General features: G+C 36.4%; 10 protein-coding genes, 1 long non-coding RNA gene, 1 other non-coding gene and 2 pseudogenes across 27 annotated transcripts; 9 read left to right on the forward strand and 5 right to left on the reverse strand.

Annotated features, from left to right (window-relative positions):
• The first annotated feature begins 358 nt into the window (after positions 1–358).
• Positions 359–4149, forward strand: LOC103339426 (uncharacterized). Its single transcript, XM_008242721.3, has 3 exons — positions 359–836; positions 927–1638; positions 2888–4149. The coding sequence occupies exons 1-3, from the start codon at positions 499–501 to the stop codon at positions 3899–3901; spliced, it is 2064 nt and encodes a 687-aa protein (XP_008240943.2). The 5' UTR covers positions 359–498; the 3' UTR covers positions 3902–4149.
• A 5638-nt stretch (positions 4150–9787) lies between these two features.
• On the reverse strand, positions 9788–10981 carry LOC148914738 (uncharacterized). Its single transcript, XM_089043580.1, has one exon. It carries the CDS (start codon positions 10846–10848, stop codon positions 9904–9906), a length of 945 nt encoding a protein of 314 aa, XP_088899706.1. The 5' UTR covers positions 10849–10981; the 3' UTR covers positions 9788–9903.
• A 7272-nt stretch (positions 10982–18253) lies between these two features.
• On the forward strand, positions 18254–21366 carry LOC148914739 (uncharacterized; annotated as a pseudogene).
• On the reverse strand, positions 18641–18745 carry LOC148914740 (small nucleolar RNA R71). Its single transcript, XR_016123038.1, has one exon. It is a non-coding gene; the product is annotated as a small nucleolar RNA R71 (small nucleolar RNA).
• Positions 21367–27605: 6239 nt separating the features above from the next.
• LOC148914741 (uncharacterized) lies at positions 27606–29472 on the forward strand. The gene is made up of 3 exons (XR_016122442.1): positions 27606–27929; positions 28682–28722; positions 29155–29472. It is a non-coding gene; the product is annotated as an uncharacterized LOC148914741 (long non-coding RNA).
• Positions 29170–34212, reverse strand: LOC103339508 (protein EMSY-LIKE 1). 10 transcript variants are annotated; one of them, XM_089042140.1, is made up of 11 exons: positions 33880–34212; positions 32915–33037; positions 32649–32814; positions 32442–32551; positions 32213–32333; positions 31794–32024; positions 31249–31317; positions 30463–30714; positions 30315–30383; positions 30171–30231; positions 29170–29636 (listed from the first exon to the last, which is right to left on the reverse strand). In XM_089042140.1, the coding sequence occupies exons 3-11, from the start codon at positions 32745–32747 to the stop codon at positions 29593–29595; spliced, it is 1056 nt and encodes a 351-aa protein (XP_088898266.1). In that variant the 5' UTR covers positions 32748–32814; positions 32915–33037; positions 33880–34212; the 3' UTR covers positions 29170–29592. The 10 variants fall into 10 exon arrangements, with proteins under 10 accessions (XP_088898266.1, XP_088898264.1, XP_088898262.1 ...); XM_089042138.1 differs by having other exon boundaries at positions 30168–30231; XM_089042136.1 differs by having other exon boundaries at positions 29170–29639; positions 30168–30231.
• Positions 34213–54654: 20442 nt separating this feature from the next.
• Positions 54655–55644, reverse strand: LOC103339428 (cotton fiber protein). The gene has a single exon (XM_008242722.2). The coding sequence runs from the start codon at positions 55590–55592 to the stop codon at positions 54933–54935; it is 660 nt and encodes a 219-aa protein (XP_008240944.2). The 5' UTR covers positions 55593–55644; the 3' UTR covers positions 54655–54932.
• A 14496-nt stretch (positions 55645–70140) lies between these two features.
• Positions 70141–72901, forward strand: LOC103339429 (uncharacterized). Of its 2 annotated transcripts, none has more exons than XM_008242723.2 (7): positions 70141–70996; positions 71109–71328; positions 71414–71490; positions 71600–71639; positions 71852–71906; positions 72036–72141; positions 72359–72901. In XM_008242723.2, the coding sequence occupies exons 1-7, from the start codon at positions 70409–70411 to the stop codon at positions 72569–72571; spliced, it is 1299 nt and encodes a 432-aa protein (XP_008240945.2). In that variant the 5' UTR covers positions 70141–70408; the 3' UTR covers positions 72572–72901. The 2 variants fall into 2 exon arrangements, with proteins under 2 accessions (XP_008240945.2, XP_088898307.1); XM_089042181.1 differs by having other exon boundaries at positions 70148–70996; positions 72072–72141.
• Positions 72902–78117: 5216 nt separating this feature from the next.
• On the forward strand, positions 78118–82660 carry LOC103339430 (UBP1-associated protein 2C-like). Its single transcript, XM_008242725.3, has 7 exons — positions 78118–78412; positions 78656–78776; positions 78959–79102; positions 80548–80744; positions 80862–80937; positions 81995–82284; positions 82393–82660. Exons 1-6 carry the CDS (start codon positions 78276–78278, stop codon positions 82259–82261), a joined length of 942 nt encoding a protein of 313 aa, XP_008240947.2. The 5' UTR covers positions 78118–78275; the 3' UTR covers positions 82262–82284; positions 82393–82660.
• Positions 82661–83524: 864 nt separating this feature from the next.
• Positions 83525–85956, forward strand: LOC103339431 (transcription termination factor MTEF18, mitochondrial-like). The gene has a single exon (XM_008242727.2). It carries the CDS (start codon positions 83933–83935, stop codon positions 85697–85699), a length of 1767 nt encoding a protein of 588 aa, XP_008240949.2. The 5' UTR covers positions 83525–83932; the 3' UTR covers positions 85700–85956.
• Positions 85957–89450: 3494 nt separating this feature from the next.
• LOC103339509 (transcription termination factor MTEF18, mitochondrial-like) lies at positions 89451–92463 on the forward strand. 2 transcript variants are annotated; one of them, XM_089043147.1, is made up of 2 exons: positions 89451–91553; positions 92310–92463. In XM_089043147.1, the coding sequence occupies exons 1-2, from the start codon at positions 89850–89852 to the stop codon at positions 92355–92357; spliced, it is 1752 nt and encodes a 583-aa protein (XP_088899273.1). In that variant the 5' UTR covers positions 89451–89849; the 3' UTR covers positions 92358–92463. The 2 variants fall into 2 exon arrangements, with proteins under 2 accessions (XP_088899273.1, XP_008241026.2); XM_008242804.3 differs by lacking the exon at positions 92310–92463 and having other exon boundaries at positions 89451–89755; positions 89832–91712.
• An 849-nt stretch (positions 92464–93312) lies between these two features.
• On the forward strand, positions 93313–96532 carry LOC103339510 (transcription termination factor MTEF18, mitochondrial-like). 2 transcript variants are annotated; one of them, XM_089043146.1, is made up of 2 exons: positions 93313–95140; positions 96126–96532. In XM_089043146.1, the coding sequence occupies exons 1-2, from the start codon at positions 93662–93664 to the stop codon at positions 96129–96131; spliced, it is 1485 nt and encodes a 494-aa protein (XP_088899272.1). In that variant the 5' UTR covers positions 93313–93661; the 3' UTR covers positions 96132–96532. The 2 variants fall into 2 exon arrangements, with proteins under 2 accessions (XP_088899272.1, XP_008241027.2); XM_008242805.3 differs by lacking the exon at positions 96126–96532 and having other exon boundaries at positions 93315–95576.
• Positions 96533–98667: 2135 nt separating this feature from the next.
• LOC103339432 (uncharacterized) lies at positions 98668–102198 on the forward strand. Of its 4 annotated transcripts, XR_001678313.2 has the most exons (4): positions 98668–99086; positions 99190–99265; positions 100098–101138; positions 101250–102198. XR_001678313.2 is itself a non-coding variant. In XM_008242728.3 (3 exons), exon 3 carries the CDS (start codon positions 100141–100143, stop codon positions 100552–100554), a length of 414 nt encoding a protein of 137 aa, XP_008240950.1. In that variant the 5' UTR covers positions 98675–99086; positions 99190–99265; positions 100098–100140; the 3' UTR covers positions 100555–100769. The 4 variants fall into 4 exon arrangements, 3 of the variants coding, with proteins under 3 accessions (XP_088899550.1, XP_008240950.1, XP_088899549.1); XM_008242728.3 differs by lacking the exon at positions 101250–102198 and having other exon boundaries at positions 98675–99086; positions 100098–100769; XM_089043424.1 differs by lacking the exons at positions 99190–99265; positions 101250–102198 and having other exon boundaries at positions 98674–99086; positions 100098–100769.
• Positions 102199–104519: 2321 nt separating this feature from the next.
• Positions 104520–105964, reverse strand: LOC103339511 (uncharacterized; annotated as a pseudogene).
• Positions 105965–116101: the final 10137 nt, after the last annotated feature.

Raw genomic sequence — 116101 nt, forward strand, 5'->3', positions numbered from 1 at the left:
TATAGGAGGGCATTGTGCCCAAGTGCCCAAACCCAAGTGTTATGTGCGTGCGTGTGGCTTATGGACCTTTGGAGCCAGTCACATCCACGACAGATTTATTGGGTTTCATAATCCTGATCGTACGAATAAATCTAGTCGCTTGGATGGTACACGTCGGCCAACAGTCGCTCGCATATTTCAAAATTGATATTTTCAATTTAGGAGGGCAAAAGCGTAATTTAAATAAAATACAATAACAAAACAAATACGTGACAAAATAGTAATTTTGGCCGACAAAGGCAAAAGTCCCGTGCTCGAGATGAGTGCCTATTCCTAACACAACAAACTTAAAATTAAAATTAAAATTAAAACAAAACCAGAAAAAAGGAAAGAAAAAAAAAAAAAACACCGGCCCAAGAGGCAAAATAGACCAAAGGGATTAAAATCAATCAAACATGTTAAGTGAACGTTGGATCAGTTGTTGCAGAGGGAAGTTGTGACAATGGACTGAGTGACTACATGATTTTCTTGATGGATAAACCCAATTTTCCCGAGAAACAAACACCATCATGGGGCACGTGGGAGGAGCTCCTCCTCGCCTGCGCCGTCCACCGCTTCGGCACGCAGAGCTGGGACGCCGTCGCCACCGAACTCCGCAAACGCAGTTCCAATCTCCATCTACTCACCCCGCACGCATGTAAACGCAAGTTCCACGACCTCCGACGTCGTTTCAGTCAAAACGACTCCGCTTCCGGCAAAGACGACGATACTCCCCCTACTCCTTGGTTAGACCAGTTACGACAACGCCGTCTCGATGAACTCCGACGTGAACTCCAACGCTACGACCATTCCATCGTGTAGAAATCTAAATCCATCACGATAGCGATTTGAATTTTTTATTATAATAAAATATTAAATTCAATTATTTGTGTGATATAATCGTGTAGGTCTCTGCAGTTGAAGGTGGAGAGATTAAAGGAGGTTCGCGAACAGAGTTTGAGAGAGACCGAAAAACCGGTTGAAAAATCGGATCTAGAGAAGACTGAAGAGGAAGAGATCGAACACAAAGACGCCGAACCGGAAGACAATTCGCCGGAGCAGAAAGGTATCTCCGGCGAAGTCTCCGAGCATGATGACCGGTCGTGTAACGAATCAAACACGACAGATCCGAAACACGAGATTCCCGAAACCGAAGTCGCCGATGCCGATAAAGGCTCCGGACAGACCGAACCGGCCGGTGAGGAGACTGAACCGGTGGAGAAGTTGGATAATCCGGTGGTGGAGGATTCGTGTAACGGAAGCTCCGATTCGGTGGTGAAGGAAACGGCGGTTGTGGAGGCGGAGAAGGGGAACTCCGGCGAGTTGAAGGAATCGGTGGCCGAGTCGAAAGGAAGGGAGGAGGAGGAGGGGACGAAGGAGAGTCCGAGTAACAGTGAGGTGCAGAGCTCGGCGAGTTTGTCGAGAAAACTAGGGCAGGAACCGAAACCGGGTGGACCGGGCGGTCCGGACGGACCGGAAGAACCATCTGAACCGGACCAAGAGGATGAATCTCCCGCCATGAAGGGGGTCCCCGTTGAATCTCAGCCGTTTGCTGAATTCCTCGGGATCCTCCGTTCTCATAAGTTTGCCTCCTTTTTCGAGCGCCGGCTTCATTCCCAGGTTCGCTTATTTTTATTTATTTATTTAATTGAAAAGAAAATTAATATTGTTTTCATAAAGTAAACGGCGACGTCTTTAGGTCGGAGGTCGCTGTCCAATAAGGTAGCGACATGTCACCGTGGGTTTAATGGCTGTGACGTTATGTTGTTCTTTTGCCCCATTTGAGAGCGGTTATATTGTACGTGGTGGTGCATATTAGTAAGTGTATTAAAAATTCGACTGAAAAGGACTAGTTGGTACCTTGTTGGAAGTATTTATGTGAATTGGGTGGATAGGTCTTTATGTGCCTACTCGATTTGTCGATTAGATATTTCCTTTTATTTTATAGTCAGTCTCAATAGACTGTTGGTTTTTAATTTTTAATTTCTTGTTCTGTTGAAAAAAGAAAGAAAAAAGAAAAAAGAATTTATATTATTATAGTTGATAAAGGAAGAGGAATTCGAATTTAGAACTTCGTCCAATGAGTCGGAGAAACTAATAACTAGTCAATGCGAAATAATATAACTTTATTTGGCAGATTCATCTAATTGAAAAAATTATTCATCTTTGTCATCCTTCATCTTTTGCGTGGTGGTTGTTTTTTGGGATTTGCTAATTGAGGATGCTACCATGTTTACAGATGGTGAATAACTTTAGATTTTTATTATTATTTGAAAGGGATAACTTTTTCTTTCTCGTGCTACTTTCTGAGTTTGCATTCTATCCTTGGCCAATAAGGCTATACCAACTCTCGTAGGTGCAATTTGACCATACAAAAGTGGTTGGCCCCACCATTTCCTTGTTGCAGGAATCTCATTTTTTGTTGTTTCCCTCATCAAAGTTAGTGGTGACGTGAGATTTGGTTGCTCTATTGGGATAAAATCTGCTTGGTGATAATTGGCTGTTTCCTTTTCTTTTTCAACTTGTGGCAAGATGTGAACCTAGATTTACCATTTCTCCCCTTCATGCTTATGCCATTCAAGCCAAAGCTCATGGGCCCAAAATTGCGCTTTCAACTCAGAAACTGCAGGGCAATAAATCAAAAAAGACAACACCAGCTTGGCATGAATGTTAACCCAAAAGCACTTTTGTGAAAATTTGATTCTAGTCTCATATCTAGCTAATTGGTAATTGGATTTCTAAAATGTCAAATTCTTGAGTTGCGATGACCTTATTATTCTTTGCATAAACGTGTCATCATATCTTTAGTAACTTTGATTACTTGTGCAGAATAAATAACAGTGTGATTCATGGTTCTCTAATCTTGCAGGAGACCCCCATTTATAAAAACATGATTCGGCAACATGTAGATTTTGAATTGGTGCAAACCAGACTTGAAGGAGGTCGGTACGAACCCTGCAGCAGATTCTTGTTTTTTCGAGATCTGTTGCTTATTTGTAACAATGCCATAGTCTTCTTTGGGAAAAAGTCTCCAGAATACAAGGCTGCGTGCGAGCTTCAGTTACTTGTTTCAAAGGAAATGGTTCTTCAGGCTCCTAAACAAGATCCACCACCTAAAGAAGAAACTCCGAAACCGCCAGCTCCACCTCTGAACCAGGATCCTGAAACGTCGGATTCATTGCTAGCAAAATCAAAACTTTCACTTCCACTGAATGCTTGTCGCAAGCGCAGCTCAATTACTGCAAGAGCATCCACAACATCTTCTTCTGGACCAGACAGGAAAAAAGAGCAAATCACTACCTCATTCCGTGATGTCAAGCCAGCTATAAGTTGGAAGCAAAAAGAAGAATCCTCGGATGAAGTTGAGAAACTTCACGTCACCAAGAAGAGAAGAAAAGAAAGACTCAGGAGCAGTTCAAGAAACAACTCGAGCAAAAATGGCAGGAGCCGTGGTAATACTAACAGCGACAGGAATTCAGAAGCCAATGACGGGTTTTCAAGCAGAGTAGTGACTAGCAATGAGAACTCAGAGTCCAAAGCTGAGACGGAAAAGAAGAGCAACACTAATTCAAGTGGGAAAAAGCGAAGCGCCGCAGATTTTTTGAGTAGAATGAAGAGGAGCTCCACATCCAAAACTGGATTATCGGCAGAGACATCAAAGACCCCAGACAATAACAGCAAAGGAGGAAGAGCAGAGCAGAGGAAAAATGGAAATGGCAAGGGAAATGCACAAAAAGATCAAGGTTCGCGCAGAGGTTCTGGTGGGAGACAAGCTGCAAAAGAGCAAGGAAGTCCCACGAAAAGGAGTGTGGGACGGCCCTCAAAAAGGGCAGCCGCACCAGCAACAGCTGGTCCGGCTAAGCGAACTAGACAGAGAGGCTAATGAAACCGAAGCAAGAGACGGATGACATTCTAAGAAAATCAAAGGAGATAAATGGTTGTCTGAACAGGGTAGCAAGGGAGTGGTTGTTTTGGTAATCTGCCTGTGCTATAGTAATAGATTTGGTTATTTTGTGGTAAGAGTTTATTTATTTTTTCTTTTTATGATGGGAGTATACATAACGATACTTAATTGCATTGTAGGGTTCTAATGAGAGTTCAACAAGGATTAGGGACCTACCCGTCAACAAATCTCTAAGTTTTTATTTACTTCCTTACATGGGAAAAAAAGAAAAAGAAAAAAGCAGCCAGTCTAATGGGGAACCCTTATTCTAGGCAGTCTTGTCAAAATGCCATTCAAATGCAAAATCAACACAAAATCCTTCAAAAATGGTAGTGGATAGCATTTCGTCAAAACAAAGTCATCACCAACTAACCTCTCTCTCTCTCTCTCTCTCTCTCTCTCAACCATTATTAGCCAGTTGCAAACACTCTTGTCAAGACAACTAGGAATTCATGTTCATCTTTTAAAAAAAAAAAAAAAAAATAGTATAAGCGATAATCTAAACTACAAGGAAAGAATGTTTCTCACACACACAACCAAGATGCCATGTGGGTTCAAACCTGAGCCCTCTTGTTTGCAAGTCAAGACCCTTTTCAACTAAAATTCTCTTTCATCTTTAAACCAACCCAAAGAAAACCAAAATGAAATAGCTAACGTTTTCAGCTCAAATGGGCTTTATAGCTGTTTGCCCGTTCTTGGTTTACTCCTATGATGGAAGGGCAAAGTTCCCATCTGCATTGAGAACCATAAACTGGTCAACAAGTCACTTTCTTTGGTGTGCGAGCGTGCCATCTGCTAGCAAAATTTCTAGCAGACTTGGTTTGGAATGGATAACTTGCGTCCCAAGTTACTGATTTCTGCAAACAAACGATTGTGAATTTGGGTGAGGAATATCTCCCAAGTAAGTTCTTTTCCTGCCTCAGACTGGTGAGGACTTTAACAATTTATCTCAGTATAAAGAGGTTGCCTTGGCTGAATGGTTGGATGGGATTTAAATTGTTCTTTAGGCGGAACGCCTTTTACAAAAAAAAATATATATATAACAGTGAATGCTTATACTAGAGGAAGATGAAAGGGACAGCCGGGGCTTTATTTCTATCGAGATAGAAGGTTCGTATGGACTGGACTGGAAATACCCGGCCGGATCGGGACGCTGGCCGGATGGACCGTTGACAACCTTGGCCTGCTAGGCTTCAACTTGTAAATCGATACCAAAGGCTGATTCTGGCAGAGCTTTGATGTACCTCATGCTTTTGTGAGGCTTTTGAGTGGGCAGAATCGCAATTTTCTCAATCTGCACGGCGGGAGTGACTCGCTTTTGAGGGCTTCAGATGGGCTAGAGATCTGCCTGTGAATTTTGTTGAGGTTTTCCATATTTGGAGGAGACTCAAACCCTGCCTGTCTTGGTTTGCTGAACCAAATTTGTAACGAAAGAAATCTCGTTTTAAATGACTTGTTTCTTAAATCTGGATTTTGTGGATCCTGATCTGGAGCTGGTTTCACTTGAAATTCAAGTGGGCTTGTTGGTTGATTTTGAACTTGTCCTTTGACGGTTTTCTTTGTGTAGGATCTTTGTTTGATTGGGTGATGATTTTTTTGTGTGTGTGTCCTTTACCCTGTTCTCTCCTTCTTGTATTTATAGTAAACTGTTTCTTTTCTGGAGTAGGGTGATTGTGTTTATTTATTGGGCGGCAAAGATATCTCCCCCCTTTTTCTCTTCTTTAATGGAAGGAAAGAAAATAGGATTTCTTCAGTTTTGGCAGATAGGCTCTCAAATAGGCAATCACTTCCCTATTTTCTTGAAAAGGAACCTAATCTCTTTCCCAATTTCAACTGCCCCTTGTGATATTTTACCCGTGATGGTTAGTTTGACTCCTTTTCTGGACAGACCTGCTTCTGCTTATCCCTCTCGAGATTGTAACTTGCTTATCTCCTTGGGAGAATTCTCTGAAAAGACAGAAGAAAAATCTCTGAATATATATATATATATATATGTAAGAGGGATTTGATTTTCAGTTTTTCAGAATCAATTTGATGTCATGAACCCTTCAATCACTTCTTCTATGACATTGCCATTGCTGACTTTTCTTTATCCCAGAGATGTCACGTGGGATTGTTCCTATTTCTGGCTCCTCTTCCTATTATTTTGGGCTGTGAGGCCAGATTAGCCTTGTTTGCTCATGAGCCTTGGGCTGGTCTCTTCCAGTTTTGGGCTTCCATCTTTCTTTGATTTTTTGCAGCTTTATTCGGGCCTAATTTTCGCTGGGCTGGGTGTGTCAATTTTTGGCCCAAACAATAGCCATCACCTTTGATATGAGAAGAACGTATGTGAGCATATTCATAGGAATGCCTTAACAATGTAGTTGTTGCCCTAGTTTTCATGTCACGATGTAGAACAACTTGTAAAATCAGGCCCTAAGCTCCAAAAGCCTGATTTTTTAAATTGTAAGTCCTTTAAAGGTACACACATGAATAAACACAAACAATGATGTGGAGAATAAGGAACAAGCAAAAGCATTAAGTAAATAACACGCAACAAATGTTGACCCATAATCTCAACAAGGGGAAAAACTTGGGACACCAAGCCAGGAGAGTTCTAATCTATTGAGTTAATAAGTACTAGAAAAACGGAAGAAGACTTAGCTTAAACTATCACCTATAGGCAGCTACACCTTTCAACCAGTACCTTTTCTTTACCTCTTAGTAGCAAATCCTCTCCAAGTCTTTGCAAGAGCACCAAGCTCAAGTTGCTTGTAGTTTGATGTATGAAGTGAGTTGTGGGTTAACAAATTCATCTTTCGTAATCACAAATGATGATTAAGCTAGACAATTGAAACCAAGTATTGTGATGATTAAACTACAAGTGTTGGACTTGAATCATATAGTTTAAATCAATATTACAACAATTAAACAATTAAACATTCAGTCGAAATCAATGTGAATGTGTTTGGAGGAATTTTATGTATACGCAATCATATTCACACTCTCAAGTAATCAATAATGGCTGAAGCAATAAAAATAGTTTTTGAATGCTCAAGAGCAAATATGAAATATTTCAGAAACTTAGAACCATGTCTGCTTAAGATGTTTGAAAAGAAGCAATTTATGTTTTTAATAAAAATAATTGTTGAGCTCTAAGAGAAGAGCAAGTTGGTATATATAGGAATTTTGAAAACTAGTTTCAAAATAGGAGTTTGAAATAATACCAAGAAAATCTAAACAAGAATGAGTAGTTGAGAGAGAAAGTAGAAAGAGCCATTGGGATTTAACAACGACTAAAACTTAAAAATCAAGATCTGTCAGAAGACAGCTTTTAAGAAATGGCAGACGACGATACAGATTGATACCAACAAATATGGATCAATACAAAATGAGATGGACTGCACGAATGATAATGTGAACAGTTCCGTGGGATGATACCAAGAGAAATTTTGTAGCAAATGCAAAATTGAAAGATGAATCAATACAAGTGTAAATGTATTAATACAAGTGAGACTGTTTTAATCCAAGTGATTGATGCATATAATTTTACCTTTTGAACTGCAAGGAGGAGACTTAAAAGCCCTTCAACCTATACTGATTCTAACCTAGAATTTAAGGACTTGTTTGGGAGTGATTTTGGATAGGCCAAAAAACATTTATATGGAGAATCACTTCTCTATTTTTTTTGGTCGAAAGGAGAATCACTTATCTATACAATCATTTTAAGTAGTTTTAAGTGATTTTATGGAGAAGCACGTGGGAGGTGTTTTTTCCCAGAATCATTTAAAATAATTTAAAGTGATTATATAGATAAGCACATGAGAAACGCTTTTCCCCAAACGTGATTATGGTATATCCAGAATCACTCATAAACGAGCCCTAAGTATTATTACAATTGTTTTGTTGGTTTAAGAGAAGAGCCAAAATATAATGATAGCCTAATCCTTACATAACTACATGCAAACATTAGGTGCGAACTTGTATCTAGACCGTTGAACAAACTTGGATAGATGAGATTATAAGTTCATTCCAATTAGGTTTCACGGAGAAACAGGTTTAAAAAAGACCCATGACCCGTTGGATTATCTTCCTCTCTCTCCACCTTCATCTCTTCTCCATATTTATCTCTTAGGGTAATTATCAGTTCACTACTACAAAGTTGTCTGTGTTTTAGACTTAGATACAACAAGTTTTTTTGGTCTCAATTGCATCTATTACGTTTAATCCCGTACTAATCTCATATATTCGTTAGTTAATCCGTCAGGACCTCCGTTAAAAGCTAACGTGGATCCATACAGTGGTGCCCTGTACTAAATGATTCCCACTAAAATGCTGATGTGGTCAGTTATCCTCCCCACTTAGCTACCACGTGGCCTGACATCTTTATTAAAATTTCTAAAAATTTCTAAAACCAACCCCCCATAAAAAAGATTGGAGCTTAATTAAAATTAATTTAAATTTGGGGATAACCCGAAATATGTATTAAAAAAAAATACAATAATTTACTTTAAGTCGTAGAGCTCATTCTCACGATCATGTAGGCGAAAACAGTTCATGATTTGGAGCTCTAGAACAAAACTTATGAATTTCAAAAGTTTTGAAGCTTCAGGTTGCGCGAGGAAGACGGAAGCAGCCAGCGACTTATGAGGTTTTATCCACCAGCCGGTTCTTGCCTTTCTTTATTCTTATGCAACTTCCAAAATTCATTGAGCATACATATGGGCTTTGAAAAGTTCGCCCAAAAAAGAACTCCGAACTCGTAATCAAATGTACTTTCAACTATTTTTTCTTTCTATTTTTTTTAAATATCAAAATTTACTTTCAATTTGGGTAATAATCACTATTTTTTATCAATAAAATTATAAATATTTTATTGAATTCTTCTAATTAACCACAAATACCAATAATCCAAATAAGTTTCCAAATTTTTTAAAAATTATTTGAAATTTTGTAAAATATTTTCTAAGTAACATAACATATTCAGGGTCCCACATTTTATTTACATGGCATCCATTTTTAAAATTAGGTTTTAATTAGAATTAAGAAAGCTTATGGGTGTTTGTCTAGACTATTAGATAAGGATCATCATTTTGTCCGCGACTCGCAGGTCGAAGTGGGTAGCCAAGGCTTGATGGGCCAAAGCTTGGCTTGGCCCGGTCCAATGGTTAGGCTGGTCCGCTCTAAGGTTGAGTAATACTTAGGCTTAGGATTGAAACCCTTAACCCACCCACGGCCTGCTAGGACCAGCCGCCTATACTCTTCTTTTTTTAAAGATTTAATTAATGCACTTCATAACCTCATTTTTATACTTAATCAAAATAATGTGTTATGTATGATAAATTGCTTTAATTTTCATGATGTCAATCCTAGTTTGGGATAGAAGTAACACATTTTCATAAGATTCATTTTTAGGTATAATATTTTTTTTAAAAAATATATTGGCTAATGGTCTAGATTTAGTAAAAGAGTTTGGCTATTATATTTTTCTTTTCTTAAGTTATGTGGTAATCTATACTATTTTTTTTTTTTTTTAAGAGAGAAGATTCTTTATCTATCATGTTTGATTAAAAAAAAAAAGTATAACAAAAGGATTTAAAAGACTTAGGAAATAAATAAATTTTGCTTGTAAAAAACCCCCTGTCCGTTTAGGCCCATGACAGCTCGACTCGGCCCAATAACGAACCCTACTATTAGAGTTGCAAAGGCTATTTCTTAATGATCCATAAATCAATTATTATTTCATTATTTATCTGTAAAGGCACACAAGTATTTTTCGTGCACTATCAAAAGCACAATTAATCTGTTGACCCTAAAAAAAGCACAGCTAATCGTGCTTCCAAATTAGAATAATAATTATGCTGCCTCATTTATTCCTTGAGGTTACAACTTACAAGTACGGAAGCGAATATCAATATTAATTTAATATTGGCCACAAATAGATTCCTTTTGTGCTTGTCGTCTTAGCACGGACGTGTAACCTCAGCAGTTGTGCTGTAGTGACTTAGACAAGTTTCTTTTCGGTGATAATCTTTATTACACACAGAACATTCAAACACCAATCCTTCGCAAGGTTCACCACACCCGTTGCAAGGAAGAATTTTCTCTTTCTTATCAAAAGGAATGACACTCTTTCTCTTATCAACATAAGTGACAATGTGTGGGTGAGCATCAAAATTGTAACTGCTCCCTAACTTAACTTGTGGATACCGCCCTAGAATGCAATGAGGATGGCATTCAAAGTCACAATGTTCGGACTTGTAGAACCAATGTGTTGGATCTCGTTCTCCTTCGCATATGTCGCAGTAATATTCACCTAGTTCATTTTCAACGGCATGGTAGGCGAGCTTGAGAGGATCATCCTGGTATTTGTACCTAGCAGTAGGAGGTAGTTTAACACATGGAATGCACAAATGAAACTTACATTTGAAGCAACTGAAGCGAAAATCTGCAAGAGAAATACCACAACCCCTGCAATGGTTCTCACTTGAACTAGAGTTCAAGTAGAGGGGGTGTTTATGAGACTCAAGTCGTCTAAGAGGGTTGTGAATAGACATGCATTGGAGGTCCAGGTATATGTCACATCCTTCACAATAAAAACAGAAGCCTTGGCTCAAGCTGTGGCACATACGACAGTTAAACAGTCCGTCAAATGTATGAGCTTTTGTGAGGAGTCGGAGCTTGTGTGGATGAAATGGGTGAAGCTCTTTCTCCTGAAATACAGCACATGTTTTGTGGAGAAAAAAAAGGCAATGTTGCATACAACGATAGTAGGAACCGGTACTGCTGGTGATGGGCCCCATGCAACCGTTACAAGTAATTGGATCATTATCTCTAAGCTCATTATTGAGGGTTAAGAGATGATCGTGACTGATGTGCATGCACCATTGCTCAAGTAAGGCATTCATTATGCCTCCAAGTGGTGACCTCTCGGCATAATTTCAACTGAGGAGTCCTCATAGGTGCGTTTGAGCTCGGGGCATAGAGTGTGGGCAATGTAATCACAATATTTACATTTATAAACAGCGCGACTTCTCTCCATGCTTGTATAGCACATTTTACAAATTTGGTCCTTCGGGTAATTTTTTTCAAGGAACCAGATGAGCCTGAGAAGGTGTTGGCGCGAGGTAATTTTGATGGTGTTTGGTAGTGATTGTGTGCATTCCTTACCGACCAAGAGGTGGCAGATGGTACAAAGGTAGCGAAGTGAATCCTGACTTTTGCCGCATACCTCACAATTAAATGGAGTTCTTTCCGAAGGACGCTGAATTGATGCACGTGGGGCTTCTTCCTGTCAAGAATGTGGCGCCAATTGGAGGCACATTTGAGGTCAAAGGCGAGATGACATGGGGAACAAGTGTAGGCTAATCTGCAAGGTAGTTGGCAGGCATTACAAGTGAAAAGTACTGCGGAAGGCTCTATTTTACATTCAAATTTCAGTTTGTGCCAGTGAATTGGGTGCTCGATGATCTCGCGGGATAACTCCTCCGCACATGATTTATGGAGGTTGAAGGTGGAATTGGGGTTGACACATGTGTTGCAACTGTATCTAGGGCCAAACACTGGCTCCTCGCACGCATTGCAAAAAACTACTTCAGCATCATAGTTTTTCTTTTTCTGTTCTTCTTCGAACATTAATTCATGCCTGTGACTGAAATGTTTAAGTTTTGATGGATGGCTACTACTGGAATGTTGAATTTCCATCTTTTTCTTTCTGCAACCAGCAATTTAATAAAATCAGTATAAATTTATTACATAATTAGAGTAAGGAGTTGCGTCAACAGCTTTTCCATAATTTAATGTAAAGGTCAGACGATATCAACACTGGGCACATTTCCTCGATCATATTCATGTCCAGTAGTAAAGTTATGAGCTCTTTACCCTGAAATATCGCTATAATTGCCGTGCAAATCCTTCGGAATTGACAATGAATCTGAATTTCGGCCATCCTGTTGTTCTTTCTGCTCTTGTTTGGACCTCAGTGGACTGGATGTTGATGATCTATCACACTCACCCTCACTCTGCAACCAGAAATTTAATAAATTCAGTATAAATTTGTTATGCAGTTATATGAAATGTGAAGGTGAAAATGTCCAGTAGAAAAATTACTTTTATACTAGCAGAATTATGAGCTCTTTACCTTGGTGGGTGTGCCTTGAAGTTCGGACATTCTCTTGGAAGATTTGAGTGGGAGCTGCTAGACCCAGAAATTTAAGATTGCTTTCACGTCCGGATTCATGCGCTAGCTGAAAGTAAAAGATGGAGGGAGTTATGTATACAGTAACATGTGGCTGGCTATTTGTTTATATACATGTGTTGTGTGAGTTATGGCATCAAGAAAAGGAGATAGGTAGAGAGGAGAAGTAAACTCTTATCAACTCAACAAAGAAATAAAAGATCCCTGATGCAAGCCCCAAGAGAATCATGGCTGATAGTTGAAGCCTTGAAGGTGGTTACGTCAAAACAATCCAATAGGAAATGTTAAAGAATCTCACTTTGAGTATGGATTTAGAGTATGGACTTATGCATACTTTCCTTGAGAATAATGCAATAGAAAATGCTAGAGAATCTCAATTTTCTTTCTTTTGGGTCAACAGAGAATCTCTCTTCTCCTTTTATTTTTTCCAACTAATTTTCGTGACTCCTGAGAGAAATGAAAAAAAAAATATATAGTGAAATATTTTTGATACTAATGCAAATGTGAAAGAGCAAAGTGCAGCAGATTTTTTGAGTAGAATAAAGAGGAGCTCTACATCCAAAGATGGATCGTCGGTAGAGAGACATCAAATACCCCAGAAAATCACAGCAAAGAAAGAAGGGCAGAGCAAAGGAAAAAGGGTTAATTACAGTTTAGTACCTTGTGGTTATACCCTTAAGACATATTTGTCCCTATCTTTTTAATTTTTACAATCACATACCCCGATTTTTAAAATTTGTTACAATGTGGTTCTGTCTTTAGGGTTTTCGTCAAATCTCTCTATTAGTTACCTATGTGGCACTATGAGTCCCATATTTTCTGTTTTTTTTAAATTATTTTAAATTGCTTAAAATATGAATAAAATATTAAAAACAAATTTTTTTTATAAAAAAACTCTCTCTCTCTCTCTCTTCCGTGCCGATTTCTTCTTCCCCCATTCCCCCATGCAATGGCAGACCTATTAAGGTGCAAGGAGGTGCAGCTGCACCTCCCATTGCGGGAAAAACAATTGTAGGTGCTTCAAATTGGCCCTTTACTCAACCGATCTACAGATTACCTTATTTCCATTTTCAACATTTAAGTAAATGTCTTTGTCCTTTTACTTTCATTTATTTTTATATTACTCCATTTACTTAAGTTTACAATGTAAATAAGGAAGTACTCCCCATTTGGATTCAAATAAAAATACTAGAAAATCAAATTCTCACAAAATCAAAATATGAAAGATTGATTTTAGTGCAAAATACTTTTTAAGCTAAAAATGATGGCTCATTAAGTCAACATATACTTCATACTAAAATCCCATAAAATCAAGTTTTCTTATTTGAGGTATAAGGAATAAAAGCCGCCAAAAATTATCTTGAGAAAATGATTATTTTAAAAAATAATATTTCATACTTAATCAATATTGCACATCCACTAAAAAAATTCTGGGTCCGCCAGTGCCCCCATAAACACCACCTGCAAGCTCTAACCCTTAAACCTATCCCACAATCACCCTCTATGAAAGGACATGCCCCGAATTCCTTCTTGGAATCCGTGATGGACCTTTTCCCAATCCGACCCAGGGCACGTGTCGATCCAAATTACAAAAATACCCTTCTTCCCCTAATTCCAAAACAACTTTAGGGTTTGACTTTTATTGAAAAACCAGTAGAGTCTCCATTGAAAAAGGCTCTAAACCCAAAAATCTACATGCACAGCAAACACAATTTACTTCCCAAATGTTCAACAGTCACAATGTATAAATCACACACCAATTAGCAAAAGTTTCAATGGGCTTCAAGCCCCCTTTTTTTTACAACATAAAAAGTCTGCAAAATCTTCTTGACAATTGAACAAAATAAACAAAGCCTAAACTTGCGGCTGCACCTAGGTTAGCCTAGATTATCTACGTACCCTTACCGAATGATCAAGCCACATATAGTTCTTCCTACCAAAAACACAATTCAGATAATATAATATTATTCAAGGTGAAACCAACAATAAAATTTTAGAATAATTCTTTACTTTGATTTCAACAAGCTATATAACTGAATATCATGCCTTGTAATTATGTACCTAACGGTCCAGTTAGTTTATCATTGTACATCTAAACACATATGTAACCAAACCTTTTTACCTGAAAGCCATACCTACGACCGTCCGCATAGTGCATATGTCCTGTAATCATCCACCAAGGGGTATATGAGAAATATCATTAAATCCAAAGGCAATCGAGGAAGGGGGAAACTAGCTAACTACCTATGTAGACAAGTCGGGCAGGGGACTGAGGATCTTGGCCAACCCTGTGGAGATAACATGAGTAGGGTGGCGAAAAATATCATGTTAACTGTACAAAATATATCAAGCTGTGTTCTCCACATAGGTGTACCCCAAACATAATCCGTCAATTCCAAGTACTACACATGTGGAACGGTCCACTCCATATGTATGGTGCATCTTAGTAGAACTCAAGGACAAATGGTCAATATGAGAACGCAACCCTAGTAGAACTCAGGGATATATTCTCAACTTGAGAACGCAAATCCTAGCACCAGAAAGTTCGGGCGTCCTCGAGACTCCTAGGGCAATATCATCTGCGCATAGAATTTTTCGAAGGCAACTGAGTTGTTCGAGGATACCTTTATTTCCCGAAGGCAACTGGGATGTCTAAGACATCTATATTTGTGAAGGCATCCAGGATGTCATAAGACATCATTATCCCTAAAGGTGACCGGGATGTCCAAAGACATCAATATTTTCGAAGGCAACACAATCCAATTTCAAACCATTTAACACATATATAAGAATAAACATATAACCAAAGAGTACTCTTATATTTATATTTTTAGACTTATATAATAGAAACCACAACACAGTGTGTGCATTAGAAATGATAAAAATGTCATTCACCCAAGAGAAAATGTTAAAATGGTCCAGCCTTTCAAGAATTGGACAAACCCCAATCACCGTCTGGCAGTGACATAAGAGTTTAGAGTTTAGGGTTTCGAACAACGATAGAGTTGTTGAATGTCACCGCCCAACATTGACATAAGTGTTCTTTTATGTCATTGTCAGACAGTGACTAGACCAATTTATCCCATTTTTGAGGGGCTAGTTAATAAAAATTAAACTATAAGTAATATAAAAATCCAAAATTAGCAAAAGTGTGGTATAGCTTGGTTGGAAAAGTGATAATTTGTTCATAGTGGAGGTGGAGTTTCGAATCCTACAAATGGCATGGTGTTTAGTATTTTTTAATTATTAATTTAAGTAAAGGTGTTGGATGTGGGTCTGACCGACAGCGGCGTGTCTGGCCAGCAGACATCGACGGTGGCCCATCTTGCGATGGTGCCCTCTTAACCAAAAAGGGGCAAGATAGACTTTTCCTCTATAAAATTAAATGGACCTATCCAATTTGGCCCACTAGACATATTACCACCACACACACACACACACACACACACAAACCTCAAAATCCATTCACCATACCTAAAACTAAAATACTTTATTTATGATATAGTAATTATTAAAGTTTTTAATCACTATACACTAATTAATTCAAGCAAATCTAGGAGGGATACCCTTCTTATACTAGTGGGAAAATAGCCATGTTACCCTCTCATACTAGTGAGAAAATAGTCAGCTGGGACAAAAAGACGAAATTATCTCTGTCACGTCAGCATTTTTTATGTAGTTTGGAACAGAGTTAACAACATGGGGCAAAGTGAACCATAAAACCACGGTCAAATGGGCAATATGGGTCACTTTCAGTTTCATTGGGGAAAGTGGGATTTGACCAAAGTTTCTGGGGGCACTTTAACTAGTGGCGGATCCAGGATTCAAAAGTCGGTAGGCGAAACTTACCTTAAAAACTCGACAAGACGAGTGAATTTTATTGATAAAAATAAAAAGATACACCTAGTCAGGGGGGACGTAATGAGCCTTACCCTCAAATATGCATATCTATACATAAATAAAAGCTTAACAAAAAAACAAGAAGTAAATGCAATGCAACACAAAAACTAAACTATTTTAATCTAAAATTGTACCCTACGAGGCTTAGAAATCTTAAATTCTTCAATTATCTCTTCATTATTGATACTATTAGCAAACTCTCTTTCAATGTGGAGAATCATGCAATCAGCAAGGAATTCATCAGCTATGGTGCTTCGAAGTCTATTCTTAATAATTCTCATACATGAAAAAGCTCGTTCGTTGTTTCTGTAGAAACAGGAAGAGTCAACACCAACTGAATCAATCTGTAAAGCAAATGGTAGTTTTCTGCCAAAGTTGTTTCCACCAATTGTTGACATAACTGAGGAAAAGTGGTGAGGTCCTTAAAGCAAGGAAGGCGATTGATGAGTCAATTTTATATTATATATTTAACCCCATTCTTAGTATATTTTGGTTAATACTTTGGAAGAATTTTGATACTTTGAATTATATTTCAATATAGGACTTTCGACTCTCTCTGGAGCAAAACATAATCAAATGGACGAATTTTGGAGTAATTCGAGTTGGAGGATGTACGTGAGTCACTGAGCTTGATCGTATCAAAATATCTGACTTTTCTACCAAGCGATGATTTCCTGGCGAATAAATGAAGGAGCAGTGCGCTGTGCTGGAATAGTGACGTTTTGGGCTTTTATTGCGTTTTTGGAGCCCAAGATGACCTCGGATTGGTTCGTGGCCTTCTAGAGAAGTGTTCGGAATATTTTTATCTTTAAAACGAGCTATCTTGGGCCAGATTTGGAGGAGATTTGAGATTAAAACGTGGCTGGGCAGATTATGGGCAGATTCTCCTAATCCAAATTGGACTTTATTTCCTAGTCTTAGTTTATTTTAACTTAGTTTCCTTGTGGGGATTGGGTAGCTAGGTTTTAGGAGGTATTTAAGCTCCTTTTCACAACAATTTAGAGACTCCCTTTTGATTTCTCTTTTGCCTTTTGAACGCGACTTTTGCTAGGATTTTGGAAGAACTTCTACTTCAAGGTGTTTTCGATCTTTATTATTTTAATGAAGAACTTGATTATTTTTATTGTGAACATGCGTAACTAACTCTTGTTGCTAGGGTGAGGCCACGAGCCTTAGCAAGAATATGTAGTTTCTGTCCAATTTGCTTATGATTATATGCATGCAGGTTTTCGAATTATTCATCACTGAGTTAAACTATCTAAGTGTCTTGATGCTTGATCACCATTAGGATGTTTAGAAAAGTAATTTGATGCAGTTTTGGTGGAGGTCGGTCCCTGAAATTGACGAAGGCTTCTTGTGATTAATATGTGCAAGTTCACTTAGGATGAATACCACGTCTTAAGGGTTGCATGGTTTTTCAAAAGGTTTCACAGAACTTAATGAGTCATGTATGTTTAGATTTGATCTGAATACCACAGACGAATTGCATGTGTGATATACGCTCTATGTTGGGGGACCAAGTAGGCATATATTAGGAGTACCTAACCTTCGAAATATGCATGTATAGGTCATAAGTAATTGGGGGAACTATATAGAATTGTTAAGGTGACGGCGGATCCCTAGTGCTTTTTTTAATTTGATTTCTAAAAACACAACTGTTTCTTTTGCTCTTAGCTTTAATTTTGCATATTGCCTTATTTTTATTAGTTAAATTCCTTTTAATTTAAGGTCTTCAAATCAAACATCTCAACTTTCTCTTTTGCAATAATTAATTAGAATTTGGTTGCTACGAGTTATTTAATAATCCCTGCGGAGAACGACCTTGCGAGAATCATTTATACTACAATAACCTTGTCATTCTTGCAAGTTTTGTAGTAGTTTTAACCCTGTTTGCGCAGGTACTAAAAAGCCTATCAAGAAAGGGAATTATTTAAAATAATTCGTTCTAATCAGATTCTGCATTAATTATTGTTGTACATACATACCAAAAAAAAAAAAAAGAAATAATTTTCGTTTTTATTTATTTTTGCAGATCACAGAAGGCGCAGATTACAATCTGTGCATGGTCAACACATGTTCAGTTCAGCAATTGTTTCCGTTTGATCCAGAACCTGAGCAATCTTTAAGGAGGAGACGCAGGGAGCAAAATTTGCTGTGGGTTCCTTCACTGCAAGGGACTTTTCTGCAGTCTTTATATTCGAGGACCTGATGAAACAATGGCTTTTGTTATTCCAGAGGCTGGTGATCCTTTGGGTAATTCTTTAACAGCTCATGCCACTAACATACCAGGTTACATTACATATCCAGCAGTGGAAGAAGGGTCTACATTCGAAATCAAGCATCACATGTTGAGTATTCTACCTACATTTCATGGGTTATCAACCGATGATCCTAACATGCACATTGCAGAATTTTTAATGGGATGCAAGAATATTTTGGTGAAAGGATTCTCAGCTGAATCTATTAAGCTTCGTCTATTTCCTTACACATTGAAAGATCAAGCAAGGAGATGGCTCCTCACACTTCCATCTGGAAGCATTAGCACTTGGAACCAACTCAGTGAAAAATTCTTAAACAAGTATTATCCAGCTTCAAAGACTCTCGACATGAGGACTCAAATTTTATCTTTTGCCCAAAAACCAAATGAAGAGTTTCATGAGGCGTGGGAACGGTTTAAAGAGTTGAATAGAAAATGTCCACATTCTGGTATTAGCAGTACGAATCAAGTGCATATATTTTTCAGAGGGTTAAATATGACAACAAAAACTCTTGTCAACGCTTCATGCGGAGGATCATACAAGGATAAAAATGCACAAGAAGCTTGTTTATTATTTGAAAAAATGGCAGCAGATACACAACAATGGGCAGTTGAGCAGCCACAATCAAGGTCTGTTTTTGAGATATCTAATGGTTCTCCATATATGTCGGCACAAATTGAAAAAATGGAGAAAAAGCTTGAAAGATTTGATGCAAAATTTGACAAGTTATTACAAAGAATTAGTTCACAGGTTTGTACAAAGAACCTTTACTGTAGCATTTGCAATGTGACAACCCATGATTTTTTGAGCTGTCCGCATAAAGATGCTTATTCGGAATTTGCAGCGGAACAAGTTAATGCATTTAATAATTTTCAGCGTCCACGATATGACTCGTATTCAAATGTTTACAACCCGGGTTGGAGAGATCATCCTAATTTTAAGTGGGACAGAGATCAACCTGCAAGGCCATAATTTCAACAACAGGTACAACAAACGCCTAAGGCTGCTTGGGAGGTTGCAATTGAAAAATTAGCAAATGCCACCAGTCAAGAATTCCAAAATCTGCGCAACAGTGAAAAACATAGAAAAACAAATGGGGCAGATTGCATTCCAAGTTTCAGAAAGAGCACGGTACATTTCCTAGCCAAACGGAACATAATCCAAGGGGAGGCGCAGATTGTAAGGCGATTCGAGTTCTACGTTGGGTAAAAGTTATGACAATAGAGATTCTACAGAGTCTATGGGCAGATCTGAAAACAGTGCAAAAATTGCTGCAGAAACTGCAGAACGTGTTTATGTGCCTCCAATGCCTTATCCCGAAAGATTGAAGCCCACTGATTAAAGATCAACAATTGACAGATTTTATGAAGACGTTGGCCAAAGTTCAGATCAATCTCCCATTGTGATGCAATTAAGAACATTCCATCTTATGCCAAGTTTTTAAAGGATGTTTGCACAAAGAAAAAGAAGCTCGTGAATTTTGAAAAAGTTATTCTTACACAGCAGCTTTTATTACACAAACTGCCTCCAAAGAAACAAGACCCAGGGAGTTTTACAATTTCATGCACAATTGGAAATTCTAATTTTCAACATGCTTTAATTGATTTGGGTGCCAGTATTAATTTAATGCTTTTTTCTGTTTTTCAGAGACTAGGACAAGGAGAAATCAAGCATACACCAGTTATTCTAAAACTGGCGGACCGTTCAGTTGCTTACCCTAGGGGAATTATTGAAGACCTCATTATTAAAGTGGATAATCTCTACCTTCCTGCAGATTTTGTGGTCTTGGACATGGATGAAGATATGCAAACACCGATTATTTTGGGGCATCCATTCATGGCTATTGCTCGAACCTTAATTGATGTTGAGGCTGGAAAACTTACACTTAGAGTGCAAGATCAGTCCGTTGTTTTCAGTTTATTCAAAATAACCAAAAGGCCAACTGATGTGCAAGATTGTATGCGTGTTGACATGTTAGACAGCTTAATGCATGCTGAAATTATGCCCCGTTTGACATCAGATCCATTGTTAAAGGTGTTGCATGGGTTGGAGAATAAAAACACTGAAGATGAAGAGGTTTTTGAGTATGTTTCAGCTTTGGAAAGTGTTCCTTTTCTACACCCTCGTTGGAGGACACAACAATCAACAACAAACATCAAAAGCAAAAAAAAAAATCCTAGGTCGAATCCGCACCCAGCATGTCTACACTAGAATCCTGCACCCAGCAACAAGTCTACACTGGGAAAGACACAACAATCAGCCACAAACATCAAAAGCAAAAAAAATCCTAGGCTAGAATCCTGCACCCAGCAGCAAGTCTATACTGGAATCATGCACCCAGCAGCAAGTCTACATTAACATCACCACATATACACTATGCTGGCAATTCATGCAATTAACAAGCGCTCACTCAAAGATGCAAGGGATTCGAAATTATACCTATGAGATGGACGGATTGGGGGTCCTCAGGGCTTTGTGCTGTTTTGTCCTTTGAGCTTGTGTGCTGACTGCCTTCTCTTAGATCTGCAACCTTCCTACACTGTGCACATGTCGAAATTATACACACACATCTATACATCAACCACAGCTCCCAAACCAGGACCCAAAACAAATTCTGGAATTAATCTTACCTTCGAATGGATATTGGATCTTGAAATCATCCTTGCAAGATTAGTGGTCAAGTGGTTCTTGGGTGACTCAATGTTCTTTTTGGATGAAATCCCATTAGACAACGTCTTCTCCAGCAGCTTTTTGAAGTCACCAATCTCAACTTCAAGCTTGGCCACATGGGATTCCAATTCTTTGACAATTCAAGTGGAGCATCCCATAGCTGGTGTCATTTCAAATTTGGGTTAGGAATCAAACAGATGGCGTAATTTCAATATATATATATATATATTCTAGGGTTCGAAATCATACCTACAAGATGTACCGATCTGGGGTTCTTACTGGTGGAGAATGGACTCTGGTTCGGCTTCAACTTGCTTTCATCTTGGAACAGGTTAGCATCTGGTGACATGGATGGAGATATATCTGAAATTGAGGAGTCAAGAAATTCAAAAACCATATAAAGATTCAAGTGCATCAGATAATTCCACCCCACAGAGAGACAAGGCCCTTGCGTTCTTGAGAAAAATGAAGGAGGGCAAGAGCGCGAACCTGCGTTTTCTGAGCAAACTGAAGAAGTGAGAGCGTTGAGATGAATGAGTTTGCAACTTCCAGTTTTCTCGCAACCAACAGAGATGCAATTAGATCTTTCCACATGACACCCACTGGCTACACCAATTATATTGTAGAAATTGCTTGGATTTGACACAAGTCTGCCCTTGTCCGAGTTGGTCAGCGTGCATAGTAAGTCCCAGCTCTTGGTCCTGCGTTCGAAATCTCCCAGGTGTGTTCGTTTTCTTGCTATTTCTTTTTTATTGTTTCTTATTGTTTTTATTTTAATTTTTTCTTTTCTCTTAGGGTATTTTTCTTTCTTTGTGCTGTTTCGTCTATATTTTCTAGGATTTAGTTGTATGGTTTGCTCTTGCTTCTTTTGTTTATTTTCCACATCTTGAGGACAATGTGTGATTTAAGTTTGGGGGTGGGAAACTAAAAATTTAAATTTTTTATTTTTGGGTCTTTTCTAGAATTTTCGTTTTTAAGTTAACATCCATAGATTATTTTAAACTTTGGAACAAATGGACATGGTGAAAATCAATCCCACTGTAGAGTCTTTTCTATTTATTGTTGCTTAGACACTAATTCATGAATTATACTTTGAAATTTGCACATCACACCAACATGGTATTGGGGAGTGAGACTGAAATACTTACTTTTTGTCTAAGTGTGTTTTAATTTTTGTTCTTTATAAAAATAAAGTTAGTATGTGTTATAAAGTAATAATTGCTTCACCCGAAGCTTTGCTAGTAACCAGGCCAGTCCTGCCTAATCAGCAGTGATTCTTGAGTCAAACGGTAGAGTTTTGGTATGAGGCAGGGTGGTTAGTTGGTTTCGTAGCCGTTTCAGCTTGAGTTAATAAGTCCTTAGGGGTGTTCTACACCTAGTGTCCTAAAGCCTTAGTGGTTTGGGAGTCATTGACCTAAAGCTCGCTACATGGGTTGGATCGAAAGCTTAAGGGAACCAACATTGCACAACCACTACTGTTACTATAAAATAATAATAATAATAATAATAATAAAAAAGAGAAGAAAAAAAAATGAAGTATGAATAAAAGGGATGAGAGATAAGGGGTTTTAGTCGAGTCTCCTTAACTATGATGGTTCACTTTACATCGAAGGAAGTTTGTGAATTCTTTTCTAATTGATTCTAAATAGCTTAGACTCTGTGGTGGGATTACTTGGATCTATTGAAAAGATGTTCTAATTTTTAAAATTTCCTATAGATTGCAACTTGAAGGTGGAAATTTTATTCTATTAAGTTTTAGCAAGGTGTTTAGTTTATTAAGTTTTTATTTTTGTTTGAGTCTTGTTTTGCTTGAGGACAAGCAAAAAGCTAAGTTTGGGGGTATTTTGATGAGTCGATTTTATATTATATATTTAACCCAATTCTTAGTATATTTTGGTTAATACTTTGGAAGAATTTTGATACTTTGAATTATATTTTCAATATAGGACTTTCGACTCTCTCTGGAGCAAAACATAATCAAATGGACGAATTTTGGAGTAATTCCAGTTGGAGGACGTACGTGAGTCACTGAGCTTGATCGTATCAAAATATCAGACTTTTCCACCAAGCGATGATTTCCTGGCGAATAAATGAAGGAGCAGTGCGCTGTGCTGGAATAGTGACGTTTGGGCTTTTATTGCGTTTTTGGCGCCCAAGATGACCTCAGATTGGTTCGTGGCCTTCTGGAGAAGTGTTCGGAATATTTTTATCTTTAAAATGAGCTATCTTGGCCCAGATTTGGAGGAGATTTGAGACTAAAACGTGGCTGTGCAGATTATGAGCAGATTCTCCTAATCCAATTTGGACTTTATTTCCTAGTCTTATTTTATTTTAACTTAGTTTCCTTGTGGGGATTGGGTAGCTAGGTTTTAGGAGGTATTTCAGCTCCTTCTCACAGCAATTTAGAGACTCCCTTTTGATTTCTCTTTTGGCTTTTGAACGCGACTTTTGCTAGGATTTTGGAAGAACTTCTACTTCAAGGTGTTTTCGATCTTTATTATTTTAATGAAGAACTTGATTATTTTTATTGTGAACATGCGTAACTAACTCTTGTTGCTAGGGTGAGGCCACGAGCCTTAGCAAGAATATGTAGTTTCTGTCCAATTTGCTTATGATTATATGCATGCAGATTTTCGAATTATTCATCACTGAGTTAAACTATCTAAGTGTCTTGATGCTTGATCACCATTAGAATGTTTAGAAAAGTAATTTGATGCAGTTTTGGTTGGAGGTCAGTCCCTGAAATTGACGAAGGCTTCTTGTGATTAATATGTGCAAGTTCACTTAGGATGAATACCATGTCTTAAGGGTTGCATGGTTTTTTCAAAAGATTTCATAGAACTTAATGAGTCATATATGTTTATATTTGATTTGAATACCACAGACGGATTGCATGTGTGATATACGCTCTATGTTGGGGGACCAAGTATGCATATATTAGGAGTACCTAACCTTCGAAATATGCATGTATAGGTCATAAGTAATTGGGGGAACTATATAGAATTGTTAAGGTGATGGCGGATCCCTAGTGTTTTTTTAATTTGATTTCTAAAAACACAACTGTTTCTCTTGCTCTTAGCTTTAATTTTGCATATTACCTTATTTTTATTAGTTAAATTCCTTTTAATTTAAGGTCTTCAAATCAAACATCTCAACTTTCTCTTTTGCAATAATTAATTAGAATTTGGTTGCTACGAGTTATTTAATAATCCCTGCGGAGAACGACCTTGCGAGAATCATTTATACTATAATAACCTTGTCATTCTTGCAAGTTTTGTAGGAGTTTTAACCCTGTTTGCGCAGGTACTAAAAAGCCTATCAGTGATGCATATCATTTTGAAAATACCTCAACTCAATTTCCAAACCTTTTAAGTCACTTGGACTGAAATCAGCAGGCGATGTAAATCAAACAATTTCTCATAATAGCATCAATGAATTTAGTCAAACATTAACATACCAACAACAAATCAAACATCTCAACAATGCCAACATCAAATCAAACATCTCAACAAAATTCTTAAAATAAAAAACCTAATTAATTTCAACAAAATCCCCAAATTATATTTCATTCCTAATTAAACCCTAGAAAACTCAATTTCAAATTAAAATTAAAACTAAGATGCATACATTTATTTTAGGAATAACCCAATAGAAGAAGATAATTAAAGAGAAGAGATTAAGAAGAATACTTGTTTCCTTGTATATGAAAAGAGAAGAGAAGAGGCTGTCCAGTGTCCACGATTACACAGCCAAGACTTGCGTTGAGAAGAAGCTCTCCCGACTCTATCTGGAATTGCACTGCATAGCCACTATTTGGCTACTTGAGTTATATTCTTTTTTTATATTAAAGTTTGACTGGGCCATTCATAACATGGGCTGGCTAGTTATAATTTTTTTTTCTTCAGTTTTTTAAAGTTTGAGTGGGCTTATGCTGTGGGTTTTATATGGATTGGGTAAGCAAGAGTGTATACCAACACATGGAATGGATATCAATTACATAGCTTATATATAGGTTTTTTTTTAGTGAAATATTTTTGGGTATGCGGTAGCCTACCCTGCCCTGGCTTAAGATCCGCCCCTGACTTTAGCTAATAAACCTATAAGTTATAATGATAGAGCATCCTCAATGGGCTCTTTAAACCACCTATTTAGACAATTTTTTTTAGGAGGAATTGGAAAAATACAGCTGAAACCATCCTCCCTATCCTCCTCCTAAAATAGGAAAACCTCTAGGTGCTCTTAAATCTCAGGAGAGAAATGACTCATAATTAGGGTTGGCAATATGACGTGTTGAGTTCATGTCGTGTCAGGATTATATACATATCAAGAATGTTTAAACCAAACCCAACTCGTTTAATAAGCGTGCCATGTACGAGATGACCCGTTAATTTCCCATGCAGGTTTCAGGTCGTGATGAGTTGACCCGCTAAGTGTGGTAGGAAATTAAAATAAATAAATAAATAAATAAATCATGAATTTTGATAATTTAATAAAGTAATTTCATTTTTTATTTTTTATTTATATATAAAATAATGATTACATTTTGCCTCTCTCTCTATGTATGAAGACTGAGAAAGAGAAATATAAGAATTAAAATAAATGAAGAAAATGAAGAAGAAACAAAGAAATGGGTTGGCGGGTCACATAGGTATTTTAGCGGGTTGGCAGGTTGACTCGAAATAAACGGGTCAATGTAGAGTTGACTCAAAAATTGAATCATGCATGTTGACCTGCTAATTTTTCATGTTGGTTTCAAGTCATGTATCAAGTCGTATCGGAAATTGCCATCAAAACATAGTTGCAACGGTGATATTTTGCTATCATCGACCAATAATATTATGTCACGTGGAAGTGTTGTCACGCAAATCAAAACGTTATTAGTCGGAGATAGCAAAATATTGTTATCCCCATTTCATGAAGTCTTTCTCCTCCTAATGGCTCCCTATAATTTGATGGTGCTTTGTTTTATGCATATTTTACACTTTTAATTAATGCTAACTATTTTTTAGATTATTTTTTTAGGATCTCATTTTCCTACCCCGCTTTTGTCCACTACACTCCCTTATATAAAGAGCTCCTAAAATAGCTTTTGTGTGTTTTTAATTAAATTTTAGCTAAAAAAATTAAAAAACATGATTGTAGATACTCTTAATTGCATTATAACGTTCTAATGAGAGTTCAATTTGGATTAAAGACCTTCTTGTCATAATATAAACATATTTAGATCTTTTGCAAGTGTCGTCTCATCAACCAAATTAGAATTGGAAACTATGTAGTTTTTTTTTTTTGGCATTCAAATAAGGAAATATTTTTGCTCACTACTTTAACTCAAGGTGTACCCTTATCACCATTTCCAACAGCACCTCACACGTGTCCATGAATAACCATAATTAATTTCTTAGTTTGTATTTATAGAACTATGGTTAGGCCCATGGACATATGTCAAGTGTTGAGAAGTCGTGATGGTACACTTTATGTTAAAGTGATGAGCAAAAATGCTTCTGTTAAACAAATAGATGAACAAAACATTCCTAAAGCCGTTTTCACTTTGAGGGGAAATAAAGCCATTGTTCTTCCTCTCATCTCCCCTCTTCTCTTCCTCCATTCACCTCTTCCCCCATTTTCAAAGACAAATGGTTTTCCCTATTTGTCTTCGTTTTGTTATGAATTTTATCCAACTATCACAAGCGACTGCGTCTCTACGTCAGATCTCCACCAGCGTTTTAGTGTCAGATCTCCACTACCATCCTTTTTGTGGTTTCTTTATGTTTGGAATACGTTGTAGAGATTCTTTGGGTTCTTTGTGTACTTTTCACCTCTCCTTTTGTGAGAGCTTTTCACATATTTTTTGCGAGAGCTTTTCATCTTTCCTTTGTGAAAGTTTTATTTGTATTGTTATGGCTTGGGTTTTTCAAGCTTTATCTTTTTAAAAAAAAATTCTAAGTTTGCAATCATAGTTGGAATGCCTATGCCAAAGTTTCTTCGATCCTGCGTGATCGTGAGTGGAGGCATACTAGATTGTCTTAATTTTGATCTTGGACCGATCCATTATTATAATGACCCTTTTTGGCTAGTTTGTATTAGTCATTTGTGACTAGTGGCTTCTTTGGTTGAATTATAAATGCAATCATAAAATTTTTAATTATGAAAAAAATAGATGAACTCTATATTTCATTATATTGAAGTGATTATGGTAATAATCAACCGTTCACATGACTTACAATTTCACTAAAGATTATTATTCAAGGGTGCCTAGGAAATGCAATATGACAACAAAGATTGGTTATTAAATAAAAGATCCTTTTATAATTCCCTATACATCGAGGTTTTGCGTTCAATTCCCTTTTCTCAATATCAATAATTCCATATACATCGAGGTTTTGCGTTCAATTCCCTTCTCTCAATATCAATGATGTAAAATACCTATGATGTAAAAAATATTTCACATTTTTTCGTTTGAAAATAAATATTCGTGTCAACAAATCTCCAAGTTTTTCTTTATTTCCTTACATGGAGAGGAAAAAAAAAAAAAAAAGCCAGTCTAATGGGGACCTTTGTTTTAGGTATTCTTGTCAAAATGGCATTCAAATGCAAATTCAACACAAAATCGTTCAAAAATGGTAGTGGATAGCATTTCTTCAAAACAAAGTCATCCCCATCTAATTTCTCTCTCTCTCTCTCTCTCTCTCTCTCTCTCTCAAACATTATTACCCAGTTACAAACACACTCTTTTCATGACGATTAGGAATTCCCTTTCATCTTTAAACCAACCCAAAGAATACCAAAACGAAATAGCTAACGAATTCAGCTCAAATGGGCTTTGAAGCCATCGCGTGTGATATGAGAAAAACGTACGTCGGCAGATTCACAGGAATGCCTTCACGATGTAGTTGCTGTCTGAAACCGAAAGGGTCTCCCAGAATTCATCTGCAAAATCAGATTCAGTTTATATTTCCTTCTTCAGGTGTGATTTTTCCTTGCCATTTTGTTGATTATTGTTTCTCTGCATTTCGGATTGTTCTGTGTTTTTTTATAATTCAATTTATTTCTTCAGTTGAGGTTGGCCGATGATCTGTCCGTTTATATGTCCAATTCTGTGTCGACAGATTCTCATAATTAATGTGTTTATGATTGCATTTGATGCTTTAGATTAATCATTTGTATACTCCATGTCCATGGAAGATCATTGGGTTTTCGTTTTGATTCTTTTTTTTTTCTCTCTCCTTTTTTTGTTGTTGCATAATTATGATCAAACTTCGATGTTTAACTGGAGCTGCTTGATTCTTTTAAGGGAATTGTAGTTCTTGTGGTATTGGATTCAATGGTTGTAAGTATTCTTTGGTATTTCCCACAGTCCAAAAAAGAACAAGATCTCAGATGAATTTTTTTGAAAGACATTTATTTTCACTGATCATAGAAGAACTTAAACTAGGAGGATTGCCTCTGTTGTAGAGCGAATTCCGTGATCGATTTGATCCATCCACAGAAAGTTTATGTGCTCTTTTCTTCTGAATGATCTGTTTTGGGAATATGTAGAAGAAGATCAATCATTGTGTATATCTTGGTTTTTTGTTGTTGTGCAAATCAGAAGATCCAAGGCCATTGGATTTAGGAAAAATTAATCTATTTTCTCCTCATCAGTGTGTGCACCACTTGCTGTTCAATGCAAATTTGATTTGGTGTTCTGATAGCTGCCTTTTTCAACTCCTTGGCCAGGTTTGGGAATGCTTCAACAGGAAGCATTAACATAATCACTTGTAAGTTTTTTTTTAGAAGTGCTCCTATTCCTATTGGAAGAATGTCAAAGATTTTATTAAAAATCCAAATGCTTTTGTGACTCATAATCACTTATAAGTTTTTTTGTCAAACACTATCAGAAGTATTTTTAAGTTATCAGTAAGCACTTTTAGTCCTTTCAGAAAATGAATAATTAGAGCTTATGCTTTCAAAAACGATGAACAATTGAATTTGGTTCCTTCATTCTTTAGTATTGTTTGTGCGGGTGCCCTGACATCTGGCTCTGCAGTCTTGCTGTTTATTAGAGAGCAAGTCACTCATTCCTGCTGTTTGTGTAGGAGACACCATAAAAAGCAATTTTATGATATGACAGCATCAAAAAGCTTTTGCAATAGGCACCAATACGAAGTAATTTCTTTCAAGGAATGTGATTTTGTTTGTTTTCTTTGCAGGATAAATGGTCGATGGAAGCTAAACTTGAATGCTTTATTTATATTAGGAGGAAGAAGCAGAAGCAGGACAAGTCCACAAAATCAACCAGGCTTTACATTTGAGTCAAGTCGCTCAGGCGGAAACTATGATTGATGAAAGAAACAATCTCTTCTACACAACTTCTTGGCAAATCTAAAACACTAAATCGAGGTGTTTTTACAAGTGGATGTGTCTAAAGTCAGGCATGTGATCATCAAAGGCAATTGAGATTTCTCAAAGGAACCCAGATGAAAATCCAAGAATTTGATAAAGTGAAAAAAGCTATGCCATTAACATCATCACCACCTTTGTGGTCGTCTTTCTTTCCAACTCAACCTTTCCTTTCATTTGACTGCTAGCTTTGAAGCTACTATCCAGAGACCATCGTTGCCTCAACCACAGTGCCTGCTTTTCCGTCGTTATCCATCCATTGATCGACCATGCAGAAACGTATGCTCTCCATCTGCTTTTAAGCAAAAAATAAGAAAGAATAAGCAGAATTTTAAAAATAAAAAACAGGTCAAAAGTGGAAGGTTGTCAAAAATAAATAAAGGGGACCAACAAACAACATTTTTATTTTGTGTAATCCTTTTCAACAGTCCTATTCATTATATGGCGTCTCAGTTCCCTGTGAGGATAAGCCAGGAAGATAACCATCTATCTTCATTCAAGGACCCATTTTAGTTAGAGTCTGGAGGATATCCAGAGAGTTGCTTAGCCAATTACTACAGAAGGTCCGTTGCCAAACACTATGCAAAACTATTCATTTTGGTTGAAAAGTGCAGTGTGTGACGGTTACTTTAATTAAAATCAATTGAAAGAATTATGCAACAGAAGTACAGGCATCAAAAGATACCACTAAAGAATAGGAATTTTCAATATGCTAATAAAATAAACTTTCACAACAGAAATTCTGAAGGTACAATAATTGGTTAATTAACTTATTTTGACAGCAACATAACACAGAATTATTATGTACACATGTATCTATTACCACTTTCGCCATCCGATGCATATGCAAGCCTTGCGATGGCATCAACAAGGGCCTGTTCGTGATCCTGCATTTGTTGCATATAAACGTCAAATTGTAATGTTAGACCAGGAGAAAGGAGAGAGAAAGGGTAAAGGATGATAATCTTACTTTCAGCATTTTCCTTGCTTTTTCAAGCTCAAAAGGATCTGGATGATTTGCATTGAAAACTCTCTCCACCTAGTAAAATTAAAAGTGACAAATGAAAATAACAAACATAATTCTAGTTACATAGGCTCATCATATTCATCATACATACCTCCTTTACCAGAGTATCAGTATTTAATAATTCCAGATCATCTGGCATCTTCTTCCCTACACCATTTTGTGACGGATGAATTTCTTTTTTTGATTGGGGCTTTATGGGTCCTCGTCCTCTTCCAGCACCTGGAGTAACACCGCCTTGGTTCAAAGATTTCTTAACCCTGCGTCCTCCTTGCCCACCACCATGGCCTCCTCGATGAGATAGGCCCGGGTCCTCACCTTCCCAACGGATATCCTCACGAGAGATCTGTAACCAGTAATGAGTCAGTCAAGTCCCAGCACTCTTTGATTGCTTGGGATACAATTTTGTCAATTTACCAAAGACAAGACAGATATGACTTGACAATATGATCAAGGCCAGCAATGCTGCCACAAACATAAATGCACATGCATATCATAAACCCTTTTGAAAAATATGAATGAAATAGGAGACATTTGATATATGAAAGCAACATTTCCAAGCTCTTTGATTAAAGATAAAAATATAATTTAATTCTAAAGCTCTCATAATGCCGTTTCCATCCAAGATCAATACTATCTACATATTTCATATTTTGTGTTCATGTTTGACTACGACATCTGCTTATCTATTTATTACTGAAAGATGGGGCTAGCAGAAGAAATCAAATGCCTAATTCTATTTCTCTTGTGCTCTCTCCCTGTGGATCCTAGTTCTAGTCAATGATTGCTTCCACACTTAACAATAACTACAGCATTGGCAGGTTAATGCTAGAGTGGAATACATGCATTCATACTACCTATGAAGAAAATATAGACTAACCTCCTTGAGATCAACCCATTCCCATGTCTCGTTTGCTGTATTTATATCATAGACCAATGCATGTCGACCCTGTAAAAAACAAAAGTTGATATGCCAGAACGGGCAGTTCAAAGTTTATTAATTAGTACGCCATCAGAGAAATGCTCATTCTTCTCATTTTGTATTCAAAATCGACTGAACCTATAATATATGAAACAACTCTCCGGAGTTGTATTACAAGGTACATACTCAAGCAAGTGCACTCTTATGTCGATTATTCATCTAAGAGAGTCTTCTGTCCTAGCAACATCTAGTAAGAGCAGTTGGTAGATGCTAAATGACAACCCTAACCAAAGATAACTTATTTTCTTTCCATTTCATTTAGCAAAGTTAGTTTTCAACAAACTTCATGGACACCAGTAATAATACCAATAAACTCAGCTGAATTCCGTTTATGCTTGTTTTCACTCGGACATGTGCATTTTTACAAAAATTCAACTTACAAATGTTGTTGCAGAAAAAGGAGGACTGAATCAAAAACACCTCATGCAAACTTCAATACCTACCTCAGTGCGGTTGTATTCAGTGATAACAGCCTCATAGAAGCTGTTGTCTTCAGGCCATCTGGTCCATACTTTCCTTCCGATTAATGAATCAAATGTTGCTGCTTCAACAGGTTCATTTCCAACAAGGGGACCAGAAGAGCTACGAGCAGTTAATTGTCTACTCAAAGTAGGTCCTGTCGATGGGTACGGCATGGACTTCATTGAGGATAAACCAGGGAATGGCTGACCATGCTAAGAAAACAGAAAAAAATTTAGGTCAAAACCAGTTTTCTTCGCACTACTGTAGTAATTAGTTTAGGTTTGCAATTTACTTTCCTTATGGCTCAATAGAGCTCCTTATTACTTTTGAATACAAAGGCTGCAAATATGGAATACAAGATTAAAGCCACAATCGAGAGACCGAATGCTAGAGAAGGTACCGATTGAGATGTTTTCTGTTTCTTTCGCGACGCAGAAACAGTAGGACTGGGTAATAGATCATAGACAGGCTGAGATGCACTAAGCCTAGCCGCTTGATGCCCACCACCCTTTCTCCACTCTCTGATACATGCTCCAACATGTGACAATTAAAAACTAGAAATACTAAACTCCCTGCCAATTTTGCAGTGATCATTGTATTACAATTTGTTCAACTATGAAGAGGCGAACCTTATCTTACTGATGATGTCATCAGAATTAACCTTGGTCAGAAGTTCTCTGTGTTCGTCATCTGATACTCTCAGCTCTTTCCTAAGTTCGGTAATCAAGCTTTCCTTCTCCTGAAATAAACACACATGACAACAAATTAAAGGCTGATTCACAAACAACATCAAGATAACAAGCACGGAGACATGCAAACAAAGAGAAGGCAAATACCCAAGTAATCGCATCAGACTGAGCTTTAAAAGCACGCAGGACTGCACAGTATGCTTCTTGCTCTAAGTGATGAATTTGGGCCTCCATGTCTGTATACATCCTAGAAAATGAGATAGAACCTACTGCAGATCTTTCTTTTGCTGTGACGTGAGCCCCTCTTGGAATTCTGTTTTGATGAGATGGAGGAAGATCATCATCAGTACCTGCAGTTATTCCATATAAGGGTATACATGATACTCACAAGAAATATGTCACCATAACTTTACCTTGGAAGAAAGGATAAGTATTATTATATAACCACAACTAATGGCATGGAGCATCTAGATGAAACTTTGCATCATATGCAGCTAGTGGTCTTCTAAAGCTATTGATTGCGAAGTATATTTATCCTGAACAGAAGTAAAAAATATATGTTTATTTATTATCTATATATCTGACAATTAAAATCATATATATTGTTGAGAAATGTATCAATTTGCAACGAAAATCAGTTCGTAAACAAGAATTTGGGTTGGATCTGTGATGAAGTATCAACTTGAGCAAAACAAAATTATATGAAATTCACAAATTCCCCTTCTATGGATAGAAGTGCTATTAAATAAGGCAGAATTTGTTAACTCTTTTGGTACATAGTTTTGGCAAGTTTACTTGTATGAAAAAAGCCACAACAATTCTTCAAACTATCTCATACACATAAATATAGTAGACAGATGGGGATTTCAAGATAACACTTGCATCCTTAATATCCATGCATCTTATGAACGTACACATATCAAAGTTTATGCAAATTTATGTCTTGTTTTACCAATCAGTGAATTTCATGAAATTAATTGAAATAAGAATCATTCTATATGCCATCTTTGGTTTCTTCCACTCTATACATAATGATCGATAACTGGGGAAAAAAGCAAAGGTGAGGGGTAAACTTGTACTCTAAGAATCACTTTAAGAGGTGAAGCCCAAGTAACTCGCATGAACCCAAATTCCCAAAAACAAAATCCAGAGATTTAACACTTCAAAATCACAAAATTATATATTCAATCTCCCTAATTCGCATAAAACCCAAGAACACCCAAAACCCTAATTTTCAAAAAACCCACTCTATATTCTGCAGGCCTGGAACAAAACTCATCACACAATTACCCAAATTAAACCCTAACCCACTAACCGAAATCCCTTGAGATACGTGACCCAGATTCGAGATAATTGTAAAGGTTCAGACTTTTCTCACCGCTGCTGTCGGAGATATCATAGTCCATGCGCAAGAATGGCGAATAAGAGCCCTAGAAATGAAAGTAAAGTGCAGGGGCTGAATTTTGTGAAGAATGTTGAAGCTGAAAGTTAAGAGCTTTGCTTTTCGTAGAGGCTCTGGGACTTCAAAACCCAAGTTGCAGATCTTATAAAAAGATCCCAGGAAATGAAAAGAGAAGAGGGCTCGAGCCTGGAGGGAGGGACTTCGAGACTTGAGAGCAGAAGAAAGCTACAATTTTTATTCAAACTAGAGCTCGAGTTCGTTGTTGACAACGTTGCAATTATCGTAGTTGGCTTTGTAGTTCCGGACCCATTCGAATTTGGAAAGCATGTTTTATATAGCAAAGATGCTTTGGGCTTCGACCGACCAAACTTTGGGCTGTGCTTTGGGACGTAGTTTTATGGTCCACAAGTCTGGCTGACATCCTTATCTATTGTAGCTCAAATAAATTGGGAGTTTCACTAAAACATCCAAAATGGGAGGCTAAAATTATAAAAAAATTTAACACTTAAAACACTTTATATACACACCCAAAACCCATCATTACACACACTCAAAACTCATTTATAAACACACCCAAAAAATATACAATTGTTGATTTTGAGGTTGATTTTGGGTGTGTTTCTATGTTTAAATAGTGTTTTGGTTTTTTTATAAATACATGTCTAGGATTGGGTTTATTTATAAATTTATAAAATAAATTTTGGTTTAAACCTACACCTACTTGTTGTAATATGATAGATAAATGCCACGTTTACTAATTCATGAGGAATAATTGAATTGATGAGGAGTTTGATTGAGGAGTGTAGGGGTCTTTTTATTCCAGCAGCTTGACGAATGAGCTTGGGCTGCCGAAAAGAGAAACATGTGTAAAATTTCCCATTGAGTCTGAGTTCAAAGATCAGGCCCCAAGAGTGTTTCGAAAGGGTAGCTAAGCCTTAAGAAACACATTGGTCTTCTTCACCAACGAAACCAATAGTTGCTTACAGATAAATTCTTGGGCTTGGCATGAGAGCTTGTGGCATGGGACCTGAGTATTCGCAAGTTTAGCATGAAAGAGAGGGAGAAGGCTTGGGTTTCGAAATTGCAGAGATTTCAGAGGTGAGAGATAAAGCTTGCTCTTCAGATGTGTGTTTATGGAAAGAGAGGAAGAAGATGGAAGCATGGGTGGCTTTAGCAGATTTCCAGCGAAAGCTTCGTCAAGCTTCTGAGTGGCTTGACAGAGGAGAAAAATGGAAGAAATGGAAGAACAAGGCTTGAAATTGAAAGGTTCCAAAGATGAGAGATAATGCTTGCTCTCTCTGGATGTGGGTTTTGAGAGAGAGAGGAAGAGGAATGGAGGAACAAAGCATGAAATTGAAGGATTCCAGAGTGAATGCTTGCCTTCAATTTGTTCTTGTCTGTTCTGTCCATTGTGAGTTGTTTTGCTGGGAATAAAGTGTCTCCTTTTATAGGGGCTAGAAGACTCAATTTTTTCAAGCCACCCTCTCCCATTTTCCTTCACTTTCTTCAATTTATCTAGTTTTGTGAAATTTCTCTAGCCTGAACCCATAGGCACGCAGCTTTTTGGGGTTCCAAGGTCCTCAAGCAGTTGGACTCTTCACGTGGGTGAGGTGTCACCCACTTTTGCTTCTTGTTTTCTCACCAAAGCTTGAAGAGGAAAGAATGGGTAAGGGTGCTTGGTCAAAAAGGTGATCAGCACATGGGTTTGCTTGCTTTTACTGGTTTGGCTTTGAACTGGTTTTAACAGAGCACGACGTTGGATATTTTATAAAATGTTGGGCTAGGCTGTTTTGTTTCCAGCGGTTTGTGAGTTCCTTTGATTTCGATCACTGGAAGCTTTGGCTGATGTGGGATTTTTTATGGGCTATGGCTATTGGACATTTTTTAAAGATGTTTGGGCCTTTTCTTAAGGTGATGGGCTATTAGGTTTTCTCTCATGCTTGCTCATATGTTTGGACTCAAGGAATGAGCTTGAGTTTTGGTGCTCCCAAGTAACCCAAAACTTCCACTCCTTGGACCATCAATGGCCTCGTGAATACTCGTAACCATTCATACCACAACCCACTCAGTAAGCCCCAGACATTAACGTGGTTTGGGCCCACTTAAGCTTGTAGCGTGGCATGTTGCTTATTTGCTTGGCGTGGCATATGTGCAAAGCGTATATGACGAACTTTCGTATGCCCAAATCGGGTTTCTTCTTGATAAGGTATCGTATTGGGCTGAAAATTTATTTGGGCCGAACCGTGGATTTTTTGGGCCTCAACAAAGAGGATTCAAAATCCAGATCTTCATTGATGTTGTTTACAAAACTATCTGTAATCGGGATAGGAATGATATCTTATCCCTATAAGGCCATCTCTAACCTAGCAGGCCAAACTCAAAAAATCCTAAATTTTAGCCAAATTTCTCTCTTAACCCAAGAAAAATAAAGAGGCTAAAATTTGGGAAACCCAAAAGTGGGGCGGAATACCAGTCCATCTATTACCTGGATTGAAAATTTTTTGTGTGGAGCCCACTAAGCCAGAAGTAGCCCATGTGCAAGGAGGAAAAAATTAGGAGCCGCGACTACTGTGCTGCAGAGGGGTGCCACAACATGGTGATTTTGCCATTGGAATCCAACAGCATAATTCAAACTACTCTTTTTTATTTATTCCAACTGTAACCCAAATCAATGGTTTATATTAAATCCAAGCTATTTTAACTGTATAAAAAAAAAAAATCTAACGATTGAAATTTAAATCCAAGGGTTAAAATAATAATTTTAATTCATCTAAATGAGATCCAACCCCAAAACTCACTCCAAACTCTATAAATACCCCCATTTCTCAAATAATCTACCCAAAACTTTTTCTTTTCTTTTTCTATTTCTCAATTTATTTTTCCTTTGTCATTTTCATCAATCTTCTTTCATTCTTGTTGAAGATATCCACAAAATCTCAAAGAGGTGTGAATTGGAGGCCATAGGAAGATGAGGCTGTGTGCAAAGGGTTGGTTTCCGTCAGTGAAGATGGGGTTATTGGCACCAATCAAGCAAGCAACACATTTTGGCAGCGTGTATATCAAAAGTTCATGAAAAATGATCCGGGTATCAATGGACCCGAGCGACGAACATACCAAGCCATGCTTCTCAGCTCAAGACTATCAACCAACAATGTTCTCTTTTGTGGTAAGCACCCATTCTTATTAAAGCTTTAAATTTCTATATGTAATTTTATTCAACTCCAAACTTATATTTTGTTTTTACTCCTACGTAGGATATGTATGCAAAAACGATATTTCTTAAAGATAATAACCCTCTAAATATGCCTTTGATGTACCATGCTTGACAATCTTAAAATAATTTCCCAAAGTGGAAAGATATAAAGGAGCCTTCCACACAACGTTCGTCAAGCGCTAGTGCAAGTATAGTGAATTTAGATAATGACGCAAACAATGTTACCATACCTAGTCCACAGCCATCTGTGCCTAGTCCAAGGCCTAAAGGGTGAGATAAACAAGGGGTTGCCAAAAGGGAAGATGGCTGACCATTCTCAACAAAGAAGGGATAAGTACTTAGAATAATTTGTTGACCAAAGCATTGCTTTCAAGGAGGATAGGAGACGAAAGCTCAACATATTGGACAAGTGTGTCCAAGATCAAGCTGATACTTATGTCTATCAGAAGCAGCAAGATAATGAAGCCCAAGAACAAAAAAAAAATTTACTCAAAGAAAGAAGAAATATTTGGGGGGGGGGGTGTAAACAAGATGAAATTATGCAAGAACATGCACAGGGGTCAACACTTTGCCGTTAATCCTGAAGACAACTCATGAGACTATTATCCAAGCCCCCACTATGGTGGTTATTAGTTTATTCCTATAAATATTGTGTGTTTTCTTTTGGAATAAAATTATATTTATGTAATTTCAATTTTTTAGGTCAAATTGTTCAAAAAATTAAATTATGAAGTTATTTAAAAAGATTAAATGAAGAAAAGTTATCCATGAAAAAATAATTAGACTTAAACCATTCTTAAACAATTTAATATAGTTGCGGACTTAAAATTTAAGTCTGGAAGGTTGGGAGAAAAAACGGTATGAGCCAGGCAAAACCCAAATAGTTACTTTTTTAAGGGGAGAAATTTAGGTTTTTGACCAAATGGATTGGAGAAGGCCTAAAGTCATCTCCAACCCATGATGCCAAACCCAAATAATCACAGATTATATCTCAATTACTCTCCCAATCCAAAAAAAAGTAAGGGGCCAAACTTTGGGAAAACCCAAACTTAGGGCCAAATATGAGTCCAGTCATTGCCTGGTGAAAAACTTTTTGGTGGAGCCCACTCAAGGCTTATGCATCCCATGTGCAAGGAGGAATCAATGGGCGCCATGTGTCGCGTTGTTGTAGAGCCTATTTTTTATTTTTATTTTTCATTCCAACAATAACCCAAATCCAACTATCCACATTAAATACAAACTATTTTAATAGTAAAAAAAAAATCCAACGATTGAAATTTAAATCCAACAATCAAAATAATATTTTAAATTAATCTAAATCAAATCCAACCCCAAAACTCACTCAAACTCTATAAATACCCACCCATTTCTCAAATAATATTATATTTGTGGAATTTCAATTTTTTTAGGTCAAATTGTTCAAAAATTTAAATTATGAAGTTATTTAAAAAGATAAAATGAAGAAAAATTATCCATGAAAAAAAATAGACTTATACCATTCTTAAACAATTTAATAAAGTTGAAGACTTAAAATTTGAGTCTGAAAGATTGGGGAAAAAACGGTTTGAGTCCGAGCAAAAACCAAATAGTTACTTTTTGGAGGGGGGAAATTTGGGTTTAGGACCAAATGGATTGGAAAAGGCCTAAGGGCATGTTTACTAAATTCCCATAAATTGAAATTGAAATCCATTTGATTACAAAATGCCCTTGTTCTAAATTCCCATAAATTATTTTGCTAGAATCCAAGTTAAACCAAATGGAAAATTTGGAGTTTTAAAAAAATGTGTGAGGATATAATGGCTAAAAAATATGAATTTCTAATGGATTAGTTCTTTAAGAATTAGAATACCACATCCCACCCGGATCCCAAACCTCTACATTTAGAGACAGTGCATTTACCCGCATTTCTCTAAATCTAGGTCATTGCAATAATCTAACAACTTAAAATATGACACATCATAAAGTTCTTTTTTTCTTCTGTAAATAGATATAACAGACGTTAACTATTGCAGTTAGGTTGGCTGCTCATGTCTCCTCAATTTACATCAAGTTTCTTTTTCTTTTTTGTGTTTGGTCATCTCCTTCTTTCTCTCTGTTTGATTGATGCCCTCTTGGGATTCAATGGAAAACTGTTCATGGTTGTATTAATCTTCAAATCCAACCAAGTTAAAATAGTTTTTGCTTTTCTTCGGTATTTCATGCATTTTATGGCTTCACAATAAGGATTTTTTGTCATCACCTCCTTCCTCTCATAATCTTTTTATTTTATTTTATCAGGAAAGTAATTTTCATTCCCCTCATAATCATATTGCAATGGATCTGTCTTTATTTTTACCTCAAAGAAATTACCTATTCAAGAATTTTGGAGTTTTTCCATTTCATTTGCATTTGAATATTTGTTTAACCATGGACAATTTTTCATTGAACCCTAGAGAAAAGACGATTACGTGGAAGTAAAAAAAAAAGAAAAGAAAAGAAAAGAAACACGCTCTAAACTTAACGTCTATTTAGAGAAGAAGAAAAAAACGTGATGATGTGTCATGTTTTAAGGGGTTAGATTTTTACAACACTCTAAATTTAGTGAAATGAGGGTAAATGCACCGGCTCTAAATGCAGAGGCTCGAGATCTCATCCCACCTCAAGAGTCAAATTCCTTAAAAATCAGGAGTTGATTTTCGAATTTTGTGTGGGCCACCACTTGCATTTTCATTCCTTTATGTGAAGTAAACACAAGAATAATTCATAATTATGATCCAAATCCTTATTTTGATTTCAATTATAAATTAGTAAACATGTCACAAATAAAATTGACATTGAGTCCAATCCCGTCTAGTCGTGTCCCAAAGGATTGAGATTATAACTTTTGGTTTTATAAACCTGTTTAAACCTATTCAATATTGAAAAATAAATATCACTAGATCAAGAGCTAAATGAACCCGCTTTCTCTCCCAAACAAACCATAGCCCTGCCGCACTCTCACATCAAAGGGAAGGAGGTCATTTTCCTCTTTCTGCCCCGAGAGAAAAACTTCCCTGGCATAGGGATGCTAGGGTAAGCCTCCCACATAAGTATCCTCATCTAATTAAAAAGGAACACTTGTCATCCACTTTAAGACTAAAAATAATAATAATTTTATTCCAAGTTTTTCCTCTTTCCAGTTACGACCTCCTTCCCCTACTACAATTCCCGACACCGTCGTCAACGCTCACCCCATCCTCCATCATCCACATCGTCATTGGCATCATTTCTCCCCTTACTACATCGTCGTCAGAATCGTCTTCTTATTAGCTCTCTCTCATCTCTCTGTTTCTCTCTCTCGTGCAGAGAGTTGGTGACTTTGCCGGCCTTGGATCGATGACAGAACCTAACCCAAATTCCACTTTGGAATCCAAGTCGAACCCTGTACGTGTCCAACACCTGGCAGGTGTCGGGCATAAATGTCCAAAATACCCTTCTTGCCTTGAATTGCAAAACAAAAACACCCTTAAGGTTTTAAATTCTGCCAGAAAACCGACAGAGTCTCCCCTGAAAAAATGATATTTCCCAAAAAATTTCCACTTATAAAAAAAAATACAATTAAAATTGAAAAATCCCAATCGTTTAGCATGCATTAAATAAATAAATCTGAATGGCTTCAGGCCTCTTTATACCACATAAATCATTCAACCATCTAAATCTGGTCTAACTCTTAGAACATGGATACGTTATCACTTTTCAATATGACCTAACTGAACAAGTTTTTAGCACTTGATCTTGTGACTGCACCTAGTAACTCTAGGTTGCTTACGTACCCTTACCAAGAGATCAAGCCACACATAGTTCTTTATACAAGAAAACAAAGTTCAACCCATATGTAAGCATACGATTTAAATGTTCCTTCACACTTCTCTAAATCAAAAGTTTCAACTCTAATCACTCCCCTAAAACTTAAGTGAAAGATATTGATTTTAGAACAATTTTTCACCCATCACATATATGCATATACAAATGCATATATATAATAGCTCGTCACAGATAAATATGAAAACGAGAAAGTTATTAAAAGAACATTGATTACGTGAAACCTTAATATCGATATCAACAGGTTGAATAAAACATGTTTCTATCTTTCACATGTAAAAACAAACTCATCACTTTGCGAATTATATAAAATCCTTAAAACTTAGAAACCTCTCAATCCTTGTCTCATAAGTCGAAAAACATATATTAAACCCTTCACCAATAAGTACCAAGATAAAATCATCAATTTTTAGTTTAAAACATATCAAAAACTAAAATAATATCTACCTAGGCGTACACCCATTCATAATCCCTCAATTCCACTAATATTCCGTCAATTCCAAATGCCATGTATGTTGGAACCTTGTAGAACCCAGGGGACTTATGGTCACCCCGAGAGCACACATTCTCGCAAAACTTGGGGACATGTGGTCAGCCCAAGAACACATATCCTGGTAGAACTCAGAGGACATGTAATCAACTCGAGAATGCATATCCTCACAAAACTCGGGGGATATGTAGTCAGCCCAAGAACGCATATCCTTGCAGAACTCAGGGGGACATGTAGTCAGCCCAAGAATGCATATTCTCGCACCACACGATTCAGGCATCCCCGAGACTCATGGGGTATTATCATAAATGACTAGACTGTTCCAAAGACAATTGGGAGGGTACTCTTATGGTGGTTTGAAAACCATATTCCAAAACTTATCATAAAATTCCTCTTATTCCACAAATCCCTTTTTCAAACGAGATCAATCCTAACATACCTTAATTGAATTTGACCATGCATAATCTTCAAAACTGTTCTCAACTACATTTAAATATGTACCACATACTAATGAGAACTAGTATTCATAATTCATCGATTTTAAGCCACTGAGTATATATATATATATATATATATATATTAAATATAGACATATAATTAGATATTTAATTAATTTCTTATTAACGCCAAAATCCGATTAACAAGCCATTCCCAACTCTATACAACAAAACATAATATAATATACTTAAACAGTAAAATCAATTGCATAGTAACTCATAAACATCAAAGTAATCTTTCTTAGTATGATGTCATTCTAAAACAACCATCCCATTACAATTACAACAACTAATGGCCTCAACTGAGCCGATAGAGCCCACAATCCAAATCGACTATACTCATACGACTCGCGACCTTAATTTGTTATATGCCAATTCCTACACAACCATAAGTTCAGCCCATTCTAAAAGTCTCGTCACTATCCAACAGTCGGTTTGACCCCGATGCGGAATTGACCAATTGGGCCTGCGGGGCCCACCACTTATGATTCCTGATCTGAACGTTCCTATAAGTTCGACAAGGTCTACTTAACATGTCCCGAGAGTTTAGTCTCGATTGAGTGGTCGGATTGCTCTTGATCGCACGATCGGACGGTCACTGTTTTACGTAAACTTTGAATCATTGGTTCGAGTATTCGGGACTCCGATTCTCGATCCGTGAGTTCCTACACAATCCTAGAGGTGCCTAGATCAACAAATTTTGAAATGAAGTCGATTCAACGGTCCGAACATATTAAACCTAGATATCGCCTAATATGTAAAAATTTCATTCGATCGTTAAACGATAACCAAATTCGAATTCGAGCATACAGTCGTGCTTGGGACGACATGAGAAATATTTTAGGACCAAATGGGCCACCCAACCTTGGCCCATGCCCGCCACACGCTCCGACAGCGAGTGGATGTGTTGATAAAATTTCGTCGACCAGAAAATTCTCAAAACATCCAACAATACATATACCTAGGTGATCAGAACAACTAGGGAACAACTTTTATAACTAGACCGACCTCCAATTTGGCCGAGAAGTGGTCGAAAAACGCTGCCAAACTCGGACAAAATCTAGGTTTCTAATTGGTCACCCACGGCTCCAAATCAATCTAAACCAACTATCAAAACGGCTAGAACAAGAAAAATGGATGAAGAATTGTACCTCATTGTCGGATTTCTTTGCCGAAATCACCGGAAACAATGACAGAAAAATGCGATTTTTCCACTCATTCAAGTCGCTTCACGGCTCGAAATTGGGTCTAAAATTTAGTGGGTCGTGTAGAGGAGGTGGAAAGGAGCGTTTTGCAAGTTACGGAGACGCGTTTAGTGGCCGGAATCGCTGTCGAAAATGGCGGTTTCATCGCCGAAGAGAGAGAGAAAGAGAGAGAAGAGGTGGTTTAAAAAAAAAAGAAATAACATCGAAATATTTACGGTTGTGCCACTACACTTCTGTTAACCATAACTTCTTTGTTAAAACTCCGATTTGAGCCCTACGTGTTACTAACTCGTATCGACGCGCTCCATGCAACGATGCTACTCAAATCCCTAAATTCTTTCCCGAACAAAAAGTCAGTTTTAAACCCATTAAAATACTCTCGGTGTAAAGTTGTCATTTACTTGAATAATTTAAGAATTAAATATTAATTTAGGAGCGGGATATCACATATGAAGTGGCTAATATCATATCTATAGACCCACGACCTTGCCAGCCTCCGTTATTGCCGGCAACAAGAGAGATAAATGGAAGGAGAGATGAGAAATAGAGAGCCGGTGAGAGAGAGAGAGAGAGAGAGAGAGAGAGAGAGAGAGAGAGAAGGAGAGATGATTTGAGTTGCAAGGGAAGAGAGGGAGAGATGAGAGAGAGCCGATGTGAAGAGAGAGAATGGGAGGGATTTTAGTTACAGAGGAGGAGGACACGACGGAGGGGCAGCATAGGTGGAATTTTTTTAAAAAATTTTAGTCTTAAAATGGATTACACGTGTCCCTTTTTAATTGGATAGGGATACTTACGTGGAAGGCTTACCATAGCATCCTCGTGCCATGAAGTTTTTCTCCCCCTGCCCCCTCTCTTGGTGGAAATTAAATCGGATGCAGCCATTGAAATTGAAAAGACATTTGCTCAAGTGGTACATATTACCTTATTTCCATTTTCAACATTTAAGTAAATGTCTTTGTCCTTTTACTTTTATTTATTTTTATATTACTCCATTTACTTAAGTTTCATAAGGAAGTCCACCATCGATTCAAATAAAAATACTAGAAAATCAAATTGCGCAAATAAATTCATGGTTTTAGTGCAGCGCTAAAAATGATGGATTAAGTCAATATATATTTCATACTAAAATCCCATAAAATCAAGTTTTCATAGCTAGATGTCCAGATGCCAAAAAAACACTGCCCCTGCCCCCCTCTCTTGGTGGCATTAAATCGGATAAAGCCATTGAAATTGAAAAAAAAATTGAAGTATTTACTCAATTTCATGCGCAATAAATAGTTCTTATCCCAAAAATATAATTGCATGTCTCATCTTAAAAGGTTTAATACATAATACTTGGCAAGTAGTCAATTTCCTGGTTTGAATTCCATATATTTGTATCATACTCGTCCCCCATTTTCAACCAATTGGAAGGACAAGTTGATTGGTGAATACCCTATTAAAGAATCAAAGGATTTCAAATCTTGCTGACAATCCAGCTAAGGCTATAGCTACTTCGCCCAAAAATATACTGACATGCAATTTTATAATAAGGTTTATAAGGTTGGCATTAGGCATATGATCTTCTTAGGCCAAATCTAGGATTTCTATATATTCTCCCTAGCTAGCTAGAGCAGTAGGTTTTATGCATACTAGGGGGTTGAAATTAATTTGGCAGAGAATTAAGCAAAACCAATGAGTTTTTTGCTAGAATGTTATGGAAAAAATTAAAAAAATGTTAAGGTTAAAATATGGGTTAATTGCCCATCTAATAATTTTATAGTTAACTTGAAACAAAAAGATCATGAAAGGAACCATGAACATGTAGTGTGATAATGATTGATTTGGAATCACTGTGTTCAGTCACATGAGTCATTTAGTTTAATCTTTCTTATTCTGCAACTAAGTCAGAAAAACAGTAATAGTCAATTCATTTCCACATGCTTAGCGGCTTCCAAGTTCCAACCTCTAGTAAATAAAAAAAATTAGACCAAGTTTTTAATTACAATTTTTATCATTTCCAAAATAGTCTGCTACAGATGCGGCATCTTTTCAGCTGAAAACCAATCGCTGCATATATATGATATAATATATATCTACATATATATAATCGGTTGATTAAGATTGATCGGTCAAGAGCTTCAACTGTAGTTTGGAGGGTCACACTAGCCATAAGCTCCACAGAAAATTGAAAATGTAGGAATCTTGACTACAAATTCAAGGTCTAAAATATTCAGCTATGTGATATGCATCCCTTCAACTTTTCGGGTCATATGACCATGTGATAGTGTCCATTCGCCTATCTTCTCTTCAAACAACACTTCCACCTATTTACTTGACAAAAACTCAAAAATGCTTCTTTTTCGACACACGATGCTATAAACTGCTTTATTGTACGTCGAAAGAAATCAAACTCAAATGCAAGGGAAATACCTTAACAACTGAATTGCAAGGGAAATACCTTAACAACTGACATAACCCATACTTACAACCCAAAAAACACTTCTACTTATTTCTGTTACACGCTATAAAATTAAAATCACACTCAAGACACTGTAAATAATTTTTCTTTTTGCACAAATGACTTGTCCAACTGTCTTGAAGATGCACTCTGTTCCTATTAATCTGGTGGTGAAGGTCTGCTGAGTTGTTTGCTTAGTCAATGTGTAGCTTTCGGTCGTACACGGGCATAGATTGTAAAGATTTTTTTCTCCAACAAAATTTCAATTAATTAAGCTAAAAGTATTGGCAAACCACGTGAAGTAGGCATGTTGCATGCCTTTCACACAACCTGCTCCCACGCTCACTACTTTTAACAAGAACCAATATATATAGTTCCAGTATATTTCTACATCACTTGAACCAAAACCTCAATTATGAAGTTCACTTCTCTCTTTGCTTTGATACTCATTGAAATCCTTTTGTGCTCCTCTTTTTGTCTCTGCCATGAAGTAAAGATCTTTCAAGGAAGAGAAAGAAGGAGCCTGTCAAGAAGGCTTCTGTCAATTCCAGTGGTTTCTGTTTCTCCAAGCAGGTTCAGTACAAGCAGTGGAGCCATGAAAGAGCCCAAGAAAGCTGTGGAGTCTAGTATGAGGAGAAAGCCACCCAGTGGCTCAAATCCAATCCAGAACAAGTAGCTAAAATCAAATGCATGCATATCCAAGAGATCTCAATGGACCAGTTCATATCCATTTTATATATGTTTTATTTAGTTTTTTTATTTTTATTTTCATTTTCATGGTACTCTCCCACTTTTTGGAAATTTATGTTTATTGTGTTGTTATGAAGTTTTGATTTAGTATATGTAGGTAGCTAGGAAGCTTATTAGAGAGTGAGAGATGTGTAAGAACTTGTATTATATATATAAACATTGAATTAATTACATAATTAATGAAGGGTTTTGCTTATAGATCACTCATTTAATGCATATTATTGTTTTTATATAGTAGCAAATAATAACAGGTTTTCCTTTCCCAATGAGTGATCTCCAAATTAGAGGATGAACATGATGCTTGTTAAATTTGGGCATAAGTTCATCAAATTGGGGGAGTGGGATGAACAACATGAACCATTGTTTGAAGGTGGCCTGAAGGATTAATTAAACTAATGAATTTCTTGGCTTACACGTGGCGTTGTCTGGTGGCTTAAGAGGCAATCCCAATCATGCATGTTCTTACTTAATTGTGTGGCTATTGCTAGCATAACCATTTTGTCACAAGACAGATGGAAAGTGAAGATTGGTGCACGTTGCATTGTCAACTAGTATGGTGTTGGATAGTGAGGTTATGCTGTGCTCCTTTTTGGCTACAAGCAAGCTTCTCTTTACAGCCCAAAAGGTTATATCGGTACACACGGGACACGGCATGGCATGATAATGCTACCTAACTTAATAGAAAAGATTTTGAAATTTGATTGAGAGAGCTTCTAGTTTTAGTTCTATACCTATATAATAATAAAAAATCATTCTAATTTTCTGTGAGGTATATTTTCCCGCCTAATACATTTTACTCGGTGAAGTTAAAGCATGTGCAGTCGTTGGTCTTGTCACATAGACCGCATGCTTTGATACCATATTAGAATGTGATGATCAAACTCCCAACATTATTTGAACTACAAATACAAGGCATGCATTTCCAATGTGAGATGATACTCTCAACAAATTTGAGCCATTCCACATAACTTAAAAGAAGAAAATAAGTAAGTTTGATAAAATTAAAAATTAAAAATAATAGAAGAAAATAAGTAAGGTTGTAGCTTAAGTGAGACTCGTTTGAGTGTGATTGTGAAGTAGTTAGGCCGTAGCATAAGACTAGAAATTCTACACTACTTATATTCCATTCCATGACTTCTTCTTTTTAATGAAACTCCAGTTCGATTTCAACCAAATTTTAAACATTTTATATAAAAAAATCCCTAAATGTTCTTTCTCTCTGTGAGTTCCAAAGGAAAACTTTATAGAGGGGGAGGAGAAAGAAGCGTCACTGCCCCTCCTCTTTTATGTTCTTTTCCTTTTGGGTTAGTGAATAACTCCATTGGGGCCTTTTGAATAAGAGCCCCTTATGGTGATTTCTTTTTAGCAATGCTCATATTGAAATTCCCCATCACCCATTTTGGGCTATATTCTTAACCAAATCCTTCTCCCAAAACCCATTATCTAACATTGTTTATGTTCTCTAACTTTGGTTCTACATCTTATTTGACAGAGGTTGCTACAAATCACCCAAATGTTCTTTAGCAAGGTTGTTATTTTCTTTTATTTGTTAATTCTCATGCGTAGGTAGATCACTCGAAAGCATATTTTCCCCAGATCTATTATGAGGTGGTGGTGGTGTGGTCGCTGTGACTCTTCTTCAAGTGGTGGTGGTGGTAGGCGTTTCGGTTATGTTGGTTTGTGGGCTTTGTTTGGGCTTATGGTTAATTGTGGTGATGCGGGTTAATAGTTTTAATACGGCTTTTATCCGCTTTAGTTTTGTTTTTAACATGTTAGTTTGTTGCCTTCTTGGGATTAGTACTTTAAAGATTGTGATGCTGCCAAAGAGCCTTTCTCCGAAGGTCATAAGGATCAATGTCATCTTAGATGACTTCGAGGAGTCAGGGATGACCAGTAAAAGAAGAGAAAGATCAGGCAGGCAACGACAGTCTCCCAAGTCCTAACCAACTGTCATGCACGATCCCGTAATGTAATTAGCTTCTTATAGTGCTAAAGTTTATTTAATGAAGTTTCTATTTATTTATTATAAAAAATTAAAAAACTCCAATTCGCTGACTTATACTCAATTTGGTCAATATGGCAAAGAAAGGAAACAAGACAAAGATCTTCACTTTTTTTGACAATAAGATTTCATTCATAAACTAAAGAGGCATACAAAGACCGTCACAAATATAATGGTCTCATTAAACCTTTCTAGAAAAACTACATGGGACAAGCTCCAGGGTAGGAAAAAGTACCACACATGCCATGGATTAACAAGTTAGTCCGACACAGGCCATTTGGACTGCTACAAAGAACCCGAAAAATAGACGAACAAAGCACAACACTAAGCCCCCAATACAAAGAACAATCGGCCACAATGTAATACTGTCAAAGAAAAACCTCATATACACGCATAGTTCGATGTACATAACAACTTTCCATGAGCATAGCAAGTAGAAGTACTAATACTAACTCCATGAGTCTTAATCTAGACTCCTACCTGAGGTAGGGGAGATCAAGATTGGCCTCTTAGCTTGACAAACTTTTGACAGAAGAGCATCATAATAGGAACGTTTATTGGATGCTAAGCCACAAACATCACTTATATATCGAATAGACCGATATGCAATGAATATGGCCCGATACTCTCCATCCATAATTTTCCCAAAGTTTTTATAGAAGAAAATCCAACATGATATTTAGCATTGCCTACATACAATCCCTAAAATGGAAAAACTGATCATGCGATCACCCCATGAAAATAGACATCAGGCGTCACAAAAAATTCCACAACAAATAAGTTGAATATTGAATTATTTCATATACTTCAAATTCATGTGACCAACTGAGGAAGACAACTTTAAACCGCAAGAAAAGGTGCAATTATAGTATACTTTCTGCAAAAGATACATTAACAAGCATGTATGAACCCAATCCCTTTGCCGATTTGCTGTAATAAGTAGACCGTCGACCAGCCAGTGGGAAGCAACTCCAAACAGCGACATCAAAGGGGCAATCACGCAGTATATGCATCGTTGATTCGTGGGCGTTACCAGAGAAGGCAAAGGTGGTGTCAATCGGGATGCGCTTCTTGAAAAGGTTCAACCTTGTGGGGAGAATATTCGAACACACTTGCCACCAGAAAATTTTGACTTTAAGCGACACCTCAGCTTTCCAGAGAGCTTTCCAAAGAGAAGACGACGACGCTGAACTGGATACAGAGGTGGCATGAGGAGAGGAGGCGATAGACCGAGCAATGTGGTAGACACTCTTGACAGTAGATTCCCCTTTTCTTATCATAATGCCATATAAATTTGAGTAGAAACTGTCTATTGGAAGATTAGGAAACCTTGGGCCATGTGTTTCCCATGCGGGAGAGAGTTTTGGGCCTCTTCCTTGTGGACTGAATGAAATTCAATGAAAATTTCTTTGTCGCATCTTACAAACATAAGCCAGCCATGTACATCTGTTTGCTTCTCTTTTTGTTTCATTTCTCATCTTGAAATTAATTCTAGGTTTTTATATTATTTTTGGCACATTGAATTATTAAAAACACACCTACCATTTTTGTGGGTAACCTTGAAAGTTAGCCCATAATACAAATAGTACATATTTCTGGGCTCATTTCAAGCATTATTGTTGAAAAACATCGGTCCAATAAAAACTTGTTTCAAAAGAATCTCCTTGAAGAGTTGGACTGAATTGATTGAATTGATTTTCTAGACAAGGCCCACCTCAACGACTTTTTTCTTCTTCCTTTCTTGATACAAGCGATATTGAAGGATGAAGGTTTTCTTTTTCACACACAATATCAAAGTGCCATAAAAGTTTGAATATAAAACCACTAATTTGCAAATCAAAGCCGGTTTGATTTTAGATATGCCCATCTAAAAATTGGGCTGGGTAAGCTGGAAATTAGAAAGTTTGAACCCCAATGACCAGTCATGCAAAAAGATAAATTGAGAAACCAAGTTGGACAAATCCACACATCGCTGAGACCCCAAAATCAGTTGGAAATGAGCAATGATTTTATAAATTAATCTTTTGGATTAGAAATTTTATTGGGGAAGTAAATATGCAAAGTATTGTATTACGACATATCATGTTATTTGACATGAAGGTTTACGTCTTGAGTGTATATAAAATTAGTGGCCAAGCAGCGTATTTGAATTATAAAACACGCATCAGCTACATATTTTTTGTATGTAAATTATTTAAGACTTAAACTGACACTGATTTGGAAACAGAACAGGATGTATTTTATATAGTCGGATGTATATTATTTACAACTAGCTAGGGGACCCTAATTAAATAAATATATGCTTTCGACATATTCAGATTTTAGATTTGACGCTTGCTACTACAAGATCTTCTAGTCAATTATTTGTGACAAGACTTTTTATCACATTCACACTATTATTTTTTTTTTTTTGGTCTGGAATTCACACTATTAATTTGATCATATGCATGTACGGGGTTTTATTCAGCTACTCTCATTCACTAAATTATTATTTTCTTTTGACATGTTGTGTTGTTAAACGATTAACAATACTTAAGCCACAGTCTGTCTATTCATGACGAAAATTCCTAATCTTGTCGGACCTCTTTATTTTATTAATTACAACTTACAAATTCACACACAAATCACATCCTAGTTAAATTTCACCCTTGATCACTTAGCACATCAACATAATACTGTATGAGACAAATAACCACGCATGCAAACTGCGAGGAGACTTCCAAATACTTTTAAATTGAATGTCCGACAAATATAAGGATTCAATTCACACGACCCAAGAGCCAAGTCATCTTCGTCCCACGTAAATTTTTCAATGCTCATGGTAAAATACGAGAATTTGACAATAAGAACACACACTGAAAAAAAGGTTCTTTCATACAACTAACAAGACAGTGAGAAAATAAAACCTCAAATTAAAACATTTTAATTAGATTTTAAATTGTTCCATAAAATACTTTTTCCTTATGCGATCTATATAATTTTTCTTCTTCCTCAAAATATTCGATACATTCTTAATTTTTCGGCCCCGAAAATTTGAATCTTAGCTCCGCCGCTGAGTAAAGTACTTCAAATCCTGAGGTGTTTAAGGCCTGCTTGTGGTCCATAGAAAAGGAAAAACACTATATACTTACAAGTACACACATCAATCTTATCCTATATAAGGGAATAAAATCCCTGGAAGTTCCAGGCATTCACTTTTATGGAAAGGCTAGTCCATGTATATATGGTTGCAAGAGACCAAAAGAACCAACATGGTCCTGCTTAAAGTTTTATTCTCTCTCTCTCTCTCTCTCTCTCTCTCTCCTTAAAAAAAAGCAGCAACCAAACAAACCAATGAAGTAAAGAGGTTTTGGAATAAAGAAACATGGAATATATAGACTAAAAGAAGCATCAAAATTGATGCCTCAACACACACTGTCCTTTTAAGAGCAGTTCCTTCAAATGTCTATACCTAACAAAAGCATCCAACCTGGAATGTCTAATTTTTCTTGGCTCATATATACGTATAATGCATGTCAACTAGTTGGTATTAATTGGTGATTATTCAACAGAGTACAAAATTACATCAATAAGATTCAATCTGAGCTGCACAACAACCCTCGTATCTTAGTGTATCTCATTGCCCCACCAATAATGGTAGCTAGGTTCCAAAGTTTTATCAAACCAGCCTAAACAATGTTGCACAAAATCGATGTGCCATGAGCATAGAACCTGACATGTCACCTAGATACAGATTGGCATCATATTTTAAAATGTGTGCGCCCACTGGAATTTTCTTTTAAAATCCAAGTTTTGTTGTCTCATTTGAGGACTTGATGAGAAAACTAACATTAATTCGCCTTTTTGAGTTGCTAGATCAACATCAGTAATATACCAATAATGTATCAAGTATTGTAAATTGATTTCATTGAATCAAATAACCTTTGAAAATCATAACCGATGAAATTTTTCGAACATATAAAGCTTCCGATCCGGTTATTTTACATTCATCAACTCGGCTCTAGAGCTGGACAAGTAATTTTATTAGAAGTAGGAAGTTGGAAGAACAAGTTCACGAAGGCTAGCTATTTTAATTGCAAAGAAAGCGAGCTTCCATATGTCACTCATATTTTGTATAAACAGTTAGTGTCAAGAAGAATCTTGGTCACTTTTACCAAAGCATACATGTCAGTTAAGAAATGACTTGGAAGCCAAAAACACCATCTGCTTTTGAACGTTCGAAGGCGTGGTTTCAGGCCCGCGCGGAGCTCACAACTCACATGCTTGTGCAGTGCACGGATAGATGGTTCCATCAGGTCAGATTCTAATTATTTTCATTGGTGATATTGCCATATGATGATTATTTATTTAGCTGAAGGTTCCCTTCTGATTATAACCTCATTGACTATACACGACTCTTGTCGTCATATGCGTGTGGTCGATGGTTGCATGAGATTGAGTAAGATACCCTTTTTGTTCTCTTTTCTTTTGAAAAATAAAATAAAATGGAATGGGGTAAGAAGCCATTGAAATGGATAGCCACTAGCTTAGCAGCTAATAAGATTGAATAACTGGGGTGAAAATTAGGCCATCCCCAATGCTAGGGTATTCCTCCCTATCACACCTATAGAAGGAGTCTAAATTTTGGGATATGCTATCGAGAGCACAACAGATCGATCTTGCTCCAACGGCCAAGATTGTTGGGCCGTTGCAATCCAATTATTTTTTTAATACCTAACGACTTGTTATAATTCGATGGTGCTGATTAAATTTCAATACATTTAAATTTCAATCAAACCATTAAAACGATTAAAATAGAGTTTATGTCTAAATTATTTATCCTTCAAAAAAAAAAAAAATCTAAATCTTCATATAAATTCACCGCACTTTTCCTGTTAGTGTACATGGACTTCAGCTTCTAATAGGGTTAAACGTGTCCAAACCGATCCTAAGGTTATGGTTATGCCATACTTCTACAAGTGGTGTCTGGAGCTTCACAAGAGTCCTTGTGAAAACATACAAGCTCATGTGCTAGGTCTACGCTACTAATTTGTGTATCAGGTTAGAGAAAAAAACTGTGTGAGACCTTAGTTTGACATTTACCTTCTGAATATATCTTATTATATATATATATATATATATATTATTTTTACATCATAAGTATCAAATCAAGTGTAAATATCTGTAATTTAGATTCACAGTTTTTGTAATAATGATTAATTGTCCAATACAAAAATGTTTAATTTGTATTCGCACAAATTTATTCTCGAACGTAAAAAATAAACGCTATTAGTTACTTGAGTTATGCGCTGGTTGAGACTTTGAGCTATTTTATATATGTGAATATAGAAGACATGACACTGAATTCAAAGATGAAGCAAGAAGTTGGGATCCAACAACCGCGCGCTTATCTCTGATGACAGATAAGGGGAGAGAGAAATTATATAAAGACAGACAGCAGGCAGGTAAGATGGGAACTGAGGCTCTTGACCCAGTCCAGTCTTGGTCTATATTTCAGTACACATAAATTCAACAAAATCATAGCCAAAAATCACCAAATGATGAGCTTTGAAAACAAAAAAAACACAAACCGTACCGCCATGGACAAAAGCCTGTACAAGTTATAAACCAGAACCACAAGAAAAGTTTTGGTCTATTGGGAACAAAACAAAATCAAATGCCTAGAAAAAGGACAGTTAATTATTATTTTTTAGATAAGTGGGTAAGTAGATCAAGTTTATATTTGCTGGGCCATTGACAAAATAGTGCCACCTAATTTCATTTTTTCCCGAGATCTAGGCCAAGCTGTCCCCAAAGTTTAAACAGGATAAGGATACAATGAAGAAAAAACACTTGGGACTTGGAAGTATGTGAAAATAGCTTTGCAACTCTGTCTGCAGAGACTTTGTCACATAAAATTCTACTAATTAGATATTGTTGCTTTTAGAATTGGTTAATCTTTACTTAACTACTTTAGCTTGGCTAGACAAGTAAAAGCTTATAATATTGATTCATCATTTGTTTGTGAGAATTACCAGATGGGATGCCCCTGACTAGTAAGTAGATCATGCAATTTGGGTAAAAAAAACAGAACACAAACATACTTGTGTGTTGTACCAGTTCAATTTAAAGAGATTCACAAAAATAAAGACTTTGAAACCGCAATTGTGTAAATGAGGGTCAGACCAGTTGACAAAAGCAATATCCCGCTCCTTTTTCTTGTAAATTAAAGTAATTTACATATATAAAATAAAAACACAATTCACAGAGTTCAACCTTGCAAAATTAAGTAGCAATTAATTAACAACCACCATTCTCCTTCCAAAACAAAAAAAATAATAATAACCACCATTCATCACCATTCCGAGATAAGAATTGCACAAACAACCACAGCCCATCATGTACAATTCTCCAATTCAACCCCACCATTTGGAAAAGACATAAGCTAATCAAGTAACTAAATTTGAAAAGGAAAAAAGAAGAAGAAGAAGAGAAAAAGGAAAGAAAAAAAAACTCAATCCAGCCTAATCGCTACACTTTCTTCACTCCAAAGATGTTACATAGAAGAATGAGAAAGGTAAAAAGAAATTCCCACACAGCTAATAAACTATCTCACATGCTTCTGGCATTCATTTCTTGGAATCTTCTGTAAGATTCCTGCTTCTCCAATATGAACTTCTCATGGCTTTGAGCAATGAACAAATCTGCTAGCTTATCAATCTCATTCACATCTATCTCATCAGCCATAGAATTATTCTTACCATGGAGCTTCTTCTCCTCAAGCCATTGGAGGTACCCAGAGAGCTGTGACTCAGGCCCATGATTTTCCTCACATTGCTGAGCATCAGTGGAAATCACTGAATTCCATGTTGAATCATAGTACAAATGGGTGCTTGCTGTTAATCCTTCGTAGACACGTGCCGGCACGGGCAACACGTGGGTGGAAGAGCACCAATTGTAGTGCAGTCGAAATGATCCAAAGAAGATTTTCTTGGTCTTGTTCTTGATCTTGGTTTTTTTAGTAGGGTAGATAAGTTGCATGGGTTGGCTCTCTCTGAGAATCTGGATGAAAATGGATGCTGCTTTGGATTTGGCCTTGTTGAGGTACCGAATTGCGCGGCACACGTGCGAGAAAATGATGGTGTGGATTAAGGTTTTGATCTTCATGATGGAGCTTAAGGTAGGAGATGAAGAAGAAGAAGAAGAAGAAGAGGAGGGTGGTGGTAAGGTAGAGAAAACTTGAAGCGTTGGTTGGAGGGCTTTCACTCCCATTTTGGTATGTGCAAAAAATGTGTGCCTAAGTGGGTCATTGGCTGAAGGGCCCTTGTTTGAAAGGGATTTATAAAGGATTTAGTTCACCAATTTACCCCTTGACTTGTAGGTTATTTAAAGGTCTGCCATGCAACTTTGTGACCTAGGCCTCTCCCCCTTTATGGATTTGCAATTTCATAAGACTTGGAATTTGAAAGCTGTCAAAGGTTGCTCCAGTCGCGGTTAGATTGTTTGAACTGGTGGCAGCCATGTAATTTAGTGGTGTATCGGGGTCTCTTTGGGGGGAAGGTGAGGACAGGTAAAGCGAGGGAGTGGTGACGTTTATTGCTGGCGCCAGGATCCCAAGGAGAGCGGATTTTTAAATTCAGTAAGCAGCTCGAGAACGGTTATTGAGGCTTAAGCTTCGCCGAAATTACAAGCTGCTCAATAATTATTTTATGTGATTTGGCACTTGGCAGTACTGTAATTTCCGGCCTGCATATAAACTGCAATCAGTGAGTGTTCTTGGTGGTTAATTCTTTAGTTACTGGCTAATCATAATAATAAAAAACGAAACTACTACTCTTTATTTGACTAATAGAATTCCACATATCATGTAAACAACTTAGAATAATTACTGATTATATTGTTAATCACATTCACAAAAAAGTAAGATTTACACGAAAATTCCCTTATGCAAATGAGTCCTACCTTTATAACTTACGAGAAATGTGATTACTAAATACAATGCATGTAACATAGTTTCCACTCGGAATCCTAAATATTTTGTCTAAATTTTCAGCAAAATCAATAGGCAAAAATATTCGAAAAGGAAATGGAAAGCAGCAAAGTTGTGATAATTTCTTCTATATTTTGATTTCTTCTTTCGGTTTTGGTAGTATGAATCATTGTAACAGCACAGCATCTAGAATCTTCCATGGCGTGATGTGTCATAATACACATCATTGAACTCTGCCTCCTTCCCAAGTCACACGGAATTTAAAACCAATCTTAATGGGGCGTTTGTTGTGGCTTAGAAAGAAGCATTGACTAACTGCAGATAAGGCAAAATCGAGTGATTACTACGATGGTGCTTATCTAAATTCAACTTGATCCATCCACATTTTTGTTGAGAAAAAGGAAACAATCAAAATAATAATAATAATAATAATAATAATAATAATAATAAAAAAGGATTTCTTGTGGGATTTGGATGCTTGTGAAAAAAACATTGACTATGTGAGTAAGATACAAAAAAGATGATGCATGGCAAGAAAAACTTCAAACATATTCAATTGATGAAGAGCCTTGAGCTTGATATTTGTCTTCTTTTTGCAGATCAGATTTAAATTAGTTCCTGATAGCTTGGTCAACCAATGAGAATTGCTATCTTAATGCTGCTCAATTTCCAGTAACTTGCACAGAAATTATACATCTTTAGTCACTTGCACTTCTTAAATGGGCACACAAATGTGACATTTGACTTGCTTTGTTGGTGCTGGAAAAGACAAATTTCTACAGTTTCTTTGAAACTGCTGGGTATTGACCAATTATATTTTGGAAAGAAATTATTAATTAATTTATTTATTTCAGGCTACTGCAATCCTATGGTGTGCAGTCCATCATGCATGTGATGGTGGCATATGGGTGATTATAACCACTCGTGCAGAGATAAACGATTTTAACTACTTGAGTTATAAGTCCTTGGTACGGATGATTTTGTACACTGTGGAACCTAACTAACCTTGGTATTTAACAATATTTTCCAAATTACAATTCATCTTTAAGTTGGATAAGTTAATGTTAGGTCTGTTATCCTCTTGTGGCTGATTGATCCCTATAATGTCTGTATCCTATAATTTTGTGGGCAGGTAAAAAGTGCATGCCAAACATTATCATGTATCACAATAGCTACCTTTAGATATTTTTCTCTTCCTCATTTTTAGTGTGGGATGCAATATTTTAATAATTATGGGTTTGCATCAGAAATTACACTTTGGACTTTTGAAGCAAATGACATTGCCACTCTCATTTACTTTAATTTCTTAATGCAGAAAACACTCCTGGATTAGAACTATCCAATACAGTAGCAGATTCTTTGATTTAATAATCTCTATACACTTCCCAAAGCATACAAACTTGTCTCAAATACTGATTACTATATAGCAAGAAAAAAAAATTGTACAGAGACATTTCTACATACATATACAGCACATGCATTAAAAAAAAAAAAAACACAAATTCAAGGAACAAAGTATCAAACTTTAAAAAATAAAAAAAATAAAAAAAAATTTCTTTTTCTCATCTGATATGATATTTGAAAATGGGATTTGGACTTTAAACCTTTTCTTTAGATGAAAGGCATATGATTATCCAATAGTGAAATGCCATGAATTGAGATTATGGGAATACTATGTTCTAAAAGCAGGGTTGTCTGAGTTAAACATTCCCCTATCATTTCATGATTAGAAAAACAGATTTTGTCAAGGAATCAAAGAGAAGTGCAGGGTAAGATTGTTGTGTGTTTGGCCTGACAATAGCAGGTGCATTGAGAATCTGAAGAACACATCAACAAAAGAGAAGGAAAAAGAAAAGCAGAAGAAGAAGTAGTTACAGTGAGGAGAAATTTTAGGCCCCCAACCAACTTTAGTGTGTACCAAAAGATACATTCAATCACAGAAGATTGGTACACATCACCCTTTCCCTTCCTTTAATTAATATATTCCCTCAGAATCACTTGTCACCATCAAGGAAAGTCCTATGCAATTCAACATTTCAACTTTCTATGTTCTTAGCAATTCCTCCTGAGTTTCTCTTTCAATTGGTTTTTCTTATCTGTTTTCAGTACAGAAGACTCTTCTGGACTCTACTTCACTTGGTACAAATTGTCCAGAGTCAATCTGCAACTAGGCAGCTCTAGGTCAAGAAATTAAAATTGATGAAGGAAAAACATGTCTCATTTTCTCACTGCTAGTCTATTGCTCCAGAATTCAATATTCTGATGAGATGCATGAAAGTCCAAACAAAGAAAAAAAAAAATAGTCACTTGTGTTTTAATAACAGAACTTATTAGCCCCTTTCATATTCAACCAATACAATCCAAGTCTTCTGAAAATTTGGCTCTCTCCTTTTTTTTTTTTTTTCTGCAGCAGGTGGCCCAGTGAACATGGTAGCAACTTCAACTTTTGAACCTTTTGATATTCCTACTTCCTTTTTCTCAGAGTTACCTTCTCATTCAAAATCATACAGTATACACTTGTAACCGCATATTTATTTAACTCAGAAAAAAAAGTTATTCCTTAATCCTTACATTTCTTTTGGTTTATTGGGTTATTCTTGCTTTTTCATTCTGGTTAATACATGATTTCCATTGCTTCAATGGTAAAAATATGATCAACCATCCTTCAAACCCAGTTCCCCAAAAAGCAAATTCAAAAGAATGCACCAGATCAAAACTGTAAATTAGAAATCTTTTCCTATTTTGACTTTTAGACAGAGAAATCAAAACAGTAAAAGCACAATAAGAACAACACATCAACCAGCTTGTTCTGAGGTCACTCACAGCAAGTACTTGCTTACCAAAACAAGATTTGGGCTAAAGAAGCTGGATCCTTGAATAACTTTTCTTCTGCAATATGCTGCAAAAACTGGTACCAACACGTAATTGGCTGCATGATGATCAAAAGGCTCATAGATAGTCTCCAATTCAGTGGATTTCGAAATGCAACCGCAGACGGTAAGTATTCCTGTTCATTGTGCCAATGACTTCACCTCCAACAATCATTTGCACATGGGAAAGGCTGAAGAAAAAGCTTGCATGATATAATCAAAATCCCACATCATTTTCAGACATGGATTTGATTGTTTCATGCACATGAGTGTGTTATTAGTGTGTTCAGTTTGCATCAGCAAGTGACCACATTATTTTAGCTAAAAATGTTTCGAATTTCAAGCAATAATTGATCAATCGTCACTGAGCTAGCGACTTTATCAACTGGTCATTACTGAAGCTTGAAGGAATGTAATTCAAAGCAAAAGATGATGAAAAGTTTTTACTTTGAATCTCAACCATGCCCTCACCAGTTCCAATTGGTGATACACTCAACACCCTCTATTGGAGTTTGTTCAATCAAATCCAGCTGTGACTCTTACAACAAAGCAGATGTTCCATGCTTTGCATGCTTAGAAAGGAGCCACGAATTAGCCAAACTTAAAATTTCCCCTCAACGCCCATTTGATAACAACAGAATAGATGTAATCCCCCAACAATTATTTGTGTACCTATATATTTTTAAGCTAGCCATTGATCACAAAGACCAGTACAAATAACAACATAGGGTTAATATAAATATGAAAGTACAGTAAGGGATTAATCCAAATACGGGAGAGTCCACCATCAACAGCAAGCCCACAAAGTGTATCTAAGAACAAAAAAAAGACATGTACCTTTTCCTTACTCTCTATACTTAAGGCATTTTAATCAAGACATTAATTTATGTGTGAGTTCAGATCTATCTACTAGTAACCTACAACAGTTCAACTTCATTTCATAACGTGGGAACTGAATGATTCATATGTTTCATTTCATTCAATTAATTACTTTTGTGAAAATTGATTCTTCAATCTCAGTCCTATATAAGTTAACTTCAAATGCCCTACAACCCCCACGACCAAGCAACAATGTGGAAGTTGTTGACAATTTTGGTTGTGCTTGCTTTAGCTCTTGTAGCTCCTTCCGAGGAGGCTCGCTATGGGCCTTGTGTCATCGGGGCAAACTCTCCATGCAACATAAGACAATGGGGCGAACAAGATTCATCTACCTTGAACAATCCTCCGGCAGCCAGCCCTAATCGGCCAATTCATATTGTTGATTATACGGATAAATATTATTTTGATATTCCAGAGCTAGAACCACCATTCTATTTTTGATTCACAACTTCCAAACTTATGTACCCAATTTAAAAATAAAATAAAATAAAATTTTCTTTCTTTTTTTCTCCGGTAAAGATCTTGAATAAGTTTAGTTTATTGTTCATTGTGAGTGTGCAAAACTGGTAAAAGAAAAAAGAAGAAGAAGAATTTGTGGAATGGAAGTTCATGGTGGTGGTGTGAAGGTTTTACTTGTGACTCTGCGTTATGATCATTATAAACTTGAGATTTATACAAGTGTTATTTATATGAGATTATTCGACTCATTCTATAATTTATGGTAATAAGTTTTTTTTTTTTTTTGAGAGAATAGCGATAGGATTTTATTAAAGGGAAGCATAACTAGTACAAAAACCAGGCAATGTCGTTGGGGATTAGGCGAGTTTCTCACACATATGGGCTCGGTCGTCGGTTTAACTGAGTAGCTTTACCCACTCAACTGCAAGCAGGAGCAGAACCTAACCACTGATAGAGTACCCCCCCATCCCCCTAGGAACATACCCGTAAAAACTACTTGTTACAATCCTCAAATAAAACATCAACTAGGAAATCTGGAGGTTCCTCGAACCAAGAGATGATTGTTCCAATGTGTAAAGCAAAGCGAACAATGCGGTGTGCAGCCTCATTTGTGTGTGTAAGAAATCTCCATGTTTTGTAGTTTAGACTATCGCTTATACTCAAAAAATAAATAATAATAAACAATGTTAGATGAGTTTGGGCCAAGGATTGTTCACTTGGTTGAGATTTTTAAAACCTTAAGCAGGCTTCAACTGTAGTTCTGTTTCTGGTCCAGGCACCCAGATTGAAGAACTTGGCCCAAAATTGTTTTACTTGTAGCATGAAATGGAGTGATTTGGGCCATCCTAATCGACAACTCTAGCTAAGAAGTTTGAATGGACTTGGGCTTCACCAATTTTATTCTTCTTATTTTCAACGGAATATTGGCAAAACATGTTGTAGACGGGTCTGATTAGACTGAGGATTGAGTGCCAATATATTGGATGGGTGGTTTTTTTAACGGCATTTCCATGCTTGATGGAAGAATAATTCCTTGAAAAGAAAGGTAGATAATCACCCTTCTATTCTAGGGTTATTATTATTTTTTTAGTTATAAATGTGAACCGAATACAACATTTTGAAGAATTCCGAGCATGTACTATCTATCCATGTAAGAAAAGAATAATGGAATAGAAGTACACATATTTATGATGAGAATGTTTGGTTACCAATTTGCCAATTTGCATCCATTGTACCAAACAGGTACCTTTCAAGAGAAAATTCAACACACATATATAGAGCACAAAGACTATCATAATATGCGACTTTCACAACATAAAGTCTCTGCAGTTATTCTCTTCTCAATGTTATCTATGCTCATCCTTTCTACTTGAGCTTAAAGCTATGATAATAGTTGTTAAGAAATCGGACCTCTGATTTGTTTAAAGAACATGTGCGAAAAAATATATGTGCAATTGGCAAAAGTAAACCAATCACACAAAACAATAATTTTGTTAATTAGGTTCAAATTGCTATCAGATTCTCATTATGGAAGAAGAAGGTGAAACAATTATAAGCACTCCAATGCTCTTCCTCACATTCACTTGCAATTAGCATTCGCAAATCTACAAATTACAGTTCCCTAAAAGTCCAATTTATAATACATATGACCTAGGGTTTAGTGGGTGACTGACTGCTCCATCGCGTCTTGAAGAAATAAAACTCTCAAAAGTAATTCAACCTGTCGGACATAAGTGGCGACCGATCGCTAGAGCATGACTTCAAAACCATTACTCTGTGCATTGGTGTCCGACTTATTGCTCGAGCATGACTTCAAAACCATCACTTTTTGTGCGTTCCAAGTTCCAACTAGTCGGTCACCACTTTGGTGACTGGTGATTTAGCACAGTACACACCAATTATTGAATCATTCTCCACAACTCAAAAAAGTAGAGAGAAAAAAAGAGAGAAGACGGCTTATTTTAAAAGTGCTTCATTGGTCTTCATGAAGAACGGATGCTGCTTGCCCACATAAGAATGACGAATATTCCATCGCACACTTTTTTTTGTTCAATCAAAGTAAGTTTATGAAGAAAATGCTTGCTCTAGTGGGCAAAATTTGATGTCCTGGTTCGATTGACCATAGAAAGTAATTAACTTAGCAAAGTTGGATCCACGACAGGCTTAGTAGTTTCTTTTGGGAGACTCTTGGTTTTTTACCATTTGAAGTACGGACAATTGTCGAAAACAAAGCTATAGGAAGATTGTTTTTATTGATGTAACATCTTTTTACAGTGAGCTAGCTAGTTAGGTACTCTTTTGCCGACAATTGACCTTTAATTAGGTTAAATGCCCTTTTCTTTGGCCAAATCCCATATGATTAAATTCCTCCTCAATGGTCCAAGCTGTTAAAAATTCAAATTCTTCGACTTCATCGAGGTGACCCTCAATGTCACTAACTTATTCCTGCCCTATCCAAATTGAGTTGAGGAGGGTTAGATACTTTATGTAATGGATGTAGAGACAACATTGTACTGTCACGAGATATTTTATTCTGCGTTGTCATTGTCTTGTTGCGTGATAAGAAAAATAGATCCATATATATATATATATATTATAAGATCGTCTAAGCGCATGTTTACTATAACTCATGGTAGCTAGTGAGGCCATGGAAAGGTGTCCCTTCAAGTTTTCAAGAGTCACACTTTGTCCAATGCATATCCAACTAAGATGTAGCAACATTAACAAGGAATTGCATTTTCATTATTTATTCATAAAACACTATGCATCTGTGTCCTTTTAAAGCAATGTACGTATTTTCTTTTTGGTGTACTTATTTTTATACTTATTCTCTTTATTATAGTTTAATGGATATCTAGTTGTAATTGCATATTAATTAATCAAGATGATTCTTAATCCCTTTCTTTGTTTTTGGGGCCTAATGGGACGCCAGGAATTGTGAGCCAGCTGCTGCTGCAATAAGAAACTATTCTTGCTTGCTCAATAGAAAGCCTACACACACACACACACACAGATTGTCAAGAAATTTATCTTACCTAATAAGGAATGAGCCAAGAATGCAGGCCAAACATTGGAGAATCAGACGCGCGTGTATGTTTGCACATTTGGATGCATATATATGCAGCATTTAGAAAAAGATTTTGAGCCAAATGTGGTCTTGGATGGATTCTTTCTTCATTCAAAATATTATAGATATGGATTGATAATTCCCAACAAACAAGTTTTTATTTATTTATAAATATGGATTGAAAATAATATCGAGCTTTGTACATTTCCTTATATTATAAGTATATTATTAATTATATACTCTAGTCTCACAATTTTCTGTCATAAGCAAATATGAACTTTGCTCATGGTATTTATTGCTTTTCTTCTTTCACTAAAAATTTCATGAGTAAATTTCAATATGCTCTTAGAGTATAATATGGTTTTCTTTCTTTAATGATTTTTGTATAAAATGTCATGTTAAAATGTGTCTATTTATGAAAGTCCCTTTATACAGGTGATTTTTAAAAAATGTTTAATTGTTTAAGTGGACGTAAAAAGTAATCTTTTTCCGAGTTAATGACATGTTTTACTTACTTATGATGAATATTGGAATTATTTCTATTTATATCTTTCCTAATACATGACTATTGTAATTATTATAATTATTGACATCTCATACGTTTACTAACATATAAGCAATAATTATATAAAAAAACATATAGGTTTCACGTTAAAATCCGTTATCAAATACTTGATGAATTAGATTGATTTGATGGGGAATAATTAATACCATACTCATTCCTATCATCCCCTATTCATGATTTCTTCTGATTGACGACTTCCCTATTCTTTCTGGATCCAAGCGACTTCCCCCCTGTACACTATTTAACTCCTGAATCCAATTCAACCGACAACACACTGTGCATGCATCTCGCGTCAGTGCCTAACCTAGAAATAAAATTTAATATTTTCTCATAAGTTTATTGGTCATCACGACATTGTCACACCTAGTCATCTAACCCATAAAATACTGCCATGGCATGCAATGCTATTCGACGGTCACCCCTAAACATTTCTCTCTTTCTCTCTCTGAAAAACACAAAGCTGGTATAGATTTTAGCAGATAGCTGTCCTTGCTCCTCTACAGCTAGCCTTGGCTTGACCCATCCCATTACAACAAGATGTCTTGAAGGAAGCAGGGCAGGATTTTGTCTCAAGTCTCGAATGTTATTCGAGTTCAACTATTCCCTTGAACTTGACACTCAAATGGAGTCCGCCTCACACCTTGACTAAGATCCAAACCATTTATTTTCAGATTCTTTTTCAAAGATCATTCTTAAAAAACTATCAAAATTAGAAATCGGTAAACTATTTAATTACCATGACAACCGTTTTAGTGTTTTAGATATTCACCATGTGATCTTTTAATTATTTGATTGCCATTAGATGACTACTTTTGAATTTTTTTTTATAGATAATTTGATGAAATTCTTAAAAATTTGACGATTCGGATTATGAAATTATATCATGGGTTGAGCCTAAAATGATGAGTTATGCCATTTTAAATTAAATTACATATGATGTGGATATTAAAAAAACTCTGCTGTAATTAATAGCATTATGTACATGTACATTCGCCATATATATTAAAGAAGAAAGGGAGAGAAAATTGGACGGAAGGGAACAATTATACCAACATTTGATTCCTATATTGAGAGATCCTGCAACTTCAGAAAGTGCTTCTGCTTTCTATAACTTTGAATTCTCTTCTGATTAAGACATGGAACTAGGTTCTAGGTTCTCAACTCTCAAGTGGATTTGGTCTATTTCTAGCTAGTTAACCAGACAAAGTGGAGTCTGGGCCGACATGATTTATATATATATATATAGGTGCTCTAATTAAGTTGAGTGATAATCTCTGTAAGCAAAGAATTGAATTGTTAATCGCCTTTTTTCCTCCTTTTTTTTTGGGGGCGGGGGGAACTATGAAAACATTTTTATGTTTTGACGATCCTCATGAATGTGCAAAAGTGTTTTTATTATTTTATTTTATTTCAATATAAACGATATTAAGGGAGGGGAGATGTATGAGCAAATGCTCTAAACCACGTGAACTACAAACCCTTAGGTCTCGTTTGGTTTATAGAACGGATTTGAGGGGAAATCACTTCTCATGCCATTTCCTAAGGGATAGAAAATGGAGATTCATTTCCTATGTTTAGTAATCCTTGGAAAGTAATCAAGAAATACTACTTTATTTCCTTTCACATGTTTGGTTTGTGTAGGAATGTAAAACAAAGTTTATTTAATTTTCCAATTATACTCATATGAAATCAAATAAAAAAAGAATGTATTTAATGGTATATTGTAATTCTAAATTGTTAATGGAGACAATATGGTCATGAAAAATGTGTATTTAATGTTGGCTCATTTTCCCAAACTTTCCTATGAGGAGGAAAACAAAACCCAATGGGGGAGGAGAGTGAAGCTCTCCTCCCTACTTTCCCATGTGCAAGGCAACAATTTCCCGTGCATGGACATACCAAATATGGGAAAATAATTGATTTCCTATCCCCAAGCCTCCTTTCCCATGAACCAAACGAGGCCGTACTATATATTCAAGAGCAAGACAATAAATAACCGTAATAAACCAACGGGGTCTAGCCTAGTGAAAAAGGTATTGACTTGCAGATCAGTGGTCTCAAGTTCAAACCCCTATGACACTTTAGTAGTGTGTGTGAGAAACGCCTCTCTCCTTTTTAGTTTAGATTGTCCCTTGTATATATTCACACACAAAAAAAACCGCAATAACAAAGGAAAAAAAAAACCTAGTCCTAAAGGAGGAAAAAAAACTCCTCCATGTCCCAGAGAAATAGGTCGATTGAGGGGGAGGAGGAAGAAAAGCGTTGGCCTCTGCTTTCCCTACTCCTGTCTCCTATTTTCTTCCATATGGTTGTCTAAGTCATGTTTAGATATGAGTTCCCTATTACCTATGTTTTGCTAATTCTTCAATTCAATCATTCTCCTATCACCTCTTTTTTGTCTCTTTAAACTCGTTGATTGTTGATGTTTTGGGTGTCTTTTATGCGTCTTAGTTGTAATGTTAGAATTTACGTATTGAAATTTTCTATTTGAGAAAATAAAAAAATCAGCAATACAAAGTTTAAACACTTTTAATGTACGCCTCAGAGTCACGAGTCATAATCAAGAGGCTGAAATATATTCAGCCAGGTATCTGGCTTTCCGACTTGTAATAATATCAGTACAATCAACACTAAGACGCATTTGATTCTCTCTAGTATGAGTTTGTTCTTGATAATGACTTCACCATTTTTTATTAACAAAATATATTGTAATCACAGCTGGTTTTAATGACTAATATATGTAAACAATTAAAATTGGTCATCCTAATCTGGATGGTGAAAGAGGCCAGTCGGAGATCGATAAAGACATAGGCCTTAGAACTTAATAACTGTGATGAAATGCGGCAGTTAATCTGGTTGATATATGTTTGGTTTATCTTGTTCGTCTGTTGAAAAATTTAACTGCTAGTCAGAACTACTTGTATAGGATTGGTCTACCAGTATCGATTGACTAAACACTCTAGTTCGTCTAAATTTGCAATTTCACCACGTCATCTTTTATCTAGATAGTTTTACCACTCAATCTTGTAATGTGACAGAAACGACGCCATATAACTTTTTGGCTCCTACACTCAAATGTTAGATTCTCATTCTTCCAAGACATTGGCATCCTTGATTTATAAAATATATGTATATTTGACTACTAGAAGAATAACTTCATGGTATCACTATTTTGTAATCAAGTGTCAAATATTAGTTGGTAAAATAAAGAAGCACCTACTTGTAATTTATGCTATAAAAGCATCTCCAATAGTAATAGCAAATAACACTCTTCAAATTAAAGTTTGTTGATCTACGTGAAAATTTGAAAAGTCTTATTTGCTACTTGAATAATTTTTGCTGCAACACACTTTCAATTCAATTAATGCAATATCACGAAAAAGAATAAAAAATATGAAAACATGTGGAAAATGTCTATGTATTTATTATATGAAAAAAAAAAATGCATGTTTTTAACATTTTGAAGGTAGTTTTTGTTTTTCCAAAGTAAAATTAAATGTTTGAAGAGTCGAACTCAACTTATCGGTATTGAAAAGAGAGAAAGAGGTTGCAGCTAGGGATGGAAAAAATCCTCGTGAGGCTAGGTCCCAGTCGGGTCTCTAAGAGATTTCAAACGGGTATCGGGTATGGGGACCTCCGAACTTGAAAAATTCCCAATGGGTATGGGGATGGGATGGTATTGGCGTCCCCATCCCTTAACCCAAAAATATATATGTTTATATTTAAATAAATAAATGAATAATTATAATATTTATGTTTAACACTAAGTTAACTTCCCTATCCTAATTCTTTCTAATCTTCTTTGAAATTTCATATTGATGTGATTTTGAATAGTTGAGTTGAACTTCATAGTTAATTTGGATGTGTTGAATGATAATTTAATATGAAACTTAATGTTAAAATGTATGATAAATTTTTTTTTTAATGCAAAAAAAATCGGGGATTCGGGGCGGGTATGGGGATAGTCCTTCGACAGGATTCCCAAACCTATTAAACAGGGATGGCTTCGGGACGAGGCAGGGATGGAGAGTGGGGACGGGGATAGTATTGTCATACCCGGCCCCTACTAGACCCGTTGTCATCCCTAGTTGCAGCTTTGATGACTAAGGTTGAAGAAGTTGTTAGAGAGAGTTTTTCTGATGAGCACTGTGATAAATAGAGTGACCATGTCTAATAAGACTCTTCATGAGAAATTCTAAGGCGTGAACGACACACTTTTATATAATATTACCAATTTATGTTTTATAATATTGGTGGACGATATGGTTCATATATCATGAACCTATAGTATAAATATTAATTTATAATTACTGATGTTATAATATAAGTGGATTAATAAAGAGTGCTCCCATTTTAGGTTGAGAATATTTAGGTCTAGCAGGAGGGGAAAAGAATTTGAAGTGGGTTAGTGGCTATGCAACAATATCTGGATAAGAGATTACAAAAGTAATTTTGCACAAAGAATAATCGGTGGACATCACTTTGGCTTCTTTTTCGTTTTTTTTTTTTTTTTTTGATTGGTGAGCAATAAATTGGCATCATAGTCCAAGCATGGTTTCTTACGATTAAGGTTGAGTTAGCAAATCTGGATTGTTAGATGACATTTGAAGGATTACGAGTCTCATGAAGATGGAGATTGTTGGAGAAGTTAACCACTAATATGAGATATTCTCATCATAAAAATTCTAATATATAACAAAAGAAAGATATAAATTAATGAATTATATAGGATCAAAATAGATTAAGAGTTTAGTCGAATCCCAAGCGGGGATTTATCTCACTCTTCGAATGTGGGTGCACCTCGTGATATTTACCCAAAAAAAAAGGTTAAGGATTTGATCCATTCTAATATAACAAAAATATTATCCACATCAAGCCCAAAACTCTAAACACTTTATAAATCAACCATCATTACAAAAAAAATTTATAAACACACCCAAAAAGTATACATTGTTTCTAATTTTTAAATAATGTTTGGGTTTTTTTATTATTCTAGAATTGGGTTTATTTATAAATTTGTATATTTTCTAATCCAATTCACACCTCTAGGCACCCAAAAAGACTGGTGACTGACATTGACTTTTCTTGTAGCTGTTTTGGCTATAATTGGTTCCTTCTATTCTTTTTTTTATTTTTTTTGGGTCTTTAATTGGTTCCTTTTATTCATGCACGATGTTGTAAACACGTTTGGGAATCTTTATTTTAGCAAAATTCCAATGTGCTTCTAGTTTTAGACTAATCTAGCCCGTACATGAACTTTTCTAGTAATTTCAGACACCAACTTTACATGATGCAATTAATTGGAACTTTTCATTTTCTTGGTCAGAGGATCATAGGATTATTTACATTTCTTTTGAGATAAAATATGGAATCATTTTGTCAACGGAGTCTAGTCTAGTGGAAAAATGTCTTAACTTGTAGATCAGTGGTCTCATATTCGAATTATTATGACACCTTAGTAGTGTGTGTGAGAGATAAAAAGCTGATCTTCATCATAAATTACCTGACCCAATAGGGAAATCCCAATTCTTCCCTTGTAGTTTAGACTATCGTTTGTATTTTTAAAAAAAATATAGACTCATTTCCTCTTTTTTCTGGGGTGGCTAAAAAAGTGACTTTCATTTCATCCGTATCCATAGAAGGAATGACCATAGATCTGTTACTGTTATGTGAATTTATGCCCGTATCTCTCAAATATAATTATGTAGACAGAGATGCCGCCTTAATATTATTCTCCAATTCCAAATCTTAACGATAAAATAGTAACATATTGGGAATCATTAGCTTTGTCTTCTGTAACTCGTTATCCAATTGGATTTTGTGGTTTTTTATATTCTTCTGGTGATTGAGACACAGTAGCATGTTGATTCTAAGCCCTTCCTATTGGGACAGGGTTTATGCACATAATATTTTTTTTTATGATGTGGGCAGTTGTTTTTTTCTCAATGTTTTTGTGCTTAGTTATTATCAATAAGCATTGCTCATGCCTATCCTTTATAGAATAGTTAAAAGGACTGCATAGTATTTCTGTATGTATTTATATTCAAAGCTTGCCAATGAAGTCTTGTGGAATAAATGAGGGTATTTGTTTTCCATAAATCTGCATTCAACATTGCTGTTTCTTTGTCTGAAAGAATGAAATTTGATAGGGTTTCAGATGTTGGGCAAGAACATTGAGCACAACTTGTACTACTATTTCTACTTGCTCTTCTTGTTGAGGTGTTGTGAATCTTGTGGTTCAGTTTCTTTCTTTTGTAAATGAATGCGCAGAAGATTGATTGCCAAGAAAGAATTATTCAACAGAGCCATGGACTAATCAGTGATTTCAATTTTGAACTTGGTAGCCAGTCTTCTCAAAATTTTGATCTACAACAGGCTTGGAACATGGGAATTTGGGTTCAGCAGCCAACCGAGGATCAGCCAAACATGTCACAGCTTCAAAATCATGGGCTTCCTAGGTCACCCTCCAGCATTATGAGCCGCTTCGAATCGCCGGCTTCTGCTTTTTATGCCACCGAGCGCTGTATGGGGTTTTCACAGTATCACTCTCAGGTTGGTAATTCACAGTTCCCTTCAGGCCAAACTTACAATGAAAGCTACGGCTCCATGGATTCATCAGAGCAAGCTGATCCAAATTTAGACATCAGAAACACCCTGCAGTCAATTGTGAAATCTCAACCCAGCAGCTATCATCAATACCAGAAATCCTCAGAGAAGCCTAATCAAATCCCTTTGCCAAGCAATAACCACTTTGAACATCAACAAAATAAGTTGCGTGGAGAGAGTACTGCCTCAGTTAGGAGACCCTCCTTGTCACTTCCTCCTAAAGAAAATCAGGATCAAGCAGTATGTATATTCTATTCTATAATTCATCTTTTATTGCTGTTTTTATGCATTGATTTTTCAATGCCCCACCACTCCATCAAGATATGCATATGGGCTAGTTTCTTGTGCACAGGGTGGTTGTAATTCATTCAGCACTTCTCCAGTTACACAGCTGAGCTTCTTTCCTCAGCAAGGAAAGCAATCTCCAAGCATTTCCTCTGGAAATGTTTCCACTACATATGGTGATTCTCCTTCAACTAGCCCCGTGCTCACGAGTAAAACACGAATTCGATGGAATCAAGATCTTCACGAGAAGTTCGTTGAATGTGTAAATCGCCTTGGGGGCGCTGACAGTAAATAACTCAACATGAGCTTTTTTAAATTACTATACAAATAAGAATTTATGTATGTTGATTTATCTGTTGATTCATATTGTAGAAGCAACACCTAAGGCAATACTGAAGATGATGTGCTTGGATGGATTAACCATCTTTCATGTTAAAAGTCATCTGCAGGTATTCACTACTAAATGCAATTTCTTCAACTTTTTCATTCTTGTTCTTGTTTCTTACTCTCCTAGAGTCTGATTCATTTTTTCCCCTTTCCGTTTTATTCTTCTTGTAGAAATATCGAATCGCAAAATATCTGCCGGACACTGCTGAAGGTATTTGTTCAATTGTGTTTAACAATTCTGCCCTTAGCAGCTAGAACTTTTTAAGGTCTCATTACTTTGTTTACAAGCGTTGAAATCATGTATTGGTTCCTTATGGACATGATTTTTTCCTTCTTGTTACAAAATACAAGGTTTGGTAAAGTTTATCCAGATTGGATTGTCTTGTTTTTATCTCCTAATCTAGTACTCTTCTTCTGTTGCAGGGAAATCTGAGAAAAGAACAACTTTGAATGTCGAACCCCAGCTCGATATGAAAACGTAACCCATCAGTTTACCCTGATTGTTGCTCTGATTCTCAGTTCATCAATATGATTCTATATGAACACTTTTTCCTTTTAGAACTGGAATTCTGTTTGATGTTTTTCTCTTTACTGCTATGTACACCAGCATCTTACAACCCAATAATGTCAACTTTTCTGGCAGTGGCTTGCAAATCAAAGAGGCGCTGCAACTGCAACTAGATGTCCAGAGGCGTCTTCATGAACAGTTAGAGGTGCAACTATTAAATTTCTTGTGACCACATTTTTATTTTACTCCGCATTAGAATCCTTGTTGAGGCCAATAACTCTGTAAACTGGTTTGTAAATGACAACATTAGCCAAGTCAGTTATAAGAATTCTCAGAACTTGAAGCACTTTCATATTGCCGAGGACTAATAGAAAATACTTTAGTCTAATATTTCAATTTCATTTATTTATTTCGACGAACAGATTCAACGAAATTTACAGCTGCGAATCGAAGAACAAGGGAAGCAGCTCAAGAAGATGTTTGATCTGCAACAAAAAACAAGTAATGACCTGTTTAAGACTCAGAACTTGGACATCGCATGCCATGAAGATGCCCCATCAGATAGTCTAAATGCCATTCAGGTCTCAAGCCCTGAAGATTCTGGGAATAGCAATTTCCCATCCAAGATAAGTTAGTCCAAAAAAGTAAAATTTTCAGGCATTCTCGGACATAAGTGCTCATTTGGTTAAAAACTCCCGAACCAACAAAGCTCAGTCCCTTAACAGAATCAAGAACACCTCAAATGCTACTATACTGTGTAAGAAAGCAAAGGAGAACAAGAAGATGAGATCAATTAAAAAGGATATGATCCTATAGAATGACTCTTGTTATTTTCATAAAGCTTATTGTGTGGCAGTATTGCAGCAATGGCTTATTGTTACCCTCAAGTTCTCATGCTTTCCATGTAATCATACTTAAATCTTGTACTGTGAAATTTTTTTGCTGGTGTGGAATTCGATTTGTCATACTTGGAGCTTTTAATATGACAAAAGACTCAACAAGATTATGTTTCTAATACTGCACACAAGAGTGCATGGTCACAACAGATTTTGGACTTCCACTTATGGATCAAGCAGGATTTCAAAATGGAATGAGCAGGATTAATTTTATGTACTTTTTTTTTCTTCCTATGGTAGATAAAAAAACTTCAGAATAATATTTTTTTTTTATCTTTCAAATTTTCCAAACATACATAGGTTGATCCTACCTGCCCCGGTGGCTTGCTTACCCCCATTTTCTGTTCAAATCTTTAGTACATCTTGTTATCGGTTGCTCCTCCTTGGTGGTGGTGGTGGTGGTGGTGAATCTACAATGGTGGCGCCGATGACGTGCTATATGATGCCGGCGGGTGTTGCTATTTTCTAGATCTAAGGTATATATATATATATATATATATTTTTTTTTTTTTATACACACACACATAGAGAGCTTCTATTGAGAATCCCTCAAATAAGAATTTGAGGGACACCTTTGTAGGGCTCATTCCATATTGTATTTCACTAATCCAAACTGTCTATTTTGTAGATACTTATTCAAATATCATCTCTACAAAAAAATAACTTGAATTTCGATATCATTTGATCACTCAATTGAATTATTGAAATTTTAGTACTTTCTTGAAGCATTGTGTTCATTGATTTTGTATGACACAATTGGATATTGAAACGGTTTCCAATTTGTCTAATTTTTTGCAAGAATGATCTATGAATGTAAACTTAAAAAATAGATGTTTAGATCATTGAAAAAAAAAATTGTAGAGACCATGAAAGGTGTCCCTCAATAGAAGTGATCTATATATATAACACAGATTGAAGGTTCTTTTGTCTAATGTTTTCTAAGCTTTATTTGTTTATTTGGGCCTGGTTTGTATCTTTATGTTGGGTTCATGTACTTTATTTGCTGGTGATGGGCTGTATTTATTATGGGCTTTTCATCTTTTGTAATTCTTCACACTCTTGGTGAATAGAGTAACGTTCACACAGAAAAAATAAAATAAAACAAAAAAAAATTCTTCATGAAAGCTAAAAGGCTGGAACTGCAGCTTGCATTTCTATACAACTGATTTCACTACAGTACAAGGTTTGGTTAATTTTATCCAGATTCGATCAGCTTGCTTTATCATTAGTTCTAATCTAGAGTCCTTTTCTTCTGCTGCAGGAAAAAAAAGAGAAATCTGAACTTGAAGGACTTTCATTCATATTAGAGAGCACTAATAGAAAATACAATATCATATACTATAAATCTTTCATTAATTTTCTTTTACTACTTCCACAAGATCGTCACAAAATAAAATTAGAAAAATAGAACAAAATTAGGCTAATTAATACTTATTATTGACATATGCGGGTTAAAAATGCTTTCTCACAACCAAAAGCGCTTCTGACAGTGTTTAACATAAAAGTCTAGAAGTGCTTCTTGGTAATAAAAATGTTTTTTTGGAGAAGCACCTGTCATGTGCTTCTTCAAGAAGCACTCCCAAGTGCTTTTCCAGGAAGCACTTTGATTTTTTATGAAAATTTCAACATCTTTATAATAAAAGCGATTTTGTTAGAAGTACGCATGAGCAGAAATGCTTCTTAGAGAAGCAGTCCCAAACGAGCCTAGGCCATCGAAGTCACACTTGAAAGAATTTAAAGGATTCAAACAAAGAGTGAATTAACAAAATTAGTAAATGTTCAATGAACTAGAATTAAATTGAGTAAACTTCGATGGCAGGCAGCAAATTTTTTTTTTCTTATGTTATTGACGACATCTCCAATTTTCTCTACTCGCCCACCTTAAAAAAGAAAAAATTGAATGCTTTCAAAAAACAAAATTGATCACGTACGAGGATTTGAAGAAAAATTCAACAAAAAAAGTATGGCACAAGGCAGGAAAAAAAAAAATTTGTTTCCCCCACAAGATCTCTGGTTCTCTGTTCGTCAATAATGATTCTAAATGAACAACTTTTTCTCTTTAGATTTGAAATTGAGTTTGATATTCCTTTTTTTTTTTTTTAAAACTTCCTTATGATGTGAACTTTTCAGGCAGTGGCATGCAAATCACGGAGGCGCACCAACTGCAACTAGATGCCCAGAGACGTCTTCATGAAAGTTGGAGGTACATACGAGAGATCCATTGCACGATTCTTGTTACCACCTTTTTATTTTACTCTGCATTAATTAGAGTTGTTTTTTAGGTCAAGATTTCTGTAAACTGGTTTATGAATGACAAACATAAACCAAATCAGTCTAGCAATTCTAAGGGCCAATAGAAATCAGAAAAAATAAATCTATGAACTTGATGGACTTCCATATTACAGAGACCCAATAGAAAACAGAATGTCATGTACCTTTTAATCTTGTTGTAGTTTCAATTTCATAAAGACAAGGAAATTCATTTTTACTTGTGCTTTACAGATTCAGAGGAATTTACAGTGTCGAATCGAAGAACAAAGGAAGCAACTCAAGAAGATGTTTGATCTGCAACTGCAACAAAAAAACAAGTAATAACTTGTTGAAAACTCAGAACTTGGACAGTCCATGCAAAGAAGATGGCCCATCAAATAGTCTTTGTGATACTCAGGTTTCAGCTTCTAGGCTCTGGAAACACTCAACTTTCCATTCAAGATAAGTCAGCCCAAGAAAGCAAATTGTTCAATGCTCATTCTCACACATAAATCCTCATAGGGTTCTAAATCCCAGCAAAGTTCCAGTTGTTTGAACCACAGATATTCCAGTGGCTAACATGTAAAGAAACAGATATTCTAAATGTAACTCCAAGAGAGTGTTCAATGTTGAAGGAGCTATGGAACGCGAAGAAGGAACAAGGCTTTTCTTTCTTTATTCAAGGGGTTCCAGTCCGTTTTCTACATCAAACTCCTGTTCTATTTATAGGGAAAACCAAAAATGAATTAATTTACAAGTCGGCCACCTCGGCTCGGAGCCGAGCCTTTTGCGTCACATCAGATATGTCAGATGCGGGGTGGTAGGGGTTCGTCCACGTTCTCTGCTCACGATGACCCTTGTATACTTCTACTAGGGGGCGGGTATGGGCAGAGTAGCCTGTTGCATACGGCGGCAGTCCCATCTGGGGAGGTGGCGAATCGGGCGGTTTGCACTTGGCTTTTGAAGGGACGTGGGCACGCTTGATGAGGTACGGCAGATCGGCGGCCAGAGGGGGTCTTGTCATTGACGTGGCTGATTTTGCATCCTACGAATTTCCAAAGGCAGCTTAGAGTCCGAGGCCGAGGGATATTTGCTCATTTCTGCCGGTGCGATGCGCAAAGCTCATGTGTTGTGTTTTTATTGGGCGAACCGGCTCGGTGCATGCCGAGCATCAACACCAGTCACAGAACCTTACAAGCTACTGCATCATGCCATACAAAAGGTTACGACCCTATAGATATATAAAGACTCTTAATATTGCAACAATGGCTTATTTTTACCATAATGTTTTCATGCTTTTCATGTATTCAAACTTGCAATTTTGTACTGTAAAATGTCCTTATATTATGCAACTGCACCACACACCCGCCTTAAAAAATTTATTAAAAAAAAACTGAATTTTTTTTCAATGAACGAAACTGTTCATGATGATTTGAAAAAAGAAACACCTAGAAAAGAAGTATGACACAAGCCAACAAAATAAGTGTTTCCTCCCGAGATTCCTAAAGAAAAAATGGGTCAAAGTACTACCATAGGCCATATAAACCATATGGGTGCTACCCTGACCATACATGGCTCACTAGAAGCACATGTTCTTAACAAGGTTAAGGAGTTTGTACCTTATTTATGGTAAATCATCAAGCCAATTATCTTCTCTCTAACATTTTGAAGGTGGTGATATAAGGCTTTGGGTAGAGACACTATCACAATGGATATAAAGGTGAAGAAGTGTGTCAGTATTATATTGAAAATGACGCATTAATTTACAGCAAATTATTAATGTAATATTTTCCTATTTTCACAGACACATATATATTAGGTGTATTGGTAATTAGGGGTAGGCATGGGTTAGGTTGGGTTGGTTTTGGTCCCAACTCGTAACTCAACCCGATATATAGTGGTTTATGATTTTTTAGACCAAAATCAGCTGATTATTAGGCCAATCCAATCCAACCCAACCTTTTTGTGATTAGATTGGGCGGTTTGGTCGGGTTAACTCAAAATTAAACTCACTGTTAAATTTTGGTTCAAACCTATAACTCAACCCGTACAAAATGGTTTATAATTTTATGAACTCATGACTCATTTATTATTAGGGCAACCCAACCCTCAAATGATTAGATTAGGCGATACGGTTGTGTTGACCCGAAATTGTGCCCATTCCTATTGGCAATAGCGGATCCACACTCCAACGAAGTGTTGATTTTAAAGACTAAAGCTTAATTGTACTCCCAATCTAGATAAATCAACTATTAGCTCATTTCTATATGTAGAAATAAGCCACCTCTTTGTAAATCAAATATACTCCCAAACATTGGATTGAATTTGGAGCCCCTGTGATGCAACTTTCGAGAGCCATCAATCAACGAGCTTTGACAGCTTCATGGGTTGGTAGCTGTGAGTTTTCCTCAAATCACTCACACACTCTCTATTTTCTTTCTCTTCTTTCTCTTTTTTTTTTCTTCTTCTTCTTCTTTCCTTCTTCCCTTCTTTATTCTTTCTCTGTTTCACTTTTTTTTTTTCTTCACCATCGTTCCAACAACCGCTATAATAGATCTGGGGGAAAAAAAATTAGCCCACTCCTATAAAAATTCTTGAGTCCGCCATTATCTATTGGTAACTACTTGGTTACTTTATGCGGACTTACTTTAATTTTCTAGGCTTTTTAATGTATTAAAGCAAAATTATTTCTGGAACATAAAATTACGTTGGTTAATATGATTCTTGAATTCATGTACCGTGAGTATTCTTATAGCATGGGATCGGAGAGATGGAAGGTAGATATATTAGGTTAAAATGTTCTCCATTTCCTATTATGTTATCCTCACCTGCCTTTTAGTAATAAACAAAAAGTCAAATATTTTTCTATATATTCAGTTGGCCATGACAGTGAATTTGCCTTCTTACAGTAATGTTAAAACATAATTTTGTTCTTTGAAACAAGCAATATGAGCAGAGAATCGAACTAGACTTTAGGTGCTGGAATTCTAAAAACAAAGCAAAATCCATACTGGATTTAAGGATCGGTTTGGATTGGGCTGGTTCGGCCCATATTAGAATTCCCATCACATACATAGAACAAAATTTAGGAAGAAGAAGACCCACATGCCCTAACGAGTAAAACAAAACAGAACAAACCGCACGCACTGCTCTGTTGCCGAGAGAGAGAGAGAGAGAGAGAGAGAGAAAGCAAATGGAAGACGTAAAGAAGAGAAAGATAGAAGAGGCTTCGGGCAACGGTGAAGAAATCTCAACATATTCAGAGGACCACTTGCGCTCCTTGCTTGACCCCCTTGCTAAACCCCAGCTCGTCGATCTCCTCGCTAAACTGTGCGTTAAACATTTTAATTTGTGATTTTTCTGAATTGGGTTTTCAATAATTTCTATGTGTTTTCTAAATTTGATCCCTTTCGTCTTGATATTTCAATAATGGGTCATTGAATTTGAATATTGAGCTCCATTTTGCATGTGAGAATGCTTTGTATGGTGTACAAGGGGTCCCCAAGAGAATTGTGTGGCTGTGTGATTGACTCTGTGCATGTGGTGTTTGGTTGCATGTTGAGGGGCATATAGAGGTTCCCAATATCCTTCAATTGCAGAAGAAATTAAGGGTGTTGCTAGTGCAGATCCTGTTCATCGAAAGCTTTTTGTTCGTGGGTTGGCTTGGAATACCTCATCAGATACCTTGCGTGCTGTGAGTGCATTGCTCGTTGTGCTTTGCATGTCATGCTTGTCTCACAACTGCATATCATATTGACTTAAAGACACCCAATTTGTCAAAAGAATGTATATATACGTATATATGATATGACCATGAAGCCTTGTTGTATTTTGCTGAACATTCATTGAAGGGTCTTTTCTGTTTTTGTTGTTCAGGCATTTAGTGAGCATGGAGAAATTGAGGAAGGGGCTGTCATCTATGACAAAGCAAGCGGGAAATCACGCGGCTATGGTTTTATTACTTACAAGTATATGGAGTCAACTCAGCATGCGCTCAGAGCACCTAGCAAGTTGATTGATGTAAGCATTTACCACATTACGAGTCTAATTTCGTATGTTCGTTCAATTTGTCCATGTGTGAATGATCAACATACCCACAAAAATTTGAATTTGATTGTTTGCTTTCTCTAGATTTTACCATGTAGATAAAGTAGGGTCGTGTTCATTTGAGTAAGGATGTGTTGACTGTGTATTCTCATGTTGTGTACAGTAGGATTTCCAACCAAGCTACCCTAATAGTGAACTAGAAACATAAGGGTAACTTGGTTGGAAAGCCTATTATTCCATTTTTGTCCTGAAACTCAGAGTTGTTTTCATTTGAGCTGTGGAGCATAATCTTATGAGGAAAAGGAAATGAAATTTAATGTTATTATCTGAATTATGTATTTCTATTGCAAAAGGTTATATGTGTGAGGTTGGCTATCTGTCAAATATTAGTAGTTTTTTTTTCTATTTGAAAGAGCAACAATGTAAACTGTTAAAGAGAAAAAGAACTGAAGTAAAGTTGTTTTGTAGTTGCAACACAAACCCCTTTTAATTGTTACTTTTCGGCCTTTATTAGAGGATATTGGCTATTATGGTTTTTGTGGTTAACATGATTAAGGAAACTAGTAGAACTTTTAAATTATTTTGGCCTATAAGGTTAGTTAACTAAATGCTAGTTAACAAAATTCTTTATAGGGTAATTACATATACGTTCTTAAGAAAATTGAATGGGAAGTCAACTTTAGTTATAGAGACAATATTATAACTAATAACAAATGAGAGATGGCTAGGAGACATTTTTAAGGGGAGAGATTCCTATAAAATAAAAGCATTGTAGTTTCAATAAAGAAAAGGTAGTGTTACCTAATTCACTCCCCTCACCCTCCCGAACTACGAACTGGTTCACGGCCCAAATCGTAGAAACTAACATTCTAGATGATTGTAAGGTGTAATAGATTTTCTGATATGTAGGTGGTAAGTCCAAACCCATGAATAAAAGGAAATGTAGTCATTTAAGTCAACCTCTTGATATATTCATTTAGTTGCATTCAATGAATGCTATTTTTAAACTTGTAATATAAAGTATCTATTATGTAAATATAAAATTTAGAATAATTCACGACGACCCAAATTACATCACTGACTATGCCTACCCCAACGAATTCATACCAAAGAAACTAGACTAGTGAACCATGTACCCTTTTCCTTTTCATGTACTGTATTGTTCCCTGTACCAGGTAAAATTGTATCACACACACACACACACACACATATATATATATATTCATTTATATTCTCCCCCTCGTAATTCGGTCTTTAACATGTAATTTTCTTTTAAACATTAATAAAAATCTTTGCCTGGGAAGCCTACTATGCCTAGATGAGCCAATTAATAGCTCTGACTCCTTTTGTGAACCATGACAGGGTTTTATTTTCACTTCTATATTCTTTCAGTTACTTAAATTTTTTATTTTCCTCAGGGTCGCCTGGCTGTTTGTAATCTAGCTTGTGAGGGGTTAAGTGGGACAAGTGCTACCCTTGATCTCACCCAGAGGAAACTTTACATTGGGGGCTTGTCACCAAATGTCACAAGTGAGATGCTGCTCCACTTTTTTGGCAGGCATGGTGATATAGAAGAGGGTTCAGTTGCATATGACAAAGATACAAATGAGTCACGGTATAATTAAACTTTCGTCATACATTATGTCGAAAAACTTATATTCTCTACCTGGATCCTTTCCACAATATGTTTGCTGCCAACTGTGCAATGATTGTGTTTTTCTTTCCTTTGTAGTGGGTTTGGCTTTGTTACATACAGGACAGTGGAGGCTGCAAAGAAGGCCATAGACGATCCGCAAAAGACCCTTGGGGTTAGTGAATGATAAGCCTTATGTCAATTGGTAGCATTTAATTTAGCTTCCTAAATGCATGATCCTTCGATAATAATCCCGAGTGGGTTTATGCCCAAAATAGTTCTCTGTTGTTGGGCATGCAAATATTTGTATGATTTTAGAAACAAATTGAATTTATTTTCCTGGAAATATTTAATTTCAAATACTACATGAGAATGATTTTCAATGTTTTTGTCCATGTTTTCTGTTTAAATGTGAATAATGTGTAATGGCCTCATGCCAGATTTTGTTTTGGTTTCTGAGACGTATTTTTACCTCATTATCCTTAGGGATCATTGTTCATGTTGCTTCAATTATAGCAAATGATCACTAAATGAAATTGGGCAATGGGACTGTGTTTGGGATATGACTGGGAAGAGGTTGCTTAAGTGAAATTGTCCATGCATGCTTTGAAAAATGATTAATTATATGCTAGATAATGTTCGCTTCTAGCTTTTATGTCTTTTTGAATTTGCAAATTTTATGTAACTTTTTTTTTTCACAACATGGTGGTTGCCCCTGCTTCGATAATGCTACTTGTATTGTTGTAATTTTCTTGGGGTGGTGACCACATGGTGTATTGTTGGGGTTCCAGCTCCGAGAAATGCCTTCTGAGTTGTCTGAACTCAAGTTGAGGAACGAACTGCTGAATATCCTTTGTAGTTTGACTGTTTCTTTATTATTTCTAAAATAATTATAGTAGAATAGAGCATGTGAAGAAAATAGGGAGGAAAGGGATATTATTTCGGATAGGAGCAGATTTGGATGACTTTATGGGCTTATTTGTCTAAGAATTTGAGGGACGTTTCCTTTTGTTAATTCATCTTGCTTGGGCATTCATTATGAATTAATTGTGATATTTTTCTTATAAAACAAGAAGAAGAAAGAAACCTGATTTCTCAGATTCATTTGTTTTTCATCAGGTAACGTAGCTTAGTGCAGCTTCTATGTATCTGCCATTGTGGTTAGATCTGTAGTCCCTGGCAAACAAATTCCTATTAGCACATGGAAGCCTAAAGTTTATGTTTGGTTGCAGGGGAGGAATATCATTGTGAAGCTGGCTGATTCCCACAAGGGCAGAACAGTACAAGCACAGCTACCCCCAGCAATGGTTCCGATGGCCTTACCTCTAGCGGCTGGATATCCCCAGCCTGGAAAAGCACATGCAGGTGCAACCCCTGTTGGCTACGGTTATCCTCAAACTGTTGCAGCATACCCTGATTCTTCTTACCCAAGTCCTCCCACAGCTCCATACCAGGCACAATCACAAATTCCCTATCCATATTACATTGGCAAACAATGACTGATGACAGTTTTCAGGATGTGGTAATATTCAAGTTCCCTTGCCTTCTTTCATTTTTACCATGATTTTATTATGATTACGGCCAATTCTGATTATATTTCTCTCTCTACTTGACGTGCTTGGTTTTGCAGGCCTCTAATGTGTGCTGGGAGTCGTAGATGGCATAGAAGCTATGTTTCTGTGAGGGAGATGTCTTACTAGAAATTTTGCTTCCTGTTGTAATATTAGGCCAGAATAGTTGAAAATCTTTCATTTGTCAGTAGGTATAGTTTACTTTTTTCTAATGTTATAATTGGAATAATGTTTTCCATATGGGGATGGGGAGACATAGTTAAATGAGATACTGTACTATAGTTTAAAATGTATCTGTCAATCCATATGTGCAAACTTTCTTATTCAGGCCGAATTTGTTGACACTGTTTTGAGAAGAGATGAACTGTACATTTCCATGAGAACACAAATGGGAGAACTTCAAACAAGGGTCACTACCTTACAATATGAAAATTAGTAAATGCTCAACCAATATTGGATGCTCAATTTACTTAAATCATTCATTTGAATAAAGAAAAAAACTATTTTTGTAAACGAAAAATGTACAAAATGCCAATTATGCTGCTGTTTTTGTAGAATTAAATGTTAAAATTAATTTAGAGTTCTGAAAAAAGTTTAAAACTAATTTAGTAGTTTAATTCGACTTTCATAATCAATTGCATATAAAGTAACACACTTTTTTTCATAATATAAACCCAGTCAGAATATAAATTTAGAAATAACACTTTTTATATTTATTTTCTTGTCCCTGCTCTTTTAATTTGGACACTGGCTCGAGGAAAATGTTTTACTTATTCCTTTGTAAATAGGAGCTTCTACATCCCCATCACGTCTTCATCATTCCTTTGTAAATAGGAGCTCCTACATTCATACCAATGACAGTATGACATGTGAGCATAATTTTTTGGGAGTTTCACTAAAACACCCAAAATGAGAGCTGAAATTATAAAAAAACCCAACACCCAAAACATTTTATAAACACACCCAAAATCCATCATTACACACACTCAAAACCCATTTATAAACACACTCAAAAAATATACAATTGTTGACTTTGGGGTTGATTTTGGGTGTGTTTTTATGTTTAAATAGTGTTTGAGTTTTTTTATAAATACATATTTAGGATTGAGTTTATTTATAAATTTGTATAATTTTTTTTATAATAGATTTTTAATGAATTATTTTTGAGGAAGTGTCAAACGGTGGTTTTTAGACGAGCTCGCTCAATATCTGCTCGTGTTCTTTCTTTTTAGTTTGGCTCCTACATCTGCATTGGATGGACGAGTGGCTTTCAAACATCATTCCCAGCGCCGGTGATGTGCAATATGATAAGAGAACCAATCGAGGAATTCAGTTTGAGTGAAGCTGAATTGCTTCGCAGATCAATGCCAAGAATTGAATCAGCCTCTCAATCAGCAGCAATGCGGCAAACTCTGCAGCTGAAGCTCTAAATCTCTCTGTGTAGCGGTAGGTATCGAGCTCATCTGCCCGCATATTTTCATCTTTATCCCATTGTCCCAAGGTACTATGTTTCATCCCAAAAGACTTCAACTTTCTTTTATATTCAGCTGAATCTTGGCCCAAGATAATCACTAGGCTTGACTTCTCATCAAACTGGTTATGACCCATTTGCACAAATTAAGAACAACATCTGTTCTCAAATGGGTTTCTTCAAATTTTGATGAAAACCACCTTAGATCAGCAAGAACCCCAATTCAGCCAATTGGGTCTTTCCCCAATGGCCAAGCCCTTAGGTTTTACAAAACTAAAAGGTCTCCTGTAACTGAAAGTTGTGAAAACGTGGATAGAACTTCGACTGGTAATGGCAAAATTTCTGGTCGAATTTCTCGTGCTGTTAAAAAAGAAGCACAAGCTGCATTATTGGATTATTTGCATTTTACTAGAAGCTTACAGTTTCTGGATGCAGAGAATATGAGTAAAAACTCTCCACATTTTCTCAAGAAGCTTATAAATAGTGCGGATAATGAAAAGAAAATTGGGCAGACGATTGCTCGGTTCTTGCGCTACCACCCTATTAATGAATTTGAACCTTTCTTTGAGAGCTTGGGTTTGAAACCTCCCGAGTATGTTCCTCTTCTTCCTCAAAAATTGATATTTTTGATCGATGACAATTTGCTGCTTCATAATTATGGTGTTTTATGTCATTACGGGATTGCACGTAATAAGATAGGAAAGATTTATACGGAAGCCACTGAAGTCTTTCAATACAATGTTGGGGTTTTGTTATCAAAGCTTCAAGCTTATGAAGAACTTGGTCTCAGCCAATCTGCTTTGATTAAGTTTGTTGTTGCTAGTCCTTATCTTTTAATTGGGGATGCAAATGCTTCATTTTTAAAGTTATTGGGAAAACTTAAGAGTTTTGGATTCGAAATCAGTTGGATTCAGGGGAACTTATCGGAAGAAAATTCTTATAATTGGAGCCGGATGCTTGAAGTTCTAAGTTTTCTTAGTAAGATGGGTTGCAGCGACAGACAGCTGGGTGAATTAATTGGCCAGCACCCAGATATTTTATTTGAGGCTTCAGGGGAAAGGACATTTTCAATAATTGGGTTCTTGCTGAAGTTTGGATTCAGAATGAGCCAGGTATCTTCACTGTTTCTGCAGTTTCCCCGAATTCAAGTTATGAAATTTGGTTTGAATTTGAGGAAATGTTTTTCTTTCCTGAATGAGATCAGAATGGAGGTTGCAGGGATTGGGAAGATCATCCGTTCTCACCCCCTGCTACTGGGTTCGTGTGCTTTGAAGAAAACTAACACCTTACTTCTTCACTTGAACATTGGGAAGAAGAGCTTGTGTAGATACATCCAGGAGAACCCACAAGAATTGAAGCACTGGGTTTTGGGCAGAAGACTTAGGCCATTAGACTGTGGAAACAACTTTAGATCAAAGACAGAGAAGGCTAAATTCTTGTTAGACATAGGATTTGTAGAGAACTCAAACAAAATGAAAGAAGCTCTAAATGAATTTCAAGGCAACGGATATGAGCTTCAGGAAAGATTTGATTGTATTGTGGAAGCTGGTTTCAATCCTGAGGACGTCTGCCAAATGGTTAAACTATCACCTCGAATTCTTAGCCAGTCAAAGGATGTTATTGAAATGAAGATTGATTTTCTTGTAAATCATTTGTGTTATCCCTTATCAACTTTACTCATCTTCCCAAAATATCTTACCTATGGAACTAAAAGGGTCCAGCATAGGGTACTTATGTACAATTGGCTCAAAGATCATGGAACAGATCCTACATATGCCTTGAGCACTGTTGTTTCTTGCTCAGATATATATTTTCTGAGGAAGTTTGTTAATCATCATCCTAGTGGTCCTCAAGTTTGGGAGGATTTGAAGAGAAAAATTTATTCAAAGGAATAAAATGTTCATTGATTCTCCTGAAGGTTCAGCAGTGTTTATTATCACCAAGTTGATGCTAGCATGTTAGTTTTTTCTTATTGAAGCTCTTGGGATTGAATTGCTAAAAGAAATTGAGCGAAATGCGGCAAGGAAAGATTGACTGTGTATATAAGCCTTCAAGTTTTTGAACTTCAGCAATATTGTATGTTTTCCCTTAAACACACTGATTGGGACATTTTCAAATTTAAGGATGAATGTGAGATATATGTTATAGTTTAGGAGAGATTAGTAAATTAGAAATAAAAAATATACAATTTCAAATAATCAAATGCATATGCAACCTAATAGTTGTGTGTGAAGCTGGAGGAGTTGTTCTTTGGTGATGCCATAGCTCGAAGCCGTTTTGCATCGCGCCATCATTCGTGTTACAAATCAAGCGCTGTAGAAGAATTGTACTTGGTGTGTTGTTGCTATGTTTATCATCATCTTGCTAATGAGAAAAACTCCACCACTGCTCCTCTTCTAAACTTGATCCAGAACCCAGATGACTGAAAATACAAAACTGAACTGTACACTCGGGTTTGTTCCTTCTTGTTTGTGCTCTCTCTCTCTCTCTCTCTCTCTCTCTCTCTCTCTCTTACTTATTTGGTTGGAATGTAGAATCATGGAATGGCTATGTAAATTTATCTGACAGAAAGTAATCAAACCAAAATTTAGAAAGAAAAAAAATGTTGAAATGAGGTGCTGTTCTTCATTGAAATGAAAATGTAAACAGAATTACAAGGAATTAGAATTGGAAGGTTTTGCATCACTGCTACATGCATAACAAGTCCATGTATGCAAAAGACATTTTATATTTTCCAAGTTAATAAAAAAAGTCGTAAGGAAATGGGTAGTGCTACACTACAAAACATTTTACTGCATGCCATGGCTATTTAGATGAGTGGCTAGCATTTTCACTCACAATCTTCTCGTGTATTTGTTACACAAGCATTATAAAATAGTTCACTAAAAACTTGTTGGATGTAAATATAAACAAATCGCTAAGAAAATTTGCACTACTCTTTGTTCTTTGTTTAAATCTTTTTTTATCCTTTATCCTGTGCACTCATTATTTATCTTTATTTTTTTTTATTCTTATAAAAGCGATATTAGAGGAAAAGGAAATTCAAACACATGATGTTAAGTAAGTACGTGGCTAATATTGCCCTTAACTACTTAAGTTGTAAATTCCTTGCCATTGCTTTTTATCTTTATATATATAGCAAAAGACAGAGAATGGTGAAACATTCAAAATATCAGAAAATGTCCTTGGTTAATGCAAATATTAACAATTAAAATTATTAATTAAATGAAGATAATATGATAAATTCATACTTTTTATAAATAAAAAATAATAATAATAAATCAAATAATAGATCCTATTTTTATGGAACACAACTACCCATTATCTTTTTTAATTCTAAAAAAAATTAAATTTTTTTTAAAAAAAGCCTATCGCAGGCGCGGAATGCAGAGAGGCTAGTTATATAAGAAAGAAAGAAGAGTGGGATGACATATTTTTGGGGGTTAAATGATGATTTGCTTCCTAAACTTGTACATAACTTTCGATTTACCCCTTATAATTTTTATTTATTTATAGAAAATTAAGGATATAAACTTTTTTTTTTCCGCCAATTTCCCCATTCCGTCTAAATTCACAATATTTCATCTAATTTGTAATTAAAAATGAGGGCAAAATGGTCATTTTATACATTAAAAAAATGAAAAATGAAAAATGAAAATCTCTCTCTCTCTCTCTCTGCAGGCTGGCGTGGGAATGGGGGTTGTCATTTGGCAGTGGCTTAGAGGATGGCGAGTGAATGGTAGGTAGGGACTGGAGTTTAGGGTTGGGCGGGCGCGGGAGGGGGAGGATAAGAAATCGAGGGGGTTTCGGGTTTGTGGGGAAGGATGAAAAACCGAAGGGTTTCGGGTTTGTGGTTATCTTGAATTTCGGGTTCTCGGATCTCTTTTCTTTAGTGTCTTTTTCTTCTTCTGATTTTTAGAGTTTTTCTATTTAAACCCCGCATTTTTCTTTGTTCACCCCGTATTCTAAGTTCACCCCAACTTCTAATTCAAATTTTCACAATTTCTAAGAAAACCTCATTATCTTCCCAAACTACCCCTAAATACACACTCAGCATAAAAAATAAAAAAATAAAAACTCATCAACATCACACCCCACACCCCGCTATCTTGCCCTTCACCATAGCCCAAATGATTAGAAGCAGTTATCCCTCAAGGTCCTATATTCGAATCTCTCCTTCCTCAATATTTCTTGTAAAAAAATATACAAAAAGTAAAAAAATAAATTTTTTTTTTTGGTTGAGTTCAAAACCATGCTAACTAGTAATCACAATGTTGTCAGCGAATAATATAGATGAAAGTATAAGGTGCAAACTACAATCAGCCATCCCTCTATCATGTTGCAGCATTAAAAAAGAAAGAAGACACACACAATTTCAATAGAGCATCCTCTCCCTTGGTATGAGAGAAACTTTGCACTACACCTAACACATTGCAACAAGACCATTACAAAGACACAGGCCCTCAACTTCTCCTCCTTTGCGTGCCCTGTTCTTCAGTCACAGCAAGGCCCATGTCTTCCAACCCAAAACCTCCAAACCAAAAGGCAGGCATTATAATGTGGTCTCTTACAATGCAATGATTGAAGGTTACTGAAGACAGGATAATTAAGATGTCTGAAGCGCTGGATCTTTTCAATGAGATGAGGCTTAGATTGCTCCACCCGAGTCTCTTGATTTGTCAACCTTCTTGGTGTTTCAGCTGATTTATTTACTTTGGAATTGAGCAAGTAAATCCATGGCCTAGTCACCAAATATGGGTACTGTTTGGACGTAATTGCTGGCAGTGCTCTTATAGATGTTTATTCTAAGTGTGTGGTGTGTGTATATAGATGTATTAGGGTTAAGTACTAAGTTTGATGAACTTTTTTGTCTTTTTACACAATAATAAAACTTAAGATCTTAATGATTTAATTATTGGGGTGAACAAAGAAAATGTGGGGTTTAAATAGAAAAACTCGATTTTTATTGCTGTCAATTTTTTTTAAATGATTTAATTGAAAATTGGATGAAATGTTGAGGATTTAGATGGTAGGGGGAAATTGAAGAAAAACAAAAGTATAAATCCTTAATTTTCTAAAAACATAAGGATATGGGGTTAATTGAAAGTGAGGGACAAGTTCAAGGGTCAAAACACCAGTTAACCTTATTTTTGGAGTACCAATAGGCCCTTGAGATAGTAGTTCTTTGTTATTGCCTTTTAAAATATAAGAAAAAAAACTAAGGAGGTTTACTATTATACCAAATATAGGAGCCCAAATTATAAAAAAACCTATAAGAAATGAACTTTTTAAATACAATTAAATCTCATTTACAACATAACAAAAAGACTTTTAACTTCTTTTAAATTACAAAACTGTCATTGATTTCTTAAAACAAACTCAATCTCAAAACTTCATAAGAAAACCTTAAACACCCAATAAGGCATTAAAGTAATTTAATAATTAAAATTAAATTCAATATGGCCAACTGTCATTTTTTTGAGTGTTTTTTGGGTTTATTTATAAAAATTAAATCGTGTAAGTTTATATATAGTTTTAATGCTAAGAATGGTAGGACTAAATATCTCAAAAAACTAAGAGTAGGACATTTTTTGAGTGTCAATTCCCATTCTAATATGCAAAGGGCTTATATTTCTAAGTGATTAAGAATATTTATTCTGCAGCAGAGGTAGTTCATCCCTCCCCAACTTGTATCAACAACCCCCCAAGAAGCCGACCAATTTTGAATGGTGCCCCTTATTTCTAAAACCCCTAACTTTGCGAAGTCGGAGACTCAGACTTTTGAGCAAAAGAGAAAAAAGAGTCGGAGACCGAGAACCGTTCGGCAACAAAAATATTGTAAGCCAGACCCTCAACCAGAAGGCAGCAGCAGTATGAGATAAATTTAGAGAGGAAGCTCTGAGTCTTGTTCAGTAGAGAGGCGTTGCCGCATATCCATCAAAATCTCTGAGGTAATATTTTCTGAAGTCATGTTCATTCTATTCAGTGGAGAACACCTTTTGGGTTCTAACTTCTAATAATTACTAGGCTTGGAATCTCATCGAAATGCTCATGACCCGTTTGCAAAAACTCACAACAGCATCTGTTTTGAAATGGGTTTCTTCTAGTTTTGCTGAAAACCACCTTAGACTATCAAGAACCCCACTTAAGCCAATTTTCCCCAATGCCCAAACCCTTAGGCTTTACAGTTCAAGAAGAGGTCTTGAAACGGAAAATTCTGTAAACTTGGAGAACACTCTGACGTCTAATGGAGAAAATGCTGCTCGAATTTCTCGAGTTATTATAAAAGAAGCACAGGCTGCATTGTTGGATTATTTGCATTGTACTAGAGGCTTGCAGTTCATGGATGCAGAAAATATGAGTAAAAACTCGCCACATTTTCTTGAGAAGCTGTTGAGAAGGGTGGATAATGAAAATGAAGATGAAGTTGGGTGGTCAATTGCCCGGTACTTGAGGTATCACCCTATAAATGAGTTTGAACCTTTCTTTGAGAGCTTGGGCTTAAAACCTTCCGAGTATGTTCCTTATCTTCCTCGTAGTTTGATGTTCTTGACTGATGATGGTTTGTTGCTTCATAATTATACTGTTTTGTGTCGTTATGGGATTGCACGCAATAAGATAGGAAAGATTTATAAAGAAGCAATAGAAGTATTTCAATATGATTTTGAGGTTTTGCCATCAAAACTTCAGGCTTATGAAGAACTAGGTATCAGCCAATCTGCTTTGATTAAGTTTATTGTTGCTAGTCCTTATCTTTTAATTGGGGATGTGAATGCTGCATTCGTTGAGGTATTGGAAATATTGAAGAGTTCTGGATTTGAAACCTGTTGGATTGAGGAGAATTTGTTGGAAGAACATTCTTATAATTGGAGCCGGATGCTTGAAGTTCTACATTGGTTTAGTGAGAAGGGTTGCAGTGATGAGCAGTTGGGTGTACTAATTGGTCAGCACCCAGATATTTTATTTGAGGGATCAGGGAAAACAACATTTTCACTAATTGGATTCTTATGGAAATTTGGATTCACTATGAGCCAGATATATTCAATATTTCTGCAGTTTCCAAAAATTCAAGTTACGAAATTTGTTTTGAATTTGAGGAATTGCTTTTTGGTCTTTAATAAGATTGAGATGGAGGTTGCAGAGGTTGGGAAGATTATCCGTTCTCACCCCCTGTTACTGGGTTCAATTGCTATAAAAAAAACCAACACCTTACTTTCTGGCTTGAACGTCGGAAAGAAGCGCCTGTCTAGATACATACAGGAGAACCCAGAAGAATTGAAGAATTTGGTTGTGGGCAGAAGAGTTGAGCGACTTCCAGCAGCCGAAGAGGACCAAATATCAAAGGCACAGAAGCTTGAGTTCTTGTTAGACAAAGGTTTTGTAGAGAACTCAAACAAAATGAAAGCAGCACTGAAGGTATTTCGAGGCAAAGGAACCGAGCTTAAAGAAAGATTTGATTGCATTGTGAATGCTGGTTTGGATCGCGAGGATGTCTGTAAAATGATTGAAGTATCCCCGCAAATACTTAACCTGAAAAGGGGTGTGATAGAAAAGAAGATTGATTTTCTTGTAAATCATTTGGGTTATCCCATATCATATCTGGCGTCCTTTCCATCATATCTTTGCTATAGAACTGAAAGGGTCAAGTTTAGGGTATTCATGTACAATTGGCTCAAAGGTCAAGGAGAGGTAGACCTTAGGCCTGCCTTGAGCACTATTGTTGCAATGTCAGATGCTAAATTTTTGAAGGTATATGTAAATCATCATCCTGCTGGTCCTCAAGTTTGGAAGGATTTCAAGAGTAAATTTTATTCCTAGTATTAAAATATTATATTCTTCTCCTGTCAAGGTTCTGCATTGCTGGGTGATCCCAAGTTGGTACTAATATACATGATCCTTTTTCTTTTACATGCTGAAATTTTTATTGAGCATTAACAGTTTTCAGGTGATATAGCACATAAGAACAAGCACGGGCAAAATAGAATTAAGTCCAGGTTGTTTGAAGTGTGTTTTGTGTATATATTTAGTATTGACTATCCGTTAAGCATAATGTTAATGTTAAAGTTGCATCCAACAGAAACAAATTGGCAATGGGTAAAGTTAGAGGATTTTATGTATTTAGATACAGGTTCTAAAATGTCCATGCTCTGTTCTCAAGAACCCCCTCAAATGTGATCCCAATGAACCAAAAATATGTGTTTCAATAATATCGTGACATGGAGCACGTTGTCACGTTTGGTCGAACTAGACCTTGCAGATAAATTATCATTGGGGTACAATGTTAAAGCTGGAGAAGCTGACCCAAAAGCAATTGGCAATAAGTGTATATGCTGGGGATTTTGTATATGTGGTGTTAAGAATGCTTGATACATGCTGGGGATTCAATGATTCCATGATGTTTGCATTTTGCAGTGATGAAATGATTTAGTAATATCATCACTATTATAATGCAACTCTTCTCTTCGTTTTTCACATACTGACATTTGAGTTTTCATTTATGTGCAGAGCTTTCGTGGTTTTGTCAATTTTGGTGCATCTCCACTTTGCATATAGCATATTGTACTTTTCACGTACTCAGTAAAACTGTTAACCTCACAAACCTGAAATCCTGTCCTCCCTTTTTGACATCTATTATCAGAGTTTGATTTTCTGATTTGAACTTTCGGTGTTATAAAAGACTGCAGTGATTTTACCAAGGGCATTCTAATTTGATGTTGCTGCATCAGGAAAATCGTTGGTGCAATGAGCGTTAGTTAAATTTCAGCTATTATATGTTAAGTTTCATCTTTCTTTTGTAGTAATTTTGAAATCCTTGGCCATGAGTTGCCAAAGAAAAATTCTTCTCAGGAAACTGATAGAAAACAGATGAAAGGGTGAAACCACATATTTGCCTCATGCTTTGATTTCCTGGGTAGAATGAGATCGTGGTGGTTTCTACATAAAAGCTAACAGCTCGTCTTATCTGGCGGCATCTCACCCCGCCTTCAGGGACTTTAATGTTTAAAGATTATGAACACTCCACGGCAACGGGGCTTTTGCAGTTTGTTTGCCTTTTTCGGAGGCTCATTTCTTTGCTGTTTTCCTTTGACTTCACAAGGGGCACTTGGTGAGGCAATGCGCTCACCCCTTTTATCCAAGATCGAATTATTCTCATCGTAGATTCGTGTAATTTAGATTATTATATTAAAAAAAAACTTGATTTAAAAAGAAAAAAAGAAAAACCATGTAACATAGTGTATGCAAAGCATTCACCATGACATGTTCCTAAAACATCTTATTACCCCTACATCCATGGACTTAGGTTCGGTTTCGTCTCCCCAAATATTGCTTATTTAAAAAAATGAACACCCTAATATATATCCCTTCATGATTAATTTATCCTCTATTTTCTACTAATTTATCTTAACTTCACAAACTGGACAGGGCGTGAAAGGTTGACTGGGCCCACAAAATATACCCACAACTAACCTGGACCTAACTTCCTAAAATTATGATTTGTCCCAAAATAAAATGATAGAAAGAACGGAAATGGAGTAGGCCGAGATTAACCAAACAAATGTCCTTCTACTGGGCACGTTAAGTGATAAAACCCTATTGACCTAAACAAGAAAAAAAAAAACAAAAATCTTAAACCCTTCTGGCGACGAGAGTTCTGCAACCAAAACCCCCTGGAAAGGCAACCACTCAATAAGCATCAGTACCAAAAGCTCCTGCTGCTGAAGCTCTAAATCTTTCTTGAGGAGTGAGCTCATGCCTAAGTGTTGCTCAAAATTGCAAGGTAATATTTCATCGAAAGACTTCATATTCATTTCTTTTAAGCTGAATCTGGGGATTTTTGGATTCTCTTCAAACTGGTCATGACCCATTTGCAGAAACTCAGAGTGGCATCTATTCTCAAATGGGTTTCTTTAAATTTTTATGAGAACCACCTTAGATCATCAGCAACCCCATTTCAGCCAATTGGGTCTTTCTCCAATGCCCAAAGCCTTAGACTTTACAGAACAAAAAGGGCTTCTGAAGATAAAGATTCAGAAAATTTTGATAAGTCCTCAACTGGTGATGAAAAAAATGCTGGTCGAATATCTGGTTCCATTAAAAAAGAAGCGCAAGCTGCATTGCTGGATTATTTGCATGGTACAAGAGGGGTACGCTTCATGGATGCAGAGAATATGAGTAAAAACTCGCCGCATTTTCTGGACAAACTTTTGAAACGGGTTGATAGTGAAAAAGAGATTCTTATGAAAAAGAATAATGAAAAAGAAATTGGGCGAGAAATTTCCCGGTTCTTGAGGTACCACCCTATTAACGAATTTGAGCCTTTCTTTGAAAGCTTGGGTTTGAAACCTTCTGAGTATTTTCCTCTTCTTCCACGTAGTTTGATGTTTTTGTCTGATGATCAGTTGTTGGTTCACAATTATACTGTTCTATGTCATTATGGGATTGCACGCAATAAGATAGGAAAGATTTACAAGGAAGCGACAGAAGTCTTTCAATATGATTTTGAGGTTTTGCTATCAAAACTTAAAGCTTATGAAAAACTCGGTCTTAGCCAACCTACTTTGATTAAGTTTCTTGTTGCTAGTCCTTATCTTTTCATTGGGGATGTAAATGTGGAATTTGTTAAGGCATTAGAAAACTTGAAGAGTATTGGATTTGAAACCAATTGGATTGAGGGGAATTTATCGGCAGATAGTTCTTATAATTGGAGCCAGATGCTTGAATTACTAAGGTTGTTTAGTGAGATGGGTTGCAGCAATGAGCATTTGGGTGAATTGATTGGCCAGCACCCATATATTTTATTTGAGGGTTCAGGGGGAAGGACAATTTCACTAATTGGATTGTTACTGAAATTTGGATCCACAAAGAGCCAGTTATGTTCAATGTTTCTACAATTTCCACAGATTCCAGTTGTGAAATTCATTACAAATTTGAGACAGTGCATTTTGTTCCTGAATGAGATTGAGATGAAGGTTTCAGAGATTGGGAAGATTGTCCATTCCCATCCCCTGCTACTGGGCTCGATTTCTTTGAAAAAAGCTAACAGCTTACTCAATACCTTGAACACTGGAAAGACACGATTGTGCAGATACATCCAGGAGAACCCACAAGAGTTGAAGAATTGGGTTTTGGGCAAAAGAGTTGATCCATTTCCAGGCTCAGGAGAAAAGCATATATCAAAGACACAAAAGACTAAGTTCTTGTTAGATATAGGATTTGTAGACAACTCAAACAAAGTGAAAAAAGCGCTTCGAGGAAAGGGAGGGGAGCTTCAAGAAAGATTTGACTGCATTGTGAAAGCTGGTTTGAGTCAGGAGGATGTCTGTGAAATGATTAAAGTAAGCCCTCAAATTCTTAACCAGACAAAGGATGTCATTGAATTGAAGATTGATTTTCTTGTAAAACAATTGGGTTATCCCCTGTCATCCTTGTTGACCTTCCCAAGATATCTTTCCTATAAAATTGAAAGGGTCCAGCATAGGATATTCATGTACAATTGGCTCAAAGATCACGGAACAGCTGATCCTGGGCTTTCCTTGAACACTATTATTTCTTGCTCAGATACATATTTTATAAAATATTATGTAAATCGTCATCCTAGTGGTCCTCAAGTTTGGCAGGATTTGGAGAACGAAATTTATTCCAAGTACTAAAGTATTCATTGCTTTTACTGTTTTGTTTTTGTTTTGTTTTTTTCCTGCATTACTGGTTTTCTTAAGTTGATACTAACATATGACAAGCAAAGTTTATTTAGCACCAGGTTATTGTACCTTGTAAGTGTGTGTTCGTGTATGTGTGCATTTCCTGTCGTAAGTAATTGACCGTCCATGTTCTACATAGATGCTAAATCAGTCTCTGTTTTGCTTATATATATATATATATATATATATATTCTGAGAGAAATCAGTCTCGGTTTATAATGGTGAAAGTCATTTAATGATTTTTTCTATAATCTGATGCAGTTTTCTTTTTAATTTCACCCTTTTTTTCCGATGTGCAAGATCTTGTTAGTTATGACTTACTGAGTACATCGCCACTTTACCACAGCTGGTTGCACTTCCACATTCAATAGTTGTTCAGCTTGAAATAGCTTATCATCATGAGATGACCCTGAAAATTTATGTCATCAGTTTGACTTCTTTTACCATAGGTCAACAGTTATCTGGTTTTAGTCTTATAAAAGTTGCAGTGCTTTACCTGAGTTATTGTTATTTCATGTTGCTGCATAAGGAGAATGCTTGGGGTAAAAAGAAATAGCATGCATGGTTTACATGAAATTTGACCTATTATCTGTCAAAATACTTCCCATATTTTGTCTTACAGATTTGAAACTCTTGGCCACGAGTTGCCAAAAACAGATGAAAAGGTAGAGCAATGATCTGCAGTGGTGGCTCATGTTTGCTGTAGTCTCTGCATGAAAGCATGAATGAAGGAAATGGCCTATTCTGAGAGAAAACTGTTAGCTTGGTTGAGATTTTTACTCTCGCCTTTTTCATTCGTTTCTAAATTTTATTGAATGCCTGGAAGTAATTGTTATTGGGAAGGTGTACATGATTTTCGAACTGGCTGTGCCGGTAGTTGGATTATTGCTCAATGAGTTTGTTGAAGCCTTGAAGCATTCTAAAGCATGTTCATTAACAGATTCACTGTTCTTGAGGTCGAGAAGATTATGTTATGTGCTATCTCAATTTTGTTCCATTTCTTATTGGATTAAAGAGCAATTGGCGCTATGATTTAGATGTTCTACTCGACCCAACTTGAGGCTTTAGTTCCATTTCTTGTCGTTACAAAATTTCGTAGTTTTTGGTTACCTAAAAAGGAAAATATAGCTTCCAAGCCTAGCAGCGAAGGCCATTGCAACCGGCATACACCATGGCCATGGTCATGGCCTTTTAGAAATGTTATCGACGCCACCAGAAACGCTTCCACTCATACTTTAGCTAGAAATGTTATTGACGCCACCAGAAACGCTTCCACTCATACTTTAGCTAGAACATAACTCAAGTATTTCTACCTGTGGGTAAGGTTGCTTCATCCATATCGTTAAGCCCTTCTTATTGTTGAAATGAGGTGCTTTGTTTTCTCGAGTTTAATACTCTTCAAAGTCATTGGCTTAATATACTTTTTTTTTAAAGTAAAACATATTTTTGGTCATTGTGTATACAATACAAAGTAAATAATGGTTTTTTTTTTTAAAAAAAAATCTATTACGAGTATTGAAATTTTAAATTGTTAGTAGGGAGCACATCCGCTCTAACCGACTTGGCTATCAAATACCAAACATCAAATTTAAATTTGATGGCTGATGTGGCAATATGACATTTGCACAGTTTTACACTTCACACGATATGTCAAATAAATAATTATTGTAACAGTCAAATCATTCAAGATAAAAAATAAATAAATAAATAAAAGTAACATCCAGCTGTCTTTAAAAACTAATAAAATATTCATTTGACATCTTGCTTTTGAGATGTCAAAAGTAAACCTCCAGCCTTTATTCTACATTAGTTTTGACAATTCAGTTGTAGTGATGTAAGATGTTATTTCTAGCCGTTAAATATTTTGACACTTTTTGACGTATCGGTTGGAGATACTCTTAAGCCCATGTCTGCTGATCCCACTGACAAAATTCAACTACAAAGATAAAATTGAAAGTGCAAAATGAACTGGAATGACAATCCTTGACGAAAAAAAGGCTATAACATGTTGCGTGAATTTTTTTTTTGAGTGCTGCTATTTTCACTTCCTGTCCTATTTCTCCATTCACCTTATCCTCAAAATTTTAAAGACAAATTTACCTTGTACAATGACTTCTAAGGGCTTAGGGAAAAAACTACGGACTAATAATGTTATGACATCTGAAGCAATATGTCATTAATAAATATTTTTATTAACTTTATGAATAAAGCTTCAACTGCTCCCACTCTCTCTCCTCCCAATTAATTGGCAAACCCTTTACCCTTCTTCTTCTTCCTCCTCCCCTTCGACCCTCTCTTCACTATATTATTCGCCCATTGTTGAAGAAACATTTAGCAGCTGGCTATAAATTAATGGAGCAGATTGGTAATAGCAATCTTTTAATTCAAATTTGTATTATCACGTGAGTCGAAACTCGAAATAAAAAATTACAAATTTAAAAAAAAATTTTTTTTTTGAAAAACGCTAGAAAGTAGCAGAGTGCTTTTATTTTTTGTTGTCGGAAGGAAAATAAAAACCCAACAAATGATTCCCCCTCCAAGGTTGATGCAAGCTATGCTTGTACTCAAAGAGAAAAAAGTAAAGGAATTTATAGGTGGATTTTTAGTTAAAAGGATACGTATGGGTTGGTTCCTAAAAATTTCTCGATCAACAATATGTCCCCGGTGAAGCCCCGTCTTTGGAGATCAAACCAGAAATGGGGAAAGAGGAATCGAAAAAGAGACGGTTGATGGGGATGAGAGAGATTTAAGTGAGAGGAAGGTGAAGAGTTTAGGAATAACGTTAATTAAAATATGAATAAGATATGAATATTTTTAACATTTTAAATGAATTAAAATTTAAACAGAATTTTAGTAATAGGCCGGTGGAAAGATAAGATTTTATTTTTTCAAATTTATATGGTGGGTGGAGAAATGAGACGAAGGGAAAATAATAGCACTTAAAAAATTAAAAACTGATAATTTCGTAAATTTCGTAGAGGTTGTGTGAATTTTTATTTATTTATTTATATTAAAAAAAAAAGGATATACACGTTGGATTCAACTGGATTCCATCGTGACCTAAGCATTAATGCTATTTGACGAGGAAAAAAAAAACATTAATGCTAGTTATATAATACTGATCATTATTTAACACATACATATGACCCTCGGACTGTGGAGAGAAGGACAAAAAAAAAACAAACAAACAAACATTAAAAAAAAACAAAAAACTCACATACTACTTTCTCACCAGTTTCTTCTCCTCGCTTCCTCTATTCAAGTTCTTTCTCTCTGCCTCCTCTCTTTAGCTAACCTCTCAAAAGCTCAGTATTGCTTTTGATTAATCTGTTCAGGCTCCAATAATATTTGTGCTAACGTTTCTCTTTGATGACATGATTCTCTGATCTGGGTCTTCTTTACTAGTTATTCAGATCCTAGTTTTCAATTTCTTTTGGCTTCTGCTACTTCACTGTTGGAAAAGCCAGTAATAGAAAGCAGCCTATTTGGTTCTTGGGTTTTTGTTAGTTTATTGATTGCTCTAATCAGATTGCGAGAAATGGGTTTTGCCAATAAGATGCAGAAAGTGGATATTTGCTTTCAGGTCAGCTTCATTCTTCTTTGCTTCGCTCTTCTCTATGTTGCATATGTACTTTGTCACGCTTTGGTTTTCTAATATGAGTGCTTCTGTTTTTTGTTCTGTGAAGATTAATGGTAGACAAAGAAAATAAATTGCTTTCGTCAATCCTGGATTTCTCTCTGTTTGGGACCTGAAAAATCAAAGTGAGTTACTTCAACGAGACTAATTATCGTGTTTGGGTTGAGTTAGTGCTTCATAATCTGGAAACATCTTAAGTCGTAAGTTTCAAATTGAACATATTTTATGTAATCTGTCTTGCAATGTTTTAGCAGCCAAACTTGAAATTACTGATTTGGATTGTTGAAAGTGAAGCCAGAATGGTGTTTGATCCAAAAGTGATTGCCCTTTCCTGTTTATCTGCAAAGTTTAATAAATACCTTGTTCAGGTTGAATATAGTTTACAAAGGGTTTAGCTGGTTTGTGATACTTTATTACCGTTTTCTAGTGTTTCCATATATTTTCCTTTCAAACTCTCTGGACTGGCTTGATTAATGCTTGAATTAGTTGAGTCAGAGCCACTAGATAATAGAATCTCTTGGCAGCATCAAAGATGCAGTTTTGTTTTTGGGTATTGAAATGATAGGGGTGAAGGGTTCGAGCCTGCATTTTTTTTTCTTCTCAATTGAATTTCTCATAAACCAAAGATAGTGTAAGGAATTAAAGAGGCAGTCATGATTGACTTTAACTTTCTGATTTTGTTTGTACTATGTAGTACCTTTTTGAGGTAAGCTTTAGGATTTTCCTGTTCCTTAAAGGTCTCAGTTTTAGCTCAAATATATATATATATATATATATATATATACTGGTTTCATTAATAGTCATTGGAAGCTGATGTGGATTTGCTTTAATCCTCTTCTGCTTGTGGATACCTTAATACTGGTATTCTGTATTATAAACTTTGCACGCTGATTAGTGGAGTTTAGTCTGTTACTCATTTTGAGTTTTGCTTCTAAAATCATTTGTTTGTATTTGCAGAAATTTTTCTAGTGTGGAATTTTCTTCACGAGGTTTATTTACCATGGGTAGAGGTAGAGGTAAAGGGAAGAAACAAAGCATTATTGCTGTTCGTGAGGATCCTGGAAGTGGTGAAGAGGAGAGGATTCCACCAAACAGGAGAAGAGGAAGGCCACATAAACCATTAAAGGAAGATATTGGAGAAGGAGAAGAAGCTCAGAAGACAGAAGATGTTGAGGATGCAAAAATTTATGTTTCTAGCAAAGACATGAAAAACCAATCTGCCATAGAGAATGGAAGGAAAAGGAAGAGGTCTGCTCAGGTAAAAGAAAATATAAAATCAGTCAAAGAGGATAAAAACGTTGAAACAAAATCAAATCTTGATGACTCGACAAAGTCTGTTGGATTCCGACAAAATGGGAGTAGGCGGAAAAACAAGCCTCACCGAGCTGCTGAAGCTGGTGTTCAGTGCAAATGAGTTCAGTTTTGCTGTTGTGATAGTTGCACACCTTCTTTGCCATCAATGGATAAATCAGAAGCATGGAGAAGGGCTTTGTTGGTTCACCTATCATTCCTTATATTGCCTTCATTATATGTTTTACATTTCTATAAATTCTGAGTTCTTTCTTTTGCGAACAGATGATTTTGATTGTGAGGTTTTGAAATATTCACTTGTGCCATGCTATTTGCTTCTGTTACTAGCCACAGACATTTTCGTTAGCCTTACAAAAATTTTCTCTGACAGCATTCATTTTGCTTGAACTTAGATGAGGTTGCCTTCATTTTTCGTTCTTCATTTCTCTTTCCTGAAAAGGAAAATAGATTTGGGGATATTCGTTTCTCTTTCCTGGAAAGGAAAATAGCTAGGGAGGGAGTATACATGCTTTCAAATTATCCAAATTCCACCAGCAGAATACACTGGTGCTTCGATTCAGGCAGCTCACAAAATGAAACTTTTATACCTGGAAATAGACCCATACACCTGAAGTCTTGAATAGAGATAATGGCCTTCACAATGGATTACAAGTGTTCACTGGATTTTGTTGCGCATTACTTGAACATGTGAGCTAAAGATATGGCCCTTGTAGTTGGTTTCCATGGTATAATCTTGAATTCTCTAACAGCAAATGGATTAGATCAGAGACTAATTACTTCTTATGAACACGTGAACAGATGTGTTTGGTGTTGGCTCTTCTAGCAGATGATAATTGAGGAGACTCAAATACTCAACAAGGGAAAACCAGGTGAGTTCAACGGTGACGGATTTCATTTTTAGTTTACAATACTAACTCTTTTAAGTTATTAAGTTGCCAGTGCTAGAGTCATGGATTTCATTTACATGGCTGAATGATTAAAATATATAGGTAAGTGTGATTGATAGTCATTCTCCTGATGTTCTGACAAATATGGAAAACAAACATTTTCAAAACAGAAATCTATATGCATCCCCTTTTTGGTTCCTATTTGTGGAATAGATTGGGTTAGATGCCTGAATGAAATTGGTCTCTACATTCCCTTGGAAATAATGATGATGTTGATCAAATACTCTGCACATGCATAGGGGATCTAAACACGATATCAAGTGTGCACCTGTTTTGGTAATCCAAATAAAGCTGAAGCTTAGGTAACAAATTGGCATCTGAGCAATTTCACTTTTGTCGAGTGTATTCAGGATCCTATGTGTTATGTTTAGTTGTGTCAAGTGTATTTAGGATCCTATGTGTTATGTTTAGTTGTGTCGAGTGTATTTAGGATCCTATGTTATGCGCAGTTTAGGTTTGATCTTACAAAGCCAATTGAACGTACGTGTGCCTCCAATCTATACGAAACAAAGTTATTCCTTACTTGGACTGTCACATCGAGAACTTAGAAGCATTTTGTCACTTCGACTAAACTTTTGAAATACCATGCAGTGGTTATTGTCAAGAACCCTTTAGATGGTTTAGTGCAACCGGAACACTACTATTATCCCACGAGAAGGGTATGCATTGTGGCCGTTGAAGTGCTTAGAAGGACAAACAATGAAATGCCCTTCGGGTAGGAGTCTAGTCAAAACCAGTGTCTTGGATTACAAACACGTTAAATACTAAAGTTTAGCACTGTTGTATAATTTCCTTTTGTATGTGTAGTTTTTGCAGCTAGCACACATTAAAAGCCCCACATTGTGTGCCATATAGCTTACAGATCAGAATACAGGGTGAAATAATGAGTTTCGCTTTTGACAGCCTTCTTTTCTGAGAGTGTTTCTTCATCCAATCCGTTTTAGAATTCATGGGTGTTATTTTTTTCTTCATTCATAGCCACCAAAATTTATGGTGCAAATGAGCGACGCCGCAGAAGATGTCGGGAACTTATATCCGAGCCTTGCTAGAGATGATACATCTCAGTTATACAGAGTTTGTGGGATTTGACATCAGTTTCTTTTAGTAATATATTCTTATGCAATATAGAACTGAAATTTTAGGAGACATGTCGCAGCCCAAAGCTTTTGTTTAGTCTTTGTCTAGTTGCTAACCATACCTTTGGCATTCACCAGTGACTTGGCTTTCATTAGTTGATGCTGATGGCTTGAGGCGAAGAGGTGCTGACCAAGATTGTGCATACAAGAAGATATCCATGTTTAACATTTTTTTTTCCAGTATAATTATGTAGTCCGCAAAATCAACTACAAATCTGCCAAACATGGTTCATCTAACAAAACATTAGATTCGTTTGAATCCAAGTAATAGCCTCAAATGACATCCAAAGTTAACTTGTGAAACTTGCCGGCGCATATTTCTTATCTAACATACGTTACTTCGAAATTTACCATTAACAAAATATATATCCATGGCCATTGACAGTTTATGATTAGACAAGACACATATAATCCAAAAGCCTTCAACTATTTGAGTTACATGATTTGAAGTCGCATAACTTGGAACTCCTGAATTTCTCAAGTGTAACTTGGGCATTAGAGCCTCTTCGGCAAATGCCACACCGGTTTCCAAGAAACTTAGTCGTTTCGTTTGATTTTTGGTCATAGAGGACATTTTTGGAGCTCCCTTGCATTCCTTTTTATTTGGTTCAAATTCACCTTCTCCTTTTCATTAAGGAGTTGGCGAAAATGTCCTCAATACCTCTTTTAGCCAATTTTCCATTATTTTGTTGAAATTATGAGAAACGAGATCAGAGGTTTTTGTGTTGCACGTGTGTAGAATCGTTCATGTGAGACCACCATTAGTTACATGCATGGACGTACTTATTACCTTAGTCAAACTAAAGACAGAGAGATGGCCGAGATTGTGTACACTTCAAACAAACATAAATTAGATTCAAATAGACATTGCTTGCAAAAAAATAAAAATAAATGACATTGTTTGCAATTGTAGCTTGGGCCAAGCACTGGGACCTCACACGCTAAGCAAAAAACCAAGGGAACATCCTTCTACTCTTCCTTGAACATCAATGGATGCGGCACTGAAATGCATATATATATATATATATATATATATATCACGAGAGTGTTTCCGTACGTTACCTAAATTAAGGATGAACTGGGAATGGCAAAAGACTTGTAGCTCAAGTGCTTAAGAGTAGTTATCCTTGTCATTGAGATCATGTGTTAGAATCCACAGTATTATTTGTATAAATATAAAAAAAAGAGAGAAAAGGATGAACTGCGAATTCTGCACGGATCAACAAATCAATGGCTGTGAAGAAATAGAAATGTAGAAGTAGCTGTTATAGCAACAAGAAAGAGAGAGAGAGACAGAAAGGAAGGAAGCTCGCTCTCTCAATAAAACATCGCTGATGCTTTCTTGCTTTTATAGGTAATGGGATTTTGAATTTTTATAGTAATTTTGTTCAAGTTGTTGTGTCTTCGTCTTCTTCTACAAGGAGTGGACATGACTAATTAACACTAAAGAGTCGCTTTGATTGCTTCTTATGACAACGAAGATTCTTGAACTCAACCGCAAGTAGGAGATTATCCCTTTCTTTTATTTATTTATTTATTTATTTATAAAGAAAGCAGAACCTCAAAGAGAGACTAAGGCTTTTGCATAGTCAAACTAATCGGACCAGTTTCGCTTTCGTCGAATGTAATCAGGATCCTACGTTGTGTTCAGTTTGGGTTTGATCTTATGCAAAGCCAATTGAACATAGTTGTGCCTTTGATCTTATATGGAACGTACTTACTTATGACTTTGGACTATCACCTCTAGAAGGTAGAATTTCTGCCCACACCGCTGCAATGTGGAGTGTAGTTGTCCAAGTATGAAGATGGAGTTGAAATATTCAGGAGTTTTGTAGGAAGTTTGCGATATTTAACATGCACATGACCATATCGGTAACTAACAATTTTATATCCATGTTTAAAACTTAGACTGTAAGTACAAAATATAAAATGAGAATCAGTTAATTTGAAAAATCAGACATTAAAATTTCCACTAAATATTAGAATTAGTCAAGACATTCTACGTGTAAATTTATATTACACTTAGAACATTCAAACACCAATCCTTTGCAAGGTCGACCACACCTCTTACAAGGAAGAATCCGCTCTCTCTTATCGGAAGGAATTTCACTCCTCCTCTTTTCAACAAGGGTGACAGGGTGTGGGTGATTCGGATGCTCGTAACTATCTCCTAACTTGACTTGCGGATGCCTCCCGAGAATGCAATAAGGATGACAATCAAAGTCACAATCCGAGCAGGAGTAGAACCAGAGTTTGGGATCTCGTTTGCCTTTGCATATTTCACAATAATATTCATCTAACTCGTTTTTAACATTGTCATAGGTGAGCTTGAGAGGTTGATTGTCGTACCTGTGCCTCACTGTATGAGCTAATTTAACACATGAAAAACAGAGATGGAAGTCGCATCTCCTACAACTGAACCAAAACTCTTTTTCAAAAGTGCCACAACCCCTATATTAATAAGTGTTTTCAAAATTTCTGTTGAACTGGAGGGTGTGAACATGAGCCTCATGTTTAAGAGCCTTCTGCTTCGATAGAATAGTGCAGTGAAGGTCAATGTGGTTAAATATACCATGAGAGTATACAAAGCCTTGGCCAAACGTTTCGCACATCAAACAATTGAACACCCCACTAATCGAATGAGCCCTTGGATGGAGTTCAAATCGGTCAGATAATAAAAATGGGACACAAATCTTTTTAGGTATCTGTGCACAAGCTGTATGTAGAAAGAAAGAGCACAACGACTCTTGTTTTGTACAGCTATAAAAGGCATCAATTTTGGTGATGGGTTGCATGCAGCCATTACAAGTGATTATTCTATCATCATCATCATCACCATTATCTTGATGATCACTATTGATGAGGAATAAGACATGTGGATGGCTGAAGTGATTGATTTGCAACTCAATTTGGTTGCTGATTATTCTATCATCATCATCATCATCAACGCTAACATCCTCAAGACGTATTGTTATGCAGCTATTGTGGGCGACAAAACTGCAACATTCATGTTCACAATAATAAACCGCGCGGCTTTTGTCCATGTTTCCATAACAGAGGTCACAGAAATTTTGGATTTTTGGGAAACTATCTTCAAACCACCGGGTGAGCTTTAGGCGGTGTTGGTGGTGGGCCGTTTTGACGTGGCTTGGTAACCATAAACAACTTTTATGGACCAGGAGCTGGCAGATGCTGCATGAGTACAAGGTGGTGCCATAAATATTAGTAGTACTATCAATGCCGCAGGCTTCACAAGTTAATTTCGCAGGCTTCCTTAGTTGGATGAATTTGTGGTCATGACAGTCAAGAATGTTGCCCCAATTGGAAGTACATTGGAGGTCAATGTGGAACTCACATTGGAAACATCTGTATGTGAATCTCCAGAAGCAATCTTGATGACATGCACTGCAACTCTTTTCCCTGTCACTTGTGTCAAGAGTAAGTGGGTGCTTGCGGTGGATCGGGTGGTGGATCTCACCCGGTAGCTCGGCACATGATTTATGGAAATATTTGCCTCCCCAACAAATGTTGCAATGGTAGCCCGGCCCGAGCACTCGGTCACCACACCCATAGCAGAAAATCGGGCGACCATATTCTTTCTTTGTCATCAACACATAAAGATCCCTTTCTTTCTTTGGCTCCTTCTTGTTCAAGGTCAGATGCTTTCGTGCTTTTAAATAAACTTTACCAAACCCATATTCCAAAACTCTACTCTACTTCGAGAATGTAATATCCAAACTAAAACTGAGATTCCGCAGCAGTTTCTATTGAATTGTTCTTACGTCACAACTTATCTCCCTTTTTAGAAGTAGAAGAAAGTGCCATAAACAGATAATTTCAACCAAATTAATATAAATATAATTCAGAGACCATTACTAAATTTTTGTTCTTAAGAAAATACAAATGTGAAGAATTACATATATTTAGTTTGGAGTTATGCATACTTAACTTGAGAATAATCTAATAGAAAGAGCCACGCCAATTTGTTTTTTCTTTAGCCATAAGAGAATCACTTTTTTTTTTCTTCCCAAATTCTTTTCGTGACTCAACATGTTGAAAGCGAATGGATTCTCCAAATGATCTAAGCTTCCAAATATCTTGAATAGTTTTTTGAATACTCCAAGGAGTCAAAATCTTCTTTAGGCCATCGTCAATGATAAGTTTAGAATCACCCTCAACAAAAAGTTTTCGCCATTCACGGTTGTGGCCATGGGACAAGCCCATCCCAAAAAGCAATGCTCTCTGCCACATTGATAGTAGTCTCAGCTATCTTATTCGCACTTGCAAGTAAGACATGACGATCACTATCATGTATGACGAACTCAGTGGATTCTTGTTTCGGACTGAGCCGTCAAAGTTAATTTACAAATTTATAAATAAACCCAATCCTAGACATGTATTTATAAAAAAATCCAAGCACTATTTAAACATAGAAACACACCCAAAATTAACCCCAAAGTCAACTTTTTGGGTGTATTTATAAATGGGTTTTGAGTATGTGTAATGATGGATTTTGGGTGTGTTTATATGTTTAAATAGTGCTTTGATTTTTTTTATAATTTCAACTCCCATTTTAGGTGTTTTAGTGAAACTCCCAAGTTAATTTTGATCCAACCAACAAGGAGATGCCATTTAATGGGCATGGACCTTTATCCTTAGGGCATTTCTAGGGCTACAGGCCAACCCGGGCAGGAGGGGGCCCTAGGCCCGCGAAGCGCTTCCAACGCGCAATTGCAGTTCTTTGCTAGTTCATCCTTTTCTTTTTCTTTTTCGAAGGAAAAAGTATTTGTTTTTTTAAAGAATTTGTGTATTTAATACGGGACGTTTTCTTTGGTCCTGTCTGTTTCCTTTGTGATGTCTATTGTGCATGGCTGTTTAACAATACAAAACCCCTTCTTTAACATGATCAATGAAACTTAAATCAAATATGCAGGCACATAAATGTCAAAAACAGAAATGAAGAATTAGTATGCATATATGATTACTTATTTTCTTCTGTTAAATTTTCAGATATCAAGATGCGTGTAATAAACCACATTGAAAAGTTGAGAGACCTAATATGAGATTATAAAGAGTTGTGCTACTCTCCCATTGCCCATTGGTTTTGGGGTGTAAAAGTTCAGGCCCTAGCATGGACTTAAAACGTTTTGGAGTGTAACCTCAACTTCCTTCAGTGTAATCGTTCATGCAAACTTAATACACAATAATTTAATGTAATATTCTTGCAAACACCAAACATAACACAAAAATATGTGCCATAGTTAGACTTTCTAGATCATCACCATCTCCTATAGCTAACGGATTCACAGTTTTATGGGTAACAAATAATTCATATTCATATTTGAAAATGTTAGGTTATAACCTCAAAAGCATAACACCAGAATGAAATTTAAAGACACCTTCTGCGGGAGAATCTGTTGAAGAATCTTTTGCTGCTGTTACATCAGCTGAGATGGTTACATCAGCATCAGAGACACTTTCTGTTGAAGAATCTTTTGCTGCTAAAGAATTTATTGAAGAATGTTTTGCTGCTGAAGAATCTGTTGAAGAATCTTTTGCTGCTGTTACATCAGCTGAGATGGTTACACTATCACTTTTGTATTCTTGAGTGGATTTACGGTAACCATTTTGGTGGATATTGACATTGCACTCTGAACATTCCCAGACCAATCCTTCAAATGGTTTACCACATGCTTGACAAGAAAGAATGTGCTCTGTCTTATCAAAAGGAATGACACTCTTTCTCTTCTCAACAAGAGTAACAAGGTGTGGGTGAGTGTCATGCTGATATGCTTCCCCTAACTTAACTTGCGGATGCCTGCTTAGCATGTACAATTTTAATCAAAGGAAGAATATTTGATTACTGGGTAATTCTCTTTACAATGTAAAGGGTATCTATACACAGGTTTTCCTACAATCAAGAGACTAATAAAGGAAAGCAAATCATGTATAATCAATTACATATAATTTGGCTAATCACTCAGTCCCTAATATATTGGGATTTAGTTGACTTCTCAACACCCCCTCAAGTTGGAGAGTGAATGTTGCGAACTCCCAACTTGCACACCATAGCCGAAAAATCTTCTTTTCCCAAGGCCATTGTAAACACGTCTGCTACTTCTTGTTGAGATGAAATATATCTTGTAATCACTGCTCCATCCAAAATTTTATCCCTGATAAAATGACAGTCCATTTCAATATGTCTAATTCTGTCATGGAACACTGAATTGGCGGATATGTGCAACGCAGCTTGGTTGTCACAATGTAAAGTAGTTGGTCCTGGGTCTGGGAGTTGCAGGTCTTGCAATAGATAAAGCAACCAAGTAATTAAGTACTTGTCATTGCATGATATTCAACCTCTGTTGAAGAAAGAGATACTGTTTTTTTTTTTTTTGTCTTTTTGTTCTCCATGAGATCAAAGAATTTCCAAGAAATACCCAATAGCCACTTGTTGACCTTTGTGTTGTTGGGCATCCCGCCCAATCTGAATCACAGTATGCTGTCAACTTCATCTCATTTTTAGCAGGAAAGAATAGTCCTTGTCCTGGGGTACTTTTCAAATACCTCAAAATGCTCATGGCGGCATCTAAGTGTGGCTTGCGAGGCTCATGAAAGAATCTACTGAGTATATGTGATAAGTCCATAAATTTACGCATTTATGTACTCTTTATACTTAGTTTTTTTTTAGGAGAATTTGGTTTAAAAAGGACTTATTACATTATTTTCTCAATTTTCAGCTTTCCAGAGCAAATAATTTGTTTTCAACGGAAATAAGACTCTTTGGTGGAGTTTTAGTACGAGACCAATTGGAGATGAAAGTCAAAACTGTGTTGTTGTGGAAGAATGACTATTTGAAGACTTTCTTGATTTTTCCTCAAGGTGTGCATATATGGCTGGAAAGATAAAACAAAAATCTACAATTTACATATTTTTTCCGAATTTTCTTGGGGGAGGAACAACCCCAAACATGCGTGCAAAATAACTGAAGTGTTATCCCAGTCAAAGTAGGAAGAGGAGTCAATTACTTACCCATTTTGGATTTATGTTTTAATTAAGTTTTTCTTTATTCTTTGGCTGCTGTAAAAGCCCAGCTAGCATAGGAATAGATGTGTGATGTTTTATTTAAGCATGAGACACCGGAAGAGAGAGACACGCAAAGACTAGGAGAAATTGGAGATACCGGAAGAGTACTGCAATTGGCTAAGTTTGATTGTTTCTTTGTTATATTTTTTCTGATGTCGAATTCTATGATTATGTGTAACTAATTTTCCTTTTCTAGGGCATGATGTAGCCCAAGTGTGATAATCTAGTTTTCTTATTTTACCTATCTATTGATTGCCGTTTGATGTTGGATTCTTAATCACTGTGCGTAATAACTTGGTTTCTTATCTTGATGCTTAATCACCTTCTAGACTTTTAGTTGAGTTAATCAGATGCAAATTTGAGTAAATACCATACTTAATTTGAGGCTTGCTTCTTGTGATTAGAATTTGTAATTCATCTAGGGTAAATATCATACTCCTAGGGTTTACATGTTTGTTCGAGGTTTTTGCTGATCTTAATGAATTTCTATGTGTTGATATTTGACCTAAATACCATAGGCGAATTGCATGTAGGAATATACGAGTTAGCCTAAATACCATAGGTAATTCATGAAAAAGGAAAATTAAGCGGCGACATCAAATGGTTAGTTAATAGGGAGGTGAATAAGAGGCTAGATCGGATTACTAGTGGTGAATTCATTGTCCTAGTGCTTCTATCAATTTGAATTTCTCATTCTTGTGTTTCGTGACTTCCTACTTGTTTTATCTTTTAATTTCGTTGGTAATTAAATCATTCTTTCAAAAACCCCTTTTGTGTTTACGTGAGTATGCTACGTGTGTTAATTTCTTATTTCTATAATTAGAGTAGTTAAAGTATTTTGTGAAGTAAATTAGGTTAGACTAATTGGTAGTTGAACTCAATCCTCGCGGGAATGACCTCGTACTTGCCATACTATATTACGATTGACCTTGTGCACTTGCGAGTATAATTTGTGTTTAGACTAATCTTTATAATCTCCATTTTTCAGGTTGTCTAGAATTCACAACAATATGTACTAAAGACATAATATCAGGTCTTGTTATGGTGAGATAAATTAGACGTCCCAACAACCTTCTATACTTTGCTGGATCATGAAGTATCTCACCTGTATCAGAAGAAATTTTGGAATTTTGTTCCATGGGAAAGCTTATTGGACGTGCCCCCAAAGCTCCTTCAAATTTAATAATGCCCAGTGCAGATTTCCTTAGACAAATAGAAATACCTTTCCTGAAACGTGAGACCTCAATGCCTAAAAAATATTTAATATCACCAGGGTCTTTGATCTTAAAACGAGTATTAAGAAATCGCTTGAGGGCATTAATGGCAGGCAAATTATTTCCTGTAATCATGATTTCATCGACGTAGATCAAAAGAGCGATGAATGACTTGTCATTTCTGAGGGTAAGAAGTGAATAATCGACTTTCGACTGAGTGAAACCAGCAACTTGTATGGCTTCAGTGAACTTAGAAAACCATTGGCGAGATGCTTTCTTTAATCCGTACAAGGATTTGTGAATGTGACATACCAAATGCTCCCTCTGTCACCGAAGATAAGGAGGAGGTGACATATAGATTTCCTCATGTAAATCGCCATAAAGGAAGGCATTGTGGACATCAAGTTGATGCAAAGACCAGTTGTGGGCATCGACAATAGCAAGAACACACAGAATAGAAACCATCTTGGCAGTAGGAGAAAATGTGTCATGGTAGTGAAGACCTTTAGTTTGAGTGTATCCTTTGGTTACGAGACGAGCCTTATAGCACTCAATGGTGCCATCAGAGTGATGCTTAATTTTATAGACCCATTTGCATCTAATGCGTTGCTTCCTTGGAGGAAGAAAAGTGAGCGACCAAGTTTGATTGGATTCCAAAGCCACAAGTTCAGATTGCATGGCCTCGTGCTAGTGTGGATCAAAAACAGCCTCTGCAAAAGTGTTAGGTTCTATTGGCTGACTAATATTGGCAATGAAAGTAAAATGTGAGGGTGAGTAACGATGACAAGAAAGGAAGTCAGAAAGGGGATAACGAGTATTTGTGATGCGACATGTTAAGGAGTTCAACGATTGGTCAAGTGTGGGTAAAGTAACCTATGAGCAAACATAATCTTGGAGACAGGCTAGTTTAACCTTTTGGTGAAGAGAATGGCGGATGGGGGCTGGTAGTACATAAGGAGAAGAAGGTCGAGATGGAGGTGGTGCGGCAACTGTGTCGGAGGGGAAAACGGGGCAGCAATGTCGAAAGAAGCCGTGAGATTGAGTGGGGCGGGAGGAGATGGAGAACGTGGTGAGGGTGGGTATGGAGAGATAGGTGAAAGAGATGACAAATCAGATAAAGGAAGAGGTAAAACAGGAGGTGGAGGTTCTATGTGAGAGTAATAAGGTAGAGTTTGGAAAGGAAAGTGACTCTCATTTAAAACGACATCGCGACTAGTAAAAATTTTTCTAGTGGTAAGATCAAATAATTTTAATCTTCTAGTGAAAAACGACTCTCATGAAAATAATTTTAAAGATGCGTCAAACAAATGTTGTAATAACGGTGTCATAAACTCACTTCAACGACGCATTTTAAAAACACGTCATAGTTTATCACATTTAATGACGTGTATTTTCGATGCATCATTAAATCTGCGTCATAAAAAGACATTTTTTTTTTTGTAGTGGTATAGGATTCGAATGATTGTAAAACGGAGTCCCGGATACTTCAGAAATGCCAACTCTAGGGCTAGGTTTACAGTAATTATCCGATCGTATGATTGTGGCTAATCCAACCGTCCGATCGAGACCAAACTCTCATGACATATGTCGTAGGCATATTGGAACCTTTAGAAACTCTCGGATCAGAAATTTTGAGGTCATGGACCCCACGGGGTCCCGGGTCGACTTTTGGGACTTTTAAGCTTTTTGAGTCCCGAGGCACTTCTAGACCATTCCAAAGATGAGAAAACCTTTTGTGGGAAAAGTTGTGATAATTCTGGAAGATGAGTTTCAAATAGTACCTCTAGTTGCCTTGAATCAGTTGTTAGTTGTAAAAGGCCTCACGAGTATCTAGGACACTCGAACCGTGCGGTGCGAGGAATGTCGCAGAGGCTTGCGAGGAATGCGGCTGAGGCCTACGAGGATTGTGGCTCTAATAGAAGTGATATTTATGAGGCCTGCGAGGATTGAGACCCGGCCTGTGAGGATGGAATTGACGGATCAGGAATGAGGGTACGCCTAAGTTGAGAGAATTTCAATTTTGAGATGTTCTTAAACTAAAAGATAGGGAGTTCAGTGTATGGCATATTTATATTCAGTGTATGAGTGATATGAGTATTAGAAAGAACTACGTGTGGCTTGATTCCTCAGTAAGGGTGCGTAGGCAGCGTAGTGCTACAAGGTGCATCCACGAGTTGGGGTCTTTGAGATTGCTAATGTTCTATTGATATTCGGAAAGTTGAATGAACTTTATTAGTAGAAGGATTTACTTGTTTTGTTGAGGCCTGAGGCCAGAATAGTATGATGCTTGATTTTTGGATATAATCCGATACATGTTGGTAGTTGAGTTATATACAAACATATATGCTTGTTTTACAGGTGGGAATTTTTGGGAAATGTTCAATTTATAGGGAAGACTCTGCCTAATTTTCTAAGTCATACTCGAATTTCATTGAATTTTGGTTAGAAGGGCAATTTGGTCAAATGTGTCTGGCAACCGCCAAGTGTCGAACACGCACAGAGATTGACTAGGATTCCAAAGTGGAATTTGGGTCGGGTCCTGTCAACAGAGGTAGAAGATTTCGCCAGATTGGCCACAAACATTGTAAAAGGATTTAATGTGTTTCTTAAGGACGATGAATTTGTGGTATTGACCGTGGTTTTGCCACTTGGAAGCACATTTGAGGTCAATGTCAAAGTAACATTGGGAAGAAGCATAAGCTGCTGCAGCGTTTGTCACAAGCTTTATAGAAGATGCCATCTGTGGCTGGGAAGAGAATAAGTGGGTGTTTGCGGTGGATCGGATGATTTATCTCAGGAGGTATAGTTCATCTGCACAAGATTTGTGGAGAACGAAAGCATAGCGAAATTGGTTGCAAGTGTAGCTTGGGCCAAGCACTGGGTCCTCACATGCGGAGCAAAACACCAAGGGACAATCCTTTTTCTCTGCTTTTCCTTGAACATCACGGGATGCTCATGACAGACATGTTCAATTTGTTGCTCAACCATTACCCTCTGTATCACGAAGTAATCAATTAGTCTCAGGTTTTCCAATCACTAATTAGCAATCACAAAATAAAGCCAAACGAAATTGTTGATCCTTTTTTTCTCCCTTTTTTTTTCACCAACTGCAAGGGTCGGTTTAGCTCTAAGGAACGGGGGTGAAATTTGATAGATCAACACTAATGCCAGGATCGAATTGTGTCTCTTGGCTTGTGGAGAAGGCTTCTTCAATTTTCGAACAAAATTGAAAGATCAGTTGCCAATGAGAATGGGCCCAACTGAGGCCTCGTTGCACAACTTCGATAGTGATTCATGTCGCTATGTAGGCGTGCCACTATTGGGTATATGACCAGCCCAATAGATCCGTGCGTGATGGGGTTTGCGCTTTCGTCCAACTTCTTATCAAGCCATTGTGCTCCAGGGGGGTACTTGCCTGGATGGATTCTTTTCTTTGCCTCGGTTAAGAGGACTTCAATGTTCTTATCTCCGTGAATATTGCCCTGACAAGTACGGGGCACCTGCAGCAGCGTGAGAATAAGACCAAATTCGTGATTAACAAAGGCCCTGTCTGGGCTTTATTAACCTATTTCAATATTTTTTTCCCTTTTCGGACCAAATTGGAAATGAATTCGAGCCTGACTAGATATCCGAGCCCAATTGAACTCCTTGTTCTTTTCTTTACTATATCGTTGGGCCCCTCCTCATTTCGGGCCCAATGTCGTTTTCTGGCCTTTCAAAGAGTAGGGTGGCGGGAGTTCAATTTTAAGTATTAAAATTATTCAACTTTTGCTTTGTCTGACAGTAATTACAACTTAACCACAGAATCTTTTTACAATTTACATGTTATTCAACACTTCAATTTAAACAACAACAGATTCTTTGGTTAATTCATTAACTTGTTCTTAAATTCGAGCAACAGAGCAAAGATAAAAAGGCTGGATATTTCTCAATCCAATCCAGAGATTACATGAATTGAAATGACATACGTATTTAAAAGAAAATCATACCATGGGCATGGCAGAGCTACAAAAGATAATCACAGGATTCGTCGACTGGATATCTTAACGACAAAGTAGGCAGATTGTTATCTTGAGAGAGCTTTTTGAACGTCTGGTTTTTGGAGAGAGAGTCCTCTTAGTCCAAGAAAACCTTTCTTATTTATAGAGAAGGGATGAACTTGTAATGATGAAAACTGCGACAAGACCTTCAGTTTGGGGTTCAAGGTCAGCTTCCAGTTTGTTGATATTAACCAGTTCATCGAAGAAAGGATGGAGGACTCTTAGTAAGGACCGCTGGTTTCCTTTGTGGAGTTTTCTTGATTGGACTTTCTGTACTTGAAAACCTGGCTGGCAATTTTGATCTTCTGGCTTTTGGGGGCTCTAGTACTACTTGGTTTCTTGCTGGATGAGTAAAGAGTCAAGTCATCATTAATTGTGATAATCCTCTTCGGTCTTCCACGTGGGTATGCTTATCAATTTCTGACGTGTAGCGAGATATAGGCCTGACTTCATTGACATTGGGCTTTTATTAAGAGGCCCAACAGTGAGAAAGATGGTCCTTTTTAGAAATACAAGCGCTAAAGGGCCTGACTCCATTTTAAAAATATCTTTTAAACTGTGCGACCACTTTTTGGCCCATCTACCAAAATTGGGTACAAACAGAAATATTATGTATCAGCTCGGATTGGCAAATCAATGGCTCCGAAGAGCGAGATGTAGAAATAGCTGTTACAGCAACAAGAAACAGAGATAGGCAAGAAGGAAGCAAGCTCGCTTTCTCAGTAAAGATCGCTGATGCTTTCTTGCTTTTGAAGGTAATGGGATTCTGAAAAGAAAAAAAAAGTTTCCGTAATTTTGTCTAAATCATTGTCTTCCTCTTCTTCTAGAAAGAAGCTCATCACAGGCATAAGAACCAAGGAGAATGATTGCAATTTAAAAAAGATCAAGGAGTGAAGAGGATGGCTGTGATCATTACAGCTCCTGGCTCCGAAAATTCTTCAACTCAACAGCAAGTTGTTCTGTGCTATACTTTATTCTTCTCTTAAATATAAAAATAAATAAAAATAAAAAGTTTCTTTTTTAAAGAATGTTACTTGCGCAAATTCGGGTCATAAATTACATAAGGCTTCTGAGCCCCTCAGTGCTATTAGTAATAGAACTACTCAATATATGCTTTTGAAGGTAATGTGATGATGAATCAATTATATAAATGCAATAATTCATTGGCTGAGAAGCATCTAATTCTAAGGATGGTATATGATATACCTAAGGGTGAATAGAAATGCTTGC

This window comes from Prunus mume, linkage group LG8 (genome assembly GCF_029339155.1).
Source record: "Prunus mume cultivar Tortuosa linkage group LG8, ASM2933915v1, whole genome shotgun sequence".
Classification (NCBI taxonomy): Eukaryota; Viridiplantae; Streptophyta; class Magnoliopsida; order Rosales; family Rosaceae; genus Prunus; species Prunus mume.

Bases quoted from the DNA above. Each gene is read 5' to 3' on its own strand.
- LOC103339431 (XM_008242727.2), top strand. From the start codon at position 83,933: ATGACCCATTTGCACAAATTAAGAACAACATCTGTTCTCAAATGGGTT.
- LOC103339508 (XM_089042131.1), bottom strand. From the start codon at position 33,907: ATGGACTATGATATCTCCGACAGCAGCG. The intron at 32,025-32,212 runs GTACCTTCTCTA...CTGTTTTCTTAG, and splicing joins AACAGAAAACATCTCAATCG to CATGGTCAGCCATTCCCTGG. The intron at 30,715-31,248 runs GTTAGTCTATAT...TACTGGTTACAG, and splicing joins AATGGGTTGATCTCAAGGAG to ATCTCTCGTGAGGATATCCG.
- LOC103339426 (XM_008242721.3), top strand. From the start codon at position 499: ATGATTTTCTTGATGGATAAACCCAATTTTCCCGAGAAACAAACACCA. The intron at 837-926 runs GTAGAAATCTAA...ATAATCGTGTAG, and splicing joins CGCTACGACCATTCCATCGT to GTCTCTGCAGTTGAAGGTGG. The intron at 1,639-2,887 runs GTTCGCTTATTT...CTAATCTTGCAG, and splicing joins AGCGCCGGCTTCATTCCCAG to GAGACCCCCATTTATAAAAA.
- LOC103339432 (XM_089043424.1), top strand. From the start codon at position 100,141: ATGGGTAGAGGTAGAGGTAAAGGGAAGAAACAAAGCATTATTGCTGTT.
- LOC148914738 (XM_089043580.1), bottom strand. From the start codon at position 10,848: ATGAATGCCTTACTTGAGCAATGGTGCATGCACATCAGTCACGATCAT.
- LOC103339509 (XM_008242804.3), top strand. From the start codon at position 89,850: ATGCTCATGACCCGTTTGCAAAAACTCACAACAGCATCTGTTTTGAAA.
- LOC103339429 (XM_008242723.2), top strand. From the start codon at position 70,409: ATGAATGCGCAGAAGATTGATTGCCAAGAAAGAATTATTCAACAGAGC. The intron at 71,329-71,413 runs GTAAATAACTCA...TTCATATTGTAG, and splicing joins TCGCCTTGGGGGCGCTGACA to AAGCAACACCTAAGGCAATA. The intron at 71,491-71,599 runs GTATTCACTACT...TTCTTCTTGTAG, and splicing joins ATGTTAAAAGTCATCTGCAG to AAATATCGAATCGCAAAATA.
- LOC103339510 (XM_008242805.3), top strand. From the start codon at position 93,662: ATGACCCATTTGCAGAAACTCAGAGTGGCATCTATTCTCAAATGGGTT.
- LOC103339428 (XM_008242722.2), bottom strand. From the start codon at position 55,592: ATGGGAGTGAAAGCCCTCCAACCAACGCTTCAAGTTTTCTCTACCTTA.
- LOC103339430 (XM_008242725.3), top strand. From the start codon at position 78,276: ATGGAAGACGTAAAGAAGAGAAAGATAGAAGAGGCTTCGGGCAACGGT. The intron at 79,103-80,547 runs GTAAGCATTTAC...TATTTTCCTCAG, and splicing joins CACCTAGCAAGTTGATTGAT to GGTCGCCTGGCTGTTTGTAA. The intron at 80,745-80,861 runs GTATAATTAAAC...TTTCCTTTGTAG, and splicing joins AAAGATACAAATGAGTCACG to TGGGTTTGGCTTTGTTACAT.